The 121,896-nt window shown below is 41.9% G+C and overlaps 1 protein-coding gene across 1 annotated transcript; it reads right to left on the bottom strand.

Annotated features, from left to right (window-relative positions):
- Positions 1-1,433: 1,433 nt before the first annotated feature.
- Positions 1,434-107,148, bottom strand: SNTB1 (syntrophin beta 1). Its single transcript, XM_065752804.1, has 7 exons — positions 106,555-107,148; positions 55,237-55,453; positions 39,443-39,650; positions 13,329-13,468; positions 5,642-5,838; positions 3,303-3,493; positions 1,434-1,999 (listed from the first exon to the last, which is right to left on the bottom strand). Exons 1-7 carry the CDS (start codon positions 107,075-107,077, stop codon positions 1,907-1,909), a joined length of 1,569 nt encoding a protein of 522 aa, XP_065608876.1. The 5' UTR covers positions 107,078-107,148; the 3' UTR covers positions 1,434-1,906.
- Positions 107,149-121,896: the final 14,748 nt, after the last annotated feature.

The following is a 121,896-nucleotide window of genomic DNA, read 5'->3' as shown; positions in this document are numbered from 1 at the left end:
GAAATATTTACAATGCACATACATGTTAAGTATAACATTCCAGTGATTTGTAAATGTTAAAGGAACAAGGAAATAGTGCAGTACAGTTTACATATGCATTTAACCTATCCCACAGAATGCAAGTTCTCACTCTAACCTATGGAACTTTTACAGGAGCCCGTGCCCAGATGTTTAAGTTATGCTTTGAAGCAGCAATGACCTGTTTTACACACAGTGTCCTGAACTCTTTAAGACCATCACACAACCATTTACTTGAAGATTTGATCCGAGTTCATATCCAAAAGCTCAGCCTCCAGCGTACCGACTGCGCGCAGCTCCTCAGGTGGTGTCACTCCAGAAGCTTCCAAGCAAAGGAGACCCAAATTACTGCTGCAGAGGGATATGTGAGTGGCAGCAGTGGCAAAGCAAGAAATGTGCATTTGGAAATTATTGGTAAGTTATGTAATGCAGTTCCTAGCTTGTGACTTTACACAAGGCATTAACTTTCAAGTGCACGTACCATGACAGTAAAAACAAAGTTCACAGATGGGTAAATCGCCTTCAGATTTTTCACTGGAGAGAGGCACTGGGAGAAGGGCTGCTGCTCCAAATGTCACTGTCGTTGTTGCTCTGAAGTTTTCACTCATTGCAAATTCAGTCCATCGTTTTAATTTTTTAATTAGTTCTGAGGATTAAGACACCTATGGAAACCACCTCAATCTAATTCCTATCCCGTGAAAAGCACTGTGACATTTAAATCTCAAGATTAAGCTTAAAAGCAACATGGAACCAAACTGCATCCTCAGTCTTCTCTGCCAGCCAGGTGATGCTACGCTGAAACTTCCTGGCTTTCTAAAGAATCAAACAGATGCAGTATGACAAGCAAATTTCGAGCAACGTCTGATTTATTACTTCCCACACAATCCCTGTCCTTCAAAGTGTGAATTTAGGGCAAAGCTCTAAAAGCAAACAAAAAAACAGCTCGACACGAAGCTGTCCTGTTGACAATTTAAGAGCAACGTAAACGCAATCCCTGTTCTGTTTCTGTTCCCACCCAACCACATGAAGCCAGCTGAGGAGCTCCAGGACCCAGCTGTTCACATAGTCTCACAAAGAAAAGCAGCTTTCCTGCACAAGAAAGTTCTCCTGGTAAATTTGCCAAACCAAGGCCATGCAACTAGAGCTGGGAGAGCTGAGGGGTTGACAGAGTTGGAACAGGAAGCTCCTAGTATGATCTAGCCTGGCTTCCTACTGGAAAACTCTGAAGTGGAAATGTGCTGGCTCAGGTCACACGTCCCACTGGATTTGGCTTTTGCCTGAGCCTGGGAACCCGGGCAGCTGAAGCTCCACGTCACTGGAACCATTCTGAAAAGCCACCATGAAAGCACATCCCACATGTCTACACAGAGGATGCTCCCCTCCCTCCTACACTGCCATCCCTGCAGGGAGCACTGCTGGGTATGCAGCAACACGTCCTGATGGCTCCTCACAAGAAACTCTGCAACTGGTGCAAAGGTGAGAACAACAAACACACGTGACTTCTAGTTGCTGAGACAATCTTGTTTATAGAACTACTCAAAGAACTTTGAGTTTGCACCATGGCCAATGCCCACTCCTTTCTGCTTAGCCCTTTACTTGCTCTGTATTCACCAGTACATTGAAATAAGCACGATCTATGATTCTGAAATATTTACACATATGGTACTACACTCTTCTACTGTCTGATCAGGGATTTCAAAATCCCACTATTTACATTGTTTTCCTTGTCATGCCACCTCTTCAGATGATCATAATTTGGCCTTGAAAGGTTGCCAGAACCCCAGTGTGGTGCAGGCTGCTTGCTGCTACAGGTTGCCAGTGATGACTGTACTTCAGGTGAGCGTGGTCGCTCCGCTTCTCTTTGAAGAAACAGATGTGTGTGTCCCATTTATGCCACCAAACCAAGTCTTGTAATCTTAGCCGACAGGAAGGAATGAATGATGAACACAATTGGTTTTGGACAGGAATGAAGGTCCAGTTGCTGAAATTAAAGGAAGAAATGGAGTTGAACATAATTAGGCTAGATTACAGCTCAAACAACCAGCAATTTATGGAGCGTTTACTAGATTAACTGCTGCTCAGTATTTTCAACAGACTTCTATTAATAACAAACCTTTATTACAACATACTGTTTTTCCTTTGCGTGCAGCTGCAAATATTTAAGTCACTAAGGAAGTAAGAAGCATTCTGAGAGCAAATGAGATCCCCATGCCCCTGGGCTTACATCCACCTGGACGAGCAGCTAACACTGACTCCGATGCTGTAAGCCCTTTTCCAAGAGTTTCAACCCCTCCAACTTTTCAGACTGTTTCTGTCCAGGGATAATGGTGTGACTGCTATGTTCAACACCTTGTCCTCATACTTATGTACATATCCCTGTATATCTGCTCTTGGTTACTGCTGAGGCCAAAACATTGTACCACAATCTGACTGTGCCTGGTTCCTCCAACTGGCTGAAAATAAGCACTTTAAAGAACGTATATTATCAAAGGTGATATAAAGAATTGAGCGGCCAGTATGCTCAGGAACTGCTAAGGAGATTTGTCTGGAAATATATTTCCACACATAATTTATGGTATCTAAACTATTTGTAGGAATAAACACCTTATTTTTATTTTCTGTGACAGCTAACTTTAAGGCTTAAGTAGACAGTCTGCACTATATCTGTAGTCCCCATTTTTTTCCACAGCTAGATGTTCTAAAGTGTCTAAAACGTAGTTTGTCACATTAGATCAAGTACATGGGCAACAGGGCAACTTCTTCACAGTGCAGTGACGGAGCACTGGCACAGCTGCACAGAGAGGTGGTGGAGTCTCCTTCTCTGGAGACATTCCAGACCTGCCTGGACGCCTACCTGTGCAACCTGGGCTAGGGAGCTGCTTTGGCAGGGGGTTGGACTCGATGACCACCAGGAGGTCCCTTCCAACCCCTACAACTCTGTGATTCTGTGATACATATGTGCATGCTGAAATTATTAATAACATATTCTTAAGTTCTTCTACCCACAATCACTGAAAAAGGGAAATGGATACATACAAACATCTGGTTATCCAGAAATACACAATATTTTTGTGAATATAAGTAATCTTTCATCTCTCCTTGCATTATTTTACCTTTTTCTATTTTTAGATTGTCACTTTCTAAAGCCATATATATCATCGTGCTGCACTGGAAGCACGGCATCTACGTATTGCTACTGGAACCATACTGACCTGCTCCTACAAGGGCTGTTCCATCCCCACAACCATAGGGACCACCAAACAGATGTTAAATGCAGTACTTACAATTTCTCCATCTTTTCCTCCGAAGTCTAAGTAGAGCATCCTTATCCCATCGTCAGAGGACATTTTCAGTTTTTCATAGGGGTACTGTGCAATTGTCTTAGAGAAGGCACCATCTTGTGGTTCAGTTGTAAGAGAGAATCCATGTTCATAATGGATGGTCAAACGGCACTCCTGGCTTTTGTATGTGCAAGCTGAACAAAGAAACAAAATTCAGACTGTAGCATTCTTAGAAGTAACAATTCAATTTGGCTGCAGAAATTTGAGTTTTACATTTGATGTCAACAATATTCAGTGGAAACTAAGCTGTTGTAGCTCTGGGTTGATCATGTTCTAATGATAGACCTGCAGATTTGGATAAACACTCGGAGTTGTTCTGCTGTGCAAGGTCCAGGCAAGTTTTGTTAGCTGTGGTCTATAGACAGGGATTACAATTCTGCTTGGTAGTAACTACTGGACTATGTCAGTTCTTACACTTACTGCATTCTTCCTATAGCAGTGCACATCTGCATGCTGACCCAAAGCAGCTTTGTGAAGATGGCTCAAGATGGCATTTCCTCCTTCCAAACCTTGAGATTCACAGCTATTCTTCTTGTGTGACACAGCCAAACTCAATGAATGTGTTACACAATGCATGACAAAATTAGAAACTTGAAAGGGTATCCCTGCAGAATTCTGACAAACACAAAGATACTCTGGAGTCCTCATTAGTGTCATAGTAATTGAAAACGGATCCACATAACAGCAACTGCAGCAAAAGTCTGCATTGCTCAGCTCTGAAACGTACCGTGATCCAAATTAAACAAGTTTGAGTGTTCACATCCTAAATTCTCTTTCCCCCTCTCTTCCTGTGAACTCCTCTGACAACTAAGGCTTCTTGCAAGTTTCCCAGAGAGCCAATCTCTTCCCTGCTCACACCCCTGCAGCACCCTTCCTCTCGCAAAGCAGAGCAGAGCTGGGGCAGAAATGGGGTGTGTTAGCGATCTCTTCTGAGGGGTGTTTGGCAGCCACCACCCCTGAATGCCTTCTGCACAAAACCCAGCACCAGCTGCCACTGCCTTCCAAACCAAAGAGGAGGGCAGGCAAGGAAAAGGGACTCAGATTTCTGGGAGATGTATGTCAAGGCTGTCTGTCAAGTGCACAGCAGCTGGGCTGTGGACTCTCATCCACTGTTTGTGGCCTGGTTAACATGAGATCAGACTCTGGATGGTTGCATTGTTCACCAGAAAAAACAGAAAGCACCCATAGCTACAGGTTCCTCCACAGATGTAAATATGACTCTGACAAAAAAGGAACTTGGCACTGGGATAAGAGCACCTTCAAACAAGAAGGGGCTGATGCCTTCTTCCTCTTTTTGGAAATAAAGTCAGAGTCAGAGTCACTGGGTTCAAGGTGATGGACATGCTCTCCGGGTGGTTCCTACATTTCCTTCTTGGCTTCTCCCTATGGAGCAGGTCAGCACTTTGGCTCTTGGGGCTGGTGTTTTTAGACAAGAAGAGATAATGTTCAACTTTACCAGTCCTGCCAGCTGGGGAGCTGGAAAGGAAGGAAGGAGAGATTTAGTTTAGATGTCAGGGAAATTTTTCACTGAGAGGGCAGTGAGGCACTGGCACAGGCTGCCCAGAGAAGCTGTGGATACCCTATGCCTGGAGGTGTTCAAGGTCAGGCTGGATGGGGCTCTGGGCAGCCTGAGCTGGTGTGTGGCAGCCCTGCCTGTGGCACTAGGGTTGGATCTTGATGGGCTTTTAGGTCCCTTCCAACCCATGTCATTCTATGATTCCTTGATATGACTTCCAAATCCTTGGGTCTCTCAAGAAAAAGGTGTAACCTGAAAGCCTCAGAGCCATTTCAGGCTGGCAGCTACCAAGCTGAAAGGGGCATTACTCCAGAGACTGTGGCCGACTAACTTTTATTCCAGTTAATTTTGCAGAGACATCACACATGCTCAGGGAGGAAAACGACCAATCACCACAATCTGGCTATTGGTCTGGTTTGTTTTTCTTTTCACTCTTTTCAAGTGTGCAGAGCTGGCTGAATCGATAATCTGTTCATGCCAGATTGCTTATCCTCCCCTGCCTCTTCCCTCTGCAGGAAAAGCTTCTGATAGAAGCTCTCAGAAATAGTGCTCTTTTCTGTGGGTTTCTGGCCAGACCTCAGGCAGTTGCTTCTCCATGACACGGACCAACACAGCTGTTTAGAGACTTGTGTCCAAAACAAAAGATGTCAGAATAGCAATGATAGTGTCCTTGTTTTGTGGTACTGACTGCAGGTACCATACCAGCTAGGGATGGCTGGGAAACAGAGTTAAGATATGAAGGAGTGAAGCTGTGAGCGCTACTCACATGTTGTGATTTCTGTGATGAGCTCTGCAGAATTGTGACAGCCCTGCACGATGCTCCTTGTCCACAGTGAGAGGTCTCTGCTCGTCTCCGTCCTGAACAGATGTGTTTCAATCCCTTGCCTCGTGCCGGTACGGGTGGCAAAGGACAAATCCACCCCAGACTGCGGTGAGCCTTTTCCTGGGCCAGAATGCACCAACCTGAAATTGGATTGGGATATACACTGGTGACTATAACACAACGTTATAAGCACTGAGCTGCTTCCACAGAGGCCACATCACTGCAGAGCACTGTAACAAAATCCCTTCTTGAGTAGAACTGCTTTGTTCACCCCCAAGTGCATGTTGTTGGGAGTATGAGAACTCACATCTCTACATTTAAACCTGAAGTGGCAGTTACTGCTCAGAGGGTGAAGGTCCAGAAAAGAGAGTACCGAGGCAGCCAGGCAGGCAAGTGATGGTGGGGATGCTGCAAAGGGCCAGGACTTCCTCACCAATTGTCCAAAACACTCCTTTGGATGAGCAAGTGAGACAAATCACCCTCTGGTTGTGGCGATGGGGTTTGGAGACAGATGGAAACGTTCATTCAGCCACAGCGGCTGGATACTGTCAAGCTGCACTTGCCATAAAACTTAAACATCTGCAGACAACTCTACAATAAATGGATAAAGTAACGATTCCCACGGAGGCTGAAGTTCTGTAAAAGATGCAGATGCCATGTGCTGCCATAAGGTACCTGTAAAATGCAAAATGCTGCAGCTATTTGTAATCCCAAACTTCTGTTGCATTTTGCTGCAGTTAAATTTTCTTGGCCAGGCACAAGCCGTTCTCCTGTGGCTTGGGAAGGCTTGTCCATCACAGCCAGCACTGACTGCAGGAAATGTTTTTTGGGACAGTAATTCAACACCTCATAATATTTCATTCCTGTTAAAGACCATCCTCATTTTTTTTTTCCTGCAGAAGCATGACCATGAATATGGGATCCACAGAACTGTGGCACTGATTCAGCTGAGAGTAATGAAAAAGAAGAGCTTGTCACACTGCGAGCTCCGGGCACCGGCCCTCAGAAGAGCCACAAAATGGGACCAGGGAAACTCTTCTGAAAACCTAATTTCTACCCTGTGCTTGCTGTTCTGTAGGCAAACAATATACTTGTATGAGACTATAAAATACATACGTAACACGGCAGTAGAACACATGCTGAAGCAGGGAACATTAGGTTTTATGCATTATCTACTGAATGCTGTCTGCCCTCAAATAATTGTTCTGCATCTGGAAGGTTAGCTGGCATCATAAAGCAGCTGTTTTAGTAGGAAAAAGAAAGGTAAAAAGGAAGAACAACTTCATCTTTTCGGTTACCAGAACACTAACCATAAGACATCTGAACGTTTCCCAAATTCCCTGGCAGCCCATGTTGATATGTGGGATCTGCACTGTGCCCAGCAGGCACACCCCCCTTTCAGGTTTGCTCACACTCAGGTGTCAGTGGATTTCTGTGAATTCTGAGCCTCCTCCTCCATCGCCCACTGCCAGGAGGGCTGGGAAGCAAGGTGCAGAGTTTGTTGTTAGAGATAAAGCTCCTTTGTACAGGCTTCAAGAGCTGTGCTAAAAATTATTCTCTACTACTTCAGGTACTGAATATGTGACAGATGGTTCAAAGGTTTTATTTCCTTTCAAAAACACCCAAAATTCCCAGGTCTTCATGCATTATCCATTGCACTCAGGCTTTGCAGCATATGAAGAGAATGGGACGCATTTTACAAATCAAAGTATATTGGACACATCTGAAGGATCCTCTTGCACCCTTCTCTCTCATATTATCCCCCCTTTATTAAAAATTCACTATGTAAAAATCCTTTTCTTTTGTCACACAGCTCCAGATCACACTTTGGAAAACCAGGCAGCTAAACCCAAAGTACACAGCCAGGCAGGGGAATGTTTGCTGCTATATTTCTGCAGCACCACTGCCATCGATGTGCCTGATGTCCCACCCCAAGCTGCAGAGCTTCCAGAGGGCACAGGAGGTTTCTCGTGGTGTGGGCTGCTTGTGCAGCATGTAGCAAAACACAGCACTCTGCACACTCCAGGGAGCCAGCACGACACCTGCTCATGTTCTCTAATTATTCCCTTTTCTCTCCGAGGACCTTTCTGGCATTACCCTTTGCAGGTGCGCAGTAGTGAGATGTGTGCAGTCCAGCACCACGTGATGGGGGATACTCTCTGGGACCTACTCCTCACTGCAAGGCTGTGGGAATTTCCAACACAGCAAAATCCAGCGGCTTCTTCAAAAGGACACTGAAACCAGGACTGACATTCACAGCAAGTGTTCAGCTGCTCACTGGAGACTGATCTCAGAAGAGGCAGGGCCACAAGTGCATACACACCACTATAAGCTGACCTTTCTTAGGTTGAAACCCCTCCTTAACCCTTAACTTAGTATTTGAAATCTGCTCGGGGGCAGCTGTCGCCTTTGGAAACCTCTGCACACGCACTCATCCTGCTCAGCCACCTTTGGGTTGCCCTGCACACCCCTCTGCCCACTCTCACAGACAACTGGTGCTCAAACTCCTTTCCTGATGTCCCACCCAGAGCCACTAAATTGGGATGGTGGGTTTTGAAACAAATCTTCGTGTTGTTGGTCTGCTGCACGTTCAGAAAAAATGGATGATCACAGAACCATTTGAGTTGGAAGGGACACTGAAAGGCCATCTAGTCCAACTCCCCTGCAATGAGCAGGGACACCTACAGCCAGTGCAGGGTGCTCAGAGCCCATATGGCCTGACCTTGAATCATCTCCAGGGACAAAGCATCCATCCTCTCTCTGGGCAACCTGTTCCAGTGCCTCACTACTCTTATAATAATGAAACTTTATTCTTACATTCAATCTAAATCTCCCCTCTTCTGAAACCATCTCCCTTTGTTCTATGAGAAAAGACCCTGCTGAAGATAGCTCACCTTTAGATACTGAAAGGCCACTATCAGGTCTCAGCAGAGACTTCTGCAGGCTGAACAGCCCCAGCTCTCAGCCTCTCCTCTTAGGGGATATGTTCCACCCCTTGGATCCTTTTCATGGCCCTCTGGACATACACCAGCAGGTCTGTGTCTCTCCTGCACTGAGGACTCCACATCTGCACACAGTACTCCAGGTGAGGTCTCACCAGCACAGAGCAGAGGGGCAGGATCACCTCCCTTACCATGCTGGCCACATTTCTTTTGATGTAGCCCAGGATGTTTGACATTCTGGGCTGTGCAGGCACATTGCTGACTCATGTCCAGCTTGTGAACCACCAGTACTCCCAGATCCTTTTCAGCAGTAACAATGTTTGTTAACAATGGGATGTTCATGTAAAAACCTGGATTTACACAGGTAAGTTGCCCAGACCACCCTTTGCTCATCATTACCAAACATCTGTAATCTACACTGGCATCAAGCATCAAACTGCTCCACTGTTTTCTGATTACAGAGCTCAGCTTTGCACAAAGGTTACTTGAGATACTTGATCTTTGACAAGAGTTCAACATGTGCTGTTTTATTTTTCACATGTGCTATGATAGATAACACAATTTGACTGCAGACATTTAAGATGCAATGGCTTGAGCTCCCATCCCCATGCTGTAGGGAGGCACTGTTATTCCTTCTTCACGCATAAAGAAACGTGGAAACATTATGACTAAAAGGTCCTCGGAGTCAGGGCTACGAGCCAGCTGCTGTGCCTTCTGGTGCAGAGACTTAAAGGAGCAACTTACATCTCCTGATCTCAGTTTTATTTGCGCTATTATTTATATTCCACACAAAGCTGGGAAAGACTGCCTAGAAAATATTTTTAGATCTTAATAGCACTCGTAGGTTGAAGGGAAACTTATCAACAAACAGAACATTGAAAATTCTGCTATTAAAATGCTACAAGAAGAATGTAATCCTTCCACCACTTCTCAATTTTCTCTGCTCGTTATGTCTTGGGTAGATTAAGCATGACTCTGTGCAGTATCTGGCACTGAAGTTTTCCAGTTTCAGCAGCTTTTCAAATATGCATTAGCTAAGCAAAAATGTTTTCCCAAGGACTCATAAAAATCTGAAAGATGGCAGCAGCCAAGATTACAACATGTGGTCTGCAAACTTTCCAGGTGAAAAGTTCTCGATTGCACTGATCGATGCACAGAGGGGATTAAAAAACATGTCACAAGGAGGGTAATCACCAACTGAGCACAAACACAGCAGTCAATACTGGCAGCGAACCATGTGTATTTTCTTGGTGTAACTACCTGGTGTGACAGCACATAACATCAGAATCCTGCAGGGTTTTAATCAAAAGCATCCACAACACTAGGTGTAATGATTTAGGGAATCTGTCAATTATTGCAGGCCTTGGGGATTTGAGTATTCATTTGTATTTATCAGATTGTGGCTCAGTTCTAGATGTCGTGTTTGGTATTTCTGTTATCTTTTCACCTGTTCGTTAAAGCACAGACAGTGGGCTGGATGCTGTGTGTGTGCCAACACATTCCTGGTACTGCCAGCTATCCTTTCCAGCCCTAGCACTGAGGACTGTACACATTTCTAGAGACAGATTCTAGAGATAGAATCCAGTGCTTCACCTGCATACCAAGTTTTTGCAGAACCTCCTCTGCCTATCCTGCTACACAGCCTATCCTGCTGTGCCCACCACAGATCTAGAGAATATGCTGCCTTGGCCCCCGAGTTCCTGTGCATACCTGAAAACTAATGGCATGTTAAGAAAGGTTTCTTAAGTATTCCCTGTCTCCAAGGGAGACCCTCAGCACAAGAACAACATGAAGCTGTTGGATCAAGTCCAGAGGCTGTGAAGATGATCAGAGGGCTGGAAAACCTCTCCTATAAAGACAGGCTGAGGGAGCTGGGCTTGCTCAGCCTGGAGAGGAGAAGGCCCTGGGGAGAACTCATTGCAGCCTTGTAATATTTAAAAAGTGCTTATAAGAAAGATGGAGGAAGAGGGGAGATTTAAGTGAGACACAACATAGAAATTCTTTACTATGAGAGTGGTGGGGCATGGGAACAGTTTGTCCAGAGAAGCTGTGGATGTCCCATTCCTGGAGATGCCAGTGGGGTTGGAAGGAGATATGGGCAACTTGGGCTAGAGATATCTATCTCATGTCAGGGAGGTTGGATAAGATAATACATAAAGGTTCCTTCCAACCCAAACTATTCCATGATTCTGCTATTCTGTTTTCCAGGTCTTACATTTGTATCAGACTTCCCCTAGTTAACTAGCACCTTTTTGGATGTGCAGTGTCCCACGTGAACATGGGCCATCACCGGTGCTTTATTCATGCTCCGTGCTGAGGTTAGATGACCACACCTGTTCAAGAAATTATGCTTCTGTTACAACCCAAGATGACCACCTTATAACACCCTACCAACAGCTTAACACTGTAGATTTAAGCAATTTTGCCACACTTTCCAGATGCTTTCTGGCAGAGTGACTGCTTTATCAGACACATACCACACAAAACCAGAGCCCTAGGTTATTCCCCTGTACCAAACTTTGTGCTCATCCTTTCTGAACATCATCCCGTTTTTGCACACTAAGATGTGTGGGCAGTTAGGAGAAGGGTGAGTTGACTGGCAACCTCAAGCCAATCTGGGGCTGATTAAGATAACAAACTGGCAAAGCAAGGCATAGGCATTTCCTAGCAGTGATAGAGCAGTAGGACAGGTATACATGCTCAGGACTCATTACATTGAAATTTTAAAGGGTTATCATGAGCCTTGGGCAGCTCCATGGGTGTGTGGAGGTCAGAAGGGCACGGAGTTGTAGCCCTAATCTCCTGATGGCAAATAACACTTTGCTCCTAGCAGGAGAATGATCCACCACAGTAAAGTGACTTTGTTGAACTGCCTTTTGCAAGCTAAGATTTAGAAATTAGCGACTGCCTCACACCTGACTGTTAGCAGTAGCTACCAGGGTCCAGGCAACAGGAGGGGCTGGAGGTCAGGACATGGCAATCACGGTGTCCCTTCGATGCACTTACCACAGGCAGGATCTTCTGCCACTTCAGGAGGACTCAGCCCTGCAGGCAAATGGCACCCTGAAGCAATGGGGAGGAGCTGCACCATGTTCTGCTGGTGGTTTACCAAGAAAGGCAGCAAAGCTTGTTTTGGGGCAGAAGGAATGGGGTCAGATAACACTATAAAATAGGATGGGGAACTCATAAAGAAACAGGTTCAGCTGAATGACCATGTCCTCTGTGCGGCCCACAGCAGGCAGTAACTATGTACCACTGAAACATCACTCCCACAGAATTCCCAGTGCTTCTTCCCCTCCTGCAAGATTCATGATCCAAGTGATGCAGTTTGAAAAAAGAGCAGAGAGGTATGCAGAAATACTGCTATTTACCAACTCAGTCTGTTCCATCCACCTCACACTGACGCTGTCCAGAACTCCCTTCCTCCTGCTGGGCCAAACACACATAGGCAAGGCAGGATGTTGCAACAGGAGGAGCAATAAATTACTGATGACATCGGCACATTCTCTCAGAGGTGTAATTACCATGTGGTAACACACCACCACGTGCCATTCAGCATCACATCAAAGTCCAGTGACACACCTACAAACAATCTTCTGCTCCAACACCTTACCTAGTTTTCAGCGTCAACTGGACTTGACAAATTTCACTGGGATTGTCAACATTCACTGCCATCAGGCACAGCAGGCTGCAAACTGCAAAGCACTGTGCTCTCACTTCATTTTAAGGTAACAGAAAGTAAATCAGAACTTGTCTTCCTGTAAGTGTGAAGGCTCTATTGTGGGTAGGTTGATTAGGACAAAATAAGTGTTACCAAATATAACTTTATATATATTTTTTTAATATAATGGTTTAATAGTAAAGTCTCAGCTCATTTAGGGAGACAATGAAGAGATGGAGAACAAAAATTAACTAATGAGAGTGCAGCAAGAGACCCACTGTTTTTGGCAATGTGCTACCAGCTCTTCTGAAAGAGAACTCATTGAGAATAGTATAATAGTGGCCTGTAGCAAGGCCAAAACAATGCAGCAGCAGCTCTTTCTCAAGCCCTTTGACCACACTGGCAGAGAAATGTGATTAAGATTCGCACTGAGAAGCACAGAAGGTTTCCACTGTATAAAGACAACCATGGGAAAACTCCATCTGAATTAGTGTTGATGGATAGATCTGAAATAATACAGATGGTTATTTCCAACCTCGATTCAAAAATGCATCTTTCAAGTTCATGATTTCAAAGTACAAACCCAAGACTTCTGGCTGTAACACAAGTCATACTGAAATTATCATACATGCAAGACCCCAGGAGCCCATGGACACAGAACTTCCACATTAGCACATTCAAACCAAGACAATAATTTCCCATAAGTCAGCTTGGAGAAGTAGCTGGAAATGTGAATGCTTCTGCAGATTCCTCAGGTCTGCGTGCTGAGATGGAAATCTCAGGAGATCAAACTCTCAGCTATTTCAGCACTTCTGATCTGGGCCAAACTACTGCATTTGTTTTCTTTCTGGTGTGATTCTAGCAATCAGCTTTGGTCAGAACTTGAAGTGGAAGAGAAGTGAGGAGGAATGTTCTTCCATTCAAGAAGAATCTCATTTCCAAGCCATGGCATTTGAGATATGATCTATAGATGTACAATTGCTATAGCTATCTCAGCTTTTATGGGTGTAACCAAAAGCTCAGGTACCTGGTGGCTAGGAGGGGGTAGGTGTGCAGAGGGCTGAACCAAGCCTCCTTCATCCGTGGCATGCTCTCATATATTAAGAGGTCCTTCTCTGTCAAGACCACTAACACTGGCTTCCAGTGCTTCTCGTTGTCTCCTGGCACCTGAAAAGGAGGAACATTTCAGTGAAACAAAAGACAAAGATACTACGGTGCAAAGCCTGACAACACAAACATCTTGAGCCCTGAGCAAGACAGCAAGCAAGAGTTTTTCTTCTTTGTCTTTTTCACATTTCCAGCATGAACTTCTAGCCAGATGCAGCAGAAGAGGAGTAAAGCACAATGAAGTCAGCTGCTCTCGTTGACAATACCATTCCAAACCTCCTTGCAGCCTTCACTCAGTACAGGCTGTTCCATAAATGCAGTAGTGGAAGAACACAGAGACAGAGCTGGCTGTTATTTAGCTGTGGTATGCACAAAAGGACCTTAAAGGTATATTTACAAGGATTGCCATTCATGTGCAGCTGCCACATTAATCTGAGTGCTCGACACTACTCATGTTCTTTCTAGGTTCAAAACTACTAAAAACCTTCAACATTATTACTATTTAAGAATGTCAGGTAGTAAAATAATACTGCTTTGGGAGCAGCTGGGCCTGCTTCTTTCCTCCACAGTTCACGTTTTCACTGCTTTCATTCCCAGTACTTTTACAAATGTCATTTTATAGAATAGAGTCGATCTGAAGCATTGACTCAGAGACAGATTTGCATCCACAGTTAAACCCATCTGTAGACAGTGTCTAATAACTGGGACATCAAAGCCCTTTACCAGCTGCAGAATCCAGATGTGGAATTCTGTTTTGCAGCTCAGGCATGTGGTTGTCCACATGGCCACACACTATGAGGATTCTGTTTTTTTCTTAATCTGGCAGCGTTTAGGTGTCTTAAAATAGATGGGAATATGAAAGGGTCTTGGCTTTCACAGACAAATTAATCATTTTTTTTTTTGGTTCACATACAAGAAAAGACATCACATTACATAGAAACAAGCTCACAATCTAAAGCCCACATTCTAAAACCCAAACACCTTGGCTGGGTATTAAAGGAAATTAAACAAATTATGAGATTCTCCAGAGAATCTGGTTGTCTACATGACTCCTCCATTAAAACTCTGTCCAGCGAAGAGAAGCAGCTGTCTAACACATGTTTTATGCTTCATGCCAACCTATTTGGCATGGATGTGTGTCACTGGGCATGTCACTTGCTAGAGAAAACATCTATCTCTTTTAAGGTACAGGCCTTATGAAAAAACTGCTGACGGAGCTGGGATTATTCAGTCTGGAGAAGGGGAGGCTCAGAGGAGACATTACAGCTCTCCATAACTATGTGAAGGGAGGTTGTAGTGAGCTGGGGGTGGCCTCTTCTCTCATGTAACTGGTGATAACATGAGAGGGAATGGCTTTAAATTGCACCAGGGGAAATTCAGACTGGATGTTAGGTAATACTTCTCTGAAAGAGTGGTCAGGCACTGGAAGGGGCTGCCCAGGGAGGTGGTGGAGTCACTGAACCTGGAGGTATTTAAGGTATGTTTAGACATTGTGTTGAGGAACATGGTTTAGTGCTAACGATTGGTGGACAGTTGGACTGGATGATCTTGAAGGTCTTTTCCAACCTTGGTGATTCTATGATTCTATGTAAGAGATAAATCTAAGATTGACCAGGACACATCAGGAATGGTGATTCGTATCCATAAATATGATGTGCTTTAAATGATAGATTCAGATTGAGAAGCATATTTGAGATACTCCTATTTTACATGAAGACAGATTTCAATGCATTTCTGAACTTCTAAAGTATTTTGAGCCAGATGTAGGAAAGCTTCGCACAAGAACCACCAACACCCAAGGCAGATCGTAAGCTTAAGACTAAGACTGTTGGCTTGCATCACTTTTAGAATATAATTTTTTTTTCCAAATTAAGTTTTTCCAATAAACACATTTCTGTTTGCTGCATTGCTTTTTCATTGCTTGTTGTCATCTGTACATCAACCAACCTAAACTCAAAAATGTTGATCCTTTTCATTTCTTGAGGATCGTTAATATTTATTTACAATTTTCTTATGCTGAATTTCTTGAAGTGCAACCTTTCATTTTCAAATGAGCTTGAACAGAGCAGCTGCGTAATTAATGCACCTTTTAATATACTCCAGGAAGAATGTTAAACCCAAAGATCTCAGAGCTCATGTACCTCAGAAATATTCACAAAGTAAAAAGCATTCTTAGCTACGTAATACTACAGTTATTAACTGCAGTTAATATATCAATTCCCAATTTTTGAGCACCTGTATGTGTCCCTTAAACAGAAAGACTTTAATACATGCTTTGTAAGAATTCAAGAAATGAAGATAACTATAAAGTCTACTATAGGACGAAAAGAATGATTTTCATATACATAACTTGTGGGGGAAAGTGGACAGCGTACTGTGGCTATTACTTCTTTTTTCACTCTGTCTTTTTTTCATTCTGTGACCACAAACAACCCAAAGCTGTAAGCAGCTTCCCAACAGAACTATCCCACCTGGGCAGTATTTTCAAACCCAAGGTCTGTGATGAAGTGGCTGTCAGCCAAACGTGACTCCAGAAAGGTTGGGAAACACTGCTCTCAGTAAACTAACCACTAGAAAGGGAATGCAACTCATTTGGCCAGCTCTTTGCCACACAACTGTTTGCTGGACACCTGTAAAGATCAGGAGCCAGATTTTCTGGCTGAGAAATGAGGGGATGCTGTGCTTACAACCTGCACAACGAAACCCACAGCTTGGTCTTTGTCTTTCTTAATGGCATTAAAAGCTTTTCTTCAGCTCTGCCTGAAGGGATCTTATCCAAGCTCTCCGTGTAGAATGCATCCCTTATTTGTAAAGTGTAGAACAGGAATCACAGAATGGCTTGGGTTGGAAGGGACCTAACAGCACATCATTTTCAACCCTCTGCCATGTGGAGAGCTGCCACTCACCAGCTCAGGCTGCCCAGGGCAACCTGGCCCTGAACGTCCTCAAGGATGGGATGGGGCATCCACAGCTTCTGTGGGCATCCTGTGGCAGTACCTCACTGCCCTCTGAGTAAAGAATTTCCTCCTTAATACCTAATCTAAATCTCTCCTCTTTTAATTTAAAACCATTTTACCTTGTCCTGTCACTATCTGTCCATGCAAAAAGTTGGTCTCCTTCCTGTTTATAAGCTCCCTTCAAGTACTAGAAGGCTGCAGTGTGGTCTTCCAGAGCCTCCTCTTCTCCAAGCCGAACAAGACTCAACCCCTTCAGCCTTCCTTTGTAGGAGAGGCACCCCAGCCTCTGATCACCTTCATGGCCCTCCACAGGAAATGGATATCAGGGACAGAGGAGAGCAATGTTTGCCCATGTCCTTCAAGGAGCACTACCCAGGAGGAAGGGCCCTGTGATGCACACACTTTTAATCACATTTTATAAACCTTGCTGTGACTATAGCTGTCTCATTCATAAGGAGAGCTGGTGTAAGCAATACTGCTGCTATTTCAAACCTGAAGAAGGGTTTGTGTGTCTGAAAGCGTGTCTGTTTTTTTCCAAGTTTAACAGCTGATCTAATAAAAGATATTGCTTGTCCCTAAAAACCTTGAATTGCATTACTGTTCACTGATTTCAGTGGGGTTTGCATCAGGCTTTAACAGCTGATGCCGTGCTGTTCAGCAGACAGGCAGCACTTCTCTAAGGTGTCAAAGAGAACATTTTGTCCTGCAGATGGTAACAGCGAATTTTACAAAGGAAGAACAAAGTCTGCAAATACAACATTAGCCTACAGGGCACATTCAGAACAAATCAGCATGGGAAATTAATCCAGATCAAGCAATAGGGTCATACCAAGCATGAGTAAAATAATAAAATTCAAAACAAGAGGAGAAAGCATGCTGATTATTGACAGCAAAGAGAAGGATCTGTTCCAATAGTAAGGATATAAAATCTGACACGTCATAACATGAAATAGTTCTCCATACCGGATCACCTAAAAATCAGACCCTATGTCTGAGAACATCATCCAGATGCTCCCTGAACTCCAGCAGCTTGTTCCATGCCCACCGCAATCTGGTGCCTCCCCTAACCCCCCCCCCTCAACCCTCCCCTGACTCAGCTCCATGCCATTCCCTCGGGGCCGTTGTTGACCTTCCACTCCCTGTGAGGAGCTTCAGGCCACCATGAGGCCTCCCCTCAGCCTCCTCTTCTCAGGGCAGAAGAAACCAAGTGATTTTATCCACTCCTCATATATCTTCCTCCTATACTCTTCACCATCTTTGCAGCCCTCCTTTTATATTCTTTTTGTATTGTGGTGCCCAAAACTGCACAAAGAACCCCAGATGAGGCTGCACCAGTGTAGTGTAGAAAGGGACAATCACTTCCCTCGACCAGCTGGCAGTGCTGGGCCCAATACATCCCAGATCCCAACTGCACACGTGTGATTCAAAGCACATTTATCTGTGTTGCATACCAACAGAATGACCACCTACCCTAAGAAAAATTTCAAACTCAAATCTTTTCCATAGTCAGAATGTTAGATCCAATCCTGATGGAATAGAGGAAAAAAAAAATGACAGTACTCTTCAAACCAACAAAAAGCTTCAGCACATTTTTTACTGGTTTTCTGGGTACTGTTATGGTAGCAACAGGTACCAATGCCACTCTCCATGTCCAGCTCAGCTCACCTGAGCCAAGTAACAGAGGAGATCCATGCTTATGTCTATCTCTGCCACAGGCTTCAAGTGCAAAGTCAGTATAAATGCTCTATTTCCAATAGGCAGCTCACTTGAGACATGTCCTTTTAGAAACAGTTTGGACCTTTGCATTTTCACCCACCAGATCTCTCTTTTGTAAGAGTTTCCTTTGAATTTCAGTTACTCTTCTACTTCAGGCTGTCAGGAATAGACGAAAGAATACCTTTAATCTATGACGCTCACAGAAAATCACATTAGAGGCCCTGTTTTTTGTTTTTGTTTTTTTTCTGGAAAGCTATTTTATATTTTCATTAACAGCTTTCATTTCATTCATTCCATCACATTCTCTGTTTAATACACAAATTATATATTGCCAGCAGACTTCACTTCAGCAGGTATTCTGAATGTGCCCTTTCAGAGAGAATCACAGTGCAGCAAATTCACACTTAGAGTTTTAATACCCTTTCCCCTCCCCTGCATCCCTCAAACCCAGAAGTTAAAATACCCTTGCATACACCACACAGGAGGAGCAATCCAGAAAGAATTTTCTGAAACATTTTTCTTGGTGTTTTCCAGCCTCCCTTCACTTAAAATCTCTCAGTGCTGCCAAAAGTCAGCTTTGATAACAGGCTGAGATGTGTTCTGCTACGTATTTCTTGCCATTTCATTGTCTTTTGATGAAGGACTACATCCATGTTCAGAATAAATTTGATTCTCTTACAGAATCCTACTTGTCAGTTCTTGAAAATAACAGCTGGAACTGCAAAGTATTTTTCCAAGATGAACTGCAGTGAGGCAGAAATACAACATGTCAACGGCAGCATATGCAACAATGCTAGTACTTCTGCAAGCTCATTTGATGGGAGGCAATTTTCAATGCAAGAGTGGGTGTAAGTGACAGCCATAGGTAGGGGATATCAACACCTCCCACACCACATGCACAGATCAGATGTGTACTTGGTAGTTTTAAACAGGAGATTATAGAATCACAGAATCATAGAATGGCTTGGGTTGGAAGGGACTTCAAGGATCATTAAGTTCCAATCTCCCTGCCACAGGCAGGGTTCCCAGCCACGAGATCAAGTACTAGATCAGATTGCCCAGGGCACCATCCAATGTGGCCTTAAACACCTACAGGGACAGGGCAACTACAGCCTCTCTGGGCAACCTGTTCCAGCACCTCACCACTCTCTCAATAAAAAAATTCCTTGACATCTAATCCAAACCACCCCTCCTTTAGTTTAAAACTATTCCCCCTTGACCTATCACTTGTAAAAAGTTGATTCCAATATCATTCAAATATGATGGATAGTGGCCCAACATTAGCCAGCTCTCTGGGGTGCATGTCATCCAGCCCCATGGACTTGTACACATTCACTCTCATGAGTTGGTCTTGGACTTGCTCCACCCTTATACTGGTGGGGAGTTTGCTACCCTAGCTCTGACCTAGGGGTTCAGGTTCAGGGGTGTGAGGCTCACAGATGTGAAAATCCTAGAAATAATATGAATGTTATATTCATATTATGAATATAATACGAATGATATGAATGTAATATTTCATATTATATAAAAAAAGGAAGAAAGCTATTGAAAATATGATCGGTTTTGTTTTCTCTCTCTGACCTCAGTGACAGCTCAAAGGTACCTGTTATCAGATTTGGATTACACTTACTGCACAACAAAAAATATCCCACGAAGGGTACAACACTGCATCATTTGAGTATCAAGCAGCTACTGAGTGATGTATATGTTTGACTTTGATGCTGTGTGAACAGGCAGAGCAGCACAAGGACCACACTGATCCCAACTCTCAAGCTATCCCCAGTGCAGTCTGGAGTACAGCTACAGCTACAGCTATGGGCAGTGATGAAAATGAAAAGGATACCCATTCCTGAGACAGATTTGTTCAAGACTAAACTTCTCCTAGATATCCTTTAAAATGAGAAGACACAAGCCAGTTTTAGTCAAAACTAACACAGTCAACCACAACCGCATGGTATGATATCTACAAGCAGATGTTCCAGCTCTAGATGGATATGATTTCCAAACAGCTCTGGCTCGTATCTAGAATCATTGAATGGCTTGGCTTGGAAGGGACCTCAAAGCCCATCCATTTCCAGCCCACCAGGTCAGACTGCCCAGGGCCTCATTCAACCTGGCCTTAAATCCCCCCAGGGATGGGGTATCCACAGCTGCTCTGGACAACTTGTGCCAGTGTCTCACCACGTGCAGTAACAAATGTTCTCCTCTTTTTTCTCCTGATTCATGAGTCCAGGGAAACTGGATAAATAAATGATTAAACATCTAACTGTGAAGGACTCAGAAAGTAAGAAAAAGAAAAGGTAAATTGTGCATTTTAGAAATCTTTGCCATGACCTAAGATCACTTTGCTGTGCATGAAGTGAAAGTCCATAAGAACTCTTTCTGTGACATAATGTCAAAAATACACCCAGGGAAGGGAAACAGGCAGAGGGCACTAATATGGTAGGCGGATCACCATTTGTTCAAGACACTGACTGACTTTCACATCAGAAGAAAGAAACTCTACTATGTTTCAGAAAGTATTCTTCCGTTTTCTGAGTAAAAGATATTTTCTTCTGTAGTGATTTCTTCAGACCACAAGATGGCTGAGAGAAATTCTGCAAGTAAGTAGTGGTAATTTGCTAGGGATATGATGGGAAAGCATTGCAAACAGTAAAGCTCCACTCCTGAAAAGATAGTGCTGAACTAAATGAATTCTGAAGAAAAAAATCTGCACTTTACTACTTATCTTCCCCATTGTACTGTTTTCAGAAAATGGCTGGAAAGCGTAGGGAAGGGAAAAGGATATTTCATCACCCAAGGGCTGTGGCAAGGAAAACCTGCCTGACCTGTAACACGTAAGTAGAGAAGATAAATGGCAAGCTGGACAGGTGGGAAGGCCAAAACAGGCCCAGCTGGTGCTACAAACAGGCTGATGAAGAGATAGAGGACAGACTAGCTATCGTTCAACTGACCTTCAAGGCCAGTTTGACAAGGAACAAACCCGTGCTCAAAGTGGCCATATTTTAAGTACTGTTTATAAAAGAGATATAGGAGAATGGAGAAAAAGCCAAGAAAACACCATTAACCCTGGGCTTTTCTTATCAGTTATACTGATTGAACAAGTGAATGAAAAGTCTGAAGAGTGTTGGTGAGTACAAAGCTGCTATATTAAAGCTAAAACCTGTGCGAAAGTGCAGGCAATAACATATGCTTCCCTTCTTGTCCAGCCAGCACCTGGGTTTCCACCAGCCATCTCTCTAATCTAGCATGGTTACAACACATTCAGGGCAAAAATGAAGACAACAGAATCACAGAATCATATAATGGGTTAGGTTGGAAGAGACCTTAAAGATCAGCTATGATGTTTGCTATTAGTAAATAACTGCAGCTGTTGTGTGTTCATGCCTTTTGAGTACACGCAGCTTAAATCTGGGATATCTGGACTCTACAGATTGCAAATGAGGGTGTCTGTAGCATGCATTCTGAAACATCTCTCATGAAAGGTTGACAACAGCTGCCCAGTGCTGCCTACAGCTATCATCAATATGTGGGATGTACTGTACCTCTAAACTCAAGTCTGGGACATATGAGCAGCTGTGCTGTCTTCAGTATGATGACTGGATCTCACAGCACCATAATCCTAGTACTGCAGAAAAACACTACTTCTGTTTAAAATGGAGCAGCCCTCTTCCTCCAGAGTTGCCTTAGAAATTGGAAGAAAAGGATCTCTGGGGTTGGACTAGATGATCTCCAGAGGAGCCTTCCAACCCCTACAGTTCCGTGATTCTGTGATTTTCTCTCCAGTCCATGGAACCATTTTGTACATCAGGATCAGTGCCAAGAGAAAAGAATCATACTCGTGAATGGCTTTCAAGTAGAGGCAAGAAAAAAAATGGGGAGATTTGGAGGCTCCACCATATCTCCTGTGTAAGTGCTTAAAAATTGTTATTTAGTGCTAAAGAAAAGCAGTCCCAGGTACAGATGAGGATACTAAGAGCAAACACTATTCTCTGGTATGTGACCCAGCAGTTTTACTGTGGGCAGACTTTTCTGTTCAAGTCAAGTAGCAGTGTTTTATGAGGTAGTCCATCCTCATCAGTGGGCTATAATGGTAACTGTACAGGTGCAGAATTGATTTAAAGACACCAGAGTTTCAACTCACTGTCTTTAAAGATCGTTAATTTACAATTGATTCTGCCTTCAGCTGATCAAGTAGGTGCTAGATTAGGATAAAGTAGCAATAATACCCATTATCTCAAAAGATATATTCACTTTACCTTTTGATTCAATAAATGTGCTTGGATTTCTAATGATCTACTCAAGAATACTTGTCAACAGCACTGAATCAAATGTGAATGCAGGAAATGGAGTTTTGATTTGAAAGCTGCTTGCATTTTTTAATGATAGTTCCAACGTGTAAAATGTCATTTGAAAAGATTACAGCGTCTCTTTGATGAAGGACAGGTAATCATCTATGTCTATGTTAAAACTGTAGTGACTGAAATCTGTCCCAGAAGATGTTTTATGCCATTCTCTATCATGTTGTATTTCCTAACATTCGGTCTCAGAAATGATGACCCTTCATGACCGATACCTTTTCAAGACTGACAGATTCAACTACTTCACTCAAGGGTCATTATAAATCACAAGCGCTGAAAGAAAAAATAGTAAGACAGCAATACAGAAAGAACAAGATGTTTCTCTGTCATTGTTACTATGCTGTCTCAAGGACAGTCCAGAATACTGTGTCATTTCAGTCTATTGTGTCATTGATCAATATTCAGTAACACTGACTGACTGCATTGCAAGTACTGACCTCAAGCACATGAGTGAATTCATAACGTCTGGCATGAAAATGCACATCTCTTAGAAAAAGGCAAAATCCATACGCTGTGCTTCATCAGCTGGAATTGATAATAATTTAATATTTAATAATTTAGCTTATTTTGAAGCAACAATGAGGTCACAAGTTTCTGTAAATTTGGTGAAAATTAGTAATAACTTGGAATCCAAAGCTACTTATGTAGATGCCTAAGTAAAGATCTGTGAACACAAAGCTGATATATTTGTCTTTTTAAAATTAATATTTTTTTTTTACCTGGCTGTCATTTTCAAAGCCATTCAATTATTCAAGTCCATATGCTTTTATTAAATGGATAAAAAGAGAACATCTGTATTTGTAGCAGCATAATCAAAGACCTTCACAAACTACTTACAAACCTCACAGATCTGATCTGCTTTCTTGCTGGTGAAGAAAAAAACCATAATTTTTATTAGAATTGCTTTATTAAAAGACATAAGCTTCTGACAGGCAAGATGATTTTTTCCCCCAAATCCCAGCTGAGCTCCAAGAGGCCTCTGCCACCAAACAACTTTCCAGTTGGCCACACGTTGGCAGCCAGTAGGGAGAGCTGGAGACCACCTGTAGGCCTGCATGGTGGATCTCAGTATTGGTGGATCCCAGGACATCAGTAAACATAGGAACAAACAGTTACACCATTTAATATCCAATTAACCAGGACAAAATTGAATTTTAGCTGCTCTGTTGCAGTTCATAATGATTTTTACCATTAGGAACTTGCTACTCATGCTGAAGCATGTGGTATTGTGATTCTGGGGATACTGTGAGTGCAGGTATCACTACACTCTTGCAAGACTAATTGAAAACTCTTTATTTTAATATGGTCATTACCCTAACAGTTGCAAAATAATTTCAGGAGAAGAATATGGCCGAATGGGAAGAATCCAGGGGAAAAAGTTCAGATCTAGAGAATAACTGCAATCTGTCACTGAGTCCTGTGATTTACTCAATAGCTGTCATCACTATGTATCTGGTGCATGAAGAAAGGCACACACATCACTAATGCTGCAAAAATAAATGCTGCAAAAATAAATGACATGACAGCTTTAATGAGAAACCAGTATTACCGACTGCAGTCAGCCAAAGCTCCCATGAGGATACTAAGTGTGGCTTGAAAATAAGTCTGAGGTTTGCTTGGTATTTGAAATACATTTTTAATTTTTGCTGATCCATCAAGCTTTTTTGTTTTGCTGACATTCCATAGTTTCAAGCTTTTCGTTGTGGCCAGGAACCTACAATAAAAATGAGGGCTCAGCTTTCATAAAATCTCTCCATTCCAAGCAGATGACCTATCCCTATAGTAAAAGGATTCCAGCTAGGAGGCTTAAGAGCTACAGTCAAGATGCAAGCTGCCACTTTCCAGATCTGTGACAAAAGGCAGCAAATATTGAAGGGCAGGTGTTAATAGGGACTATGAATATTCAGCAGAGCCATATGAACTAGACAAACATAAAGAACCTTCTACTTGGCAGTTATCTATGCTGAGCTTTAAATTAACCACACAAGACAAATGGATTTAGTGCTGTGCCATGTTATTTCATTGAGATTACTAAAAGATGGACGATTAGGGCCATCAATCTACAGACCCAAATTCTACAAATATCAGCAAATTACATGCTGTAAGCTATGCAATTTTGAAAGCTAAGGCTCTTTATCTGCTTTTAATTCACAGTGTTTCGTATTTTTGCTAAAACCTTAGCATGTAATTACTCATAGGACGATTCTATTGAGAACTGAACATTTCTTTAGAAAAAATACTTTAGAGTAATAAAGTTAATTTCCAAAGCCAGTATAAACAGATAGCACGCTACAGGTCATTGCCTTAGAATTAAGGATTCCTGAAACATACAACTTAATAAAATTTCTCCAAATTGCATTAGACTTTTCTATCTCTTTACAAACACATCACATATCTGAAGAGAAAATTGCTTTTTGGCACAAGAGATACACAATCTCAAGATCCTACTGATTTCATCAGTGGAAGAATGTTTCCTGCTGCAGGCTAATAAATCATTCCAGCTGGCAAATGCCAGCCACTTACAGTAAGAACTGGCTGAAGGTAACACAAACCATGGAGATCTAGTATCTCTTCTGCTGCTACAGTGAAGCGCAAAGCCCGAGAGGATGAACAGGTATGAGAGTTGTTACTCTTGATTTTATCCTCAGCATTAGAAATGTATTTACACTGAAGACCCTGAGAAATTCTGTAAAATTATTCATTCCTACTATGAAGATAAATCTTCATATTTTAATTGAGGCTTCTTTTTTAGTTTGCCCTAGTGTTCTTAAATATAATGATTCAAAGAGTAACTCCGTTGATAACATTAGTACAAAAGTGTGCAAGAGAAAATTGGAAACTACTTCCTCTAGTAATACTGCCATATGCTAACGTTCACAGAACTCTTTTTAGAAGTACAGCAAATAGGATTGAATATCATATCAGCGGTTTAATACCCAAATTTCTGTGTTTTTAACTGCTGTGCCCTCATGGCTTACTTCCTTATCCATATGGAAAACAGCCAGGCACAATTAACTATTTGTCAGAAAACAATCTATTAATTAACACCATTCTGTGAGAATGAGCTGAAAATCATATTCTTTGCTTGCCAAAAAGCTTTCATTTCTGCCTCATGTTTGTGTTCAGAACTAAACATAGCTACAGATACTCTGCTTAACATAACTGACCAGTGGAAAAAAGAACAACTGCTTCTGAGATTTTTCATAAACAGCAGCCAATGAGATTTTCTAAAGATAGGTAGGGAGAGTCAGAAGGACTTCACCTTTTCATCTCGTAAAAATTCTTACTGACAGATCTTTGATTAAATTGGGCAGAAATAGACCGAGTCCCAGTTATGACACTCATATTTGTGGCTAGGCTTGAAAGAGAAAAAAGAGTGGAGAATGGGTTGCAGCATTTTCTAGGCTTAACTTTAAAAATATAGGACCTGACTTCAATTATATTTTCACTCATTCAATTCTATTGACGTCAAAGGATTTACTCCTAAATTTCAGCAGATGGAAATCAGGCTAGTTATTACACATTTTCGTGAATAAAAGCAGCACCTCTTTTAAAGCATCATTTATTCAGAAGTACATCCTCAGACAACACGCCTTCTCAGACAACTCAGATGAAATCAGAAGGAAAAATCAGCTATGGGGAATTCCAGGGGAGAAGAGCAGATCAATGGAAGAAGAGATCAGGGGGTGAACTCCCTTTGCTGTTATCTGCATGTAAACACAACCTTCACTACCACTGAACCCTAGGCACCAAACTGATAACCTCTGGGTCTGGCACAGGACGTGGTGGCTATTTGCTTCCTCTGTATGGATGTAATCTGTGATCTATGTTACCTCTGAGACTGGTGTTCACTTATTTCACTTTTCCAGCAGAGTAGCCTGCAATGCCTCTGCTGACAAAACTTTGAACACTGAAGCCCTCTGCAGAACCACAGAGGGCTACAGGTGTGTAACAACTATCAGTGAGTGGCTGGTTCCTCATAACTATTTTTCAGAACTGTTCACATGCTTGGATGCTATCCTATATCCTCAACTCATTCCTTTTGCTTGTGCTTGCAACTACACAAGCAGCTGTTTAAAATTATTTGAAGCGAGTTGAGTCTGAAGTTTTTCTCAACGGTATCCAGGCTAATGGAAACTGATGATGTACATGACCTTTGATGAGTGCTAACAGCCCCTTGTGTCTAATCTGAAGTGAAAGAACACAGAGAAGCTAGAATTCCTCCTTTTGGTATCTCCTTGCAGCTGCAAAGAATCGATCTTCTAAGGTTATAAAGGGTTCAGAGAAAGCTGATCTTACCCTTTCCAGCAGTGGGTTGTTCCAGCACCACCCAGACCACCCAATACCTCGTACACCTACCTGTGCCCTATGGTCTCTGCAGCACATCTGTGGCTGCTCCTTCCATGGTGGCCACTCTGCAGGATCCTCTTAGCTCACCTTCACCTTACCATTGCTCACACACTCTTCTGATGCTGTCCCACTCTCCCCTGTCCCAATTTGCATTCCTCCTTCTACAGTCATCCATTTGGTTAATTCCCACAGGCACAAAGAAACTCAATGACTGATGCATGGTCCCATATTTCCTCCTTGCTCAGATGGTTTGAGTTAGGAGCAGGCTCTGTTTCTAGCAGTATTCTTCATGATGCACAATGGCCTTTAAGGATTGAATAGTTCCACAGCCTCCATTAATGTACTTACTAACCACAGCACTCTCCACCAAGACGTCTTTTTTTACTTCAACCTCTTGCAACAGCAAAGGAAGAAGCAAACACTGTAGCAGCTTATTCTCAATAACCAACTCTCCCACAGAAGACAGAAGTAGTGGGCCTGAAGACAAAATGTCACATAAAAGGTTCCCAAACCATCATGTGCAGCTTCACAATCCCTCTCCATGCTGCTCCTCTTTGCTGTACCTGTACCAACAGCATTTTCCAGCTCCACAAAGTCCCTTGACCTTGTTAACATCTGGCCGCAGTCCTGGGCCTGCAAATTTAAACCTCCATTTTGAACTTTTAGATGTGAGTGTTTTTATGGATTCTTTAACATTATGATTAGGAGATTCAAGGGACACAGAAATAGTAGAGCATCTTTTAATGGCAATGAACATATGTGTGTTTAAACCTAAAGTTCCAATACATTTCCTTCCTGAAGGGCCCTGCAGAGTGCTTTGCACATGGGATGACAGGAGATGAGGCCAGAAAGAACACCCCAAAATGCTTCTTCTCATACTGATTTACTTTTTTCATTCCATAAACAAAGGGTTATATTCTATTTCCATAGCAGGCCTCTCCTCAAAGTGAGTTTTTAAGAGCTGTTTCCATAAACATCACTGACATTTCTTAAAGCACACAAAAGCAGTTGTATCCATTATTACACATCAGAAGCCCACTCTGGCCAATGTGCGCAACTATTTTTAGTACAAGATCAGCAAATGCAACCATGCACAGCAACCTCTGCTCAGTAGAAATGTATAAATAAATAAAAAAGCCTCAACAAAAACACCACGTGCTCACACCAAGTTTCAGGAATCCTCACTGTGGCTGACAATTGTTAGTGTTTAGTAATTAAAACCCAGGTGTTTCCTTCCAGTCGGAATAATGCTACTGTATGAGAACCTGAACTTCAGGGAATCCAAATTACATCTGAGCTAAGCTCTGTTAAGTTCATTTGTCTTCAACACTGACAACATTGCACTAGGAAAAGCAGCAGTGAGCACACACACGTGCTCTTTTTCTGGCAGACAGATGAAGAACTGACTTTTTTGCCTTCTTGTACATTGAGTTTACTAACCATAGAATTATAGAATGGCTTAGAGTTGCTACTCATCAGATCAGACTGCCCAGGGCCCCACTCAACCAGGCCCCGGGGATCCAGAGCTTCTCTGGGCAGCATACTGCACAAGTAGACATAGCCCTCCAAAGGAGGGGAGGAAACTCCCCTTAAAAATCTTAAAAAATGTATATTTCAAGGTATCTATCCAGGTCTTTGAGATGATCCTCGACAGTATTGAACTGGAGGTGGTTAAGAAGTCGGAACTTGGTGAAGCTGCTGGAGTTAACCACCCTATCCCACCTGCTGGAGAGATGGCTCACTCAACAGCGTGCCACCTAACTGTTGTCATTTTTCACCTTCTGACTCTTCTCATCCCCTATACTGAAAAAAGATTAAGCTGTGCATTAGTAAAAGTGATAGCACAAGTGGATTGGAAGAGGAAAATACATAACATTACTATTACAGCGCAAGAAAAACATGATTTTGTGGGTGTGGGACCCCTTATCTTCCCTCATGCCCACTTTTCACCAAGGCTTGGTACTCCTGCTTCCGAAGTCTAATATGAACATCAAAGACTTCATCTCTAAGTACTTCAGGTTTTTCCAATCATTTCACTTGATTTTCAGTTTCAAGCAGAATGTTTCTTTGGCCTTATTGATTAGTTTTCATTGAATAAAGAAGAGTCCAAAACCCATGTGTGACCTCCGGAAACCACATTTATTCTGTCTTTGTTTCCCTGTCCCCTGCAGCTGGCTGTTTAGGACTTATATCAAAATTGAAAATGCTGCTTTCTTATGCATCCATTGTGCAACTCTTCCTTCCTTTCCTAATCCTTAAAGGAAGGAAATGAACCAGGAGAAGGCTATTGAGATATTGAGCATGCTGAGATTTTTGTCCATCTCTCCACATTGTTGATGAGCAACACATTGTCTCCCCCTAGACTTAGAACTGTAAAAAGAGATCAAGATCTGTTCCTTTGAGGGAAGTGTTACTTTTGTCAGTGATCAGAAACAGCTGCTTTCAAAATCAGCAGTGCTGGCTGTTTCTGGGAATTCAACACTTGGTCTTAAGAACTTTTACTTGTAAGGATATAGGAACTTTGCTGAAATATTGCTAAGTAACATGTCATGCAGTTGCTAAACCAAAACTGAAAGCACTGCTTCCAAATTCCTTGAAATGCCATGATAATCATTACACAGTAATCTTCAGCAGGATTAAATCTAGTGTTATTCATTGGCTGTTCCCCAAAGTAGATTCCCTTTTGGTAGTAAAATCATTATCTTGCAGCTTAAACATTCAGGCTTTCCTCTCTATTTCACAGCTCATAAAGCACCTTTATGATGTTGAGAGGTTTTCTTTTTTTTTTTTTTTCTGAACAGACAAAAGATGGTTTGTTTTTCCTGCTTTGATTAAATCCTACATCTCACAAGCAGTGAACCTGTGATACCTCTCCACTGTTTTTAATTGTCTGCCTCTATTAAGATGCCTGCACTGTATGTCTTTCCCAAAGCCCCAGCGCGATTCTGCTACGTGCTTGGCATTAGTGCTGCCAGGTCTGAGGTTAATATGTACACCACACAACTCATTAGCTGCGCATTACTATCAGAGCCAAAAATCAACATGATTGATCCAACAATATGTTTGGGCTTGGGACTGAGACTCAAATGAGGTCTTAGCAAAAGCAAAGGTCAGCAACTTGGCACCAATTCTGCTGTGCACAGAGAAAGCTTTTCTTTCAAACTATTCATCAGGGAAGGTACAAATGACAACTAATACAGGCCTCATTAAAAATGAGAAGAGGAAACCCTGTGGAGAGGGCAAGGAGGCTCCTGTGCTATCAATTTGCTATTTTTTTCAGCCCTTTGCTAAAGCTTTTATTTATGTTACTGTATATACAATGCAGAGCTTAAAGGTAGCAGTGGGGCTTGGGGTTTAGGAGACTAGATAGACTAATTATCTTGATGTGCACTATCAATTACTGTCCGGTTAAACAGAGTGAGTAATTCTGCAGATGGAAATAAATCTTCAGAATCGAAGGATCTGGGGGAAGAGAATGAAAAGACCTTTTTTAATTAGCTCTATTATTTCTTTTAGTTAAAACTCCAGTATCAAAATATTTCCTGTCTTAAAATAACAAAAATAAAACAGACACACGTGTGAGAATGGTAGAGAAGAGGCATGATAGAAGAAACCTTTTTAACCATGGATTTGCTTCAAGTACAGTTTTTACGAGGACTTCACTCATAATTCAAGCACTCTTATCACAGCCAGACTCTGAAATCAATACTTCAAAATACGCTATTTTACATACGGTATCATCACGGTCTTTTCTTTCTCAGTAACCGAGTGTGTTGAAAATGCTATTGATACAACAATTAGGCTGTAAGAGAAATACTTCTTTGCAGTCTCCAGAGTTGCTGTGTTGCGATATAATTCTCTAATGGCACACTTTTGTAAGGGCTGTCACAGTATTATGGGTATAATTTTATTTTTACAGGATATGGTAAAAGGTAAAAGGCTGGCATTAATAGCCTCGGGAACCTATTACACAAACAGAGGTTGAGGATTAAAATTGGACTGGATTTGTAGAGTCTGCATTGAGTAAATGTCTTGCTACACTGAAAATTACAGTGCATGTAACTTATCCCTCATCGCTATTTTTTTTTAACTCTCCTATTCTTCTAAAGGTCAATCCCTCTTTCCAACAGAGAACACAGCTTCTTTTCAAGGTATTTTTAGAAAACTGTTTATTTTTCTCTGTTAGCAGTTGTTTGGCAAAACAGGATACAAGGCATATTGCTTCTGCTTTTACTAACAGTTACTCTGCTGTGCTGCATTATCACTCAAACATTAACTAGCTAATCTGCCCTAAAAGCACTTATGGGTAGAGACAATGCAACTCTGATTGGAAGCTCAAAGGGAGAGCGGGATGGGGCAGCACTACATAAAAACACAACAGAAAAAGCAGAAGTCTTCCTCCAAATCAGAGCATTTCTACTAGGAAGAGCTCCACATTTGCCTTTTTTCTTCATGAGGATTAACTGAGGGTTTTGGTGGGGCTGTGCGGCAGAAGGAATAGGGTTTTCTTAATGGCCTATTCTGCTGCTTTCTCATCTATCTACTTAGGTTATTAATCAAAAGGACTGAAATGGGAGCATTGTGTCCAAGAAAAAAAACAAAAACTGATGACTAGAGTGAAAGGAATTCATGTTGGGCAGAGCCTGAAGGTCAAAGTGCCCCTAATTTCAGGACGGATATTTGGAATAATTTCTTCTCAGAAAGAGTTGTAATGCATAGGAACAGGCTGCATGCAGAAGTGATGGAGTCAGCGTCCCTGGAGGTGTTCATGAATCATGGAGATGTGGCACTGAGGGACATGGATTAGTGCTATGCTGATGACAGGTTGATGGTTGGACTGGATGATCTTAGAGGTCTTTCCAACTTTAATAATTCTATGATTCAAATCGACCTTTCCATTTCCTTGAAGGTGACTTTTTTACTTCAGGAAATGGAGCAGAAAAAGAGAATAAAGGTAACACTGGGGAAAAAGAACAAAGCTGGACAGGCATCCATTTGACAGCAGATGCTGGGAGCTTTCCTTAGCCCTGCAGCTCCTCCACTCCTGGCCTGAAAAGGGCATCCACGGAAGGCCAGGTTGGATATGCATTCAGGAGATGTCTCTGCTTCCTTATGCACTGTGGTTTATTTCTTGCATTTACGTCATAGTTGAGAACCAAAGAGCATTGCTGTTCCCAATTCTTTCACTGTATTTCTTGCAATATTTACTGTCAGAGGTTGAGAGAAAAAAGGAGTACTTTCACTTGCTTCTGGAGGAAGAGGATCAAAACCTTCCCTCACACCATACCTACATCACTCCTTCTTTATCTCCAAGCTGAATCTGAATCCACGTATATTCAGGCATGGGCCTTTGGAGCTGTGCAGCCCTTAAGGTGAACTGACCCAGCACATGCATGAAGGGAGGTGGGTCCTCGCAGCAAGACCCAACTGCAACTGCCAAGGCAAAAGGTGGGAGAGTGGGGTTACACACAAAAAAGAGTTAAGCTCCAGTGCCCTGGTGGCCTGCTGAGCCATGGAAAGCAGCCTGTGCTCAGGACCATGCCAGGATGTGCTCCTGCAGTCACAGCCCTGCCAAAAGAAACAGCTTCTACAGTCCAGCAGGATGCAAAACTGCCCCATTTCCTTATGGCATCCTCTCCTCACTATCTTTCAAGCCCTGAGTTCCTTCTGCCCCAGAAGCAGGGGCAGCACCTGGGATCCCAGCAATACCTGTTCTCCTCTCCAGGCCTCACTGGAGCTGGTGCTACACCTCAGAGCTCACCAACCTCCTGGCATAGGAAGGAAAAGTTAAAATCAGAGTAGAATGTCATTAGAAAGAAACTTTTTCTTCTTTTCTGGGGTTTATGTGGATCATGAAATCAGAATGAGCACCGCTGAAACCGTCAGATCAAAATGTAGAAGGGAGAACAGGCACAGTGTAATTACTTCTGCTGGAATCTGGCCAGAGCCAACTCAACCCTTGTGGGAAGGGCAAGGGGACATGCGGGGCCCTATTTGTACTTCAGCTCAAATTCTGCAAGAATAATTTTACATCTGAAGGCTAACACAGGCACAATAGCATTCACCCACTGGAGAACTGTGCTCCATAATTATCTGATCACAGGTTTTGTTTTCTTCTGCCTTTCAAAAACCAAGCTGTACAGCAGACAAACTTTCAGGCTCAGATCTTTCACTCTTATACCTTCCATTTACTACCATAATCCTATAATTTTTCATAATTCATCATCCCAATCTTTACACTTACTTCCAATCCCTTTGAACTGAGTAGTTCCTCCTGACTTAGATCCATCATTTGCTCGACTCAACTCTCATCAGCATGTAAAGGAATAGCATGTGTTACATTAACTAAATAACTGCTTTTAGCTAGAACTTTTCTTAATATATCCATTTTCTTAATATATCCATTTCTTAATAGATCTATCTATGAATCTATGAATCTATTTATTGAATGCACCTAAAACAAGTGATCGATGTTAGTGCTGATGAATTAATGTGTGGACTTCACTGAATCTGGGAGAGGAAATTACTCTTCATGCTACTTCAGGTTTACGTCTTTCCTTAGGTCAGGCTGATCGCTATCCCAGATAATGAAGACTGTTAATGTAATTAAGTGCTCTGTTCTGGTGTTTTACTAAGTAAACAAATAAGTTCTGGCATTAATAAGCTACAAGGTTAAGTGACAGAGGGCAAAAACAGGACTCTTAATTTCTATTTCTATTCTATTACTCCACAGCAAGTAATTAGTCAGGATTTAAAAATACAATTTCTAATTTAAGACACGGAAGACTTTCTAATTTGAGGTTTGTGTAATCTGCAGAAAATCAGATTAATGTTAAGATTATGACCATCTATATGTTATCAGTATGACAAATCAGGTCCCCTAGCCATTGAGAGCAGGCCAGGTCCAAACTTCCTTGCTCATTGTCCTGGGCATCATAGATGGGGAGAGAGAGAGAGAGAAGGAAAGAGACAGTGAGACAGAGATGAAATTCATGGATAACTACTAAAGAATACTGAGAGTGAAAGAAGAAATAGAAAACTACAGAGACTGGAAACAGCTAAGGAGACCACACTAGATGAACATAATTTCCTTGCAAGAAAAAAAAGCAAAACATTGGAATTACAGTTTTCTTAGCAAACACCAGTGTTTCTAGCAGATTATTTATCTGGTTAAACTATACACTGACTTGCAATAGGGGTTAAGACAACACTGCCCAAAGTTCACTGCAGTTTCAGACTAAACATGCACAGGTATTTCTCAAGCCAGAACGAAGAGCTGGGGCACAGCACAACCCAGATTTATGTCCTGATCAAGCTACTGGTTCTGTTTGTGCAATGTGATGTGTCAGCCAACACAGCTGAAGAACTACGTGCTGCTCAAAGAGGCAGCCCCATTACTCAGCCCCTACACCTCTGCCACGTGCTCCCACTACTCTGGCACTGGAACCTGCATTTTCCCCTGAAAGTAATGAGTTTTCTGCCAGTGTAACCATCTGATCTGGCTCATTACAGGGCCAGATGGGTGCTGCCATCACAGCGATGAGAGGGCTGGGAGAGCTGAGGGGGATGGCAGCAGCCAGCCCAGAGCTGCACATGTGGCCACGTATCTGCATGAAAGGCACTGCACAGGGACACAGCCATGCCAGGGATTTCTAAATGCTGTCCAGCACCTGCTGTGTTTTTATACTGTGTCACAGGAAGGTGGCTAAAAGCAGATGCTCACGCTGTTAAATGAAGTCAAAATGCTTTAACTACATGACAGGCTGGTGGTTTTCTCATGCAAAGACGTTTTAAGGTCACTGTTAAAAAGTCTGCTCTAGAAATACAGGAATTATATAAAATTTTAAAACTGACGCTTCTCTTCTCCTCTTTGAAAACTCACAGCTCTGTGATGAGAATAACAATGCGGCTCTGTTGCTGTCTTCTTGTTTTTCTAACCAATGAACATAGGTGCAAAGGAAATGGTAAAACAGAAACGTTTTCATATCATACTGGGAAAAAAAAAAGCCCTCAAATAGGCTCTCATGTCATCTGTCTAAATCTTGTTTGGACAGCTTGCACGTCCCACAGTCTTGCTGCTATCACTCCCTGCTCAGAACTAGAGGGAAAACGGGAAGATAAATACAGTGCTACAACAGACAGCTCGATACTGAAGATCACTGCTATGACATGTCCCACACTTCAGCTTAATACAGTGATATGGTTATCTAAGGTCTGAGGAGACCGAACAGCCTGTAATATATTAACACATTTCTCATTTCAGAGATAGCGTCACGAGCTGAAAAACAACTCTAATTCACTGTGCCCGTGCGGCTATTTCCCCTCCATATCAGGTATATTCTCCATTCTCATCTCCCCATCAGATTTCTGAGAACAGTAACACATTTTCCTGGAGTGTGCAGAGCTATGTGAACGTGAACAAAACTATTTGCTAAGATCTAGCAAAAAAAAGCAGGAGAAGCATTTTTCTTGCTGCTTCAAATATTAACATTATAAAAGCCAACTTGCAGCCACCGCTGCTTTAAAGTTTCTCAAAGGAGCCTAGACACCATTTTAGCAAACCCATTGTCAGCTGAGACGTTTGGCATTCAGAAAGCAGAATGTTCTCAGTTTTTTTCATTTTGCCAAGTCTGCATTTAAAGTGTCACCGGCACAGAAAGAACAATGAGAGATGCAGACTTGGGGGTTTCTTTTCGGGTTGCTTTTTTGGTTTTTACTGACCTAGCTACAGGGCTGGCGCCTCGCTACAGTTTCAGGGCTGGTGCAGCCAATTGCTGAATAGGAAAAAACAAGCTTTGCAAAAATACTTTGTCTAGAACGTCTCACTGTGTTTGCATTAAAGAAACAAAAATGGAGACAAAACTTTGGTCAGTAGCATCTCAATCTATTGGAACAGTCAATATGAAGTGACAAAATAAACCATCACTTCCTTGATCAGTTGAGTCTCAATTGCAAGAGCAGAACTTGCTTCTCACAAAGGAACTCAGCAGTAGGTGTGTGAGTGTAATGAGAAAAGCAGAAGTCTCAGCTCCCCTGTAACCCACAGGATGCCCAGAGCCATAAAAAAGTGGGTGAGAAGTGGAAAATACATTTCTAAAGGGGTTGAAATGATTCCTGGAAAGAAGAGGGGCAACTAATATGCACAGCTCCTCAGGATTACGTTACTTCTCTTTCTGTATTTGGTCACTAGAAATATCTTTACAGGGAGCATTAAAAAAAAAGGTTAAGATTAAAACCCACATGCAGCTGTTCCCTCCCACATACACATTTGTTAATCCCATGAGTTTTCCTGGTTAAAGAGAAATACAAGAAAGGTTATGGTGAGTACAAGCATCTCATTATAAACTGGCACTTGACGTTTCTGCTAGTTGAAGGCTAGTTTTAGGATGCCAGCATTTAACATAACTCCCTAATCCCACACTGGCTTCAAAACCCCTTCCACAAGGTCAAGGATAGGACAAGGTTAGTGTCTTAATAAAACGGGGAATTTGGCATCCCTAATGACTGCTTCTGGCTGTTTTTCTCCTCACCTATAATAAAGCCACAAAATTAAGACTTTGCTTTCTTCAAGTCATGCAAGACCCTTACTTTACCTGCTGATGGGCTCACGTGTACACCCTGGGGCAAAGGCAAGGAGTTCCTTGCCCCCTTGACAAGGCTGACCTACGGGACGGGGCTTTCTTGCCCATAAATTTAAGGCAGTCTTATCAGAGTTCAATGAAAGTGGAAGAATCCCATTAGCATGCAATCGCATACTACTTCAGATATCCTACTATTTATGTTAAAGTTACCCACCTGAGGGAGGCTCAGCTAATGAATCTATTTTTGTAGTAACGTAAAGGTTGAAGTTGAGAGCTAATTTTAGAGCAGAGGCATATAAAAAATGTCAAACCAGGAAATAGTTTAATGAAAGCAGAGAGTAATCACAGCAAATTACGGTGAAATTTCTAAGGGATTACATTTTGCAATCCCCAGACAGCCAAAGGAATTCACCTCAGCTAGCATCACTCCATTTTAGAGGATTCACTGTGACGATATGCTATGTAAGAAACATCATCTGATATCATAGAAGCTGCCTTAAAAGTTACAGCCTATGAAGCTTTCCAAACTGGAGTTCAGATTTCTTCCAACTGCTACCCATGGAAAAAATGGCAAGATATCCCAAAAAATATCAGAGATAAATTTCTGGCACCACTGGGAGTTATACAAGGCACATATTTTATTTGGTGGCTGCCAACAATGAGATCCCTTCCCTCACAGTTTTGCTTTCTAAGCTCCAGCATTTAGAAACCAAGACACAGTGAACGTGGAAGGGAAGTTCACCCCAGGAGAAGGAAGTTAGTGTTCCTGGTGTTGCTCCAAAGATCACTGCAGAATTTAATTTCTGGCCAACCTGGGTTTTGCACGTGGAACATGGAAATGCCCAATAGTCAGCACCTAGCCTGGCTGACTCAAACACCTCTGAAACAGCAGTTTGCACCCTCCTCTCCCACTCTGCAAGTAGTTTTTTACATCCAGGATTTACAGCCCACAGTTAGTAACAAACAAAAGCAATTTAACATAGTTTTTTATCATATGTAGAGATTTTTCTCTACTTTTACATGGGTCTCCAAGTAAGAAGAATCTGGGATCTTTTTACCTCTCTACATTACTACTGCAAAGCTATGGATGGTTAGTTTAGTTAAAAAAAAACGTTAACTTTTGGTTACAAGGCAGTTACAAATCTCTCAAGGCCAGTTCTTGGTGACAGCCATTGTAAATACCCTGGAAGTAGATGAACTGCAACTTGGTCCTATTAAAAACAACACATAGGTTTTTGCCACTAAACTCAGCAGCAGCTTGAACCAGCCCATGCTCAGTAACATGAACGAAGATTATGGTTTATACGGTAAAAGGAAGAGGGGAAAGAAGTGTGTGAATGGGATATCATGTAGGATCTGTCAAGAAGACAGCTTAAGGGTATTCCCTCTTCCACATGAAGAAACATTACTCTCAGCATTATGAAAAGAGAAATCTTGCATAGTATTAGAACGACAGCATGGATTACTCTAAACACGTTCAGCCAAAAGAATTTTTATCCCAACAGAATCTATTCAGAATCTAGCACACCTCCTATCCACACACCCCATTTGTGGCTGTGCTAAGGGACTCAATCTCACAGCTCCCTACATGCACCCCAGTGCCAAGCGCTACTGATTACACACTCAATAATAAGAGGATATTCATAAACACGAAGCAAGTAATGTGCCTGCTTCAAATGATCTGTTAATTTACTAAGTATAAGATGTGCATAATCTACTACAGAGTGGTTACTCTTTCAAAGGCAAGGATTTTGGAACAGAAAAGGTCCCTCATATTCAGCTCTTCTTAAGTTTACCGTAATGGATATAAAGGGAAAGCACAGTTAAACACTTTACAGCTGCTCAGTTTATTACTATGAAAATGTACTCAGGCTTTTGTGTTTCAAGGAGGAGCTGAGATTATTTCCCCCAGATTTTCACACTCCCTACAATAGTAAATGCAGCCCTGTGCTGTTTCACACATGGAGAGACAGGAAAACATATAAAATCTGTCTGCAAAGTTCTGCAATCATTGCCTTGCTACAAATAGCATGGTCTGAGCCCTGTTTGACTAAAAAAAAATGGTGTGCCCTTTTAAAGGACTCTGTATATGTGAAAGCTGTGCCTCTGGTTCCTGTCTTTTCATCTATAAAATCCCAGACAGAGCTAATGGGTACAGTACCCTTTGCAGAACAATTACAATCAGCTCTCTGCATGTCTGTTGGAGGCTTAGTTTGTAAGGATGGTATGCAATACAGTGACCTTTTCTCCACACGGCCCAGCTGGAGAGGCTGAGTTGCTCTGGATGGCCACCAATGCAATACGTGAATGGAAGGTATATCTAGGCACAGTGCTGATGCTGTTAGAGAAGGCAATTCACACCAATCGGTACAGTCTCTAAAATAACTTCTGATTAAAAAGTGTGGATTTAAGACCAGGTGATCTCATAATGGTACCATCTCTGTACTTTCATGGGTCTGAATTCTTCAGCTCACTGCACCCAAACTACTCTTGAACCAAACAGCTTTCCTCTGCAGTGTGAAGGATTTTGAGACTCAAACTGTACAAGACATGGGAAAAAAAACCAAAACTGCAGTCACAAGCTCTGTCTGTCATGACGACCAGCTCAGATGTGGATCCCAGGTGCAGCAGGGATACCCTGTGCTCCAGACCATGCCTGACTCCTGCAGCCAGAAGCACATCACTGGTTACTTCCCAAGCCAGCAGTGGGAGTGAGACCAAGGCAGACAGCTTCATATACATGATCAGGAGAAGCAATGGTAGAGGAGCGTAAGTCTGGCATCAGATTTTTCTGACAGACACCCCACACCTCACCTGGACAGGTCGTGAAACTTGTGATCTCCCGGTAAACCCTTCACTACTTGGTGTACTGAAGACTGAGGAACTTTCCAGTTACATCAAAGCAAAACAAAACAAAACAAAACAACAACAACAAAAAAATAAAACAACAACAAAAAATTTGGCACATTAAGAAAAAAAAAGGTATTCAAAGAAAGCTAAATAAAACCCAGAATCTCATACAGCAAGAAAGAGAGCATTTAGAAACGAAAATAAGAACATTTCAATTACCTTTTCTGCAAGCCAGCCTAGATGTCTAATCTCTCGACTTCCAGCAATCCCTGCTTTACCCAGCTGGTCTCTGACCTCTGCAATCACCCTGGGGATGAGATCATTGACACTGGAGTGGATGGCATTGAACCAGGCCTGGGCTGTAGCTGAGTCCTTACTCCTGAGAACCACGGTGTGCTTGGCATCAGGTGAATGAACTTCAATAATTCTAGAAAAATGGGGAGGGAAAAACATTATGTTCACTCATATACTGCTTGATGACTAAATTTATTACCTCACTTAGTGATAAATACCAGTGAAAATGGAGGATACTAATTTCAAGACCTAGCACTAAAAACTTACCTTTACAACATCTGAGCAGAGTGAGATCCTGTAACTGAAGTCAGGTCTGCTCTGGTGTTACTGCAAATTACTGATCTTTGAGGTCTGCCAATGCTGATCCAACCCCCCATCTGGCAAGTCAATAGGAGTTTCAAATACAAAGGGAGCATTCATTCATTGCTTTAAAAGATAATACAAAAGTTTTTTCTGAGTGGCTATCTACCCTTCCTGCTCAGTACACTCCCTAGGCTTTGCACCCTGCCATGGCACCCACCAAAAAGCAGAAGAAGCTGGGTTTGAGCTGCCACCTTCTTTAGCTGTACGTTACAGCACACTCAGTTTCTCGACATGCTTATTTTATACATTAAAAGCTAAGGGAAGCAAAAAGCCCTAATTCTATACAAAGGAATTTTCTTAGGACTACACTGTAGTTTCAGTGACGCCACTAATCATGAACTAGAAGCCAAGTGTAATTGGCCTTACCCAGGAGTAACAAATATCCTCAATGTTCCATTTAGACCCTGCTAACAGTGATGGCAAGAAAGCCCTAACCACAACCGTATGATTGCTTCTGGCATGCATTTATGGTTTTCCACACTCCTGTAAGGAGAGATGTTTTTCCCCCCCAAAAATGTTTACCAGACCATCCTGTGGGCTTCTACCCCATATCTGTGGTTTCAAACGCACAGACAAATACAGGTTCAGGAAAATGGATCCTGTCCACTGTGGTTATGAGAACTGTGCCAACAGCTTCACTAACAACAACGAAAATGCTTTGAGAGACAGTCGTTGCTATTTCAGTGCTGTTCTCAGTGAAGTGAAGTTAATAGCAATTAATTAGTAGTGGGGCTTTGTGTGCTCCTCATAGCTTTGTGAATCACTTCTACTTGAACATTTGCTAAATAACCTACTAAATCATAGCCTGCTTTATCTTCATGCAGTGATTATGAAACCAAGCCCTACTCACTGCCCATCACTGAACTGCACATTATGTTTGTGCTTTTTCACTGTAAACACACAGTGCCTTCCACTGAATGTTACCTGCACAAGTTCAACCTCAGCTTTGAGCCTCAGCCTTCTGTCTTGTGCCCTGCTGCCTGCTCTCTGGGATTCACAACAACTCCTTTCTCTATCAGAAATGTAATTAGTTCAGTGGAATTTACTCAGGTTGAGGTTCAGGACTGCTGTAATACAAATATTAGTTATGTAATTACAAAATCCTGAAATTCAGAGCTTGACTAACAATTAAGAGGTTTTAATCAATTGATTAAAACCAAGCAGAATCCAGAACAGTAAGCAACTCAATCTGTGTAGCTCTCTGGGGCTGAGAGAATGAGGGCTGCTAGTCCCTTGTTTGTCCATTTTGGGAAGGAGAAGTCTCCAAGCAGACACTGCTCTAAAGATAGAAAAGGTCATGACTTTCAAAACTAAGCAACTGAACTGTTCAGGGCTCTATGTGACTGCTTATATAGTTTAAAAAGTGGGTTGATTGTCCACAAATGGCTGAGCCAGCACAACAGCACTCTTTCCTTAGTAAAGTCATTGGAACTCAGCACTTTCTGAATATAACAGCTCTTACATAGCCACTCTAGTATGCACTGAGGGTCCAACTTCAGATCCTGGAAGAAAAGTTCCTTATTAGATCATACAGATCTAGAGAACAAGAAAATTCTTTTTGCAGATAAGTACTTACTTCGATGACTGTTATTGACAACATACATGGCCACCACTCTGCTCTGCCTTGTCATCAGAAACACCGCTCTCCCAGAGCCAGGAGAGCTTGAGTTTGAATTGGTACATTCAAGCAATGGTAACAAAGTACACAGACCTGGATTTTCAAAGCACATCGTGATACTTAGCAAAATGCTGCTTGCTACTTACAGTGCACTTTTTGGCACAAGATCACAAACCGTTTCACAAGTGAGCTCAATGAGAATGTCCCCATCTCACCCTAGGGGAAAAGCACCCAGAAAAGCATCCAGATGAGCCAGGGAACAAGACAGGGATAGCACTCAGTATTTTCTACACTCTGTCTCTCATTTCAACACCTCTTTTAAAGAGAAAAAATAGCTGGACAACCTAACAGTGTTGTAGCAGCCTTGAAGAAAAAATGTTATTGCACAATGTGGATTTTGTCAAACAGTGCCCTTCACAAAGCTTGCATTTTCTATAAGAGAACTCCCATCTCCAAAGTCACTGCATCTCACGCTGTAAACTAAGTGCTGAACAAGAACTGTAAAGACACAGAAGAACTTGCTACTTTTCCAGTTGCAAAGAAATATCAAGCTCATGTCATTTTGTTTAAGTTAGAGCTGTGGCAACCTTCGGTTTAAAAATACATTATTCAGAGCTGAAAGAGGTTCCAACAGCAACTTGCCTCCCTACAGCTTGGAGTACACTTCAACTCTTACTTTAAGTAATTGGATACAAACAAGCAGTTTTCCACTTGAGCTTTCATCCAAGTGTATCTCCCTCCATGTTGGCAGTTTTCTACTTCTGCAATAGCTTTGTCCCCTAAAATAATGAACATTTCAACAGCTCTTAACAGTTTTTTCACTGATTCAAAACTAGGGAGTGCTATTTCAGTTTGAGATCTCATAACATATTCTAATACATATGCATCATACTGTGATATCAGTGTATATATCCCAGTACACTTATGCACATACATACATCATCGTGCTTGAAAGAATACTTACTCTCAGTGACTTCTAATGGGGCATTTCTGGGGATTGCCTGTCAGCAATCAAGGCTGGATGCTGACATACTAACAACTGCAGACAGACTGCCTCATTCCATCACGAGAGTGACAGAAAGATTGGACAAAACATGCTACACTTACCAAAACTGAATTCAAAACAGGAATAAATGGTGCACTGACAGCCCTGAAATTGAGTCTTGTCATCCACCACACTGGTCCAGCGTAAGGAATACGTCAGCAAGTGTCATTCCTGTGCAAGCTGCTAGGCAGGGGATTGTTTTCATTCTTACAGTAAGGATTAAAGTACTGAAGTCTAAACCCTTAACTGCCTGCGCTCTGCTACTGACTATTCGCTATGAGATCGGTGTGCTAAACTGTCTCTAAGAAGCTGATCTTACAGATTTCCCCTCAGAGATCCAGAACTCCCACCTCAGAGGCCATGCACTGTGGAGATCCTGACAGAAATTCTCTTATAACCCCCCTGGTAAGCTGTAGGTTCCTACTGCAATCACATGCTGAAAGCACTACATCCCTATCAACTCTCCTATTTTCTGCCCCTCGGTCTAGCTGCTTTGTTTCACCAGTCCATTTGGATGACGCTTTTTGTTTAACAGCTGACTGATGGCATTTACATATTTTTTGAAAAGCAAAACCCAATGACCTTAGTAAACTCCAACACTAACGTACTTAAATGCTTCCAAGCAGTCCAGCCATTGTAGCTTTGATTTGTTCCTTGGCTGAACTGACCACCGCTTACTGACTTATGTTTATCTGCAGTTCAGTGATAAAGTTCCCTTAATTCCCCAGAGAATTGAAATATTTAGGGCAATGCCACAGCTGTGTTTATTCTCACACTCCACAACAGTTATGTAAATACTGCATATGGAGCTGTTTCTGATAAAGCCCATACCAACCCAAAGGAATTATATGTTAGCTCTAGATGGCTGCCAAGATGCGCGGCACCTCTCCAGCTTGGCAATGCATATGAATGATATCACATTTTCTCAGAGATCATTTGGAAAACCTCATCATAAAAGAGTAATTTTCTCTCTCCTTCTCAAAGAGTTTCTCTGAGCAGAAGAGTATTTCCAGCATCCCATTTTCCACCCACGGAACATGGAGGTGACGCAAAACCCAGTGCTTCCAAATGCCATAACCTTGCTAAGAAACCCAACCTCCCTCCCTCACTACTTCCAGAGCTTTTACTTTACAGAGGATCGGAAGAAGTTGAAAGCAAATGTTTGATAGACCATACTCATTCCATATTTGATAAGGCTTCTGTGTAGGAGCGTTCACTATCTCAGAAATACTCTTTATCAAATCTCTTGAAAGCACTTCTCCCACCACCATTGGCTCCAGACCAAATCAGGCACTGCTTTACTCTTTGTGCCTTTTCCTGGGTATTCAGTGACTGATTAAAGTGTGGAGTAAATCCCTTGAAGTTAATGATAAGCTGGAGCCAGAGTTATTCAAGTCCATCACGCTACTTTGATATTGCACCAATATAGCCAGGAACAAACCACTCTGCCGTGGACTTTGCAAACTTAAAAAGGGATTACGGGCCAAACTGCCATTCCCCTTTCATTGTCTACACAGGAAACTGGTAAATAATTTTGCTGATTTCTGAGTGTAGAAATTGAGCAAGTCTTCCAGTACTGGGGGGGATTTGGTGAACACAATCAAAGATAACACTTACATAGCTACAGTCTTTCATAAAATAAAAACCAAAGCATTAAGGTTTTTGTTTAATTCCCTATGCAACATCAGGAGATGAACCAGGAATAAAGTTTGATAAAATCAAGCAATGGAAATTGGGCTGAGTCGACCAGGAAAATACTCCACAGAGACAGTGGGCAGTGCAATGAATTCACCAGCATACAAGAAGCATGTTTGTTTGATGTGCTTAAACAGAGGTGAAAGAAATTTTACAAAGCAAACACTATTTGGCAGCCAAGTAGAAATTTTCTATGTGAAAGTCTCCAGGCCCCCTTGCTGTCACAGTGGTGCTTGCTGTGTTAAGTTACTTGCTGACTTTCCACTTACAGCAGTCACTGCAGATGTAGCTTCTTGTTTCTTGGGAGCTGGACTAGGTTGATGTTCATGCAGAGGGTGTATATATCCCTAATGAGCTGTCGCAGTTGATTTCATTTCCATTTGCTGCAAGCTGGGCTTTAGTAAAAGGGCTATCAATGGAGTTGCACGGCATGCAAGTAAGGGAAGGATTTTGTTCTGCAATGGACTTGCTGACAACAAGGGTGCCAACACTGAGCAACCTGCAGAGCATGTCATACACTGCCTTTTCTACCCGTAATAGCAGTGAAAGACATTTAATACTTACAAAAAGTCTGTGGATGTCACAAAGCAGACTTCTTTCCCCATATTGCACAAAAGACTTATCTTTTTCCTTCTTGCATTTTTCCTTTGTATTTTTGTTACAATAGTACTGGTAGGAATTAGATTTGACATCAAAGTGACACTGCCTAACATGGGTGTCCAACCTTTTGGCTTCCATGGGCTGCACTGAGTGAAAAGGAACTGTCTTATATAACATATATATTTAATACATATAAGTAACAAAACTTTTTTTTAGTTAAAACATAAAACTAGAAGGACAACAAAAACATGGTACTAACAAGTTGGACATGTAAGACCAAAAGATGATGAGTTTGCTGTGGTCTTACACTGAAGCAATTCTCTGATGGTAAAAGGGCAACTATTAATGCTAGGAAAATAATTGTTTCAGTCACAAAACGTACATCTCTAGTGAAGCCTCAACCAACCCCAAAGCATGCTGCTCCTGCAGTCTGAGCTGAATCTGGACAAAGTAAAAAGCAATTGAGTGTAGCTGGTAATAGTGGTAAATGACCCTTCAGATGGAGACAGCTCAGAGGCAAAGGCAGACAGATTCACTTGGCTGCACAAGTAAGATATCACAGACTTAGAGAAGAATTAGATGTCTTCTGAGAAAGAACAGGACTGTAGCAGGACCCAGAGGAAACATGGGGACACGATCTACAAGCAGGGATGAAAACTACTGCAAAAAGGAGACGAATGAGTAAGGCTGCTGACAGATCTCTCTGCCTTCCTGATGAACTGACACAGGAGAAAGTCTCGCTGGTGGAGACAGGCAGCAGGTGCTCCTCCATCGAGCTGTATGTGCCTAAATGTTTCATTGCTTTATGTGCCACATTTTGGCTTAGGTGATCAAGAAATCCCAGGCATCACCATTTAGTTGCCAAGTGAAACCATCAGCCATGATGACAAAACCACAAATCCTCTTTGGATCAATTATTGGCCTCTGAAAGCTAAGGAGGAAGAAACACCTGGGAGGCAGCATCACACAGATGCTGACGGCCTCTTTGGTGATGACAGCCACATGTCACCTCCTGGCGCTGTCACGGCTGGCAGCACAGGCCCAGAGCTCATCTTCCCTTTTAATAGACTCAGAGATCAATGGAAAACCTCTGGGTAAGCGATGAGAAGAAATAACAACTCCAGTGTAACTCTGATTCCTACCTCGGGGAAAAAGGATTTTCAATTAGCGGAAATGTGTGTTAAAGCAGGAATTGACAGCAGCCTATTTAAATAGCAATGTCTGTGCATACAACTCACACACTACAGCCCACCCTACTGATGTAGAGCTGGCGTACCAAAGAGCTGGGGCAGCCCATAGCGGCCAGAATTAGCAAGTTGCTGCAAAACAAATGACTATAGTAGTTGTAGGAGAGAGTAGTTTTAAATATAGAAGCTGAAAATCCTGCTGTTCAATTATCAGCATGTCAGGTAAGGCCTGAGATGTAAGACTGAAATCCAATTTGGAGACCCACTGGAAAGCGAGAGAAAGCCCAGTACAGAGCACAGGGTCACGGCCAGGTAGAAAAGGGGTTTTAAAAGTGATAGCAGGATACAAGCAGTAACATAAAAACTGTGGGAACAAGAAGCATCACAGGAAATTGCAACATATTGACTTCCTTTGTCTGGCAATCCCCTGCCTTTGTTTGGCAGACCTCAGTGGTGCAAAAAATTGCTCTCCAACTTTATTTAGGGGCAGCATGGATGTCAGCATACATACCTTACATACATTCTGATGCATACAAAACACAGTTAACTTGTTTGCCTTCCTCTGTCCTGCCCCGCAGCACTCACACGGCTCTTCCTTGTCCTTTCATTTGTGACATATTTCATTTGTGATTTGACTTTTCTCTGTTTTCCAGTAATGTTCACTAAGTAAGGTTTATTGCAGTTTTCACTCTCAGTTCCCTTCAATCATTAGCTCCTTTCTCCATCACCTTTGCTTAATTTGTTCTCTTTTAACGTATTTCTCAAGGCTGTTTCCTCTTACTGATCCCACTCCCCTGATTTGTTTCTGGTTACTTTACTTCTATTTCTCCTCCTCAGCTCAATCCTCTACAGTAGAAGCTAGCTAGAAACAATCAAAATTCTTTGAATTTTTCAAAGCAATCCTAACTGACCAAAAAAAGTGACCAAAACCAAAACCAAAATAACAACAAACAAAAAATCAAACCCACCACCACCACCAAAAATATAACACAAAATCCACCACGTCATTTTTTTCCTCCATTAATTTCTTATTCAAGCATTGTTTTTTCACAGAAAATAAAGTCTTTGGTTGAAAGTCTATTAATCAAAGATTTATCTGAAGGTGCTGATCTGCCAGCCTCAGTTACTGCCACCTCCATGTCACCCACATCCTTCCTTGCCACCCACTCCCCATGACATGTTTTTATTTTTCTCTGTCAGGTCACATTCAGTCCCTTTTACAAAAACACTATCACACACACATTATTTTGCAGTAACACATGCTGAAGTTCTTTGCCTTTTCCCTTTGCGCTGGATATGAGAATGACACCAAGATCTCAACTGTCCAATAGAGAAGATGGGAAGGGGAGAACGTCTCATGTCATTATGTCAGGGGAAAAAATCACAATATATTATTCAAGAAAATGAGACATTACAAATCCAACCCTTGCAAAGAGTGAAGGTCATTCACTGCTTATCATAACTACTGAGTTCTACACTGAAATCTCAAACACTCCATAGAAAAAACTCATTGTACGCCTAAGTCCTGGCACACACCCCCAGTAATTTAGTTCTCAAGCTATAGCCCAGAGACTCCTACAGGTCTCCAGGACATTAGGCAGCTATGCATCTACTTTAATATGATTTAACAGAACAAGAATTAAACAGTCTTTGTAGGGAAAGTAACTCCCAATTGCAGTAAATACAAGTAAATGAAGATCCATAGTTCACACTGAATTGCTGTTTTGTTTGTGTAAATGAATAGCCTTGAGGTTGCTCTGCAGGCCTAGGTTTGTTTTTTTGTTGTTGCTGTTGTTGTTGGTCTTTTTTGTTTGTTTGTTTGTTTTTGTTTTTTTCTTGTCAATAAAATCAGCTGTTGATTGCACTCAAAAGAGACTGAAACACAGCTTTGTTAAAGGAACAGGCCTAACGTAGGCATCTGATCTCAGAGGTCTACCAGGAGGGCTAAGGAGAAATTGAGCTAAGGTATAAGCTCATATCAGCTAGAGCAAAACCAATGACCTGTTCAGCTCGTGGAGGGTTTCAGAGATGATGGAAAATAACTGTAATAATTAAAAAAAAAAAAAAAGAAATTACCCTTTCAGCCTAGAGCCTTCAGTACCCCCACAGAGTTAGAAAACTGCTCTCAAACAAGGACAAAATTCCAAAATATACCAGGACTTGCAGAAATCCACAAAGAATTGACAGTGGCAATGGTACAGGACTGCAAAATAGCCCAGCTTGAATTATCTGTTAATTTGACCAGTTGAGGATTTGACCCAAAATTCTGTGAGAGAAGATCTACACTCATATAGGTCTCTCATCTGACATCCCTAGCCCTGAATGCATTGATAACAGCTACCTAGAGAGAATACTGAGTAAATCTGAAGCATCTCCTCCCTGTTTGTCCCTTCCAGTAAATAGCAGATCTGGGGTCAGATTAGTAGTTATGGTATTGTAAAGAAACAAGAACACAGGAATACACATAAGTTCATAAGTTCATAAGTTCATAAGGTTGGAAAGGACCTATAAGATCATCTAGTCCAACCATCCTCCTATCACTATCTCTACCCAACTACTAAATCAAATCCTTTAGCACATCTAGCTTTACATGAACAGAGGGCTTGAATCCACAGGAGTAAAAAATCTGGGTGGTAAGAGCAAAAACCCAGGAATGCCTTGACCCTGAAACCACTACCCTTTGTGAGCAAGGATATAAAGGGCTTCACAGTGGCAGATTATCTTTCTGTAACACCACATGGTGCAGCCCAGGGCAGCAGAGTGGTTTAAGCATGAGGGGACACTCAACCACAATTTCACCCTGATTATCTCTGGTTTCGCTCTCCTCTGGGTTTGAATTAGATCCTTTCAAGTTGCTTCACTTTAATGTTGCATTGTTGATTTCTTCCCCAGCTTAACATTAATCTAAACATAAAATAAACAGCCCAACAAGAAAATAAAAAGAGTAACAAAAATTCCTGATGTAAATCAGGACTTAGACTCTCACAGGCTCAATGACTTCTTCAAAGGACTTACTGATATTCAAACAGTAAAACACGCCTGTACCAATAACAATAATTAAGTGTTATATGCCTTTCATCCAAGGATCTCAAAGAGCTCACAACAAATGAGCAAATTGAGTGTTCTTTCTATTTCAGAGATTTTGTCTAAAGCCAAAGAGCAGCTCAGTAACAGCATGAGCAGCTACGCCTACATTCCATGCAGGGTGAGGGTGGATGTTTTTATACTGGTAATGTGCCCATTGTAGAATCTGTATCTTTGCTTTCTTCTCTACACGTATAATTTAGGGCAATAAAGCTTTGAAGTGACTGGAGCACAAGACTCACGAGGGAACAATCATTTGGTCTGGAGATGAGGAAACTCAGCGATGATCTTATTTGCTCCCTACAACTGCCTGAAAGGAGGTTGTGGCAAGCTGGGGACGGTCTCTTCACCCAGGCAGCAATAGGAAAAGAGGTAATGGCCCCAAGTTCCATCAGATGAGGTTCAGGTTGGATATTAGGAAAAAAATTTTATCAGAAAGAGTAGTGAGGTATTGGAATAGGCTCATGGAAATGGTAGAGTCACTGTCCTTGGAGGTATACAAGAAACGTGGAGTATGTGGTACTCAGAGACATGGTTTAGCAGGCAATATTGGAGGTATGTGGAGACCTGGACTAGACAATCTTAGAGCTTTTTTCCAACCTTAAGAATTCTATGATTCTACAATTCTTCTTGCATTTTTTCTCCTACCTAGAATACAAGGTAACAGCAATCAGAAAAGGACTTAAGTTTCCTAACTAGAGGCCAATCCTGCTAAATATATAGAAACAGTTCAGCATCTCCTCAGCCCTGGGTTTGTGGCTCAGCACCTCAGCCACTTGTGCTTCTGTCAGCAACCAGCACACACTTACATAGCATCAGCTGTCCCACACCGAGCACAGTGCTATCAAAGTATGTCCTCAAGAGGGCAAGAGACAGAAAGCAAAGTAAGATAAATGGGAATTACACTCCACAAGAGCAGCCATAACTCAATCTGTATGTGTGGTCACTCCTCCCTGCCGCACTACCCTCCACCAGTCACACAGCAGCTATGTGACTTGGAGCACCCCCTCCCTTGTTAGAAGGAAAAAAACCACAAGCTGCAATGCTTCACACTTAAATCACACTGCTCTTCGAGGAGAAGGCAGCCTTCACTTTGCATGGCAACATCACAGCGGGGCCACTGTTTCCATTCAGGAAGCTGGCGGGGTGAGACATGACCCACCACAGGTTGAGACTCTTCTGCATTGACCAACTCCTATCTCCCTGACCCATGTGGTTGCATTTAAATTACATAGGCATGATTTTGAAGAGCTGCAGAAATCAAAAAGCTCAAGGTCTTGTAATTCCTTCCTGTGACCCTTCCAATGTGTAAGAGTTGTTTTTAGATCAACAGTGATACTGAGTGTGCTGGAAGCATGGCAGGTCCACACACACCTTTCATAGAGTTGCACTGAACAGGCGTGGAATGCTTGTATTCCAGATACCACACATATAAATAATCATTCAGCCTCACAGCTAAAAATGCATTAGGAAAACATCCAGTAAATTCCTTTTTAGACAGTTCTGTCCTAGAACAGTGCCACAGCTCCCTGACTTCTACTTAAAGATGCTTCTATTTTTATTCTATTTTTGCATTCTTTTTGCTTATGTTTGGAATCAACTGAAGTTCTTTTGTTGCTAAGACTGGTTTTGAAAATGTTATATTAAATCTGGTGAAATTAAGCTGCTATTTTAAGAAAGTTTCACCTTTTGTTTTTGTTCCTTACTGCAATAGAAGTAATACATCCAAACTTAACGATTTGTTTTACCTTTAAGATTTTAAATTTTACTTCAGAAACACACACAGGGATATTTCTGTTCACGTTTACATAACTTCTTCATAAATGTCACATCAGTTAGAATTCACACAGAATGGTTTGAGTTGGAAGGGACCTTTAAGTTCATCTAGTTCAACCCCCTCATGCTATAGGCAGGGACCAGGTTGCTCACTGTCCCATCCAGCTTGGCCTCACTGGGCAGCCTGTTCGGTGTCTTACCACCCTTACAGTAAAGAATTTCTTCCCAATATCTAGTCTAAATCTGCCCTCTTCCAGTTTAAAAACCATTTCCTCTCATCCTGTCACTATATGCCCTTCTCAAAAGTCCTCCCCAGCTTTCCTGTAGGCTCTCTTTTGGTTTATGAAGGCTGCTGAAAGGTCTCCTCAGAGCCTTCTCTTCTCCATACTGAAAAGCCCCAGCTCTCTCAGCCTGTCCTCGTAGGGGAGGTGCTCCAGACCTCTGATCATCTTCGTGGCCCTCCTCTGGACCTGCTCCAACATCTCCATGTCCTTTCTGTGTTGGGGTCTCCAGAATTAAATGCGGTACTCCAGATAAGGTCACGTTAAGTCTCACTGACTCTGACACTGCTCAATACTGAGAAGTTATTAAACAACATAAAAAAAAAAATTAAAGAATTTATACAAAAGGAGCCAATTTGAAGAGTACCATTTTTGCAGTAAATCTTGTGAACACTTCAGTGAATCAATACTTCTTAATAAAAGAAAAGAAAAACAAAAACACCAACCCTATTTTAATCAGAACAGTGAAGCAACTTAATTTCCAGCTGCATTTTTAATAACCAGGTCCCAGTCTGCCTCAACCCCTCCTATTCTCTATTATCACCAGAAATTGATGAAAAGCTTTCTGTATTGCAGTAGGATGTACTGCTTATTGGTATTATAGCAGTGACTATTTCCACATGTCCCTCAGCAGGGGGGACATTTCCCTGTATGTCCTGATATTAACCATCAATGCTGCCACTAAGGACACTCATCACTGAAATACAGGCAAACAATAGACATAAGTGGTAATTGTATTTACCTTATTCTTCCAGACTAAAATATAACAGTGGCTCCTGTGCCTAGACGAGACGAGACATAGATGTAACAAAAATGCTCTGCATCTTTTTTCCTGTTGCCATGTTTCTACTACCAAAGATATTTTCCTATACACGTAGGCTTAGTGCTGGTTTGTATTACAAGGGATTTTCTCCTTAATATCTTATTGCTATTTTAATCAGCTAACAGGAAAAACAATCCCTTATCTCACTGAAGGCTGAACTCGCAGGTTGAACAAAGGGAACATCTGAGAGCCACTGGCTCCAAAGGCACCAAAAATCTCACTCCTGCTCTGAAACAACAAGCTCACCAAACTGTCAGAGGGTAGATAAGGACTAAGCAATTTCTTAACTGTGTCTAGTCTAAAAGGAGAAGCAGAAATTCAATGCAAGGTCACTAGCTCTAGTAGAAAAGCCAGAAGTTTAACTTCCCCATGCCTATTAAACCCACATTTCAGACCAACTTTCTAAGAAGTGAAGGTGATTCAGTGACAACAAACAGGCATTTCCTTCTGGATTCTTTAAGACAGGTATCTTCTCATGCCAAAAGACAAATCAGCTAAGCCTGGTCCCACCACATTGCTAGAGAAACATCTGCACTGGATATTTCATGCTTACTACATCCACGCTTGGACTTAGCAGTCCCTGAAAATTATTTCAGATGTAGCCCAAGGGAGACCTTTTATGGTCAGCATATGCTTTGGTATTCTGCCAGTGGTGTTCTTCTAAAACTGTACCGCAAAGTGACACCAACAATTATAAGATCTATGTGTGTCAGGTCACACAGTTATAAAACTTAAGTGTCATAAGCATGTAAGGACATGGTTTGGTTTCTGCTGTGAACAAAGATCCAATTATTTCAGTGGGATCGGATTACTATCTTGAGATACATTTCAGTGGGAATGGCTCATTACATTATAATAGCATTTCCACTGAGAAATAACAAGTGGTGGTATTTAGAGTTGTTAAATAACCGAAATGAGTGAAAAGTTAAGTGTGTGGGACCTGCTACTGCACTGCAGCTAGCATGATTCTGAAGTAACGTGTGCTTAGATGGAAAAATCCAACTTAGACTGTCCACTGTGTCGGAATACAGTAAAAATCAGAAGTCACTCTTTCCACAGGAAATGAGAGCAGCACAAAATGAAAACTATGACAGCTAGCAATGTGACTCTCCCACGCATTACTTCCTGGTTACACCTAATAATGTGCATTTCTAGCACGCCTCAAAAAAGCACCATCACAGCATCAGCAGTGAGCGTCTGCCTCTCTGAATCAGTCCTTCTATCTTTCACATGAAGCTGAGGACCAGGAAAGTGATAGAAGTTGAGAATTACAATACAGACAAAAGAAGAAGAGAGAGATGCTAGAAGAGTCACATAATGTGTGTAAAGCAGCATGACATCATGCTGATACAGACCTGCACGCTTCTTTAAAACATATATGGACAACTACAAACTCTCAGACTAGCAACACAGATGTCAAACCCTGACATCTTAAATTGTACAGGTACATGTGAGTAAAGCAAAAGAAAGCTGGAGGTTTTCACACAGGGAAAAGCAAAAACCTTAAGAAGGTTGAACAAATATAAAAAATATAGAAAGAAAATTACATGGATACTAATAAAGTTTCTGAATTGCAGAAGAGAATGCAGGAGAACCTATCCACCCAAACCCTCTCCTCATTACTGTTGTCAGCAAATGAAAATGTACTTTTTGCATGTGCCTATACATAACTGCGGAGAACCAAAGGCATTCCACACTGCTTCTTGATAAGCCAACATACAAGAAAAACAAAGAAGCCATTATCTGAATGGAAGAATCAGTATTAATGACTTGACTGGTCCCTTTTCTATCACAGTGTGCAGCTGTTCCACACATGTTATAAATAAGGGTTAGTAAGCTCGTCCTATTTTTAACATTAGGAAAAAAAAAAACAAGAAGTCACAGAAATTCCACATTAATCTCCTGTAAGTGGAACTTTTCTCCTATTCTTGAATTTAATACACAGAACTGAATGGATAAAACAGGCCATTCTTAAAATAATATTCATTAAAAAATAATTAAAAAAAAAGAAAGAAAAAAGGAAAGGAAAGGGAAGGGAAAGGGAAAGGGAAAGGGAAAGGGAAAGGGAAAGGGAAAGGGAAAGGGAAAAAGGGAAAGGGAAAGGGAAAGGGAAAGGGAAAGGGAAAGGGAAAGGGAAAGGGAAAGGGAAAGGGAAAGGGAAAGGGAAAGGGAAAGGGAAAGGGAAAGGGAAAGGGAAAGGGAAAGGGAAAAAGGAAAGGAAAGGAAAGGAAAGGAAAGAAGGAAAGGAAAGGAAAGGAAAGGAAAGGAAAGGAAAGGAAAGGAAAGGAAAGGAAAGGAAAGGAAAGGAAAGGAAAGGAAAGGAAAGGAAAGGAAAGGAAAGGAAAGGAAAGGAAAGGAAAGGAAAGGAAAGGAAAGGAAAGGAAAGGAAAGGAAAGGAAGAAAGGAAAGGAAAGGAAAGGAAAGGAAAGGAAAGGAAAGGAAAGGAAAGGAAAGGAAAGGAAAGGAAAGGAAAGGAAAGGAAAGGAAAGGAAAGGAAAGGAAAGGAAAGGAAAGGAAAAGGAAAGGAAAGGAAAGGAAAGGAAAGGAAAGGAAAGGAAAGGAAAGGAAAGGAAAGGAAAGGAAAGGAAAGGAAAGGAAAGGAAAGGAAAGGAAAGGAAAGGAAAGGAAAGGAAAGGAAAGGAAAGAAAGGAAAGGAAAGGAAAGGAAGGAAAAGGAAAGGAAAGGAAAGGAAAGGAAAGGAAAAGGAAAGGAAAGGAAAGGAAAAAGAAGATGATATTTACTGGGATTAGACTAGACCATCCTGGAATATGCAGGCATACATCAGGACAAGAACAAAAAACCTGCGATTATATTTCTAATAAAAATGTTGAATTCCTGCTCTCAAGAGTTTTTCTAGCACAACTCAAAAGCTAATGTGTCTCTATTTACCCAGAGCTAGACACTCAACCTCACACCACCCAGCTCAGTCACAAGGATGTTCTGTTCTCACATCAGTACTCTCTTGCTCTCTGCTGCAAGGGCTACAGCCCATCACCAGCTCCTGCTCCCCAGTCCCACAGATGAAGAGGCCAACAACTATTCAGTGCAAAGTCCCAGCCCCAGGCAAAACCTAGGTGGTGGATGTCCCATCCCTGGAGACACGCGAGGTCAGGCTGGACAGGGCTCTGATCAACCTGATGGAGCTGTAGGTGTCCCTGTTCACTGCAGGGCAGTTGGATTAGATGGCCTTTAAGAAGCCCTTCCAACTCGAAGGGTTCTATGATTCCATGATAAAACCCCTGCTCACCTGTTTTCAGGGTCTGACACTGCCATGTTGCGTGTCACGTAGCACATCTTGAGCGGTATTGTCTTCTTGTCCCTGTGGACGGAGAGCGAAAGCTGTGACAGTGGGTCAGCAGACACACATCCCAGGCGGGGAGATTCTGGAGGAGGTGTCTCCCATCCAATCTCTGAAACTGGAGAGCCCTTCTTCACATAGGGTGTTGCTTCTCTCATGTATTTCACTATTAAAAAAAAAAAAAAAGAAGAGAAAAAAAAAGAAATGTAAGAATGAATGGATATTCAGTAGTTCCATTCTCTGGGAATTCTTTGAACTGGTATCAACCCCCAGTGCTATTTATTATTTGTATGCAGGTCGCTCTAAAAATAATGGCACCTATTTATTCCCATGGAAATACGACAGCTAAAAGAGCACAATACCTCTACTTAATAGAGCAAATTCTCAGCTACAAAACACCATTTTTCAACTTAGACTCTGCCATTAGCCAATTTCCATGGATAAGCTGATCAAGACTTTCTATTTCATGGTGTGACAGCTGTGCATGGCCATCCTGAAATGGCCTGTCTTTCACATTGCTGCTGCCACTGCTGAAATGCACCACACAACACGCCACTGTACTACATTCACTGTTTGGTCTCCACAAACATTCAGCAAGCATCAATGGGTGCTATTTTTTCTACATAAAGGAATTCAATTCCAAATCTTTACTTCATGCACGTTTCCATGTCAGATAGCATTTTAACAGAGTGCCCTTCTGCTGCCATCTGTCACATGGCAACAACATGTAACGGAGTATTGGTGCAAAGCTTCCACCTCTACCGCCATATCAGCAACATCTGCCTAACACATTGTGGGCCAACATAATAAAATAGGAGGCATTACTTTCGGAACAGCCTTCATATAGCCAGTATCACAGTGCTGAAAGCTGTGCAAATACAAAAGGCTGAGATTTGATTGCAGCCTGTCTCAGCACGGTACAATGAGCAAAACAGAGGAAAAGAACAGAATAGGACAAATAAGGATCCATGTAACGTAAGGCCAGGAGTGCCATCTGACCTCTGCTCAGCAGACTCTGAACTCCCATGGAGCAATTTTGAGGTACAGAAGCTGTGAGCTGGATGAGGTACATTAAAGTTTCTAAGAAAAATGTCCAGTGAGGGAACAGTGGATCTATTATTCACTTATCTAAAATGCTCTAGTGATATTACAGTGCTGGAAACTCACATCTCACTCCTGGTTCGTGCCTGTCAGCATCCTGTCACTGACCTCAGTGGCTAATTCAGCTTTCTGGGAAGCAGTTTCAGCTGATTTACTTGTGTGTACATGTCTGGAGTAAACAAAAATCAATTTACCTATTAGCCTTCTCTAGGGAAATAAAATTGAGTTCAAGCTTTTTGTGATAATAGTGGTACCAGATTGGATCTGTTCTCAGCCTCTTTCAACCTATATAGCAGAGAATATATATACAGTGAATACAATAATACCAAACAATCTTACTTGTGCCATATGCAGAAATTAATTCTAGGTGGGGAGCTGCCCCTCTCCTTCACAAACCCAACGGAGCTCCTCCAAGGAAGGATCCCACCTTCGAGCACCTTGTGTAAATGGACGTGTCCCACTTGCACTTAAGTGTCTGCCTAACTGGCTGCTGTCACTCCATGATACCGCTCAAACAGCGATGGGATGCGCTGGAAGGGCAGCAGTAATGTGAACGCATGCAGGGACATTATTAAAGTGCTGTGAGGGAGGATTTCAATGAAATAGTGCAAATCATTGTGTCAGCTTGGTTGACGAGGCCGAGAATGATTTAATAACAAAAAGATGGGAGAATTACAAAAGGGCATTGTGGTGAAGGAGGAAGGCAGACGGAATTGTTTGATGTTCGAAATGAAAGTAATGGAAACACTCAGAGCGGAGAACAGGAATGGTGTTTCTGACAAACCCACAGACAAGGCGAGTAATTTTAGCAGTGCTGTTTTCAATGCACTTCATAACAGCTTTGCCAAGAGAAACACCTGTGTAAAAGTAGAGAACACCTCTGTGAATATTTATTGATGTTTTTCTTCTAAATCACCTCAGTGTGCATCTTGGCAAAGTGCTCTCTCTTTAAAATCTGTTCACTTCCATTGTTACGGAGCTCTGACTTTAGGTGTTTTATCAGCCATTCCTCTCTGCAAGGATCAGCTGTGATGTGTCAGAAATGCTGTCCTGCTGTTTGAATTTCTTTGTCTCATACTATTCTAGTTAATTCTTGAAATTCACACCTTTAATACTCATAGAAGTGCTGTCATAAGATTCCATGGAGCTTCCAGAAACTTAATAAAGTAAAAGTTACTGAGACTGATTTTTTGTAGGTACCTCATTTGATTATTGACTATGATCCCAAAATCTTTGCCATCTAACTCCCAACATAAGTGCTCACTGTTGAGAATTCCATAAATGATCCGATTTTCAAAGGTGTTAATAATGGGTGTCATACAGGTTTGGCTCTTAACACCTGGCATCTCATTTGGGGTGTACTTTGTGAATCTGAGAGACTAAACACATTTAGATCTAGTGAACCTATTCTTGCTTCCTCTGAATTAATACAATTTTGCCATTAACTTTGAAGGTAGGAAAGCTAAAGCTAAAGCTCTAATAATGTTGTTTTGCTAGCAAAGCTTTGTTTCCTTTAAAATTAGGAAAAAAAGTAATCCAGTATGCTTTTGAAATTATCTACAGTGACATGCCAGCAAATATGCTGCTAAATAAAGGTTTGGGTCACAACAGCGTAACTATTTCCTATCTGCTATTCTCGTCCACTTTCAGCTGCAGCTCTATGCATTAGACCTGAGCACCTTTTAATTAAGGAAAGGCAAGAGGGGCAAGGGAAGGAAGGAAGCTGAAGTGAAAAATCTGGCTATAATCCTAAGCTATAAGCGGGAACACAAAATGTGAATTTAATTCCCAAGATGCAGGAATAGGAAAGAGTCACCCCTCCCATGTGCCAAGAAACCAAGTTTCCATGTGGTACAGCGGTGAATTCATGGCAGGCAGCTGCACTATTTCAGGAACTCCTGTATAATAGGAAGCACGAGCAGGAGGAGAGAGAGACAGTGAAGTGTAATCCTCTTTCCACAAACCAAGTCCCAAATACAGCAAAAGCCAAGAAGACGACCTGGAGGAAAAGAGTCTTATGAAGGTTCGTGCTGACTTCCGAGCTCGCTGACATCTCGGTTCTGCTAAGTTTCAACAAGAGATGGACAGTCATCCCCAGAGAGTTCTACGACTAAAGATCCACTGATACACAAGCAAAACACACTGTTGAACACAATTTTGCTATAAATTCTAGAAGAGAACTAAAAAAAAATTAAGTGAATGTATGTTTCCTGTGTAAATGAAATTATTTTAGTATATTTCTACTACTTACTTCCTAATTCCCACCAAATATAAGCATAGATTAATTGCTGAATTCTATAGTTTTACAAAATGGGCTTAAAGCCCATCCTGCATTTTCAAATGTGTTTCATTTTTTAAAAGCGCCCTAAGTAGACAGGTAAATGCACAAATGGAATGTAGAAACAGAACAGGTGGCAGAGCTTAAACCAATTAGAACTGTCTTTTTATTATTATTACTTAAATTTCAGAGCCATTATTTTCCATTTGGTCCTGTCAATGTCCATAATTATATGCTCACAACTAAAGTTTATGACTTCAGCCAAAATAGGGCACACGTTGCTGAGATGATTCACACGTTCTATCTGCAAATATTTCCTATTTACCTCTAAACACTGGATGCAAATCCTGCAGAACACTCAGTTTATACCACTGCACCAGAAACCCTGCAAACACCTAGAAATTTAGGGTGACCCCATAGATCTACATTCTACAGTCTATCCATTAACCAGTTCCTAATCCACTCAGTAGAAAACAAGTTGACACCAGTATGTACTACAGGCATAATCATGTTCCTAACTGCACTGAGAATCTTGAATGCAGCAGTGTTAATGTGCAACTGGAGTCACACCATCAAGTTTTTTAAACTACTAAAAATATAATACAGACTATTGGACTTTAAAGTAATAATGTTGATAATGTTCAGTTTTCAGTCCATTACACTCAAGCGTCAGATTTCCCTTTGGGTATAGCTGCATATCCAGGTACTGACTAAAAAAGCAAGCAGCAATAGAGAAGACTATTCTCATACTTCTTAAAACTGCCACTGATGTTACCTAAGAGGATATAAACCTGAAACATTAAATAAAATGAAATAAGCCACACAACTGAACAGTAACTCCCAAGTTATGCATGACAAAGCTTCAGGCATGTGTCCATATCCCTAAAGGATGTATATGGATATATTTGTAAGATAAACACAATTATTACTTGTAAAAAAATGTTACATTCTTTAAGACAACAAGAAAACATTCTGCAAAGACAGAAACTTGCAGAGACAGAGAAAAAATTCTAACCCTTTCGTTATTGTAACTCAGTTTACTGATAGACTGTAATTTCAGTAAAGAGTTATCTAAATTCATCCATTCGATGCTGTACCTCAACCTCAGAGATCCTTATATCCAGTACTAATTAATGATCCGTGCCCTTTTGGTACATCACAAATTAGAAACTGCGGTCAAGCAATTAGAATTCCAATCTCTGGAGCTCCCCTCCCCATAAAGAGAAGAGAAGCGGAAGTGGCAGTCAAATGAATTAATCCACTGATACGCATTGAATACTTTGCATTTATTTTTTCTTCTGTGAGACAGGCAATGCAGCTTCCAAAAAAGCACTTCATTTATATGCAGTTCTGCCAAGTCCCAAGTCTCCACAATTAATCCTTTGTTACTCTTCACAGATGACTTTTTTTCTTTTTTTTCTTTTTTTTTCTTTTTTCTTTTTTTAAGAGAAAGAAGCAGGCTTTTAATGAGAGAAATGCTACAGACAGATTTGGCCAGGTTCTTGGCCAAACAGTTCTGAGGTACTAAGACTTTTCTGACACATTGAAACTGTTTCCTAGGAGGAAAAATAAAGACTGCTGAAGAGAAGCCAGTACTGCAGAGCAAAGCTCTTTCATTACTACAGGAACAGAACAGGACAAGAACTATAGGTTTACAATATGAAAGTGAAGGGAACAACATGCCTGAACCTGCTCAAATAAAAATGATCCAGGATGTCTTCTTTGCAAGGAAAAAGTGGAATATTCTCTTAATGTATCCTTTCTCTCCTAAGTAAGCAATCTGAGACAGCACCAACACTAAGTAGAAAATATCACAGAGAAGCCTCTTAAAGCTATATACACGTTACTGATATCTATATCCAAAATACAAAGGCATTCCAAGTCTCCCATAAATCCAAATTCATCCGCTCTGAAAGCTGGCATAGAGAAGAGAAACTGGGCAAGTCCTTCATCGTACTTGAGATGTATCAAGACTGCATTAAGGATTCAGTAAAGAAGTTACTCGAGCCCACAGTATTGAATGTGATTAGATCGATTGCTTTTATCAACTTATTCATTATGAAGGGGCTGTTTGACTCTTCAGTGCTGAAGAGAGTGCACCCACATCTACAAGTCCATGTTAACAAGTCAGAGCCATCCAACAGCTGCCCATCAAAAACAGTTAACAGCACTTTTTGTGAGTGCTTCCACTCAATTTTCTACAGAAGCCTCTGTTATCACCTTCAGACAAGTAACATCCAGGAACATCACCGGCTTTCCCCCAAGAGCTTTAAGAACTTGGGAGACGTACAGATTAGTTACAATAAACACTTTGTGAGAATACAAATCCATTTCACATTTTGACTGTTTCTCACCTTTCAGTGATACAAAGTTGAATGTACTTTCTGCTGGTTTTAAATTAATTCAGCTGAATTCAACAGATGTTGCTTCATTCTTTCAAGAGACAAGTTTGAGTAAGGACTCAGGATTAGGACTCATCTTTAGACAAAGTTCACCAGTAGGGAATGCGTTAGCAATTGGTGCCAAAAGGCTGCTGGTAAGTGACCTTTAATTTCAAGCTTTCAGTGGGCTGCAAATGGGATAGCTGAAAATGATCTACAATTGAATTATTTTTAAGCAGAGGTTGTAAGCTTCATCACACACTTCTGTCCCTGAAATGAAGCCATTTCCTGTTTGAAGCACTTTGCAGTCTACAGCTCTGTGAAGAGAACTTTGTCAATGAGATAAGGAGACACTCAGTCTGAACAGCAGACCAGTGTGTCCAGGCCCCCATCTAATTGCTCTTCACACAAATGTGATAAGGTTAAGCCTGTGTTGTTATAAATAGAAAAGCCAGTGCTATCCTTACTTCCCATGAAAAGTAACAGCATTAAATGATAAGCAGAATATGCATTTCCTATCTATTTACACTATCATACAGAAAAAATAAAAGTAAATGGTGACGAGGTACTGCCAAGGCACGTGGTAAGGGGAGAAAACAGATTGCTCTCAAGATTGCAAGGCAGCAGTTTGTGAAACCTCGGGGTTTTTGTGACCCGAATAGAGGACAGGAACCAGTCAGCAAACTGCAGCAATGCAATGTTCACAGCAGGTCCCCAAAAGCTCTTATTTTGCTACCAAAGCTGGCACAGAAGTCAAGAAGCTGTACGAGCAAATGCAGCAGCAAGACTTGGCTGGGCAGCCCCTTGGGACGCCTTCTCCTTCCCACCGGCACCAGGGACCTCCCTTTTCCTCTCCAAGTACAGAGCTGAAGATTACATTCCCAGGCCTTCCCATGCTTCTGTGTCACACTGAAAGAAGAATCTTCAAAGAGCCATTTCTTCTTCTCCTTCATTTTGTGCAAGATATCACATGGATTGATCCAGCCACTGAACTGTTAGCAAGTTAAATGATTAAGTTCTATAAATAAAAGTCCGATTTTAAGCTAATAGTACACACAGTCAAGGAAGCAAAAATACACGTTCAATGCCATGGAGAGATTTTCATATTTCTGTTCAAAGCAGCTCAATGGAAACTAAACAACATCACAAAGAAACCAGCAGCTGGATCATTGCATCTCTAAATGTAAGACATTACTAGCATCTGAATCAATGGGAGTGATCAAGAGATGTCACAGGCTGTCAATAATCAAGTACAGAAAATTTCAAATTGACAAATTAATAATAAACTGAGTCTGCAGTTGATCCTGCTCAATAGTTTCCATTACAATTTCCTCTAGTTGTATCTACTACACCGAATGTACTAAGGTTTCCCTCCTAATCCATTGATAGATTATGTTCCTCTTAAGTTTCACAGTTTCTGTTTCAATAGATTGGATCTATTCGGTTTTGGTTTAGGAAATGTCACAAATAACGAATGCATGAATTCTAGTGGCAATAGTTCCATAGGCTATTCATCCAACTTTCAATAAGGTTATGTTAATTCCCAAAAATAAATGCAGACCTATCTACCTCTGCATGACTTGAAAAGCAAATCTTAGCTGGCAAATATTCAGTAAACCCCAGAAGTGCAATGTTTAGTGATAAACAAGATGCCTACAATTTGACCTAGAGACACTGGGGTTTACCTTGAAGAGCTTGTACTCGGAAGGAAAAGCACTCAGTGGAGAACAAGGAGCAGCTGCACTGCACAAGTGTCCCTTCTCTAATCAATAACAAATTAAAAAAGACTACCACTGAAACCTGCAAGTAGTAGCTAAATGATGTACTACATTTTTATGTAAGATGTGACACAGCTCATTTGCTACACTATGTGCCATTTTGATCTCTACAATTAGAGCTATGCAAATATTTTATAATGGAGAGGGAAAACGTCTGAAACAGGTAATTTGGGTGCAGAATGTAGAAATTAGCAGACACATATTGAGAAAAATCATTGTAGGACCTGTGCATCACTCACTAAAAATCAAACTGGAGCTTTTGGTTGTCTCCAAGGCAGAATGTTTCACCAGTTCAAAAGAAAAACTGAGGTTACAGTCACATGGTATTAGGACTGAGTAGTCATACTCCTCGTAACTGCCCGAAATACAGCATAAAAACGTGACTTTATGTGAAGCAGGGAAATGGAACAAAACATATTTTTCCAGTCAGTAGTTGCAGTGCTCAGATTCTTAAGAGTTATCTTGCATCTAATACCAACATACGTAAACCAGTATTTTAAAATATATTATCTAAACCTCAGGAATAAGTAAACTTAGAATTTCTCATGTGCTGTTCATGCATACTGCTTATCCTCACTGCAAGTATTTATGGATCCTTTTCCAATCTCCCACATGCTCAGATGGAATTCAAGGTGTCTGGCATCACCAGTATACTGCAATTTTTCCTGTTTACCTGAGTAATCTCAAGTGTCAGAACAAATATTTCAACCACTAGCGATTATGTGAAAAAATACATAAGGGCATTACAGTTTTACAGTATGCTGTTATTTCAGCAGTCACACAAATCATTAAGTAGTACAAGATAGACTGAAAATGGCACTCACCAAGGGAAATTATTATGCTGTATATGATTATACTTGTTTTACAGATGCTTATGCTCACACAGGCAAGTTAAAATGCCTTCCTCAAAGTCATGCAGTAAGTCAATGTCAGAGTTCTCAGCACTGAACTTAATTTCCATCCCTCTGTGACTTTTCATTTTTAATCATCCCAAAGGAATCACAGTGCAAGTGAAAACTGGAGCCATGCTGCCTACAATCTTTTCTCTTTGGGAACAACTTGAAATGCTTCAAAGATCTCCCAGTTTTATTGTGTAGAACAGGGCTGGGAGCGCTTTCAAAATTTCAAAGATTATCTTTTTCACTCTCCAATGGACAACATTAAGAGTTTCAAAAAATGAACAAATTCAGGACAATCATTTATGTAAGAACTTGTATCTTCAGTGTCTGGAATATCCACTGAAATAGATCACAAATAAAATCACAGAATCACAGAATTGTAGGGGTTGGAAGGGACCTCTGAAGATCATCTAGTTCCCCTGCTAAAGCTCAGAACTGGATAAAGTACCACAGATGTGGTTTCACCAGGGCAGAGTAGAGGGGGAGGATTGATCCTTGACCTGCTGGCCATGCTCTTTCTAATGCACCCCAGGACACCATTGGCCTTCTTGGCCATAATACCACACTCCACTAGCTCGTGGTTAACCTGTCGTCCACCAGAACACCCAGATCCTCCTCTGCAGAGCTCCATTCCAGCAGATCAGCCCATAACCTGTACTGATGGATAGCATTTCCTCCCTGTCTGTAGGACTCTACACTTATCCTTGTCAAATCCCAACTATCCAGCCTGTCCAGTTTTTTCTTTTGGGGAATGTTTTAACTGGCAACCATTTCAACTGGGGATATCAGTTGCCATATATATTGCATATAAATACACATAAATACAAAGTGAACACTAACGAAGGGAGTTGGAGTGCAAATTCCTGAGTGCCCATCTTGCCTACCTCTTTTTCTTTTAAACTGGAAAGCTTGGTAAATTTAGGGAAGCAACAAACCCATGCTGTCAGCCCACAGAAATCACTTCTCAGCATCCAACTGTACAGTCTCCAGGTTGCTGTACCACAGCAGTTTAACAGGAAAAGCACAATGGCTCCTCTACCTAGACAGAAGAAAACCTGTACAACTGTTTTGAGACTTCTATAAAACTAAGAACTAAAGAGACATAAATTCCAAGGACGCTCCTAAATCAACCACAGAGAACTGAGATGTTTTGTTTGTTTTATCAGAGGTGAGGATAAAGCAGCACTGTTTTCCATGCGGCATAATGATAGCTCAAGACCTCTTTGCCTGCTTCTGAAGTTCAAATACAGTCTTAAATTGCTTCTTCTTCACCTGAAGGCATCTTTGGGAAGACCCAGCAGACAAGTGGCAGACCTGGAGTATGGTTGGCTCCACACCTATCTCCTTGTTGGGCTACCAACTTGGACAAAAGTAGTTGCATGAAACCTCCAGCAGTCAGTCTGCTTTTGAGGCACTGGAAGGAAAATGAGACCCTACATCATACCATCCCTTGTCCCTCAGTAAAAAAAAAAAAGGATATGGGGCTGTACATTCAGGCAGGGTAATACAGTGATTAGGAAAAGAGCAAGACAGTGAAACACTAGGCAACATGCTCATACTTCACTGCTTAGGCTTCCATTTTGAATAGATCTCTTTCCTCGCAGAGATTATGGTTTTCTCCAGGAATAGCCCACCAAAATTTTAACAACAAACAACAAGATGTACATAATGAACACACTCATTGTTAGCATTAGCCAGAAGGTATTCAGAAAGCACTCAACATTTTGAAGACAGAAAATTCTCAGAATTGCAGCAACCAAGGAGACCATGACTGGAATCCAACTGTGCTGCCACAGGACACGGAGCCACACACTGCTCAGCACAGCTCAGAGTCTCTTACCAAAGCTTTAGCTCCTCTATGCTCATCCCTGAGAAGCTGTCACTGCTGCATCTCAGAATGTGACAGTGATGCAACCCCCTTGAATCTCCAGTGCAAAATTCAATTTGGAAGTGAAAAGCAAGATTTGTGGGTTTTTGTTTGGTTTTTTTTTTTTTTGGCAGTTTTATTATCTTTAAATAGAATCATTATTTAAAACTGTTCTTCAAAACAGTTTTCAGAAATGAATGAGGAAACACAGCAAGCAAGGAAAGTAGTGAAAATCCTAAAAAAAAAAAAAAATCCTAGAGATCACAATACAGAAACTAGATTTATTTCCACAAAATGGTTCTGTGGGATGCTCTGAAAACCTTACTCAAATCATTTTTTTTTCCTCTTCAAACAGAACAGTACCTCGAATTGACATTTTGACTTAAAATGTACTCTTAAGATCAAATTCCTTCTCTGATAAATATTATATGGAGTGTCTCCCAGCATTCATTTTGTTAGATGGAAAATTCATACAGTTATGATTCCATTAGGTTCCTTGCAGTGGACTGAGCATTTAATCAATGACAGCAAAGAACATCTAAATAGGGTTAGGCTCCAAATTCCTTTCAGTGAGAAGTTAAATCCCCATTAGCTTTGAGCCATAAGCCTCCATGGGTTTAGCATGCAGCTTAAAAGATAACTCTATGAAGGGTCTCGACTCTTTACTGTAGTACAGAAAACCTACTTCACAAATGCCTCTGCAATAATAATATAAATATAATCCTGTTTCACTGGACTCTTTATCCTTCCAGAACACAGGCAATGTTTTCTGTCCCAGGAAAAGAAAAAAAAACATTAATCTTCAATATAAGGACAAAGTAATCCCTTGCTTCATTCAGGCCCTATTACAGAGAATTACTGAGACTTGCCTGGTACTGCTGAGTTGTTGGGGCCAGCACAGTCCCTCCACCTCTCCACTGGACAAAGCAGACAAAAGTTGCTCATAGAAGCCACTGAAAAGCAAGTGCAGTTGACTTGGCACATCAAATCACATTTCCTTGCTACCCCAAATGCCAATTCAGCCTGTTCCAGGTTAGGTCAAAGCCAGGTTAAAATAGTACAACCTATTGTTTTTCAGTGTCTGCAAACTGCCTGCCAAGTACTTCTTGGTCAACTGTGGAACAGGAGGCTGGTAACAGAGTTTGGAAGAGAAACTGGCAATTCCCAGCTGAGCTGCAAAGGGCTGTAATGAAATGCAACTCCATTTCAAATCATCACAGAGCAAAACCTTTGTTTAATGAGTGAGAAGAATGTTGATTTGTTTGCATCTCAAATTTACTTGCCACTTGTACTGCTGAAGCACTCACCAGGATTTAGTGAAGAGCCAGGGCATGACAGCCTCAGATACTGTGCAAACACAGAACAAGAAGATGGTCCCCTCCCAAGGAGCTATGAAATCAAGTGCAAGTTAAGAGACAATAGGGACATGACAAGGAAACAGGCAGAAAAGTCTATGATAAAAATCATGCTTGTATCTCTGTTGTTACAGTTGTATTTTACTCCCCACTAACAGCTTTAGCAGGTGCTGTTTGTAGAAAACGTTGTAAAAACAAAGAGGAAAAAAAAAAAAGAAATATGAGTAGGGTTACACAGTTGCTAGGATGCATTTGTAATTAATAGCAGCTAGAATTTCCCCTGTGTTGCTATCACACATTTCCCATGTAGGGACTCCATCAGGACACAAACTTTCAGCATCAGATCAAGGATGAGATGTTTTTGGACAGGAGTCTTTACTTGAGTTCTGTTGATGCATACAGGACTTTGCTTGAAGCAAAGACAGCTCAGGCAAAATGGAAGTGGAGCACCAAGCCAGGTGGGGATGCACAGCTGAGTCTGTACTGACAGATCTGGACTTGAGGCATATGGAGGAATTCCCGTACCTGAGCAGATCAAGTAAAGCTGTGCTGAACTTATGAGGCCACTTCCCATAAACCTTCTGTGTGTCTGTTTTGTAAGTCCTGAGAATAATTTTGTTGCAAAAGTAAACAAGCTTGAAGGGCAAAGACAGAAAGAAAGCAAAGGATGATGCATGTGCGTGCTCACCATTAGCATGTTTTTCTTTACACTTTAGTGTGGGAGCACCTTTCAGAAGGGAAGGTGAATGCACTGCTTTCACAACCAGACCTGCTATGCCTTTACAGATGTTTGGGGATGCACACAGGGAAAACTACATGCCTGAGGCTTGTTTATTTAGTTCAAGAGCAGGTCCCTCTTGCTCCTTCAGACAGCACAATCAGATTATATCAGTTCTTTAATTGTTATTTTTTACTGCAGTACAGAAGGGTGCAGCAAAATATGTACACACATATATAAAACAACAACAGAATTTCTGCCTAAAAGTGCTTCTGATCCTGGGATCACCTAAAACTTCTGCCAACATCTGTGGGTTCAGCTTCAAGGGGAATTAAATCAGGCCCAATGATCGAAGCTGAAGAAGTTAAAAGGAAGCAAGGAGAGAATGGGAACTGAAAGAACAACACTGACAAGTAGTCGCTGGAATTAGTGTTCAACATCAGATTACCAAGAGGAACTCCAGATAGAACCAGCACAAAGAATTGTGACTTCAGTCATATAGAATCAGAGCTCGGAGCAGGATCATACATTGCCAGCCTGGCTGCGACCCCAGCACCGGGGTGACTCTTCTCTCAACTTGCAAACCAAAGGCCATCAGAATATTACAAATGTATCTCTCCAGAGATCACTCACATAAGTAAACTGACCTTTGGGATTATTGCCATAGCAGGTTTGCACTCCAGTGTTTAAAGGACAACTTTGAAACTCTAGATTTCAGCAAATGTCAGAAACTGACAAACAACTCATTTATACCATGCTCATCTCCAGCATTTTAAAGACCACTTCTGCTGTTGCTTCCCTTGCAGGGTCTGTAATAGACTGAAGTGAAGTTGGTGGCAGACCGAGTCTGAAGCAGAACTTCTTAGGAATCTTAAGGCTAATCTGCCTGGTTGGTTACTGCATTTAAGAAAAGATAAAGAAATGGGATAGGATTTTAAGCTTGCTGATGGTGGAGGTATACTTGGGATAATTCCATCTCTTCAACCACAGAAAGGGTCAGAAAATGATTCCCTGATTAGTAAATAACAGCCCACTAACTACCAGAAGTTATATATACATATATATATATACACAAAACAATATAAAAACCATAAAATCATGGAATATCCTGAGTTGGAATGGACCCATACAGATCATCAAGTCCAGCTCCTGGCTCCACACATGACCACCAAAATCAGACCATACGTCTAAGAGTTTTGTCCGGATGCTTCTAGAATGCCAGCAAGCTCAATGTCACGATCACTGCCCTGGGGTGAAAAACCTCCTGATATCCAACCTGATCCTCCCCTGTCTTAGCTTCATGCTATTCCCTTGGGTTCCATTGTTGGTCACCAAAGAGCAGAGATCAGTGCTGCCCCTCTACTCCCTGCGAGGAGCTGCAGCATCCATGAGGGCCCCCCTTAACTCCTCTGCTCTGGGCTGAACAAACCATGTGATTTCATCTGCTTCTCATGTGTTTTCCTCTGTAGACCCTTCATCTTTGTAGCCCTATAATATATGGACCTATGCAAATATGTACACACACACATGCTTCTACCCAATGTTTGTCATGTCCCTGTATGCTGTTATGCAGCAAGTGACTTTAGTCTCCCCATTCCTTCAGCAGCTGTTAACTGATCACAGTGTCTGACCCCCTCAACCACAGAGACCAAATGGGGATTTCCTTCTTTGCCATGAACTTCTCAAAAATTTCTCCGTGGCCAACCCTTTCCTATCTCTCTGACACATTCACAGTTTGCAAATCTCTCTCTCACTCATCCCAGCGAGCACCAGTGAAACTGCAGGAGGCTCCCAGGCTGAATTTTTCTGCTTGCACAGCTATTCCTTATCCCTAGGAGAAAGTAGAGCAGTAAAGACAAAAGCATCCTGTGAAGCATGTGTTGAGCTATGGTGAACAACGCCAACATGCTCATGCCACAAATTCTAACAATCTACCATTACACAGAAAGACTGCCTCCCTGACAAAATCTCAGTACCGCATTCAGAGCATTCCCTACACGTCAGTATTTTCAGACCATGGCCATCTGACACCCACCATGGTGAGATCAAGTTGCAGCAGCAGGTCTGCACCACTCAGCCATCCTGCAGAGAGAAGACTCTGATAAAATGACAAGTTGTCCCTGCAAAACAGAAGCATGGCCCGCTATGACATCTTTGGCGTGCATTGAGAACTAGCAGAAAGTAGAAAACAAAATATATTTAACAATATATGGTAATATTACCGTTAGAGGAAAGGACTGTGGATTTAATGGAAAAAGAAAGCATTATCAAATGAAGGACACAGGATCCTAAGACAAACAAACAAACAAAAAACAAAACAAAATAAAAGCAAACAGAGCAGTTATTGGGGCTGTTACTGACACGTTACCTAACAGGATGAGAAAACTCATTACAGTCTGGTTGCCTGTTTGATATTCTTCACTTCCTTACAGTCTACAGTACACTTCCAGAGCGTTAGATGCTAGCTATATTCAACACACTAGTATTCAATACAGTACAGCAGTAATTAAATGGTTATAAAAATGCTAAGCTGGAATGCTGACAAGCTCAATGAACAGCACTTTCAACAGTGATGGTCACGGAGCCATTCTGCTGCACTCCTCTAATGCTTTAAATAATGTTTGCCAGGATCCCCCCCATCAATGCTTTCTCCCCCCTCTTTTTGCATTGTGCTGCAGTAATCGTACAGGTGCCTGCTTTGCTCAAAAGACAGAAAGCTCCAGAGATTCTTCAGGAGTAGAAAAAATAACAACAAAAAAAAACGTCATGTACTTCAAGTGAATTTTCATATTCCAGAAGGACAAACCCATCAGGCCACCATGGCCCCTCTCCACACCATGCACCCCCTGATACCTCTGTGTCTAATAGCCTCATTATTTCTTCTGATGATCATAAATTATCATTCTTAAAGAATACACACCAGAATTGTATGACCTTGTTTGACCCTTCACGCTCAAAAACAAGCAGTTACATTTACCTAGAAATGTGTGACCTGGGTTTTCCTGGTAGATGAGCTTCCCCTGAATGACATGGCTGAGGGGAACATGGGCTGTACTACTGTTGCCTTGGCCTCTCCCCACACTTCTGACTAGAAACTGTTTTTGATATCTTCTAAAATATAGCACCAGGGCCTCCATTTCTCCATGGAAAGAGGCCAAGAAGGCAGGCCCAAGAAGATGTGGTCAAAGCAGAGGTTCTCTGCCATCCCTCCTATCCCTTTGCTGGTCCCTCAGGCACCACTCTGCCTGCAGGCCATGCAAACTCCCAAATATTGGTGCTCACACAAACAAGGTCCTATAACTGCAGCTTTTGGCAGCCAGAAAACTAGACTTTCGTTGTTCTGCAAAGCAGATGATCCAAATAATAAAAACAATCCCTTTATTCTTATCTTCCTTCCACATCTCACTTGCTTCTCCCCCATCTGGCTCATTGCTGCATTCACAGTTGCCCCTGCAGGAGCCAGTTTTACAGCAGGTGACAAAAAAAAAACATACATGCAGGCAAAGATGCTTTCTTCTTTCCAACGCAAAGGAAATATCAGAGACTTTGGTCTGGCTGCTATTTGCTATGAATGACCTGAGCCATCTGAACACGTACTGAGATTAAAACCACAGTCCTTTGACGTGGGAGCTCACATTGGTTGCACCAATGTTTTTCTTTAAACTTACCTGTTCTTAACATGTGAGCACATGGTGTTCGTACCTGCACACTCTGTGTTCCAGGTGCCCTCATGCCTTCACACTGAACACACTGGTCACGGATAGTGAAGAGCTCAGACTATTCACCCAGAAACAACACGTTCATTAGTGCTGCCTATTGCAGCCATTTAACAGACACAGAAATATCAGATCAGAAATACAAACATTGATTTTTTTTCCTATTAACTCTCCTACAGTCTATCACTTACTACTCTAGAATCCCTCAGCAGCCTCAAACAAACACTTGATTTAAATGCTTGCTCCATGCCTGTGACCCCTTGACTACATCCCTTTCTAACAGCACACCTTAGTGCTTCTGCTTTGCCTCTGCCACAAAGGCTACAGAACTTTTGCAGCTGATAATAGCTAAGGAGGGGAAGAGCAGAAATTAGCTCCATTTTACTGTCTGATTTGTTTCCTATGATCAACCGATTAGGTGGGTCAAGCCTGAGTAATTCCACAGGACTAAGTCTATGTAATTGCCTTCTCATTTTCTATCACTGTTATTCTCACCTTTCATGCCTATTTTTTTCCAATCAGCAGTTACACACACTTGTCACATCTTGTCTTTCAGTTCTGATCTCTGTGTGAACACAGTTTTGTCTCCTCGGCTTGCTAAACCTCATGTTTTCTGGGATGAAGAAAATCTGCCTTCTACACTAAATGCAGGTCCGATCCATGAGAGCACTGCAGCAGTCCAAGCAACCCCATGCAGAAAGCTGGAGAGGCAGGAGGAAGGAAAACACACCTCAAGCCTTGGACAACGTATTCCACCTCCTTGGAAACAGAGATCGGGATTCCTGATTTTCCTGACAGTGCAATGCACTGAACAACAAACTCAGCAGAGATTCTGAACACTCTTCTCGAACCTTGTTTTTCCTCCAGCATAATTACAGTATGACCATCCTATCACCAGGCAATGCAAATAGGGTATGATCTAGCCTCTAGTCTGGGTAATAGCAAGACTGTCACTGTTAGTTATCCCTACCACATTACCTTCATGCCCCTCCCTGAGCGTTTCTATGGGATACTACTTGTATCCCAGGTAGCTGAGATAAATATACAAGAACAACCTTGACAACTTGAATAGCAGGAAATTAAATTTCAATTCCTACATCACAAAGTTAACTGTCAGAAATCCTATCGCAAAATTTAGATTGTAAATTTTAGATTAGCTATTCTTGTGATAAATATAAGAGAATAAAGCTTGTTCCTGGTAAATTGGTCCAAGTCTCTCCACAGCCAATCTGCTCAAACAACAAAATCCAGCTTAAGTCTTATGAAATTAAGTTTGGAGGAAGGAGTGGTGGAGGTGAACGGTAGGAAGAAGAGGCTTCTGTGAGATACATACATACACTCTCATGTGTGACCCAAAGAGGAAAAAACAAGCAACTGAATCCTTTACAATACTAACAACAAAACCTATTTCTTTTAGAAAAACCCAACAGGAACACAGAGGCTCCAAATACTTTGCAGCAGGAAAAGTTTAGATGGCTTGTGCTCAGTGTGCTAGAGAAAAATTCCACCAGGAAATTCCACCTGTACAGTCCTGCACATGTATTTCTATGTATCATCAAAACAAATAAATCAAAATATCCATAATATTTAAAGACTATAGAGGCTGTTTATAAACCTGAAACCTCAACCCCATAAAACATGTCCTTCGGCTTTTACCCTGAGAATAACCAGGGATATAATAATGTGGGATGGTGTGAACTGTAGTTTGGAAAACAAAGCCACTCCATGCAGCTAGTAAGAAAACTCATACACCATGTGTGAACAAAGACCAGAGTCTGTTATATGTTTTCCACCTGATTTTTAAAAGTTAGGGTTTGGTATGTCATTTGTGACAGAAAAAAACAAACAGGATATCCTTTGTAAGACAAATCTTACAAAGTCTAATGCTACTGAAACACTGAATCATCAGGCAACTCAGGCCTTGCTCTGAAATTGTTACTGAAATTGAATCATGCCTTGGGTACTCAGCATGCTGAAAAGTTTTAGTTGTACAACCCAAAATCCAGAGGCTTCCTGCAAAAAAGAGACTGAGATCAATGTAATAGTCAAAGCTTTAAAAAGTCTGACAGAGACTCAAGGTGCTGCTGACAAAGATTTCCAAGCCTGGGGTAAGAGCTAGAGGAGAAGCTGTGATATTTTTCACAATATACTCTCTTAGGAGAAGAGTTGCCAAGGGGAGGATTGAATAAATCCCCACCCCTTCTTTTCCAAAAAAAAAAAAAAAAAGTATTATCCCACAAGTAGAAATTAGGTGAGATGGTAAAGCAGTGATAACAGAGAAGCTGGAAACCTTCACATCCTAGCAAAGTGTACCCTGGCAGCATCAACAGCCTGGTTTCTTGTTGTCACTTAGCAGATACATATTATGCCGAGTGATGCTGAACTTGCCATGGTCCTCTTTTCTGCATTTCTGGATTCAGCCCATTCATAACCCAGTGGATCTGTTCAAGTGGCAGAAAGCAGCCTTGGGGGCAGCCACAGGGCACTCTGCTCCTTGTGAAAAACAGCAAGAAAAAGCTGTCATTGCATAGAAGGTCTATGGCAAGAAATTTCTCTATTCTAGGTAGTATTGTGTGGTAGCAGGTTTTGTGCAGACACATTCTATCAACCCCCTCCTAATAACCAAGATCACTGATCAGCTGATATCAGCATTGACAGACTGGCAAATAAATACTCAAACACAATATGTTGGAAGGACCTGCTGAAGGATATAACCCAACAAGAGTCCTCCTTAGACACCAGAAGATCTACAGAAGGGAAATGGCACAAAATACTTCCTTTGTACAGAGTCTTTGATAAGGAGTTGTAAAAGCGCTGCAGAACTTCTGCATTAGGACACTATGAATGTTGCTCTCGCCTCTGGACTCTGATCTTTACAAGGCATGAGTTCCCACTGCAGTCTCACAATATTTCTGGTTGATTAATTAGATTAAGAAGTCAATCAACCACAAAATAAGATTCTCTGGAAACCAGCCTCCATTAATTCTGAGCCTGACAGACTTTGTTTTTCTTACAAATAACCAGAAAGCCCAATTACAAGAAGAGCAGAAAACCAGAACATTGGATTCCTCAAAGAATTGATGGAGAGTGCCCAACCCCCAAATAACAGCTTGTCTAAGCAGGAATCTGCTCCTTCCCAGTGGAAAGGGACTGCCTTGTATAAGGCATAGGGCTGCTTTCAGCCTGCATCAAGTCCTAGCCAAAAGTACCCAGGAACAAGGAGACAGTGATACTTAGCAAGGCTCCAGATTGGGCCAGATGGAGCCCTTCATGGAAGCTGAGTAGATAGCTGAGACCTGAAGAGCTGTAAAAGCCCTTCTACCTAGAAATGTCCTTCAGTTCAGAGGCAGAGCAATAGCAGGGTGACCAATACTGGTGCAGCAGCTGGACTACCACACTGCAGGACTTGAGTCACTACTGTCATCAATCCCAGTGGTCAAACAAGAATGGTGGTGTAGGTTTTTTAAGACCAAACAAAAGAAACTCTTCTTGCAGAACAGCAATCAGGAGCTGGCTGATTTCCCAAGATTTCAGGAGATGATTTAATTGTCTCTGTTGCTTTGGCACAGTTCACTTTTGGTAGACACATGCTGTTGCTATTCCTTCAGAAGCCACGTTGGCAAAATCAAACGGCTAAAAATGTGAAATCAAGGAGGAGGGTGATGGGGGAAGGAGGCCTTTAACATGATCTAACTAACACAGCTTAAAATCTAAAATGAAGAGAACAGCCAACAAAGTGGCATAAAGGGAGATACCCACTCAGTTTAAATGACAAGCTTAGCAAGTGGCAACCTTTATAGTTTACAGGGATAAATGGACCTCTCTAGAGGACAATTCACCCAGCAGTTATTTTAAACTGGGAAGAAATCAGCTTTTGGAGCTGCTGTTTTTCTCTTCTTCTCTATTAGCAACAGGGAAAAGCCAGTATTTTGTCTCAACTAGCTGTCAAGCTCTTAGCTAAAGTTCAGAGGGACGAACTGCACCCAGAAGACAAAGTGACTCCACTTGACAAACCTGTATTTGATTTTGCATCAAATCCAGTATTTTAAATTAAAGGTCATACTAGCCAATTCAAATTTGAAAAGCTGAAGTGGTGCTGCACAGACTTGGGAGGCAAGAAAATAAGAGAAAATTAAATAGGTGGTTTTGTTGTTTGTTGTTGTTGGTTTTTCATTTACTTGATTATTACATCACCATACCCAAATCACATGCATATACATTATTCTTTTGACTGCAAACCATAATCAGACATGCAAGGCACTTTGTTAAAATTTTCAAATCCCAATTAGTGAATCTTAAAACAATAAAACTGAACTCTTCCATTCCTACTTTCCCCCCTACACCTACTCCAAACCAGAAGTATGCATTATCCTGTTTACAACATGGAGCTTGTACTGACAGAGACAGGACAGAGACACCCAGAGATTCAGCTGAGCAGGTTTATTTTGATAGCACAGCCAATGAGAGATGGATGACAAAAAAAAAAAAAAAAAAAAAAAACCTTATTTTTACTTCTCTCAGCAGGTGTGAAATTGAATAATCTTTTAATGTAACTCTCCATGAGAAGCAAAGCAAAGTGGAGAGATAAACCTCAAAGATTATAAGTATCAAAGAATGAACTATGTACTGTCTTCTTTTCATGCAGAATTACACAATGCTCTATATTCCTATCAGAAAGCAAATATTCACCACTTGGTAAACATCTAGATGGTCCAGGAACCACAATGTCACACACATCACCCTACATCAAGGCCCTCCTTTCCTTGGAAATCTCTCATGTAAGCCTGAGTGTTTTCAAATGTTCTGCTTAATGTCTTCCCAAAGATCCAGGATCATAAGGGAGGTACCAACAATGTACTGTTTGCACATGATAACCTGAGAGCTTAACAGGCAGAACACAACTGCCCACTGTGAGAGGATGCTGGACTGCCTGAGTCTGACTGCCTTCACTGCATGGCTTTGCTCAGTGATGCTTCCTAGCAAAATTACCAAGAGTTAAATAACCAAAGAATGAGCTGTCAAAACATAGAGAGGTCAAAAAATAGTGCAAAATCAACCTAATAAACTTATTATTTCACACCAACATTTATTGTGAAGAGTTTACTGTTGGAACCAAAGAAATTATGCAATTGTACTAAACAGTGAAGGTTCTACTCAGGGAAGAATTAAAACTCAGAATCTTAAAAAAAAATATATATATATATATATATATAAAATACAGTAATTAGGTAGTATAGTCTGTGTTTTAACTGAAAGTTTCTTCTGTTGAAAGAATAAAGAAATTTTACTTCTACAACTAAAACCTGAACTGTGAACAAGCCTTCTGCTACCACTGATTCAGCTACCATCTTGTTCCATTTCTTAATGTTAAAATGACAATAATTAGTTTTAGCTGAACAGAGGAAACTAAATGGCTGTACTCCCTACTCAAAAATACTTCAGCTATTATAATTAATTTATCTACTTCAAGCCTAGAACAAAATTATTTCAGAATTTACTTTAAATTGGTACTCAAGCATAATGACTTGAACCCACAAAGCAAAGTCAACTCCGTTTCCCTCTGAAAAACTGAAGTGCCCACATGGGAGACTCATTCTGAACAGCTACATAACGAATACGGCACCTATACCCAAGGTTTTCATCATATTAATTGCCCAGGCTTGCACTGCTGAAACATTTTCCAGTCCCACATGCACAATTGCAAGGCTCAAGTTAAAACTTAAAGCTACTAGTTAAGGTCTTTCAGAGTTTGTTTTCTGCAAACTCTGAAAGCACATACATCTTGACTGCAACCAACAGTTACTCTAAGGCTCCTCTATTTTAAATGCTAAAATGTGTATGTAGGAAGGGAGAGCACAGAACTTGATTTTCCAAATGGCAGAGCTACAAATGGGTAACCAACAAACAAAAGGTTTGACATTATAGGAAGAATATAATGGAAATTTACCTTAATGCAGGTAATGCATAAACCAAACCAAAATAAACTCCAAGATTTCCAACCCTAAACGTCTAAGCTGACCTCAGCATATTTTAGCTTGCTCAGAAAACTGTTTTTATTTCCTGGCAATAAAAAGAAGATATTGACATTTCTGCTACAATTTCATTCAAGGATGGGTGGTAAACACAATGCTCAGGAGCTCCAAGATGTTTATTCAGTACTGCAGGGGGGAAATTCGGGGGTCAAAAGTTGTTTCAACAATGAAGCAAATTCCCTTTGCGCACAGACAGCCCTTCTATTGAGACAGTCTCGGTCACAATAGAAACAAGATCACAGTTAATCTCCAACAGAGAGCTACATGTCTTGGCTAAATCAAAACGTATACCCCTTCCTGGCACACTGTCTGAAAACCCAGCTGACAGCAGCAGAGCTGACGAAGTATTAGTTATGAGATCACAGTGGGGTTGCTGAGGTTGAATCCAATTTACTTCATCATCTCTGCTTTGCTTAGCTTTGCTGCTCACAGATGCAGCATGATTTTGTAGAGACACACTTATTTTCACGGTGATTCTTAGGAGCTGGTCGTGGATGGCCTGTTTCTTGCTCCTGTAATCCCTCTCACCTTGTTCTAACTCCTACAGCCACTCATAGTTACACAGAAAATTACTGTGGTCATTTGATCTGCTATTGCTTATTGATTTGACATTTGATCACTTATCAGCGAGTAGATGACTGAATTTTGCCCATTTCTCAGTTTAACAGGAGAGAGAAAAAACTCTTTGTTATCAAAAACTCTTGTTATCAAAGAAAACAATCACTGTCCAAGTTGAAGAGAGGAGGTAGTATTTTAGCCCAAGTTATAGGAAACTATCGTTTCAATATAACCTGCTCCTTTCTTAAATATTTTGGATTAAGAAATTCATCCTTAAGCTATACAAAGGGAATACATGAACCTGGTGTACATGGATAAAAATCATTAATCATTAACAAGTCACAAAATACCATGCATGTTTCTAATATGAAGGACTTTGTGGCAGTCAGAGTTAAAATGGGAACTCAGCTGAACTTTCCCAAGCAAACAAGTCTGCAGGGAAACACTGCTTGCTGGCTTCTGTGGGAATCCTGGGGCATGCATTTGTAAACTAATTCTTCACAAGATTAAAGACTTTAACTATTCTCTTGATACAGGCTTTGCTAGCACATACAATAGGAAGGCTGCTGCCAGGCATGGATTTGCTTACAAAAATCAGAGATCTTAAGAAAGGTCTGGACATAGAGAAAATAATTACAAAAACACTTCTATTAGTGAGGAAAAAAATGAATAAAAACTGCAAACATAAGATAATTAGTTTCTCTTCCCAAGATGTGCAGTATTTGCCACAATATTGTATGATTATACTTCCAAAACTTTGACTTCTGCATACTTCTGCTATCACCACCTTTTTCATGTTTCACACAAATTTCTTCAGAATCATCTTTGACTGGTAGTAGAATGCTTGGCTTTTTTACAGAAATAATGATAAATGAATCCAAATAATCCTTTACCTTCCTTATCCTGGACTCGCTTAGACAGCATTCAGAAGATTTTAATTAATCTCTGAACAAAATCTCACAAGATAGGTTAGAAGGGATCTCCAAAGGTCGTCTCATGCAGCCCCATGCTCAGAGTAGGGGCCAGCTTCAAAGTCAGAGCTGTGTGCTCAAGACCTTGTCCAGACAAGCTTTGAATCCCTCCAGGGACAGCGATTATACAGACTCTTCGGGCAACTTGTCCCGTTGCTTGACCTCACATTCTGAAGATATTCTACCTTATATTGAATTGGAATTTCCCTTGTTCCAACTTGCAAAATTTAAAAACTATCAATGATAAGCAATTGAATGCCTTAGGAACTGCAGGTGCTTTCAAATCACAGTTCCACAGCAAAAAAACTAGACCTGATAAAAAAAAAAAGGACTTGCGTGAAGACTATCTCCACCAACTGGTAAGGAAAAATAAGGACCACATGCACGTGGTCATTCCCACTTTTCTCACAGGTAATTCAGCTATTTCATCTGAGGGTGTGGGACAACTGCTCCAACCTCGGCTTTCCAGCATGGGTCAGTGCTGTGAGGAACATCTGGTTTGTTTGTATTTGTATGAGATCCAACCACTAATCCACATTTTGGGGAATTTTTAAGTTTCATACACTGTGGATTTTGAAGATTAAAGACTCAAAATGTGTTGCCTGGATACAGCTGGTTAGATAAGATTTCTGAAGAACAGATTATGCAAAGGACTAACAGACGCAATGGAATAACTCAGGAAATACTTTCGCATTGTTTGCGTCATTACATTCGTCCCCAATGTTTCTCTTTTCATGTGAAGAACTATTTCTTTTAAAAAAGCTAAATTTAACAGAAAAGCAAATAAACTCTGGTCAACAGCATGACAGAATAAAAAAAGGTTTCAGTTAGTCTGAACATTTTCAAAAGTTTTCTGGAGTTATGCAGGCTGTAAGCCAAGTATTTCCTGGAGTGTTTCCTGGATATCAAAAGGTATCAGAAGGTCTACAGATTGCTGGTAATTTCTTATGTAACATTAACCTATGTAAAATATCTAAGTATTTTCAACCCAAGAGTCCAGTTGACAACTCTATTTTTTGAAAAAAAATTAAAAGACTTTGTCTTCATTGCAGTAAGGAATTTTTCATCAAAAGGATGAAAACGAGCAACATAACATTAGAAGCCATTTCCCAAAACGGAAAGACATTGTGTATATAAACTGTATGTACCAGATTGTATAAATCAGCTGTAGAAAGTTTCTTCTTTTCCTCATTCCCATCAGGAAGGTTCAATACAAGTCTTGTATCACACATTTAGGTTGCATATGACAGGGTTGGTTTTTTGTTTTTTCTTCTTTCACTTGTCTCTGTTACAGATCACAGTCAGACCAGACAGTCATATTTAGAATAAACTTTAAATAGATCAGTTGGCTCAGTCATACTACTTGCTTGCTGAAGCAAAAATGAGAATTCATATATGAAACCAAAAATCAAAACCAAAAGTCTTCTATCCAGCACTTCAGCCTGATGAGGTTATTCTGGCAGTTTAGTGACGGCCAGAGTCACTTTTTCCTAACAGTGTAAGAATGCTTCCTTTTCCACAGGAAAGTCATTTGCTGGTTTCTGCAAATCCTGCTGTTGGCTTTACCAAGGGGGTTTCAGCAATACCAGCACAATGGCATCAAGCTGTCTTAGGCCTGCAAAAGCATCACTGCCTGAATACAGATTTTTTAGTCTGGTTACAAGGTTTCAGTAAACAATGTGATTTAAAATGCCAACATGTCAACAATTTCCCTCTTAAGATGAAACTTAAGCATAGGATATGCAGAATAAACAGACATTCTGAAGGTCTTTGAAACTTGTGCAGCCAAGACATGAAAGTCTTCAAGAAAACTTCTAATTTTTGATATTAAGCAAATGAATAGTAAAATAAATTATTTAGGATGAAAAACATGTTAAATATTGTCTTTTAGTGGATGAAATCTCGAAATCTCTTGGGTCATTCCTCATGACACTAAACTTCACAACAGTCATCTTGATGAATCTTTCCTCATCTCAAGACCAATGGCCAAAGTGGATTACTAAGAGGCCAATTGAGTAATTCAAGCTCAGAAAACAAGAGTGTGAGAGAACAGGAATAATGGATCTGGGACATGCTGATTTAAATACTTGTGAAAAATTCACAGCAGGATCTTAGACTGTTGAGTTACCTATGATATAAGAAGGTTATCGTAGAGCTACTGTTAGGTGATATGACAAAAGCAGTGGATTTTATCAGAACTAAATTGCTGGTACATACAGTGAATCTATTTAGATAAGTTCTCCTCTCAGAAATGAGACCTGTAACACAGTCTGCAGGACTTGCATCGCTTTGACAGATAGCTTGACACTCACTACCACCAGCTCATAAGAAAACCCTTTGGTGTATATATGAAACAGTGACAGAAGTCCCCAGAATTGAAGACAGTTTAGTTTGCAGCCAAGGTATGAGGAGTATCACCTGCTACTTGAGCAAGGAACACCATGCATAAGAAATGAATAAGACATTAAATACACAGCAGGTAATCAAATGACTAAAGCAGTTTTGAAGGGTTTTATTATTATTATTATTATTTTTGGCAGGTGGCACTAAAGTAGTCTATCTGTTCTTAAGCTTGTGTTTCTCAGTTGGAAGCACAACATACATGAAGAACTAAACAAAATTTTAAATTCTATATCCAGGTAGAAAACTTCCTACTAAACTTTATGGGCAAAAGACTAAAAATACTTCTGTCTCTCTCAATAAAGGAAAGTTAAAATGCCTGTGATCTATCAACCCACTGCAGATCTAAGTCTGATCACAGGTTCATGTCAGAGTTATCCAGCACCTGTAATACAACTGCCCTCTGTTATTTATACAAAACCACTGATCAGTGCAGCAGAAAAAGCAGAAATACTCACCTTTTGAGAGGCCAGAACATAATGTTACAAAGGCTCCTAAATTTTGGTGTATAAAAGACCCTGGCAGGAAAACCTGGCAAGCCTGTAATTTTTTTTTTTTAAGAAACTTGAAAGACTTTAGGTGCTAGAGGGTGTACTTTGAAACCCTTACATAACCTGTTATGCTTTGACAACAGGGATTTTCTGTTCTCTGAATAACCCAGCAAGAAGTCTATGAGCAGGGAGCAGATGCAGGCAGCAAATGTGCTGCAAACAGGTCTGGAACAGGAACCCCGCATCTGGCTGCCTCCTGGGTTAAAAAAGACATGGAAAAAAGCAGTATGCCTGCATTTGAGAGGGGAAGGAGCACCAGAATCAAACCCATAACATGGTCTGATGGAAAAAAGAAAAAGAAAAAAAAAGAGAAGAAAATGAAAGAAAAGAAAAAGAGGGAAAAAAGGAAAAGGGGGAAAACAGAAAAGGGAAAGAAAAAGTCCTCCTTCTTATTCTCCAACACTGCCTCCTGAGCTGCCTCATGCCAGTACAGCATACTTGAACGTAATTTTAATTAAAGTCTTCTTAGACTTACATTCACTGTTTTGGTACTGACCCACACCCCTCCTGTGCTCAGCAGGGTATTATTTTTGCATTAGCCTTCCAATCTGTAGTAAACACTTGCTTCTTCCCACTAATTTAACCAGCATTTGGTTTGCCGTGGTTGTAGCTCATTTATTATACAGCAGCCAGTCCTGAAAGTGAGTTCAATGCTCATTTTGCTCCAGAATTAGAGTAGGTAAAATCCAAAAACCAAAACTTATACCCCAATAACCAAAAAAAAAACCAGAAAAGTTTCATAAATGAGTAAATCCTTTAACATAGGTATTTATCTACTGAGAACTATAAGGAAACCAAGCAAATTGTTCATTTTGTGAAGGTCACTGAACAACCATCAGATAACAAGACTCTGTCATGGACTGAATTTCAAATACCAGTAGAAGGCTTTATTATGTATTCTTAATTTTGTGACCTAACCTCCAAATGCTGCCAGAGTTGTTCGTGTGCCAAAAAATAAGCCAGGAAGACCTCCAGGTTAGGGCACCTGAAGTCTTCAGTGCATTAAAAGAAAAATCTTTTATAAAAAAAATTACCATATTAATGTAACATTTCTTGGGGTAAAACTTTTTATTGTCTGGGGCAAAAACCTACAGGGACAGTGACTCCATCACCTCCATGGGCAGCCTGTTCAAATACCTCACTGCTCTTTCTGAGAAGAGATTTTTTTCTAATATTCAGCCTGAACCTCCCCTGGCACAACTTAATGCCATTGCTTCTCATCCTATCACTAGTTAACTGGAAGAAGAGGCCAACATCCACATTGCTACAATCTCCTTTCAGGTCACTGTAGAGAGTAACATGGTTTCTGCTGAGCCACCTCTTTTCCAGACTTGAGAGACCCTCCCATCATAGCCAGATTATCAGCACTGTAGGATTCCACCGGAGAAAAATAAACTCATTGACAGCTGTGGGTAAAAGCAAAGTTAGGTGGCTTAATATGAAAAAAAAATCAAAGTGCAATAGAGCTGTGAGTTTTTTACCTTTTTCAGCACTCAAGAATGTATTTGAAGAGTGTATTTACTCACTGCAATTGTGTAAAATCCTGGGAGCAGGGGTTTGAGCGCTTACTTCCAAGTTTCTCTCTTCAGCATTTTTACAAGAAAAAAAGGCTGTTTACAATGAGAGGCAATTTTCAAACAATTACTTTGAAATCACTAAGAAGGGAAAGGAGGGGAGGAGAAAAACCCAGAGTTAATTTCATCACAGCATTCCGTCTTCCCAGTAATGAACCCATAAGCCTTGAACAGAAAAGGAAGCGTCTGATTCTTCTGCAAAGTCCCAGATAAACTGTGAGGTGATTTGTGCAGAAGGGAAGGAGCAGGGTGACTGCCTCCTGGTCTGCAAGCACTGCACCACCTGTGGCCTTACCTGCTCCCATAAAAACCACAGCTGGAGCACTGGCTGCTATGTGGGTTCCTGCAGTCTGTTACTTCAAAGGGAAAGCCATAAAATGAGGATTTAAAAAAAAAATAATTACAGAGCTAACACAATGCTGGGACATACTGCTTCACTCATGTACACACTGTGTTCCTTTTTGCTCTCCCTTCGCTGCTCTTGTTCATTTAGACTACGGATGCTTTGAGGAAGGGACACTCCAGCCAATATTTGGATGCTAGCATCCCAACCTCCACTGTTTTTTTAGACGCACATCTCAATACAAATAGGGCAGACCAAATAGGAGTAGAAGTCAGGCAGCAAATAAGCTGATGAGTTTCTCTGTCAGGCTACCATATTAATTAAGGGATGTCATTAAACAACAAACCAAACTACTCCAAGACAGTGAGAGTTTGCAAACAAATAATGCATTTTGTTTAACAACCAGTAGATTATCACATTCCAATTGTCAAGGAGACGGGTAGAGACCACGCTAGGTTCCGATGCAATTAAGGCAGTGGGAATCCCTGTGAAACCAGGTATCTATTTTCTCCTTCACCTCTTCTATATACTAAAAATAAAGTCCCTCCATAAGCCTCTCTGCAGTGTCTGACTGGCATATCATAATACTGCAAAGCAAATCAGCACTGATAGCAAGTATGGATGCTCAGGGACCTTTTATATTTAATCCTCGTTGTTCCAGGCATCTGCCAAGTCACTTCCTAACGTATCCTTAATGCTCCCCTCCACAGGGGTAGATCATTTTAATTTCTATAAAAGCTGCTTTGTGATTTTTATCATGATTTAAATCCACACAGAGGAAACCTCGATTTAAATGTTTATCGTGTTTGTATCCTATTTGCATTTCTTTTTTTCAAGTTATTACTTAAAGAAAGTATTCCAACAGTTAGAATTGAATTATCAAATTATATGACATGGAAGTACTTACTGTGACATTACATCTGGTACATTTCTGCTTCTAAGAAGATAAACACAGGAAAAATCGCCTCATTTCTATTTTCTTTAATTAATGACTTGTGTTAGTCTTTGGATGGGAATGAGGATTCAATTAGAAATGGAAAAGAAAGGTTCTATATAACGCAGACATCCCAGATACAACATGCTCTCAGCATCTGATTAATCTGATTAATATATGGTTTTTAAGCCAGAAACCATCACCACTTCAAAAGTTTGAATTTACTTAAAACTTCTGCAGGAAGCATAAGATGCCATTTTCAGTGATTGTTATTTTAACTCTGTGAGCTCCAAAAAAGCTCATTTAAAATAATTTAAAAGAATAAAAACGTGATTACACAAAGACCAGCTTCATGCAACCAGCCTCAAAAGATGGCTCACCTCCAGAAAGTCAACTCTTCCTGCTCCTGGCCATGCAGCTCTCCCTGCATCCCTCCAGTTAGATCAAGCAATTAAGGTTAAAGATTCAAGCCTGTCATAGCTGACCAAAATCTCTAGAAGCTGCTGGAGATACCATCACTTCTCTGGGTAACAGAGCATTGAAAGCCACGTGGTGTTCCCAACAACTGTCATCTGCCAAAGGACTCTACTTCATCTCGTCTCAAATCACTGTAACTCCATCCTTGTCTCCCAGGAAATTCAAACACAGAGGGTGAAATTATGCTGTTCCATCCAATGAATTCAAAGGCAGTTCTTTTCCAATTAAGATACAGTGGCCTAATACAGTTAAAGGATAAATATGCTGCCACATCAACAGGGAATGGGTCTGTGTCAAGACTTAAGGATTTGGTAAGAAGACAGAGGGACTGAGCAGCAAAAAAGTAGATAGAAGTAAATCAGAGAAGCACAGAAGACTACTAAATCCCTTCCTGCATGCCCTTCACCACAGCCATTGTAGCTATTCCATGGCTGAATTGAAAAAAAATGTATACTTGCTTGTGCTTCCGCTAAGCAAAGATGGCAGCAGTTCTTCAGAGGACAGATTCACTCCAACATTTACCAGCTCTCAGTTCTCCTGATTTCTCTCTGCCCAAGACTCTCATGTTCTAGCTCTTCAGGGAGATGGCATCCTCCCACTCCAGTGCTGGACAAAAAGCTCTTTAAGGTTACTTCAAACCAATCTGGATGGCCATCAAGATAGTCCCACAAGGGATTACTGATGGGATTAACATGAACTATTACAATTCAGAAAAGGAACTGAAGCATGTTAGTGGAGAGGGCTCTAAGGATATCATCTCAGCATTCAGGGACTGTAAAAGAAAGAAACACATTGATAATATGTTCACAAATACAGGACTACATGCCCTCTTGGTCACCCTATCTAAAAAAGGATTTGAAACAACAAGAAAAGGCACTGAGAAGGATAAAAGGGATTCCTGTAAGAGCATACCAGGTTCCAGATATAACAGGAAACTATATGTGCTACAACACGTTAAAAAAATGTGTTTCATGATAGGTACAATGGGGAAAGCAATGAGTTTCCATCACTTCTCCTGCCAGAGACCTATGAGCACACCGTGACATTATCAGCCAGCAGGCTTAAAGAAGGAAATCTTTTTCCACATCAGGTATTTACTTGTCAAATGATACTTGCGTGTGATACATGTCACAGACACAGTTTTGGGTATTTCTGGGTTTAAAAAAGGGCTTCAGACAAATTAATGGTGGCTGGCCCTTTGTGATGAAAAGCGGCAGCTGGATACAATGCCAGGCTTCAGGTATCTCAAGTTACAGACCACCCAGTTGCAGTAGACACAAAGGGAAGGAGCACCTCGTAGTTTTATTCATATTTTTATGCTTTTCTCCCTGAATATCACCTAACAAGCCAGATAACTGCATCCACAGGGATGCTCGTCAACTGCTGCCTCCCCTTAAGGACAAGATGCCAACATCAGGCAAAGCTGCAGAACGAGGCCTCTCTCCCCATAAAGATCTACAGTTTGGTGGTGGCCTGGCCCGGTTGCCCATGTTCTGGATTCACACCAGGTGAGGTTTTCCTTCCTCCCGACCTTCATCCTTCATCTCCACATGGCACAACACCAAAAGCAGCCTAGCACATGGCACTCAATCCTCCTTCCTAGCCAAGCAAGAAGAAAAAGAGTTAACAGCAGAAGGACATAGTGAGAGGAGAGCTCAGGAAGTGAAGGCTGGAAAAAAAGAGTAGACTTGCTGTGATAACTTGGGGAAACAGGATGTTGCAGGGAGGCCAAATGCCCACGCTGTTCCCATACCCTGATGCGATGCTATCCAGACTCCTGCACCCCCATGAAGTTTGCCTTTATTTTTATCAAGTGCAAAAACTTCCCTGAGGCAACACTGCACTGACTAATACAAATATTCAACTGAAGACAAACCAGATGAGTAAGCCCCAAGACTAATTTTCCTCTTGGTTCTCCCCTTCTTAAAGATAATCTCATACCTTTACAATAACAAGATTAAGACAAAATACATCTCTGGTCTGTCTGCTTGGCTGGGTAAACAAAGCACTTCGCATCTTCCAGCAGCATTGAAAACTATTCAAATCCAGGATATTTTTCCATTGGTCCACCTTGTTACTACAAGTTCTGAAAAAGTACTGCAAAAAGGAATCAAACCAGTCCCACAATTAGTATTGTCTCAGCCACCATAAAGATGATTGAAATAATAATGTCAAAGATGATTGAAATAACAATGTCCTTAGAAGCCTCACATAACAATGGGCTATGTTCCCCCAAAAAACCTTTTGTTGAAATAATAAAGGAAGTTTATGAAAGTCCAACTATTCAAAACTTAATTTGTAAGCCACTCAAATAAGGAGTCTTTTCATTAGAAGTTTAGAACATTATAACTGCTGTGGATATAGAGTGTCAGATTCCCAATAGTACATTAGAAGGCCATAAGTGAAAAAAATCACAGAATCAGAATTGCAGAGGTTGGAAAGGACTTCTAGAGATCATTTACCCCAAATTTAGAAGATTATGGATTAAGTTACAATACATGATAGAGACTCGAGAAGTCACTCATTTTTTTTTCATTTTCTTCAGTCTTAGTGGATTCAAAGAATATTTTGTGAAGATACAACAATAAAAAAAAATTACAGTAAATAATGTTTGTTAGTATTTATCATAGTAAAGATCCCATTGAACTGAGTTGTAATATTTGCTTTGTTGCAATTTAAGAAGGAATCATTTCATTACTAAACTCCACTGGATGCAAAGCTTCACTAGAACAACTACTGCAGATTTCATCTTTTAATCATATTTTCCGCAAGAGAACTCCAGTGTGTTTTACTGCCATGATGCTGTGTCATGTCAGAGAGGGGGCCAGAAAAAAATATCAGCAATGGTGACCCAGAAGACACAACGGCAGAGAGAAAAGAAAAACAGCATCAGTAGGCTCCGCTCACAAATGGGGGGCTTCCTTCAGAGAATACTTCACATAAGCAGACAGACCAAATGAAGAAAATGCTGTGCTAGTCTGATTGCAAGCCCTTACCATCAAATTCACCAGGCATCAACCTCATACATTTTGCAAATAACATATTCTGGTTCCCTTTTATTTTCTATAGTGTTTCCTGTTCACACTCTCTATACTTTGGTTTGTGAAGCCAAAACCTCTGATCAAGCATCAGATTAAGAGAACATACGTTAGAAAAGCATTCTTCTGCATTTGAACAAAGCTGACATCTCACACACATTCGTAATACCAATCAGCTAAAAGTATTTACAGGGCAGATATGCTCCCCTCAGGCTATCACTATCTGCAATGGATTCTTTACTAACTACAAACCAGAACAGGATGAATTGCAGGTATTTAAACAGCCAAACTAATTACTGAAACATAACTACTTCCTTTGAAGTTTTGGTGGATGGTAGCAATTTCCATTTATCTAATTTTATGTGTCAATTGGAAACAATTGTGAAACTCAGCATTTTCTGTCATGGAAATTAAGAACGGTATTTTTGAGCACAAAACACCAGAAGAGAAGTAAAGGTCGCTATGCTCACCACTGTGGGAGTCCAATTCCTTCACCATCATGCAGGTCCTCTGGATTATACGGAAGATGACTCCTTGTCTCTACTCCTCCCCCTCTGCCATGTGCAAAGCTGCTACACTCCAAAGTTCTGAATTTCCAACAGCTCTATTCTTTCTGAGATCAGAAACATGTAGCCAAGACCAGCGTTTGTCCACATCAGTGAGAAGTTTCTGTAAATAATGCTCAAAGTTTGCAAGTCAAGAAAGGCCTTGACAGAGAGCTGCTCTTGCTCCAGCAAAGGGCGTAGAGTCAAAGTCAGCTTAACCAGCTTTGCAAGGTACAATTTCAGGAAAGCACAGATTTGTACCAAATACTGCTCCCTGTACATCAGGACCAGAGATACTATAAAGTAGTGGGGGAAAGAAAAAAGGTAAAGGAAAAGGTAAAGTTTAAGGGAGAAGGAGGGATGACACATAAAAGTCTGGAGAAACTAACTCTCAGATGTACAAGAAAAACCTTGGAAGAGGAACTACAGAAATACATGTAGAAGGAAAGTGTGAAAGACTTGATGCTTATGTATAAAAGAAAATGAAAGGAAAAAGAGTTCCTATGAATTCATCAAGCACAATTACACAGTTCGGTCCTTTGCCTTTGCCCGGTACCACACTCTCTTTTCCAAATGCATCAGCACCATCCCATTGCAGTCCTAAACAAAAGGGAGATGTAGGGAGAAAGAGAAGAGAAAAACACAGTATTTTTCCTTTATCACTTGCTAAACTGTGACCCAGTACCTGCCACTAATCACCTGCTCCACATCCATGTGTTCCTGAAGGATTTCTGATTCTGAAAGGGGCTGACGCAGTTCAGTCCCCTCATGCATGGGAAGTTTTTTAGCATGTTCCTCACAAACCATAAAAGTGCAGCGTTGAAGGGAACACACAAAGTGTCCCAGCTTGTCCCATTCACCTGCACCAGGAGCTATTGGTGAAATGCTATCTGAGTTGCTGCCAGCAAGGCATTGCACAATCTCCCCATTCTGGTGCTCTTCAGACACTTCTTTAAGTGACCAAGATAAAAAAGTCAGTCAGTGTTTCAGACGCAGTTCTTATTTCTCACACTTTCCCAGAATTTAAAATGTTACTATGCTAAAATATTCCAATTAAAGAGTAAGAAAATAAATCCCACATAACAGAACAACGTATTACTATGCTTCATCCTCCCAAAAGTGATGGATTCAGTGACTTACCACAAGCCACACATTCACAATGCAAGCTAAAAATGATTAGCCTGTAGTTTTAGTAACTCTAGCAAATACAGCAGGTTTTAAGAAATGCTTGTCCAGCCTCCCAACTGGTCAAGGGTCAACTGGTGAAGGAAGCTAGCCACCTCCTCAGCATGCTTTTGCCACTATATTGAGGGAGAAAAAACAAAAAGGATCACATGAACTGGACAATGTTGTACTAACCCAGGCAGGTGCCATTCACTAACTGACCACAAACTGACACAGCAGAATAAGAGGGGCAGGAGCAGCAAAGGGATGCAAAGGGAAGCTCGGGTAGGGAACCTTTTTTCACCCTGCTGATGAAAATAACAAGAAAATACACTCCTTCTTCTTTACAGTTGGTTGAACCAGCTGCATGCTTGACTGCAAACGCTCTGGTATTCATGGAAGGGACGTGCCAGGGCTGCATGGCCTGCTGCAGACAGGAGTGCAACAGCACCAAATTATCGTTGGTTTAACTCCCTATATCAGGCCTCATTCAAACACCTGGTATTCTGAGTAGGATTGCAAGATCAATTAATAAGTTGGACAAGAGCAAAATAAAGGTAAAGGTGCAAAGAACAAGCCCATGGAGCTTGGAGTCACTTAAGAGAAGGAAGGAAGGAAGGAGACATGAGCAACTGAAGAGAACTGATAAGAAGCAGCTGCAAAGAATTACATTTGGCACTAATAGGACAGGGACAAAAATTTTTTTTACAATCTTAACATAAAACAGATCAGAGTATTTGGAAAGGTTCAAAGAACAGAAAGCTCATCAAACAGCTATCGCTCTGTAAAATGGATAGGAAAGTCAAGGTAATTAAATGGCCTCAAGGCAGAGCAAATAAGCAGTGGCCAAGTTAGCACAAAACAAGTCATTCAGATCCAAGATACATGCACACCTTACAAAAATCGTTACATCCTATTTTCCCACTATTCAGTATGCACCAGAATTTAGTGTGCTGAGGAACACAGTGAACTTAAAGCTTCTAAGATGTGTATGAATGGCTAGTAAGCACAAGAACTAAGGGACTATTTGTATATACACTAATTTGTGATTAAAATGCATTTATTCTCCAAGTAAGGTGTATGCAGATAAAGCTGCTGCCCATGAGATTCCCTTCTCTCTTAATCCAGATCAGCATTTCATCATGCACTATTCCAGTCTCAATCATGTCAGTGCTTTGCTACTGGGCACAAGATCAGGCTGTCCCTTTTCTTGTCCGGGGCAGCTTGGGGTCCAGTTTTCTGGCTTTTGCTCTTCAACCATAATATCATGCCTTCTTCTGGCAAACTGATCCAACCTGTGCTGAGGACAAACACTTTTAACCTCTGCAGAATTTCCCACTCCTACACACAGTCCAGAAGACATCCTGTATGAAAGATTTATACCAATCCTTTTTGCAGCAACACACAGTTATATAAAAGCTGGGATATGCAAAATACGAAGCAGATGAGAAGCACACTGTAACTTGCAGGTGACAATTAACACTGGAAATTTGAGACTCTCAGGTAAAAGTCTAGTGCCTTCCAAAGAAACTTTTTATCAACACTAGCACAAACTGAAACATTAAGAGAGATCCTGGTATAGCTCCATTACCAAGTGTCTGAAGTTGGTTTTTCCCGGCCCAGATTTCATCCACTACATACTGGCAACAATAAGACAAGCCCCAGCATGACGAGTACAGTTTCATAATAGCTTTACATAGACTTGGAACAGGAGTTGTCCCCTAAAAAGGACCTAAAATGACTCAAAGCTTCCCCTACCTTGCTGTAGGTAGACCACCTTGGAGGCCGGGCCCAAGAAGAGCAATAGTCAAAGTTGAGCCTGGGGGCAGCATGAGCCACCAAGGCCAGGAGGAGGGCAGGAAAGTCCCTCTCAGTTCAGGCTGGGGTTTCACAGTTTTGTAGCTAAAGTCAGCTCATCTCCCTGGGTTCCTCCTTCCAGCCTCAGCACTTCTGTCTTGTGCTGGAGTCCACTGCTCCCTTTTGACAGCTTGTGAGCCTGCTCTGCGGACTCCCAACTCTGACAAAAACAACAAGCACTAGAGATGACATATTTTTTGGAGCATTCTTTTAGCCCATGTCATTTTAAAAAAAATCTGCTTCTGGCATGGCATTGCATACAGTGAAATTAGGGCAGCTACAAAGACGTGCGGTGCAACACAGGGATGGGCTATTCTTATGCAAGCATTTTGACCAAGACCAAATAATATAATGCAATTACAGGGTAATATTCTCAAACAGCATGTATGCTTCTTTATACTACTTTCAGTGAAGAGACACAGCAGTTTCTGCTCTGGAGACTGCCCTGCACAAATTCTTTGTTTCCCTCAAAATCCCAGCTTGGAGAAACATGTAACTAAGTAATAACTGAGAAATAAAGAACAGGTTACAAAGAAAAAGCTTCAGAGATCTACCTCGTGACATTTATCACCTAAAAGGTGAAACTGGAAGCTCATCCAGTCTCCCTTTAGATGGTGAAGAGGCAGACTGGCATTTCCTGACCACTACTCATCCCATTTCTTTCTTTGTTGCCCATCCTGAGAGCCTTAATGTCTAATGTGAACATCTTCAAGAAACGAAAAAAGAAAAGCAAAATCAGATGTACCTTTCTCTGCGTATTAATTACTAATGCTGAGGATTAGAAATTAAGATTTTAGGGGTGGAAGAGGTAACTACAAAATCAGTAAGAAAGTATAGCATAAAGTCAGCAGAAGAAAGTACTCAAAGACACAGGCAACTCTGTTTTATTTTAAAATATATTAAGAAAAAAAGGGGAAAAAAAAGATTTCTTCTTTCAACCAAAATCCCAAATCAGTTTGATGATGTTCCTTTAAGAAAAAAGACCCCATCCCACACATACTCCCTCAAAATTAAGTCAAATGCCTTTTTACAGCTTGATGGGAGCCTAGATTAAAATTTCATTCTGTATAGCCTCTAGCTCTGCCTTCTTGTTAAGGCACACTCCCGGTTAGCATGCTGCACTCAAGAACTTCAAAAATTTAGGAGGAAAATGGCTCTTTTCTGCTCTGAGTCCTAAAACAATTATATCCCCATCATAGTTCCTTACAGAAAATAAATCTCTTCATATGACAGCTATTTACAGCAAAATTAAAGTATCTCTGGAAAGTCAGGCTGATTTCCTAGGTAGACTGCTGGGGTCCTGCTCCGAAAGGAAGAACACACCGGAACTTTGTACCTCACCATTTCATAGGTTCATGAGAGGGTTTCCCCTCTGTTGTCACCTCTACAGCACGGAAGTCAAAAACGATGACCCAAAAGCCAACATGACAGCTAACCAGGGCTCAAAAGAGGTCTTACCTGTCTTTATTTGCTGAAGCCCAGCCTACAGAGAGCAGAGAGAAGCAACAAAGGAACACTAAGAGGTATGTTAGACAAAAACAAAAAGAATGGGCTTTGAATGAAGAGTGGACTGGTGATGGAAACACAGCATGCTTTGTTACAGATAGCTTACAGCCAATTAACCTCAGTAGCTGGTACCAAGCTGAGGGGTGAGGATAGGCAGTGCCAGGTGATGCAGAGCTGCTGAGCACTGCTCTAAATGGTGATGGCTCTTCTATGTTATCTCTCCCTTTCATGAGGAATTCAGGTAAAGGTAAAACAAGCCACACCAGCAACACTGACAAAGCCCCAAAACATCTTGGTTCTCTGTTGCTGAAGATAGGAAGTGCTGCAAACTACACCATGCTCAGTAAAAATCGTGAATTGAGAACAAGAATTGAAAATCAGCATGGGATACTCCTTGCAGAATCCTGTGACAGCTGAAATCCTCTGTGGCCGATGTTAAACTTGGGCAAATAAAGCCCAACTGTTCAGCTGCTTGCTGGATGGCTGGTTTTAGCATCAACACAGAGAAGGCACTTGTCTTGCTCTCACTGACAGACAAGCCACAAACAGCCGGTGGCTCTGGTCAGACCCCCTTTTGCCCATTCCTGTGGAACGAAGAGTGGTGTTTGTGCTCAGGACACAAAGCCCACTCTGTTGTAGACTTGGCTGTGGGCCCCCAGCCTGGCTCCAGCCACTGGCTGTGTGCAGGATGGAGCCAAAGGGGGAAAAAAGGGGAAAACGCAAGAGTGTCCCACCTCCCCAGTGACTGCCATGTAAAGCATAATCACTTTCAAATGTTGTGCTTTGAGAGCACTTATATGAAGCGTTCATCAAAATCTCAAATGTGTAAATTGGAGTTTAATTACTCTATTTGACATTACCACTCTTTAGAAAGAAATTAAGCAGGCCTACATTTTTTTTTCTTCAGCGGAAAATGCTATGATCCACAGAACAGTACTTCTCTCTTTGGTAACTGTACCGTTTTACTTGTTTGTTTTGGTGTGGCGTATGTTCAGAAGGAAGAATGCTAATAAAAATGTTCACACTTCTTCTCACCTTGACCTTTGACAGCCTCAGCAGCAAGCAGATTTATTTGGCTTAATCAGCACTCATATGCCCACAGTACAGGAATACAGAATCACAGGTCCTCCTCTTGCCTAGCCTACTAAGATTGGGTAAATCTTAGCTTCAGTGAAAATAGTTCAGACATCTTCTGAATCAAAGTGGTTATAGCATTGGGGGTGAAGAAAGAGGGCCGCACTGCAGCCATGTTCCACAGATCACAGGATGAGGACGCAGCATTCTGTCAGTCCTCATCCCCCAACCTCCCCACTCCAGCCTGGAGAGTGGAATATTTGTATCTCTGGCTCTTGTACAATCTTTATTTACTGACTGAAGAGGCGGCAAACTCCTTGACCACCATGTCTCATGCAAGTCCTCAGCAGGGCTGTTCAGAGGGCTCAGCATTGCTGCATCTTAGGTCCGAGCACAGTAGCAAAGAGCCAAGGCCTCAGGGCAGTGCAGTTCAAGAGGCTTATGAATCAGGCATCCACTATTTTTTCCCTTTCGTTTATAAAGGAAATAACGTTTAAAACACACTGTAGACCTGTGTCTCACTTGACTTTTCTGAATTGGTTATTATACTTCAACTGGGCTCTTTTTACATAGTAGTATGAGAGCTTTCTTTGCTAAGCTCTTCCAAAGCTATCATTACAGGTTTTAAATTAGGAGTTAATTTCAACTCACTGTATTTTCTAATTATGTCTTATTAAAAAAAAAAAGAAAAAAAATCAAGGTAATAGAGTTGCATTCCAGCCATGGAGACCTCAGGGCTGCTGAGCTAACCCACACTCTCTCAAGATCACACAAAACACAAAACACAGTACGCTGTAGCTTATGTGCTGTCTGTTACGTTACCACTTCTGTCACCTTTCAATCACTCTAAACTGCAGTTGCAATTTTGCATATCTTCTGAGATAAAGAAAACCATCAGGTCTGGCTGCCCGCCCGAAGGCCATCAGCAGTGATGGAGCCTGCCTGGACACAGCCCTCAGCCCAGCAGGAATCTGCCAGTGTTCAGGTACACCAAGCAGCCAGTAAGCTAACATTTCCTTTATGCAATTACTAGTCCGGCTACAACTGCAGATTTTCCTGCATAATCAGGCTGATAAGCATCAAACTTCTATGGCTGCTGCCTCAAATCCTAAATGATGTTGTTGGAAACCAGACAGAAGGTGAATGATGTCCTGAAAAATCAGTGTTACGCTATAGGGACAGGAAGAAGACACACAGAAAGGTTCTGGGCTTGGTGTGCTCAGCAGTGTGGAGTATTGTTTAATCAACTGTTATCACACAAAGTGATTGTGGCTGCCGGGTCTGTTTCACAACACTTTTATTCATTTTTGTGTAGTGAGGCAGGAGGAAGAGGCAGCTCGACAGGCGGTGGAGGGGCACTGTGGAGCACAGTTTGCTAGGCCTGGGAAGGCAGCACCACTGCATGTGGCCTCACCTGAACCACTTGAGAGCACCTCTTTTAGCTGTGCAGGAAGCGTATTTATAATCAAGACTATATTTATATTCTCATAGAACAATTAACTTAATCTGCATAGCACTGACAACAAACAAATTCTGCACTGCATACGAACAAATGCACATACAGTACGCAAGCAAGCTGATGGCGTATGCTGCATGTGTATATACACTTAAAACTTGTGCTCATACAGTACTGGTGATTAACAGAACTAACAGCTGTGCCTACAAGGCTAGGTCAGCTTTGGAGTAAAAAGGCTAGATTTAAAGGCATTCTTTAACCAGCACCAGGCAAACAAACTGAAACAAACTAAAGAGAAAATAAATAAACAAAATTTTGCGTCTCGTATTCCCCCACAGAAATAATTTCTCACCCTTTAAGGTTCCATTAACCCCTCTTGATTCATTCATACACACACATCCATGCACAGCTCTACTTTATTCAGCAGAACAAAAGCTAAAAAGATGAAGTACCTGCAGTGAAAGTCTAATTTAATTTACATTAAGATCTCGTTGCATTGATATATTATTAACCTTACATCTGGAATAGCTATTTCAGGCGAGTTTTAGAGACTTGAGAGGTTTCTTCCTCATTTCCCCCTGTATTCAAGGCTTCTACCATGAGCTTCACAGAAATAAAGCAGCACACCCCCATAACTATGAGTAATTGAAAAGATCAAACATAAATGCATTACAAGAATTTGTGTAATACATCACTTGTGACTGCTCCGCTAGAAAACTACCTGTCTTGGCTCGTACCAAATATAAAGCCTTATCCACTTTATATAGTGTGTGTATTGATAGAAAATGAATAGAACAAAGTGATTTAGGAGAATACTGTATCTAAATACTGCACAGAGTTGGTCAAAACTTTTCAGTCATGAAAATTTCTTTTTGATAAACATTACACAGTTGCGGAGATTTTCCAGGAGGGGAATATATATTGGCAATTTTCTTCTACCCCACTCAGAAAATTCTAGTTTGAAAAGTTTTTAATAACAAGTTCACATTAACCTTTCAAAAGTAAATTGTTTTCTTTTTAAATATAAAATGCTATTTCAAGTCAAACCATCATACAGATTCCTGCAGAAACTCGCATATTCTTTTCAAGACAACCGTCTCTTCCGTCCCTCAAAAACGAAAAGGTATTTGTTCCTCAGTTTTTTTATAAGAGGGTAAACCTTGAAACCCTTCTAAGGTCTTAATGCTATTTAAGCACATAGTCAGAAAGCTCTGGCAGCACCTGAAGGAAAGCTAACATATTTAACGCTAACATTTCAAGGTATGCCCAGCAGAAAACTTCAATGTATATAAAATAAGATCAACATAGCATGGTCCTAGCATAGCAGTCCTTACAAACACAAATCCCAAAATCAGTTTAAGTTTATTTTTATAGGGCAAAATTTATAATATGCCTAGACTCACTATTTATTTCCTCAAGGCTTCGCAGACAAAGTGCTGCTCTTTTCCTACTCTATCCCACATGTTTATTAAGATAGATATAACACAGTGAAAGGAAAACATAAAACTGACAGAGGATCATTTTCAGTTCCAGGGATATTTTATAAGCCATCTCTCAAAACTTCAATTTATGGCTTTCCTTAATGGAGCTTTTCAGGGTTGATTTTAATGTGCTAAGTAAAAATTCCACCAGGTTGTTACTGCAATGTTTTCTTTATGACCTGCCCTCATAGATCACGTACGTCTGGTTTATTTATACAGACAGCTGCTCACTGAATTGAACGGGAACTTCTTGAAACTAGCTGCTTTCACTTGCATTCTTCCTGAATTAAAACCCTGTTTTCTTTTATTGCCTTTTTGGCTGGACACTTATCCAGCATGCCACAAATAGAAAGACTGAAGTTACTGTAAGCTTTTTTAACCTTCTTCAAGTCAGGAATACAGATTTCCTCCCCAAGGCTAGACAAGAGGCCTGTCTATAAGCATTTTGGCACCAGTCTGCAACCTGACAGCTACTGCTGCTAAGAGAAGGGCAGCAAACGCCCTGAGAGCAGGAGAGGCAGCATCTGTAGCACCATGAGGTTTGTCAGAAGATTTCTGTTCTGCTCCTGTCTTTCCCCACCGGCTTTCTCAGGACTTCCTCAGCAGTCTGAAGAGTTAGAGCTATGTGAATACTTTGACAGGTTGTTTAGCTGAGCAGTATCTAATTTCTAAATGGGTTTAATTTAGGCAAATCATAGTAATAACACCTGGAGCTCTTCACAAAGAGCTTGCTATAGTCTTTTGATTCTTTCCAGCTTGAGGCTTGCACTCTTTCCCTTTCACTAACTATATCTTCCTCACTTTGTTCAACAGATCTTGCAACCAGCCATGTTCCTTGCTGTGAAGAGGCTTTCCAATGGTGCAGTACAAGCAGCACAGAATCAAAACAGCCTGTCATGCCATCCTTGCAGCAGAGAGACCCAACAGGTATCAGGAGCATTACATCAGCTCTTCCAGCCGCTGCAAAACCCTGGCAGCCTAAAGAGGGTTACCTTATTGGTGTCAACTGCATACACACAAAGTCATAGAACAGCCCAAGTTGGAAGGGACCCATAAACATCACTGAGTCTAACTCCTGGAGTCTGCACATGACTATCGAGAAATTAGACATGTCTGATAGTGGTGTCCAAACACTCCCTGAACTACATCAGCTTGAGGCCATGATCACTGTCCATCCCAGCCATGGTCTGCTGATGGATGTCATGTAACAAGATAGTCCAATGCATAAGACAGGACAAAGAGGCCAAAAGGGGCAGAGAAATAATATGCTCTTTAGCAAATAATGGCAATATAGAAATCTTACTTTTTATGTCCAAAGCATCCTCAACAAACTGTAAAGGCATACAGGGAAAACAAAATAAAAATAAAAATAAAAATAAAAAACAAATTTAAGCAGCAAGCACTGAAGGCAAATTCTACTACTCATCTCATTCCTGGAATACACTCCTGAACATCCAATAATTAAATCCCTCCTTTGGCTTCAAGTCAGTAACGGAAAGCTCCTGCTGGCTCCTGCCAGCACCTGCCCAGCAAGAGTAAGACCAACAGGAAGCTGCCTGCTAGGAGGGCAATCACGTTGTCTGCTGTCTTCCTGCCAGCTCCACTGCAGGCTCAGCCCTTCTGCCAGACAGTTTTGAACTGACTAAATCCTCAACTCTGGGATAAACAGATAAACTCTTACTATCTGAGTTAAAACTATTAGCTTATAAGCAGTCTCATAAGCCACATGCTGGATAGCACTAAAACACTCCAGCATCTTCACACTCATGCAGCTGTCTCTTTCTCCCATTGCTGAATTTCAGCCAAAACACCAGTGTTAGAACAGTAAGCTATCCTGGAATTAGATATTATTGAAATAACTGTTGTCAGACAACAGCGGAGATATGCTGTTTCTATGGCATATCTTTCAATACTCTCACAACTACTCAATTATGTTAAAAGCCAGAATTGTTATTACACTGTCAGCATACAACAATGGCAAACAACATAGAGTAACTTATGGCTGTACTTACCCTGTAAGAGTACAGGAGGCCAACAAATAGTCATATGAGGTCGTATTACCTACTGGAAGGAATCAGCCAGGTTGTACCTATTTTGCAAGAAGAGAATTTATCCCAATATTCTTTTTTTTAATTTATTTTCCTAATTTATATTTGTGTAAATATATGTTTGTAACTTTCCAACACTGGGAAAAAGGATCCTGCTTCTCAGATACTTAACCATAGCCCTAACTCCACTAATTTTCCTAAATCACGCCATTAAAATGAACAGAAGTGATCCACGCACACATTACTCACGTGCACGATGCCTGGAGCAGATTCACTGCTCCAATGCATCTGAAGATTTCAACCCAAACATCCCTGAACAGTGAGGAAATAAACATAGCTGAAGCCTTATTTTCAATGACTTTTAGAGCCGTGCCAACAAGCATGACTTCCAGCAGTTCAGCAAAAAGCTGCATAACATTTTTAGAAGGAGTGTGCCGTATGTTAATCATTTCTAATCAGAGACAGTTTCTCCACATCTACCGTTCTGGCTCATTTCCTTACAATTAGGAACTCCATTTTCGCCAATTGCTACAATACAGATGTGCTACTTTGGCAGTGACCTACTGTGTCGTGCCCTGAATACACACAGCGAGAGCCATAACCAGTTCAGCAGTTCATGTTCTAGACAGACAAAATTGAAGCCAGACCACAACAGAAGCATAAAGTAGCAGCAGTCAGAAACTCACATTTGCCAAATAGTTATTCAGAAATTATGTCCCACTTTTAATTTAGATGAAGGAGCAAACCTAGCCCAACAGTAAGGCAGTATCTAGTAGTGAAGGAATTTAAAGAGCTATTCACAGTTGATTAAACCTTTTTCTAAGCAAGTTTGATAACTTATGTTCTGGAGGGCAGTACATTTAGGTAGCTGAGTGGATGGTGCCCAGACCAACTCCATCCTTTCCCAACTGCTACTGCAAGCAGAGCTAGCAAACAGACTTCTGTGCCCTTCTTAATTACTCAGTGTTGCTGTACTCTCAGACTTGTAGGATGCTGGATGCCGTAATTTCAGTGAAATCACTTTCTTAAAAACAGTGCCAGGTACAGAGGGCAAGGGACATTTATCTAACTTTCACTTTGCATGGAGACCAAGCCTCATAGAACCATTATCTTGACCCTGCAAAATAGCAACTGACAGCAGCCTACTTAAAAGCTGATATGAAATAGACTCATATTCCCCTTCCAACATGTAGCATGTGATGTGCAGCACTTTCCAATCTCTACATCCCTTATAGTTTCTCACAAACTTCCCTAGCCCAAATTAACCAAACGTCACTGCTTGCATGTCTGACCCCCTCCTTGCAGTGATGCTCCTCAAAGCATATACTGACCCCAGCCACTCCCTGACATTCCTTCCCATCCCTACAACACACTTTGTGCCCTTACAAAAACAGGCAGCTTTTTCCTGCTACTCTAGCTGAATCCCAGTCCACCACAACTCTGTGTTTCTCCAGTTGCCTTTTAAAAACAGATGTGCTGGTAAAGACCCTTAGCCCAGACAGAGCTCACACTGACAGCAGGATTTCTTTCTGTTCAGCACAGTTCAAAGTTTGAAGCGGTAAGTAACATAACCAAGCAAAAAGAGCAAAGCTCATTTCACACCAGCTTCAGTCGCTGTGTTGAGAGCAACAGGGAGGTTGGATGGCAGTTAGAGATCAATCTAACTCACCTCCACATACCATATCCAGGCCAGCAGCACAGTGTTAAGTAGGCTACTCACAAACCCTTCTGCAGTCTGTAATGTGATAATCTAATTTCAAGACTTTCCATGTTCCCATAAATCACAGCTATCACGAGTTCTTCACCATCTATTTTGCTGAAATGCCCGAAGAATGATTTCAGAGTTGAAAAGCCAGTCCCCTGTGCATTACCAGGACACCTTTGTTCCCACTGCATTTTGTTCATTTATGTATGCTATTGCTCTCTTGAACTACTGTTTCCTCCAATTTCCCTTCTACTGAAGTAGCTGTACCATGCTAACAAGTAGCCATGGAAACATAATCTTGCAGAATAAAGTGTAAAATAATCCTATGATCAGAAATCTAAATTAGAAGAATTGAATGGAAACAACCTGCTCTTAAATCACGGAAGCAAGTGACCACTGGAACAGATAAAAAATAGCTAGATTTTACTCCTCAGTGCTTAAGAACTTTGATACATGCGAATTGATGTTATGCTTAAAATCCTATTTATATATAAGTTACTAATAGGAGATGCTTCATACTATGTGTTAAAAAAAACCAGTGAGATTAAGAAATTTAAAAAAATAACAATAAAAAATTCCAGACTTGTATCTGAATAACTACAAGCCTGTTGGAATCGGCACCTGTCATCATGCTGCAAAGTATGCTATGCAAAATTGCTCAGCAATGGCACCTCCATTGGACTGTCCTGAAGTCAAACTCTGGTTTGAATTATGGGGATGCCTTGCCAGCTCCCTTGGGATGCAAGCAGTGCGAGTGCTTCCCATCCAAATGGGTTTGGACAGGGATCGAGACAGCACCATTCATGGTCACCCACCATCATCTACATTTCTAGGAGGCTGGGACAGAGCTCCAGTGAAAAATAGTACCATGGCAAAATTAAGGAGCAAATACTCTTCCATTAACTACAGCCAAAGCTTTCACCTTTTAATTTCATTCTGTCCAATAGTTTAAAGATTCTTCACAAAGTTTTCAGTTTAATTTTCCACAAAGGAATTACTGCTAGGATTTTAGAGACTGTTGTTTGGGTTTTTTTTGTTTTTTCCTTGTGATGCTTAACAGGTACCTGGGCTCTGTATGAGCAATTGAATCCCAAATCCCCAGACACATTCAATCTTCTAAGCATCCTTAAATGAAACAGTACTAAGCTCTAAAAAAGTCTGATTCCCAAGATGCAGGGTGCAGAGAGAACCCTATCCACAGCTGCCTTGTTTTCTTTACAGTAACTGAGAAAGAGGACTTGAAGCAGATTTACTGCAAAGAGGATGTACTGATTCTTATCTGTGAAAGGTGATACAGACTGTCTGGACTGCTAAATTAGCCTGTAATCTAATCTAATCAATGGAAGACACATCGAGTGCTCCCACTCAAGCATCCCCATCAGCTGCAGGCAGCTGAGGCAATCCAAACTGAGATTTGCAGAGACTGCTCAGATCTGCTATTGTTGAGAATGAGATTACTTTCTCCTTTACCTTTCAATTTCACTTTTAAGCAGATGCATGCCGAGGGCAACTACATGGTCTACGAAATATGATACGGCCCCTAAGTACAAAGCTTTTTCCTAACTGCACCTTTGCTGGAACAACATAATCAAAACAAAACAAACAAAAAAAAAAGGTGGGGGGGGGGGGGTGGTTCTCCATATATTTACTGGAACTGTAAGGAGTAACTATGCATACAATTTGCAGTCATTGAGATTTACAGCCCTAATTGCAGGGAGCAGTTGTGTGAGGTGGGTACTTGCTAAGCACCCTAAGTCTTATTTTCCCTCTGTACTTGCAAGGGACACATTTTCTTGGATAAATAATGTATTTTAACTGCCCTAAATCTCCTGCTGACAGTACTTTACTGAAACACGAAAATATAGATGAAGTAGACAAACACAGCTAACATGCTGCCTATGCCTATTTTGCACTGTGTCAGGCTATTGCAATTGCTTTGTTTCAGCCACAAAACATTTCCAAATGGGAGAACTGCTACAGTGCTTACAGAAATACTGTTTGGATAACAGCACGTGTTACTGCAGCACAGAGTACACCGTGCCTGTTCTGCTTTAAAGCTGTGGATTACCTCCTGAAGAGCTGCAAAAGGTAACTGTGGTCTGCTGCCCATATGCTAGAACTCAGTACACTGGTGGCTGTGGCTCTGTGGGACATTTCTGCAAACCAAGAGAGGCTGCAAGAGCCTCATCTCAAGGGAGCTGTAGCTGCTACCTTGAAATTTTATTTGTTCAATTGAGAACTGCTTAAAACTAGTGAATAACTCTGCAACATCAGTAAGATGCTCCTGCGGCATATATGTCACCACCACCATCAAAACCCTATCTACACACTTCCAGTGAGTTAGGAAGTGATACCACATACAAAGCATATCCTGAATCCACCTAGCAAAAAAATATCTTTTTTTTTTCCTCCGTATCCAATTACATCATGAAGGCATGATGATGTCCTGTCTGACATTAGCACAGGTTAAATTGGTTTGTAATTTTTTTTTCATAGAACACATAGAGAATAAAAGTAAAGCACAACCTGCTTGGTTCCCAAGCATGCCAAGGGACTGCTCTCATCTAGGATGCTTTGATTAAAAAAAACCACCTTTTGTGCCTTCAGAGTCACTTGAATGCAACGTGCTTCATACGATGTAAGAGGGGATGCTTGATTTTCCAAAGTGCTTATTTAAGAATACCCAATTTAACAGAACCATAGGGAAATCATATGTTCAAACAGGAGCTGCCGTGATAATTTAAGCTGCCTTCCTTGCCTGCAAACAATATCCAGCATACAAGGATGTTGCCTGGTCTCTTGCATAGAAAAGCTCTTTATGCTCATGAATGCTGCATACATCTCTCATGGACTGAACATCTGAAATAACAGCTGGGGCCACATGAGCTGCTGTGTCCCTGCTCTGCAGCTCTGCTCCCTTGCACCCACACCTGGGCTGTGCTGGGAGGCCAGCAGGACAGAAGAGGTCCATCCCTGCAGATGAGAAGAAAGCAGCATTTCTTAGAGCACAACTCCATCATCATCTCCACCTCTTGAACCTTGTGCCTCCCAATCCCTCCTTTGGCAGTGATCTCTCTTCCACTTACCAAGTTCTACCTGCTTGCAAGACACCACCAAGCCATACCTGTAAGGATAGATGCAGCAAAAAGGACACATATTATCATCACGCACTGCCCTGCCACCCATCTGAATGCCAGCCCTGCTACCATCCACAAGGGACAGCTGAGGGATTTCTCCTCCTGACCCCCACCTCAGGAATGCAGGAGAGAGGTCAGTTTAGTGCTGAGCTGGTAAATGCCTCATTTCACTGAGCAAGCAGTTTTAGGAAGGATGTGAAGTTCTGACGTCGGGTGCACTGAGCCACGCTGACCGCAACCTACTGCTGACCACTTCAGTGTGCACACAACACAGAAAGCCTTTCCTGGAGCTCACAACACCCCAGGCAATACCGCAGCCTCCCCCTCACACCCTGACATCTGTCCCTCGTGCTTAGCACCTCTTCGTGCTCATTCGTACAAGCCTCTGAATCTCCTTGAAAATGTGTGTGTTATATTTTGGTAATGTCCAGAGGCAGTGACCTGCTAACTAAAGCAACATCCCAGAGAGGAACCGTGCACAGATTCACCTTGGCCCCAGCTCAGAGTGCCCCTTATAATGCACAGCTTTCCAAGAAGTCAGGAAGCAGCACATTCCTCTTTGTGAGGTGAGGAAAAGCAACGCTCTTCCCTCCTGTACTTCAAAGGGGAAAAAAAAACTTCTGGCTATTCCTTCCCTTAGCAATAAAAAGACCGTTTTAGGCTGTGCTACCAGAGAAAGATCTCTGAAGTGGGAAATTGAATCTTGGGGAATTGTTCCAAAATGCTGGCTTACACAAGCCACTCAGGCAGAGGTTCACAGAATCCCAAGTTGGAAAGGACCCCTACGAATCACTGAGTCCAACTCCAGCTGCACAGAGCAGCACCTCCCGGGGACACACTGGGGACAATCCTGAATTTGGATACTCTGCTCAAACATCAGAAGAAAGCCTAGACAAATACTGCTTTTCAGTGATGGAGTATTTAAAACATATAGAGGGAAGACTACTGAAACGGACTCACAGTTTACAACTTACAAATTCCACTGCGGGAACAGCCACTGAAGCACATCAGCTTACAGCTCCACGGAGCAAAGAAATGCAAGAAAACAGACACAGAAGCCAACGGAGCAGAGAGAAGGAGTCTCTGCTCAAACAGCTTCAAGCGTGCTCCTCCCAGGAGCAACCCTGAGCTTTTTAGCAGGCTCATGCAGCAGCAGCACTGTCAGGTGCTGCTCCCGCAGGCAGCGTGCTGTGCACTCCCCATTAGATCACACCACAGGTCAGCTGCTGCTGGCCCGCACCCCGGGAGCCCCGCGCTGTGCAAACAAACCGGTGGCACAATTCCGACGTCACCGCTCCATTCAGACCTCAGCGAGTTTACATTAGGACTTCACAGGAATCTCTGCACGCAGTCAGTGGGGAGGAGACGCGGTTCGGCGGCCCTCTGCTTGTGAAAGCCTCGCAGCAATCCCCCCACAGGTTTCAATGCAGTGCGGATGGCACTGAGCAGTTTCTCAGCTGTCACAACCGCAGATGAAATTTTCTCACCTTCCCCACCTTTACTACACAGAACCAATTCTCAAAGCTTTTCTCATAACTTTGTGCCACAATTGGTTGCTTGCAGCTGATGCCCGTGTGTTTATCCCTTAACCAGCAGCAGTACTTCCTCTGCTCCTTAGAACAGAGAAAAGACACGTGAAGAACTGTGTTTAAAGGGAACCTAAAGTGCTCTGACGCATGTAGGGGCACCCAGGGCATGGAAGAAAGCATGGGGACGGCACAGTAGCGCACTAAAAATGCCACTGACCTGTGGCTAAGTGAACTTCTGGACTAATGTGCAATCACTTTATCAGACATATGTCAAGGGCACCGCTGAAGCTGTTCATTCTCTCAGGTCCAGCAAGCACACAAATCCCGGGGAGAACACAAGGACTGCACGTCCATGAACACCTCTCTCCTTATGAGCACGGTGTCCTGGGGAATTATTCTGCCTCTGCTCAGCCCTCGCCAACAGTTTTCTCGTTTCTTGGACAACTCCCGTACAACACAGCGCACCATCCTCCAAACTCACTTTCTAAAGCTGCTTCTTACCAAACTCAGTCACTCCGAGAAACGAAACATTCGCGGGGATGGTGTTTGCATCGGAAGGCACTACCAATTTCCCCCGAGTCCGGCTCAGCCGCCGGCTCCAGACGGGGCTCTGCAGCACAGCCGGAGTCAGGGCTCCGCCGTCCGATTCGCGACCAAACCGCGGAGCCCCGACAGCGCTCGCAGTGCCATCCGTGGGGCTCCGTCCCCGCGCCGTCGGGGCTCCAAGCCAGGAGGACGCTTGGAGCGAGGTGCACGAAGCAGTCCCGCATCCCCCGCCGCCGGCAGCCCCCTACCTTCCAGCAGCACCTCCTTGCCGGCCCGCTTGAGCGCCTGCACCGCCTCGTCGTGCGTGGCATCCCTCAGGTCGGTGCCGTTGACGGCCAGGATGGCATCGCCCACGTAGAGGGCCTGGGTCTGGTCGGCCGCCAGCCCCTTGAAGATCTTGCTGATGAGTATGGGCATCTTGTTCTCCTTGCCTCCCTTGATGCTGATGCCCAGCCCGCCCAGCTCCTGCTTCAGCACCTTCACGCAGCGCTTCTTGTTGGAGACGGCCTCGGGCACCTGCTCGGGGGGGTCGGTAAAAGCGGTACGCACCGCCGAGCCCCCGCCGCCGCCCTCGGCCCCGCGGCACGCCGCCCCATCGCCCCCCAACCCGTTGTGAGCCGCGCCGTCGGGGCGCTCCTCGCCGCTCAGCACCAGCGCCTCGCCGCCCAAGTTGGCCAGCACTTTGTGCCAGCGCTCCCGCACCAAAACTTCCAGCCAGCCGCTGCGCTGCGCCCGGCCGCCCCCGCCGCCGCCCGCCGCCGCTACCGCCATCTTAGGAGCATGCTGGAAGCGCCGAGTGACGGCACCCCCGGCACGACACGGCACGGCACGGCACGGCACCGGACTTCAGCCGGGGGGCGGTGAGCTCCCGTCGCGGCGGGGTGGGGCGAGGAGCCGCGGCCGCCCCCCCGGGGCCGTGCCTGGGCGGGCGCACCTGGCGGCACCGCCCGCGGAGCGGCTGCGCGCCTCCGCGCGGGCGGGTGTGGGGCCGGGGTGATCCGGGGAGAGCGGGTCGGGGCTCCGCGCTCACAGCCCCGCTGTACGGACAGTGTAGGGCGAGTGGAAGATACTCCACGTCCCGCTTTCGCCGTCCGAAGGCGCGACTTGGGCTGAAAGCTGCCGAGAGCGGGGAGGGGGCTCCTGGCTTGCGCGGAACGGAAGCGTGCTTTATGGTATGACTTAGTGCTCATGAGTATATTTTCGAGCTGAGCGCGTTTACCGCCGATTGAGAACAGTGGTGTCACCCCCCCCCCTCCACTCCCCCCCCAACCTTTTGCCTCTCTCTAGCAGTGAGTGGGAAGAAATCAATAGGAGAGAGGAGGGTATGGTTCTGTCGGCAGAGAAACTGGCAAAAGAATGCAAGTTTGTTTTTCTCAGGCGCTTTTCATAAATAAACGGATTAACAACAACAGTTGGTGCAGTTAGACTTCTTCAGTTTTGCAGTCAAACTTGCTGTGGAGGATGAAGATGGTAAATGATTTTCGTGAGCCACGTTTTGAAACTTTGCCCTTTGTTTACTAAGTTTTAAGCCCTGTGAAGTCCAGGCACCCTGTTTTGCGGTCTTTCCCCTGGGAAGATGGAATCTGCTTCTTGATGAGTGAGTGACCTGAGTCCTCAACTCAGGTGTGAGAGAGGCCCCAAAAATGTCACTCTGGAAGTTTTGAGGTGTCATCAGCCAGCCTGGGTGTGCTGCAGTGGAGCAGTGTCATTCAGGCAGCCAAGATCACCTCAGTTTCCACTCCATCCAGTCTGGCATGTGCTGGGTGATGGTAATGATCCCAAGTTGCATCGGGGAGGTTCAGGTTGGATGTTCAGAAAATGTTCTTCTCAGAAAGAATAGTGAGGCACTGGAACAGGCTGCACAGTGAGGTTTTGGGGTCTCCGTCCCTGGAGGTGTTGAAGAAATGTGGCACTGAGGGACATGGTTTAGTGGGCATGGTGGTGATGGGTTGATGGTCGGCCTAGTTCGTCCTGAAGGTCTGTTCCAACCTTAATGATTCTGTGATTCTATGCAGGAGCAATGCTTTTGGGGGAGGGGATTGTTACACAAAATGCATTCCCTTCCCTCCAAAAAGCAGCCTCAACCCTCAAGAGCAGCCTCACCCAGGCTGCCCAGGTGCCTCCTCCCCATAGGAACGCAAACCAGCACCCAGGGAGAGCACTAACCCCCAGGGGATGGGTCATCCGAGGATAAGGGGTGGGCGGAGGAAGAGCAGCATGAAGAGTCTTCACTTCTCACGTTAATTAATGCAAGGTGAAAAACTATAATTAAGTTTTCAGAGCTCTGAATCCAGAGTGAGAAGAAGCACGTCCCGCTGAACCTGAACAGGGCACCTAAGCCCCAGAGCGGACTGGGCTGTAGCACGCACTTTTCCCCTTTGCTGCCTAACTTAGGTACGATGCCCTGATAGTTTTGTTTGTTTGTTTTCCACTGACCAGGCCAAGCTATCAGACATTCCTGTTTCCTAAGAGATTTGCTCTAGATTATTTTTTTTCATATATTTTCTTCATGAATTACTAAAGAACCAGGGCTGCTGCTAATGGAAATGTCTCAGAAGTATTTTTAAAGTAATTTCATAACATTTAACAGAAGAAAAAGAGTCAAATAGTTTTTTGTCCTGTTATAAGAAGGTAATACAGAAGGGAAAGGAAATGTGTAGCACCTCACCATTCTTTTTCAGCACACTGTGTGCCTCACCCTGCTTTCTGAGGGTGTCTGGTTGTCTTGTGGGGTTCCTGCATACTGAAAGGTGCTCTGCCTGTGGCTGAGAGCCCTGCTAGTTCTAGCTGTTTTCATTTCCCATTTGAGCAGAGGTAAATAGTAGAATTTCCTAGGGTCATCTCCAATATAGGGATCCCTGCTATCAAAGAGGCTTTATGGGGGTGTTCATTGCCTCTTTCTCCTTGTCCACCTTGGAGCTGTAAGAGAACACACATACCATTTGAATCTTGGGAAGAAAAGCTAGGAGATAGCATATGGGATGCTAAGTTATAGGCCCAAAGGCAGACAGTTCCCAGGTTGTCTCCCAGCACTGGGACAGAAGGATTGGTAGCTGATATGTTGCTTCTCTATCCTGAGATGAACAGGCTCCAAATGGATCCGGTGTGTCCAAGTCTTTGTAAACCCCAAGAGCACTTTCTGGCTGTGAACTAAGCTGGGGGAGGAAAAAATGCCTTGAGACTTCACTGTTGGCACCCCAGCTGGCTTTACGTGCCTGCAAGAGTGGCTCTTGAAATACAGTCATGCAGCAGGACCAGGAACAGTATTACAGTAACAGTATTTGGTCAGGTGTGCTGCTGTCGAATGGTCAGGTTTGTAAAGAGAGAAACTCTTAGCGCAAGTTCGACAGTTGTTCTCTAGTAGTTCTCAGTGCATGGCTGAGTCCAGACTCTTAATTTCAGCTTCCCCCAATGGCCAGATGTCTGACACAACCTGTGAGTGCCCACCCTGCAGTCACAGCGTGTGGTGCAGCTATATGCCCAAGCAAGGGTAATGGGCTTGTGGTCCATGATTGCGTTCAAGAAGAAAAATGCTGGAAAAGCAACACCAGAACAGTTGTGAGCATGGTGCTAAGCATGTTCTTCAGGTTCAGCTTTGAACAGAGGGGAATGCTAGAGTCTGCCTGATCTCAGTGTTTTTTCTTCTTGTTTTCAGGCAGAGGTCAGCATTCATATCTTATGTTAATAAATTGGCCTCTTGACAGCAAAAACATCGCAAGGCCACATATACAGGTTCACTGCACAGACAGCAGTTCAGAGAACACAGCTTCCTGGCAGAGAAGGTGGAGACCTGGAGATTCTTTGTATAGAGTCCGTCTGCTACTCTGTAGCAGAGATAATAATCCAAGAACTTTGGGGAGATACTTGAATCCATCTGTGACTGCCCTTCTTCCTTTCCCATTGCCAGTGTAGCAGCAATCATTCAAAGCCATCACATCTTAAATTCGTTTAGATTGGAAACAGGGTGCTGATCCTTGAACACATTTCAGATGACGGAGGTCAGGCTAAATCAGGTCTGGATAACGATGTTCCCATCTTGTTGCCCTGACACCAGTCAGCTCAGCAGATGGATCTAGATGGGAAGGAAGTCCAGTGTTGGAAGTCCAGTGCTGGAAACCTGACAAGTAATGAAAGCTGGAAGGGAGTCCAGTGATTCTAAACACTGCAACAGCCAAGTTTAAGTCTGAGGAACATGCCTAGACTAACCCTATGTGCTCCTCCATGGCAGCCCCTCCTATGCATAAGCATGCTGGGATGCAGCAGGGCAGGCTTCAGCCCTAGTGCAACATCCCCATTGCATGGGATGGGGAGGGGGGGGCATGTCTCACTTGTCATACCATATCTGGAAGCATTCAAGGCCAGGCTGGATGGGATCCTGGGCAGTCTGCTCTACTGACTGGCAACCCTACCCATGGCAGGGGGGCTGGAACTAGATCTTTAAGGCTCCTTCCAACATAGGCCATTTTATGATTTTATGATACCTTGTAAAAAAGCAGTGCTAGTGAGGGTCTGGCAACCTGCTTAATCCCTTTGGGGAATTCACTGTGTCCTTAGCTCTTAGAGAACCTATTGGCTTAAAAGTCAGCATTCAGGAATCATTGTTCACTGGTGCTGGCAGGGTAATGGAGATGTCGAGAATGCCTGAAGATCATCCTAATCTGGAGGCTGCATTGTGGATTATTTTTGAAACTATGAAAACATTGTCTTTATTCTCCTTGTTTGAAGCTATCCAGGTTTTTACACACATCTCAGCATGTAAAACTAAAATGAATGCATAGCTTTTGCCAGCAAACACTTTGTGGATTCAGTGTTTCAAAGCAGGAACCTACTTGTGCCTACATGAAATAAATATGTGTGTGAAATCTGTATGTGCACCTACCTGAGTCATGTGCTAGCTAGGCAAACTGAGAAAGTGTTCCCACAGCCAAGGAGCTGTGGGCCAGGCTGTAAATGAGCACATTTCTATTCTGCATATACAACGCTGGCACAAGTTAGCACAGAAACGGGTGCCAGGGAGTATTCAGGTTTCTTCTCTGCACAGATCTTGGGTTAGTTCTTGCTCCTGTGAAAATGACTTTAAAAGAGACAGGATCAAGCCCAGAAACCTAGAAATGTTTGCTTTGGCTGCAGGCAATTCTGTAGAGGAACTGAATCCAACAAACTCTAAAAATAAAGGTTTGTAGCGACAGTGCTGACACTATATCAGAGTAGAGGTTTTCCTTGCTTGGTGTCTTGCATTTGCTCTGCAGACCTCTTTCATTGGATTAGTTTCTTAATTTATTTTTATTCCTAGTTTCTTTGGTTCTTTCACTTTACTGCTTCTTAATTTAGTTTTCACAACTTGCATACCAATCTCTCCCCACTCCTAGCACTAAGCACAAGGTGTTCTAAATGCCAAGATTACAGTTTTACAGCAGTTCTTGAGCACGTGATAAATAATGAGGAGAGAAGGTGATGGAACTCCAGATTTCTTCCAGCACACTCTGCTACGTTTCACTTTTAGCCAGTTTTTTGGAAACAAGTTAATCTGGTTGGGCGTCAAAGCAAATAAAAAAACATTTTGGCCATCTTGTTCTTTCCTGCTCTTAACCTATTTTCCTAATATGTCATGGGTGTGATACATGGCTCTGACCCCACAGCCCAAAGGAGGTTTGTCCTATCAAACCCTGTGAATGGCTGCAAGGCTTACATGGAGACTCCCAGCCTCTCTCCCACTCATGCTGTGCCATCTGTTGAGCACACCGTTCATGAGGTCTCCAGGCTCTTCCAGCCCTGAGAATCCTGTGTGGTCTGCTGCTTATTTGTACCCCAACATCCATGCAAAGGAGCTGGGCCCGAAAAGCTAGTTTGTCCCTGTGGTAGCCTTGGCCACATTGAATTAAGCTTGGTCACATGAATTAAGTCATTTCCTCCTTTCCATTGCACTCCTGGAACCATAAATCAAGCTCCTAGACTAGTAGGAAAAAAAGATAGTCTGCTAGGGCAGAAGGCAAACAAAGAGAATAGTTTCTAATTTGGAAAGAGACACTTCTCCAAGGCTGGTCCTGCAAAGAGGATGTTGAGCTCAGGCTATGACCTCAGCGCAAATCTGTCTCTCAAGAGCAGCCTCAGGTGCATGAGAAGGAAGCTACATGGTCTTGCTGGCCTAAGGCTCCCTGTGAGTCTCTCAGAACTTCCCCAAGACCATAGCAAGGCTGGTGTATCAGTGTATCCATGCAGGAACAACGGTTTGATGCCCCAAAACCCAAGAGAGATGTATGTCCAAACTGTTCTTCAGGAGCATGTTACTTCCTCATCCCCATTGCTAGACAGGACAGAGAGGTCAGGCAGCCCCTGAGAATGAAGTTATTACTGAAGCACTGGTGTTCACCTTCAGGTCCTGTAAAATGCTTTCATACTTTTTTCATGTGTGTGGAGCACTGCTGTATTCTTTTTGGTTTTGCAGAGGTACAGATCCCTTGCTTGCTTTGTTCTCTTTCTCTCCTTGAAGCTTTATAAATTGGGTACAGGTCCAGGGAGTGCAATGAAAGACTCATCTCAGTGAAGAGAGAATTACCTGTGCTGTATTTTTGTTTCTTGGATGCTTCTTCTGAGAAGATGCACAGCTACAGTGCCTGCAGTTAATGAAGAAGGGAATTAATACATTCAGGGGGCATTCTGGCAATGTGCTCATCTGCCCAGTTCAATCTATTATCTATGAAGGAAACACTGAAAATGTCTTTTTTATTGTCGTGTGGGCAGTCAGATATAGCTTTTCCTGAGCAGGACTCATCTGAAAGAAAGCTAGTGCCAGCCCCAAGGAAGCCACAGAAAGTGTGTGAATGAGGGTAGGAGCAGATATTTTAAACACAATAGAACCATTCACCACCAAGATTTTCAAATGCACCTGTACTTTTCTTAAATCATAGATTTTTACTGGTAGCAAAAAACCTGCTTTTGCAAATCCATTGTTCTCTTTACATTAATGGGCACAGTAACATTGACTTTATAAAGTACTTTGACTTTCTTTAATGGAAACTATAATAAGAGCTAGACATTGACATTTCACAATATTCAGAGAAGAATCAAAAGGTGGGAAAGTCACTGAAGATGCAGGAACCTCTAGATGAAATCTCTTCCTAGCACCCTGTACTGCCAAATCACATCCCTTTTAGCCTTTTCACACTATGCACACTCTTGGTTATGTGAAAAGGGAACAGCATGTCTATCCCATCTCCCTCTCCTTTTCCCTCTTCCTCTCCTCTCCTGTCCTATGTAACCTGGGTACATCTCACTGTCACTGCATCTATTCAACTTGACCCAACCATCACTGCAACTACCTCTCCTTAGATTTGAAGCTCTTGGTGATAAGAGCTTCTAGTTCCATATTTGCCCTGTCTGTAGTGGAGCCTGGATCTGTTATATGACTAATATATATAGCATGCTAACCAGATACATCTACTTATATATATTTATAGATATGTAATTTATATATTCAGTTTCCCTCTGCTCTGAATAAAATCATATTTAGCATGGCATATACTGAATAATTTTCTGACAGGATGGAATAAACTGAATTCTTTTTAAAATCAGAGTCATAGTAGAGGCAAATTTTTTCCATCTCTTTAAAAGTTCATTCTTTTGGTAGGTGATATTAGTAAGACTGTGCTGAAGCACAGCGGTAATTAAAGATTGTTTTGAGTTTGTTCTTTCAGAAGTGCTGGGTATTTATACAGTATAAATCACAAATTTGTTGTAAAAATAGAGAGCACTGTTAGAACCTGCAAAATCTTTCTAACAACTGGTGGGATAGTCACTACTGTTTTAGTCAAGAACACTTCCTCTGGGAATCTGATTCTGCCATATGTAACAAGACACAACACATGCAGGAGAAGGGAGTGATTTTAGCAGAATGTGCTCCTTCATGCTAATGCAAATACAGAATAACTTTCTTTACTACATTTGAACCGAAGCAAGCAAGCATAAACCTCTCAAATCCCACACGAGGAACACACGGTAGGGTAATCCTGGACAAATTCCCAGTTGCCTGCAGCAGTGTTACTCTTTTTTTTTTTTTTCTGGGTGCTAACCCAGACACTGTGTGTTTACTATAAGAGAGAAAATGCATTCATGATAGCAGTGATAAGCCTGTATAATTAAAGTATGTATTGGCCAGAGAAGACAAAATTCTTGACGATAGTAGAGTTTTGAACCTATGGGAATTATGTGGGTGTTTTTTGTTGTTGTTGCTTTGTTTTTATTCTGACTCTTTAATGGTTTTTTTTTTTAGGCTGGGATAGAATAAAAGTAGGGAAGTAGGACCAGCAGAGCTGGGAGCAGTCTGGCAGAACAATTTGGTTTGCATGGGGGTGCTACATGCCACCCCTTGCCACCAATCCTGGCAGTGGGAGATGAGTCCTGAAGCATAGAGTGCAGACCTGGAGAAGGGGAAATGCACCACGCAGCTGAATAAACAACTTTCTTCCACCCTGTTTCCCCTGCTTCTCTGGGGAATAGAAGGTGGAACATTATATGTTAGCAGGAGATTTTTTATCATTTTTTCATATGAAATTTGTGTTCAACTGTATAGATCTTGATGGAAATAACTAGAGAGATCTAAGGCTTCAAATCCTGCACATCTGCTCAACAAATGTTTAACATCTGTTGTTTCTTGGAGAGTGTTTCTTAAAAAAAAATTCCTAATTTAGTGGGTCTTGGCATAGATTCATGTTCATGTGGAAAATCAAGTCCTATAAATAGGGGAGTTGGTCAATATGCACATGGCAGTGGGGCTCCCTCTTGCAGCAATGCCTTCTGCTCCTTTAGGTGAGATCCCTGAAATGCCACCCTGCTCAGTGCTTGTGTTTTTGCTGAATCATGGTCCTACATGACCATTCCAGGACACACTTGATCAATTGCTATAGATCATCTTAATCTATGAACAAAACATCTAACTGTTTCAACTATGGGTTAAAGGCTGTTCCATGTGACTATTTCTGCATCTGCAGGAACAGTTTGTACGACTATTAAGAAGTGTCTCATGAAAGCTGAGGTTGGTCAGTCTTTCAGCAGGAACCACCTGTGGGGGTCCCTGATGCAACCAGATCCTCCACCCTGGGTACTAAGACAAATGATGCTTAGAACAGTCCAAGCACAGCAAGAGCTCCACAGAGGAATTTCTGAGACTTCCCAAAATTTCTACTGTGAAAGCTCCTGGAGAGTTTTGGTCAAAACTTTGCTGGGAAGGTGGCTGCGAGCTCTGGCAATCAATCACCTTGTCTTGGGGCTGTCCCTTGTATCTTCTCTGCAGTGACCAGGTGGAACCATGCGGGGAACTAATGCCTAAGTGCACTAGGTATGCACCCAGGCATAGCCCTGATGCTGAGCTGCACCACAGCTAGAAGTATAAGACAGACTTGAGTTTCTGCAATTTAAATTCCATAGCTTTTGCTACACAAGGTTTCTGGCTCCACTGCAAGTGGCCTGGGAGTTCTCGCATGGTAAACTATCTCAGATTCACAAATGAGGCCCTGGGATCAAAGCCGAACACCCTGGAAGCAAGGCACCACCTCTGTGCCATCTCTTAGATCAGCTTAAGTTGCAAAAGGAAGACCTGATTTCTTTCTCTACATCATTTTGCTTCAGGTGTTCCCTGGGTTGTTCTTAGGACTGCCCATTCAAGAGATGTTTTAGGGAGGGAAGGCAGACAATAAAAACATCCTTTAATCACACTTTTCTTCCATGAGATGAACCCTGTTATGTTGTGCCTATTTCCATGTTCTTATCTGCCTTTTCCTTTCCAGGAGGGTAGCACAAAATCTTACCTAGGAGGGCTCAAGTATTGCCTGTCACAAACAGTAGATACTTGCAGGTGGTCAGAGTTCAAGTTTCAAGCCTGTGGCAAGGATGCAGGGCTACTGAGCCCTGCGACTCTTTCAGATTCTCTTTGAAACCCAGTTCACCCATGTGGTGAACTGTAGCTGAATTTGGCCTCAATGGATGTGTTTGGGAAAAATGTACCAGCTTTTGTTGAGACTCACTGCTTGAGCAGTACACAGGATTCATGCTTCTTTTCTGATTTGCTTGGAATTCTTCCCAGAAGGTTTTAACAAACAGAAGAAAATTCAAAGATCACATTTAGGAAGCTTTGGAGGAAATGAAACTGTCCAACAGATAGCTGTCCAGCAGAAGGGAATCTAGATCATAAACAAGCAAATCTCCTTTCTGTGTTTTCCTCATCCAGAGAATCCATCATTTCACACCATACATCTTCACAGACAGTAGGATTCCCTGTGTTACCCATGAGTGCATTATCACTAAAATTGCTGAAGTGGTGAAATACAGTGGGGATGAGTGGATGACAGGACAGTGGAAAATCAGCTTGTCAGTGGTCCATGGCCTGGAGGAACAGGCAGCCAGTCACTAGTGGTGTATCTGTCTCAGGGACCGATACTGGGGCAGTGCTCACCCTCACACATAGGAAACCACTTTTGTGGTATCTGCCATTCTGGACTGTAGATCCATCAATCAACATGGAGATGCATGTTTATTGTCAATAAGAGAATGATACTCTGTTCATTACAGATAAAACTTTTTTTTAAATCTGCAAGGGCACCGTGGGAGAACAGGAAGGTTGACGTTATAAAAGAAATGAAGTGATCAAAGAGTATTTGTTTCAGTGACTTATGTTGTTTCGTGATGCTCATAAGTCAGGACACAGTGTAGTTAGTCAAGTGTGATTAACTTTTTCTGGGATCTGACATCTTATTCTCTTTTGAAGCAAGAACTGGAGTCGGCAATATACAGGGGAGAAAGCTGATCAATGGAAGCATGCCATTACCTGAAAGAATATGCTCTTTTGATTCTCCTCTGTAAATGAACAAGTGTCTTTTGTTCCCAGAAAAGAACAGTGACATAAAGGACTTTGCACAGAATACTATACAGAAGAAATTGGCATTATATAACATACTTGTAAGGGAGACAACAGTTCGGGTGGGGGTTTTGTTTATGCCCAAATCTCTACTAGAAACTTAGCAGGGAGGAAGGGAAGAGCAACAAATGCAAACAATCAGACACTTGTTAGGTGATACAGGACCTACAGGAATATAAGAGGCTGCACTTTTATTCAAATAACACAGTAAAATAAACAGTGTGCAACAGTGAAAGATGAATGGGAAGTTAATTTTATTAGCATTTACAGTATTTCAATAGCAATATTTTCTGAACAATGGTCCTATTGATGCTGCAAGTGCTTGCACAGTGTGCCTGCTTCTTGCTCAACAGACCTGACACTATTTGACCGGCTGTATTCTCTAATTGCACAAGGAAGGTTTCCAACACTGATGAAAGGCTCTGTCTCATCTGTGCTGAGATTATTTGGAACCTAGTTCATGGTGGTGCCTGATCTGTTGTTGTTACTGTTGTACTGTTGTGTTGCCTTTTTTTTTTTTAATTAGGATCTCTGGGAAGATTTATTATTTTAAGTGGCACAGTAACTAAAGGCCAAAGGTTAATAACTTCAAGTGTAGTACCTCTTCTGTATTTTATCACCAGCTAGTGCATATCAGAATAACAAAACAGTAGTTTTGTCTGCATTAGAAGGAGATTGCAGTTATGAGTAGGCCATTTAGATAAACATCTTTGCCGTTATAAACTCTATCTCCACAAAGTGGATTTGCTGGTACATCTCCATGGTTTAACTCTATTGGCAAACTTTCTCTGTTGCACAGAGGATTCCTATATACCTTCTTAGCCTAGGAGTGCACTTAGCTGTGACAAAATATTTGGGAATTAAGGAGATTAAAAAAAAAAGAGAAAAAAAAGAAATCCAGTTTCAAGTGAGATAAATTATTATTTTTGCTCGTGTGAACCTAATGTGGTTCAACAAAGCCAAGTGCAAGGTGCTGCATTTGAGCCAGGGAAATCCCGGGTATTTATACAGACTGAGGGAAGAACTCCTGGAGGGCAGCCCTGCAAGTAGTTGGGGGTCCTGGTGGACAAGAAGCTGGACGTGAGTCAGTAGTGCGCGCTTGCAGCCTGGAGGGCCAACTGTGTCTCCAGGGCTGCGTTAAAAAAGGGAGAGGGATTGTACACAGTGATTGTACCCCTCTACTTAGCTCTTGTGAGGCCCCATCTGGAGTGCAGCGTCCAGGCCTGGGGCACCCAGCACAAGAAAGACTCAGAGATCTTGGAATGAGCCCAGAGGAGGGCCACTAAAATGATCAGAGGGCTGGAGCACCTCTCCTATGAGGAAAGGTTGAGGGAACTGGGCTTGTTTAGCATGGAGAAGAGAAGGTTCCAGTAAGACCTGATTGTGGCCTTCCAATACTTGAAGGAAGTGTCTAAACAGGAGGAGGAATGACTGTTTACATGGGTGGATTGTGACAGGACAAGGGGGAATGTTTTTAATCTAAGACAGGAGATTTAGGTTAGATGTTAGGAGGAAGTTTTTCACTCAGAGGGTGGTGATGCACTGAACAGATTGCCCAGAGAGGCTGTGGATGCCCCATCCCTGGAGGTATTCAAGGCAAGGCTGGATGTGGCTCTGGGCAGCCTGCTCTAGTGGTTGGTGACCCTGTCTGTGGCAGAGGGGTTGAAACTAGAGGATCTTTGAGGTCCTCTTCAATCCAGGCCATTCTATGATTCTGTGATTCTATTTCATCATTAAAGGATTTTCTATATATAGATATGCTGTTTAGCAGTTTGGACTCTCCATACTCTGAAACAACATAGCTGTGCCAGAAAAAAAATTTGATTTTAAACAAGACAAACCTTAAACAAGACTCTGGGCCAAGTTTAACAGCATCTGTCTGGCTTAAAGGCCAATACTTGCGCCAGTTGGCTACAAAAATAGATTTACATTAATGCTTCAGTTCCTGTACATTTGCTTGTTACTGTCTGTACACAAAGCTGCCTGATTTTGTCAATGTCTTGTGATAGAAATGGGCCCCCTCCCTGGCCACAGGGACAGCAGGCTGCTGGAAACAGGCCCAGGTGGTGGGTCCTCTGTGTTATTGAACCAGATGCATCTGCAGAAAGTCTGTGTCACAGCTAGTTTGGGATCTAAAAATTGCCATCCAAAGCTCAATCCTCTTTCCTCATCCCTTACTTCTGATGCAACCCAGCCCTCCTTGATTCTGAGACTGTTGCCTCCAATTTCTTAGGTCCCCAGTGGCTTACACAAGCTCCTTGGAATTCAGTCCCATCTGTGGAGCTGTGTTGGTGGCTTAACCCTTGAGGGACACAGCGGGAAAAGGCACAGAATCTTAGGAAGTGATTTCTTAACTATAGGAACACTGTTCTTGAATTATGTCAAAGCAATAAAACAACCCTCCAACTGTCCCTAGCATTTTTTCTGCATCATTGTGATGATCTGTAACAATCTCAAAACAATACCTTGTGTGAGGGCTGCTCCAAAAGTAATGCCTCACATTTTATTATGTTAACTTACAATGTTAGAGGCAGATGTTGGTGGTACAGCAGTAGAAAACCAACCTTCCTACCAATATTCCATTACATGTTGTAGCAACAGATGGCAGCAGAGGGGCAGTCTGACAAAATGATATCTGATGTAGACATGTTTATGAGGTAAAAGTGCAGAAAAAAATTGCACCCATTGACATTCATTGACACTTACAGAAAATTTATAGACCAAACAGTGGATGTCAGCACAGTGAGGTGATGCATTTCAGTTGTGGTGACAGCAGTGTGAAAGACAAGTAACATTCTAGATGGCCATGCACAGCTGTCATACCATGAAACGAGTGTCTTGATCAGCTCAACTGAACAAATCAGTGGATTACAAACTGAGAAGTGTGTATGGAGCTGAATATCGTCTTCAGTGTATTGAAGATGATCATGAAAACATAGGAATATTGCAAAGTTTACACTAGATCAGTCTCACAAATGCTCACATGGGAACAGAAAGAATAATGTAGGCAAGTTTGTTAGGACCTATTGAACAATAAAAGGCTGGAGTTGGCAGTTTCCTGGGTCCCATAATTACCAGTGCTGAGATGAGCCTGAATCAAAATGACTGTGCGTGGAAAGAGTTCCCCATTGGTTCATAGGTTCATAGGTTCATAAGGTTGGAAAGGACCTACAAGATCATCTAGTCCAACCATCCTCCTATCACTATCCCTACCCAACTACTAAATCAAATCCCTTATCATTGAAGAAAAAGTTCAAGATACAAGTCCCTTGTCGTAAAGTGATATGCACTGTCTTCTGGGATAGGAAAGGGGTGAACTTTCCGGATTTCCTGGAGACCAGTGACTTCTACATCATGATGTTGACTAAGCTGAAAGCTTGTATTCCCAGAGTCAAGCATGAGAAGAGGATGAGCTTCCTCTTGCAAGATGGTAACACCAGACTCTATACCAGTTTGAAGACCATGCAGTACACTGCCAAACTGGGCTGGGCTGTCCTACAGCATCCACCATATATTCTGGACTTGACATCTTCTAATTTCCATTTGTTCGAGCTGATGAGAGATTCCTATTTACAGTGCAGTCAAAGCAGCTGTGAAACAGTGGGTCACCTCCGGAAGTGCAGATTTTATGAGTGTTCCGTGTATTTGTATTCACTACTGATGAAAATTCATAGCTAATAGTAGTGACTACACTGAAAAATAGTGTTTTGTAGCTGAGCATTTGCTCTATCAAATAGCGTTATTGTACTCTTTATATCTGTTGTAGCTTCCATAGAAATAAATATGAAGAATTACTTTCAGAGTGACCTATGTATTTTAGTATTCTCTCCTTGAGCAGTATTCATCTGCATAGCCCCTTTGGAAAAGTTCTGCAGCAATAACAGAGTGGGAGCCAAGGCCCCAGAGCGGATATCACGTTGCCTCAAATTAAAATCTGAAAATTAAGAGGAATACCTGTCATTTTCCACCTGTCCTGTGACTTTATCATCGTCTTTATTCAGTAATACTTTTTATACAGCTTTTGACTTTCAAAAGAATGGATGGTGGGTTCTCACAAGAACCACAGGAATTAGTTACAGAGATATTGTTATCTCTGGGCTAGATGGAAAGAAATGATCTTATAGTGAGAGGACAGCTCTACAACCCAAAAACATATTGCTCTGATTCAGGAAGGTTTGAGACTGTGGACTAATAATTTAATTTCCACACTCAGTTTCTCCACTCTATTGAAACAGGAACCCCAATACTCATCTGCTGCAGAGGGGCATCCTGATGAGGATGGGAAGAGTGTGAGGCTTTTGCAGTGAAAAGAGCAAACATCAAATAAAATGAAAATCTAAGACATGAAAATAAATGGCAGGTGCGGAAATGCCAAGTGGCATGGAGGTCTGTGCAGCAAACCGTTTGCAGAGGCTGGATCACAGAGTTGGGAAGCAAAGAGCTGTCATCTGCCAGCCCCAGCCTGTGACTGAAACCACGGACTCTGCACAGCCACTAGAGAATTCTGTGGTTTTTTTTTCCCCACATATTATTATCACAGCATTACAGATTATACCCTACCCAGCAAAATGCAGCCCTCAGCTGCGTGGCTTGTGACATTTTGCAGTTGCGGATGCCACAGTTAGTGAAGTGATATTTGGTGAAGGAATGCTACTGGTTGACCTTTTGATTGAGACATCTG

Source organism: Cyrtonyx montezumae, unplaced genomic scaffold (genome assembly GCF_038088225.1).
Source record: "Cyrtonyx montezumae isolate F1298 unplaced genomic scaffold, pur_monq_1.0 scaffold_8, whole genome shotgun sequence".
Taxonomy (NCBI): Eukaryota; Metazoa; Chordata; class Aves; order Galliformes; family Odontophoridae; genus Cyrtonyx; species Cyrtonyx montezumae.
The sequence above is the reverse complement of the archived record's forward strand: the minus strand, read 5'-3'. Positions and strand labels throughout refer to the sequence as shown.

Excerpts from the sequence above, each read along its gene's own strand:
- SNTB1 (XM_065752804.1), bottom strand. The coding sequence starts at position 107,077 with ATGGCGGTAGCGGCGGCGGGCGGCGGCGGGGGCGGCCGGGCGCAGCGC. Across the intron at positions 13,469-39,442 it reads TAGGCTGGCTTGCAGAAAAG|GTGCCAGGAGACAACGAGAA; the intron begins GTAATTGAAATG and ends CCTCCTTTTCAG. Across the intron at positions 3,494-5,641 it reads CATCACAGAAATCACAACAT|CTTGCACATACAAAAGCCAG; the intron begins GTGAGTAGCGCT and ends TTCTTTGTTCAG.